This window comes from Rattus norvegicus, chromosome 2 (genome assembly GCF_036323735.1).
Source record: "Rattus norvegicus strain BN/NHsdMcwi chromosome 2, GRCr8, whole genome shotgun sequence".
Lineage (NCBI taxonomy): Eukaryota > Metazoa > Chordata > Mammalia > Rodentia > Muridae > Rattus > Rattus norvegicus.
In genome coordinates, this window is record NC_086020.1 from 215925616 (window position 1) to 216069794 (window position 144179).

General features: G+C 36.6%; 1 non-coding gene across 1 annotated transcript; it reads right to left on the minus strand.

Annotated features, from left to right (window-relative positions):
* Nucleotides 1-111580: 111580 nt before the first annotated feature.
* Nucleotides 111581-111792, minus strand: LOC120101122 (small nucleolar RNA U3). The gene has a single exon (XR_005501525.1). It is a non-coding gene; the product is annotated as a small nucleolar RNA U3 (small nucleolar RNA).
* Nucleotides 111793-144179: the final 32387 nt, after the last annotated feature.

Consider the following 144179-nt stretch of genomic DNA (forward strand, 5'->3'; position numbering starts at 1 on the left):
CTTGCAGTTCTGGCCCAGGACCTACATTTTGTTTTTAGCACCCAGATGTCACAGCTCTGAACTGCCAGTAACCCCAGTTCCAGGGTTATCTAAACCCCTGGAGTGGCCTCCATATGAACACATATACGTGTGGTGCACATACAGATAGGCAAGCATATTTCTTAAGTAAATGAGATTATTACATGAGATAAAGTTTCATTCATAGGTTGATAAATAATGAAGTCCTTTGAGATGATGGTAGAAGAAATAGGACGTCTTCCAGGTTTTACTTAGTTCAGGGATTTAATTTTATGTATCTTGTTACCTTACCCTAGGAAGAATGCATGGTGTAAATAATGTTTGACTGCTGTTGTGTTATGGACTGGAATCTGTCAGCACTGTATAGTCGATGAACTGTATCCTACAGGTCTAGCTTACTCCCTATGGGTGTTTGTATTTTAAAACTGTTCTATTTGTTCTGTTGCTATTTGCTTTTTGTTTGCATTTGCTTTGTAATGTTCCATTAAGTAAGGAAAGATATTTATAGTACCAGAAGTAAGCAAATTTAACCAGCAAGGTCAGAAGAAAATGAAGCTAAAACATGCTATGAAACAGCCCCAGGGCAAGTTCAACTCCACCCACATCCACTCACTCTGCTGTGCCAGGTCTGCGATATCTACCATCAGCATCTTTTCCTTTCCTCAACCCGTTTGTTTCTTTCCATCTTCTTCCTTCTGTTCATATCCTCCCTTTCTCACTTCCTCTCCCTTTCTTTTCACCCATTTTCTAACATCTCCTCCTTTGTAGTTTCATTTCTTTTATTTTCTTCTTCCTTAGTAGAGAGAAGTGATAATCATTACAACATCACTGTTGAAGAATATTTCTTCACATTAAGTAAAAAGTATTCAAACAATCAGTATGCACATATAAGCATTCATTTGGATACTAATTAAAGCAATGGAGTTACCTTAAAATACTTCCCAGTTAGCACTGGAGAATGCAAGTGCAATGGAAGTTTAATGACAGTATCAATATTTAACAATGACAGGTTCACCTTGTTAAACAAGACAAAGAAAAATACTATCACAATGTAAGCAACCCACCACTCTTAACAGTTTTATAATACATTTCTCTGTTAATAGTCTTGTCCTAAAATTTGAATTATTACCCATGATGCTACACTTTTTACTGCCAGTCAATAGAATCTGTAAAACATTGATACACACATAATTTTACAGTGCTGTTTTGAAACAAGAATATTTACAAATGAAAATATCAAGCTGACTCTGTTAACTGCATCTTGATTTAGCCTCAGATGCTATGCATACCATACGGTTTATCCTCGGATTGTTTCCCATCTGGTTCCTATGCTCGCCTCCATTTGTGAACACCTTGCAGTTTTCTAGGCTGTGTTAGCTCCTGTACAACATGACATTTTAGCAAATGGAAAAACATTAATGTTAATTTAAACTTCTGAAACAATCAGGGCTCCAAAATAGAGAAAAAAAATAACTTCAGGGGAATGCAGTAGAAACATAAGCTCAGAGTAAAACAATTAACTCCAAATAGCAGAAGTTTTACCCAACCCATCAGGTTCCAACTTTCAGGATTTACTTAAGTCCATGACTACTAGCACTCATTTCATGTGTCTAAACCAAAGAGAGGGCACTATTACGAGGATAAAAGTCAAAAGAATGAAGATATTTTAGGAGAAGAAACAAAAAGAAATTTGGGGAGGATGAAAAGATCAACAAGGAAATGTAATCTTTATTGTCCTTATAAATATTCACATGAGCAGATGTGTTTCATTCTGGAGTATACTCAAATCTACTGATGCAAAAAAGGATTAGGGAAATTCTTTATATAATTGTATTTTTTCTCCAAGTTTGAATCATGGTAATAAGTAGAAGAAAATATATATGTATTTTACAATAAAGTTTTATTAATAAAATTCAAAGACTTGAAGAGGAAAAAGCTAGAAAATGTACCTTTGTAAATAAAGAGGCTATCTTGAAGGACACTGTGACCAATGGTTATATACAAGAAAATATAATAACCAAAACAAGTGGAATAATAATTGAGTTTGCTTTCATGTAAATTTTCCTTAAAGATATAATGGAAATATAAAACAGAATTTAGTTTTACATTTTAATAAACGAGTCAGCTGCATTGTTAGTAAAATATATGAAGCAATAAAATTCATGTGAAGAATTAATTCAGAAGTGGGTAAAAGATAATATGTCATACAAGTTAGACATTTGATTTCGCAGAACAGAGTATTTTTTCTATTTTGTTAATTACTTGAAAATAAATAGCTTTATGAACTGAATCACTTAACAACTTTGAAAAATGAAGATAAATATTTCCACACATTCTAGAGATGAATGATAACATTAATTATGACTATCTGCCTTTAAGAAGTTATTCATGGTGGTACTGATAATCTAAAACAGAGAGGTATTCCATTTTAAACACAGAGTAGCAAAGCGCATGGTATGTCACCTAACCTATTCCTAAAACAGGGTATGCATATTTAATCCAAAAACCATATGCGATAACTAAGAACAATTCTAGAAGGGAATGGAGGCCAGTATTTCTATCTGTGGTTAATTGGACAAGTATGAGTTCCACAACTATATTATACTCTTGTGTGCATTGTATTTTAATCATGAAAGTGAATTATTTTATATTTTATCAAAGATGTGTAGTGTCCAGTTTGGGAATTATATATGCACATTAAATATAAATATTATAGAGCAAAAGTCAATGTCACCTATAGCAAAATACCACATTAATTTAGAAACACAAGGTCTCTAAATGGACAAAGATAAATTGTTTTAATAAGTTGTAGCTGAGGAGAAAAGCATGGCAAAATTTCTTTGAGGTTCATGATGCAATAAAAGAATATAATTATTTGAAATCCATAGCCCACTTTAAGTGATAATGGGTTGTCTCTGCCAACTTCATTCTAGCATACATTGTGTAAAGGCCAGCTACATGAAGGCAGGGTTGACTACTGAAATAAAATGTCACAAAATATAAGAAATTGTCAAAATTCAAGGGATGCATTTATTATGGACACTTTAGTTTTTGTGTCATTCATTCCAGGAAAGCCGTAGCCAAATGCTATGCTCCTGATCTGGATCTGCAGTATCTCCAGTATATTATTAGTATAATATCTGCAGTATATTATTAGTATACTAATAATAATAAACATAGGCATTACAGTAGACTTGCTGATCAAAAAATATCCAGAGGGGTTGGGGATTTAGCTCAGTGGTAGTGTGCTTGCCTAGCAAGCACAAGGCCCTGGGTTCGGTCCCCAGCTCCAAAAAAAAAAAAAATATCCAGTAAGCAAATAAAAAATTAAACATAACTGCAAAAGATCATAAATACTCATATTTGTTCTAGAATTTGAATTAAATAAAAAATAGGTGAATGTCCACCATGGAAATCTGTGATCCTTTTATGTTGTGAATGTTTTGTAATTTAAGTGTGATAATTATTTGCTAGATTTACTGTGGTTCATAACTAATAAAAACTAATTTAAACACATCTCAGGTTTGTATTAATACATTCTAAAGGTGAAAGAGAATAAACAGGTAATGAGATTAGTAGAATATCAGAACACTCTACCTACTGTAGGCACTGGTAAGAGCTGCAACAGTGGTCATAAGTAAAGAGGACTTAATGAACAGGTTTTATTCACGAAGTCCTTGAAGTCTTAAGCCTTGGTGTAAAAGTAAGAGCATCCAACTTTAGAGAAAGTGTGTGTTGAGTTAAGCAAAGGTTAAATGAATGACAACACAGAAATGTGTGCAAGACAAAGTGATGACACAGGTTCAAGTAGCTGAGGCTAAACAAGAATTCTACCTGCACATTTCCTTCAGGATGTCAGTGACAATGGAAGCATAAATGAGGGGGTGATTTATGATTTTCTTACTTAAGGGTGCATTGGGAGAGTGACTGATAAGTCTATACATTTTTTGTTAAATGAATAACTATGAAGTTCAGGGTGATACAGGAGTCTAGGGATCTAGTACTAAACAAAAGGCAATAACATTCAAGATTAAATCAAAATAAAATTACCCAACACACAAAATAAAACAAAATGAGACATTCAATAGTATATATTTGTCTAGAATGTAGAATATAAATATATATTATTATAATCATAAAAACAAATTGATAGCAATGAAACACTTTTATTTAAAGTCACGCCGGAGAATGTGTTTATGTACGTGTGTGTGTGCACATGCACATGTATCTCAACGAAATGTGTGGAAGTGAGAGGACAAATAGAAAGAGACAAAGTTGACTGTCTCTTCACAACATATGAGCCATGGAAATTGAAGTAAGAGGATCAGAGTTGGTAGTAAGCAAGTTACGTGCTGAGCCAACTTGAAAGCCTATTAAATATATTTTCAATCATGTTTGCTTACCATGAAATATATATCAGGCAAAATTCAAGGTCCCTTATAAATTTGAATTAATTTACACCTCATAGCACCATCTTTTTAGACATTTGATTATACTGCAAGAGACATGTAAGATTAAAGTTTTTGCAATGCATAGTGTTTTATTTAATTTTTGCCCCGTGGAAAAATGTATATGTTTTAGTGGTTTGCAACTACTTATATACTTATATATACATGTACACACGAATATAAAGTTATCAATACAGTGTTCAACGTTGATAAGAGTTATAAAGCTTGGAAATTAATTCAAGAATCATGTAAATTCTTCAGTTATCAATTGTCTTTAGTATATCACATTTTATAATTCAACCTGGGTTCAATTTATTAAGTTCCTTTCATAGTTTTACAATTGACACATTACCAATGCACTTGAGAATGGAGAGTTACAAGAGTCCAGTTATGATGCGTTTCAGTAATTGTATAGCTGGTACTGCTGATTTGATCTCTAAGGTACACTTCTTCCTTTCCTGGACATTGGAATATCAGTTCATTTTTCTCATCACTGTAGTGACAGAACTCAAATAAGGAATCATTGGTTTAGAATAAAGCTTCAGAGGAGGAAGTCACTGTAGAAAAGAAGCACCAAGTCTCACACTGAAGGCTTCCATATAGTTGGGTCACAGCTCACAGGATTGTGCCTGAAGCAAAGGAGATCATACACCCACTTGTGCACAGGAGCCTACATACATAAGGTAGGGACAAGTCCCAAAGGTTTACAATAGTAAAACCAGTGGAGCAACTTGTGTCTATTGACCACAAAACTGTGCGCGACGTGAAGGATCGTTGAACCTAGAGTCACATTATTGCCTAACAATTTAACACCAAGCCATTCTTTTTGTGTCTTGTCTTGTTTTTGATTTTTTTTTTAAAGATTGGTTCTCACTATGTATCTTAAGCTATCCTTGAACTCACAGCAGTCTTCCTGCGTCAGCCTCCTCAAAACTGGCATTAGAGATATAAGCTACCATTCCCAGAACAACAAACCATTTTAGCTCAAAGATTTGAATGTTCCTAGTTAGGATGGCATCTAGAGAACAGAGGACCTTCATTTATAGCCTGATCTACTTACTAGAGATCTTGTTACTAGAGACCAGTAGTGGCTGCCCAGATCATTAAGGCAAACTGCTCAGTGTTGAAGAAAGTCATGTTCTCCTTGGTGCTTAAAGAGTGTGTGGAAGAAACGGTCGTACCTGAGTCAATGCTGCTCAAGTGTGACTGGATCTCAGAGTGGCTTAAAAAATACTAAGCTTCGGTCTGTATCCTGATTTTGGTGTCAGAATTGGGATATGCTCTGACCATAAGGATTTAAAAATGTCCTGGTTTCAAAATGCTACCAAAAGTTGAGAGCAGTTGTGCTGAATTTCACCTAGAGGTTTCTCATCTACAAAGTAGGAAATTCTTGCTCCCCTCGCTACCTCATAAGGATACAGAGGGTGCAAAGAAGAACACTAGGAGTATTGGTGTTGTAGGTGAAAAATGCTGCAGAAGGGCAAACATCTGTTATATTTCTATATTTCAGCTGCAGCCACAATCAGGAAAACATATAATTGAATTTGTTATTGTAGGAAGCTCTTAATGTCGTTCTTTGAGGAAGCATGCCTTGGTGGAGCAAACGTTAATTACTACTCCTATTCGGTATGGCCTTCTTTCCTACTTGAAACAGGCAGTTATTTTATCTATGTTTTTATAGGAAAGAAGAAATATTAAGGCTTAATTCTGTAATGTTCATTGGCTCATAATTCATTAAAAAGTTCATACAAGGAAAAAAGGTGACGTTTTAAATGAATGAGGAAGAGGATAGTTAACAAAAACATTGCGATCAGATAGATAACACATAGTTTCTCTATTGCCTATGCTGACAAGAGTCAGCCTAGGTATTGCAAATCCATCACAATATTATAGCTACAAAGTTACATAATGAATTTATAGAGATAAAAAGACTGGAAATCTAGCCAATGGCATTCCCTTTATGCTCAAGTGTAGCATTATGCAATTTCACCTACTCTGGAAATCAAAGACTGCATTATGTTTTCATATGTGGGCAAATATATGTCAAGGCAAGTAACCAATGTTTTTCATGTGAATTATGGCTATCGAAATTAGAGCCTCATGTTTACAATGTAGACAAATCTTGGAAATGTCTCTCTAATCTTTATCCTCAAATTCTACTTGGTAAAATAATCTATATTCTTATAAAGTATATAAAATAATTTAAATTCTTAGGATTTTTTGATGGATGCAAAATGACCATCATGGGGACATAGAAAGAAATTGTTATAATTCAAAGGAAAAGTTTATTTCAATAAACCATGTTAGTTATTTTTTTCTCTAAATGTTTCTCTAAATATAATGTTAGTAGCATTAAACGTTTAACCCTTAACTCCTGTCTAAACCATCTATTTTACATTACTCACTATGGCATTTATCTTGGCAATGAGCTCAATATTTTCTGGCTCAAAAGATATTAATGTGGCATCGTGTTTCATCCAATTAAATATAAAGCATTAAATATCCCCAACAAAAAGACTGAGCCACAACTAGTCAGAACTTAAAGTTTTAGATGAAATGTGAAGTGAAATTGAAAAGGTTATATACAATGTATACAGCCTTAACAGATAGACATTTATAAATATAGTATAGATTTTTTAAATCAAGTCCACACAGTATAGAGATATTAGGAAAGGGTAGAGACAGGACAACATTCAAAGTGTCTCAGGAGATAAGTCAGAAACTACATAAAATAAATATCAAGGGTGTAAAAGAGAAACTAGCAACATTGTGAAACAATGTAGCCCTTCTGATTCCTAGCAAAGGCTGCTCTCAATCACAGGGCCTTTGTATGATCCTGCAGATGTATTTTATATTTCATAATGAAACACTATCAGAATCTTCAGAGTGGGCAAAGCTCTGCTCATAAATTTGTCACAGTGCAATAAATCCAAATGGAGTGAATCAAGATATAAATATAAAACTTTGAAGTTTTCATCTACTTTGGCTCTTCGGGAGACTAGACTGGACTGGCAATGTCAATACAATAAACAACAGTGAAGGGCTTAGTGAATTCTTTGTGGGAAAAAAATTATTGTAGGAAAAGCAAGGTCATTTTCTTGTCACATAAGAATTTTAAGCATCAAACCTAGAAATAAAACATTTATATAGCCCATAATAAAATGCAGCATTTAGGGTTTTAAACTTTTTCTTGCTCTTTAAATGTATCTATTTAAACAACTGTATCTTCAACATATGCACTTCTGTAGAAAGCGTTTCTGAAGTGAATTGGACTCCAGTGGATTCTTAGCTTTTCCAGCTTTGTTAAAGTTAATGTTCATAGTTACCATCTGGGTCTAGTTTCAATGATCTTCGATAAATGAGAAAACATATCAAATAATTTCAACAACAGATGTGAAGATGGAATAATTCATCATTATTAGAAGAAGCTTCTAAATATTGTTGGTAGTTTTAGTAAATGCATACATACACACATAGAATTAAAATCTCAGTATGTATTCATTAAACTAATAAACACAAATACAAAATGCAAATAGCACTTACTATGGTGTGTCCTTTGATATACTTGGACAAGCATGTTAAGGGTAGTCATAAGAAAGAAGATAATTAGAAAATAATGAAGGTGCCAGAATGCTGTGTTTATTTTAATGTATTCTTAAGATTAAGAAAAAAAGCAATTGCTGGCAAAATGAGTAGAGTGTAAGAATAAATTGGAATAATAAGTGGAAATCAAAGAACTACATTAAATCATGGAAAAATGTGTATAGGTCAGGTCTCTGAGAGTTAAATGTTGGCATCTAAGCATAAATGAGAACAGGGGTGAGACAGGATAGTTCAAGTTCAGGCTTCAACTTTGAGTGCTTTCAATTGCTGACTGTGGCTTACTTACCTCTGGAAGAAGGAGGTTGGGAAGACGCTCGAGAATGTACCAGAGGCCTGGGAAGTGAGAGACTCTCAGGGCTCAAAGAGGGAACCTTAGATGAAAGGCCCTACAGTTAGGGAGAGGGATTTTTATTGAATCCACCTTCAGCAGAAAGGCAGGCTATCAAGTGAGGGATGGGGTTGCTATCCCACAGCCAAAGCTCTGACCCATAATTCTTCCTGTCTGAAAGAAATTCAGGGATGGAAATGGAGAAGAGCATGAATAAAAGAAGATCCAGTGATAGGACCAAAGCGTGTTCTAGCTCAAGGGGAGGTCCCAAGAACCTGACACTGTTACTGAAGCTATGGGGCATTCACAAAAAGGGACCTACCATGACCGTTCTTCAAAAGACCCAACAAGCAGCTGGAAGAGTCAGATGCAGATATGTGCACCCAACCAATAGAAGCTGCTGACCCCTCTAACTGAATTAGGGAAAACCTGGAGGAAGCTACGGAGCAACCCTGTAGGAGGACCAGCAGTCTCAATTAACCTGAACCCTTGAGATTTCTTAGACACTGGATCACCAATCAGGCAGCATACACCAGCTGAGATGAGGTCTCCAACACATATATAGCAGAGGACTCCCAGGTCTGGGTTCAGTCAGAGAAAATGCACCTAATCCTCAAGAGACTGAAGGCCCCAGGAAGTTTAGAGGTCTGGTGGTGTGGGTGGGGTAGGGACATCCTTGTGAAGAGTAGGGGAGAAGGGACAAGGAATGCTAGGGGGAGTGGGTAGGGGATATGGGATGTGGAACCCTTGGGGGTATACTGGAAGGGGAATAAAATCTGGAGTGTATAAATAAATAAATAAATAAATAAATAAATGAATAAATGAATGAATGAATAAATAAAACAGCAAAGGCAGCCAACCAACTACAAGATGTTTTCCCTGCCTCATAGCTGCTCTGACTATAGTCCCTTTTCCTTAGTAATTAAAGTTAAAACTCAGGAGCAAGAACTTGATAGAGAATACCAGAACCTTAGGAATATAAACCCTCACACCTAGAGTCACCTGTTGTTTTTACCTCTGTTGGATTCTTCTTATTTAATTGAAATCATTTCCCCTCCAATTCCTTCCTCCCACCTATCTCAATATTCTGCAGCCTCAATTCTTTCCCTAATTTTTAACCATTCTGCCTTCTCTTTTTTTAAGCATTGCTGTTAGTTATACATTTAAATGGAAAAAACCCACAATAAATGACATCTACTGAGTTTATTCAGTGTTGCATGCATGTATATGATTCAAAGATTGAACACATTGAATTGTATAGCCAATCAGGGGACTCATTACTGGGGAAAATTGATTCCCCCTCTCTCGTCAGTTGTTAATTGCTTATGGTTTTCATACAGGTTGAATGTCCCATTGACACTGGGGTATCAACTAGTGTCAGAATTGTTCACTTGTTGTCTTGGCAGCCATGTTGAGATTTCACAGGTGTATATTTCATAGCCAGAAGGGACACTATCACAACAGCCTTCCCAGCCCATAGCTTTTAAAAATCTGTGGATCCCTCTTCTATGATGTTTTGAGAATGGTCCTAGGTTAGGTTGTAGAAAATGCACACGCACTCTTGTGTGATAGAACATGGAGAATTAAAACTGGTTTAGACCTGAAAGCTTCATTCCTCCTGGGTATCTTTCATAGAATTAGAAGTACCATGCAAACCACTCGAGGAGATTACTAACTTCCAATCATTCCTAACTATAAATCATGTAAGCTACAATAATGACAGCCTTGCAAGTTATTTCCCTAGTTCTAATACTGGCGTAGACATCATGGAAGTAAACAACCGCTTTCTGATTAGCCTTACAACCTAAAGTGATTTGATTTCACTCATGTAATGAATTCCATACCCGCAGCCATTGTAAGAATAAGAGCCTGTGGCTACACAGGTAATAGAGCATATGGGGTAAACCTACTACAATTATACTGCCTGTCAGACTTTGCATTAAACCATTTCCTAATGACTTATCACTATCCTCATAGATGAATACACATTTCAACACTTATTCCAGAAGCTTCCATTTACAGTACATGGTGATTCACTCAGAAACCTACAACTGTTCAAGGAGTAAAAAAATAAAAGAACCCAGAATTTTCAACCCTAAGGCAAACATTTATACCACACTCCAAGGGCTCTGGGACCATTCCAGAAGAGAGGAAAAAGTGTAGGAGCCTGAGGTGGTGCCTGACTAAAAGGAAATATTCATTTCTGGACAAAGCAGGGAAGCTTCACAAAGGACTCACATCAGTTGTGACAGAATGTAAAAAAAAAAAACCTGTATAAGACCAAGGCAGATCAAATCTCAGCATGAGAGATGAGTTGGGCACTTAGTCTCACTCCTAGATGTTGAGCTACTAGGATATGTTATTTCCTGAGAGAAAGTGAGATGCCTTTATGTAAGGGTATAGCCCCTGGCAATTCACCAACACTCCAGTGGAACTACAAGGCTCAGAATAGTTGAGCAGCACAAATAGCTGTTGAAGGATTAAGAAGGACACAAAGTTGGATGTATGGAGTATGGAGGGAGGATATGGGGAAAGTTAGAATAGAGAGACTGTGTATATTCAAAACATGTTGAACGATAGGTTCAGAAAGCTATAAAGCAGAAATCAATAAATATCCAGAAAGAAATTATATTCAAGGCACTTAACAAGAGTGTGTATACCATTCTGAGAGATAATAACATGAAGATTTTGTATAGCTTGAATCCACACAAAATGCGCAAACTTTAGAAGACAAAATGTGGAGCACAAAGTTCTAATTAAATCACCCTAGCACTAAGAGATCAGTGAAGAAACAACAACCACCTGAACAAACCTGTAACGCCCATTTTTCTGGAGATTTAGGCAGGTAAAGTTCAGGATCAATATGTGCTATTGTATGAGTTCAAGGCCAGTATAGATAACAGTGAAAGTTTATCATGAAAGACAAAAATAACAACAAACGGGTTTTTCATTTATTAATTAATTGATTTACTTTCCAAACCAACTCAACCTTCTCTCCCTCCTTTCCTCCCAATCTCACCCTCTCATCTCCGTTCCCTTCATTCTCTCCTCCATTTCTCCTCAGAGAAGGGGAGGCCTCCTATGGCTATCACCCCATCTTGGCATAGCAAGTTGTAGTAGGACTAGGTGCATATTTTTCTACTGAGTCTAGATAAGGAGGCCCAGTTAGGTGGGAAGGATCCCAAGACAGGCAGCAGAGTCAGACAGAGACCCTGCTCCAGCTATTAGGTAACCCACATGAAAACCATTTTGCATGCTGTTACATGTACGTAGAGGGCCTAGGCCTATCCCATACCCACTCTCTGGTTGGTAGTTCTGTTTCTTTGAGCCCCAGTCTATGTTTTCTTACGTGTTCTTGACTTCTCTGACTTTTTCAGTCCCTCCTCCCTGTCTTACACAAGATTAACCGAGTTATGCTTAATGTTTGGTTGTGGCTCTCTGCATCTGTTCCCATCAGTTGCTCAATGAAGCCTCTCAGATGAGAGCTCTGCTAAGCTTCTGTCTGCAAGCATAGCAGAATATGATTAATAGTGTCAACAATGGGCTCTCCTCTCTCACGGCATGGGACTCAAATTGGGCCAGTCATTGGTTGGCCATTCCCACAATCTCTCTTACTCTCCCTGTATATCTTGTAGGCAGGACAAATTGTGGATCAAAGGTTTTGTGGCTGAGTTGCTGTCTCCATCCTTTTTTGGAAGCTGTGTCTGGTTACAGGAAGTGGCTGCTTCAGGATGCATATCGACTATAACCAGTAGTCCTAGCTAGGGTCATTCATAGATTCCTGCAAGTTTCCCTTCTCCTAGCTTTCTAGCTCAACCTAGAGATGTTCCCCACCCCCACACACTGATAACAGTTTGAAAGAAAACTCTGTCCTCCCCAGACTTTTAACTCTCCTGTTCTCTCCCCACCTCCTCTTCTACCCTGTTTCCTCCCTCCACTCCGGATGAATATTTTATTTCCTCTTCTCAGTGAGATTCAAGCATCCTCCTTTGGGCCCCCATTGTTACCCAGATATTCAAACAAAAAAATGTTTAAAGAGCGCTGGATATATCAAAGGCCATAAACAAGTACATAGGGACTCTAAGAGTCAGTACCCAGGAGTGGCAGAATGAGTAAGAATGATCAAGGTCTATTTGGGCAATAGAAATGCTGTTGAAACATGGTGAAAAAGGGGAAGCAGGTAGGGACATGGAAGCATTATCAGCTATTGCTACATCAGTTCAGATTCGGCTTCATGCTGGTCTCCTACATTAAGCAGCATACAAATCAAAAACTGAATGACCTGAAACAAATAAGAAATGATTGTACACTAGAGGGCAATTCATTTAACTTTGTTTGGACATTTTATGAAAGAGTGTCAAGCACAGATTATTGACAAGAGCAGAAATAAAAGTAAAGTTTTATTTGTAAGTAGAGGAGAATAGAGTATATGATTAAGGTAGTGATAGATCTCAGTGCTAGAGTACCTTTCTAATCTTCATAAGGTGCTGGGTTGAATCTCTAGCTTAGAAGTCTTACTGGGAGACAATGCCTTCTATTTAAGACAGGGAAGGTAGACTCATAGAGAGTCTCAAATTTCTGGCTGCCTAAACAGGACTTACATAATGAAAACACCAATCTGACAGGTCAGCATGAAGGAGAATCTCACATGTGGCCTACCTCTAGATAGAGAGATACAGGAAACTATGACTGCAAACTTGATAATTATCCATACCCAAGTGGTCAACCCTAAGCATGTATACATTATGTGTATGTGAATGAGCAACACTAAACGCTCTAAAGAGGGTAATGGGTGTGTATGTATGTGTGAGCGTATGTATGTGTACATGTGTGTGCATATGCATGTGTGTGTTTGTGTGTGTACCTGTGCACATGCAAAGCGTTAACATATAAAAAAAAGAACACATAAGAGAAGGAGTTTGGGGGCATGAGAAGAATTTGGGTGGATGAGGAAGGATGAAGTGTGTGTGTGTGTGTGTGTGTGTGTGTTATGCTATAAATTGTATATAATGTAGAATCCCCGTTGAATTAACGAACTATATTTTAATTTATTTGAACAGGATTTAGAATGTGATTGCAGTAGCATAGTTCTATCATTTTATATATCATCTGTACCCAATTTTTATTTTAACTTTATTTTATTAAGATAGAAGATGCTTCTTTGCTGGGGTCAGAAAAGGAACACAATTGCCCATTTCTCATTGCACTATAAGGATCTATACTGAAATTAGAGTCACCTCCATTAAAGATGAAAATGTTTAAGAAGAGACATACATCTGTGTTGGTGTTTGTGTGTGTGAGTGTGTGCATGCACGCTCCTGTGCTCGTGTGTCTCTATGTGTATGTTTCTTTTTCAGTGTCTCATCATGTTGCCGATCTTAGATTAGAAGTCAGTTTGCAACCTAGACAGATCTTTATGTAGCGGTAATTCGCCTGTCTCAGGCCTCAGTAGTTGCATTACAGGCTAGATCCACCACATCTAGCTCAAATTTGCTTTGAAATGTGAGAGTAGTAATAAAAAATAGATGAATCTAAAGAATTTGTGCATCAATTGCCATGACAGAGAATAAGTAACAGAACTTGATATACATATACATACATATACACATACATATGTACATAGATATGCAACTTAGTGGTTATAAACTTTAATGAGAAAGACTGAAATACAATATTCTGAATATGAGAAAGGAAGGGTATTTATGACCCTTTTCTGTGACACAATAAGAATTGTGATTAAAGTAAAAATGATTTGCAATATGATCATGACCAGACATTTAAACTGTTGTACTTTTCCCATCAATTTCATAGGGAAAGTATTTATATCACAGGGCTTATGTCATTATTGAATAAAAGGGTACTACTTAACTCTTTTTGGTGAAGCGCTCCATGTATGGTACCAAACCCAATGGGTGAGTAGTGAAGTCTGACGGATTGAAAACTGTCAGTTGTAATGCAAAGGCTATTTCTAACATTATTGCCTTAAAATAGTTCAAATTATCCAAGAAGCAGTTATATCACATTTAGCTGAAAGCTTTATTAAAGTTGTTAATTTAATCACCAAATAGTTTTTCCTTATTCTAAAGAGCCTAAGTGTTTGGCTAAACCGAATTTTCAAAGTTGCATTAAAATGTATAGATATGAAACTCTTCTCACAGCCACCATCTTACCTCAATTCTCAAAACATCACTGATTTTCCTTTTTTGTAAATATAGATGCAGTAGGTTACCACTGAATTCAGTTTGTGTTATCTTTATAGAGTTTAATGCTATGGGTTATGTAAAAAGTTGAATGACCAGTGGAGACAACACTCAAGGTGACACCTCCTCTCTCTCTAACTAAGCCAATTGTGCTTACACCAGAATATCTACAACTGTGCTCATGTCTGAACTCAAGCAACCATTTATTCTTAAAGTAGATCCTACCTTGACATAATTTTCAACAAGTACTACCTTTCACTCTCTGTCTCCCATTGTGTCTCACTGTCTGTCTTTGTCTTTCTATCTTTCTGTCTCTGTCTCCCTCTGTCTCTCTCTGTCTCTCTCTGTCTCTCTCTGTCTCTCTCTCTCTCTCTCTCTATATATATATATATATATACACACACACATATATGTAATGTATATATGCATATATATGTATGCATATATGTTAATTAGTTAAATTTTTTCATATGAGCTTTTATTACTGTTATCCTCAGAAGACATTTAAGGAGTTCTTCTATGTTTCATCATTTTATAGAACGCTGGTTCCTACCCAGCAATGCAGTGCAAGAATGATGGAAGAAAATCCTCTATGGGCAGTAGGGAAGGTCTGTTAGTGAACGGAAGACAGAAATGAATGTCTGTTTAAACATAGAAAAATGGGGGCATCTCTATGTCCTTTTATTCTCAAAAGAGGGTGAAAAAGAAAGAAAGAAACAACAAAGTAAAACAAAGAACAAAGACAAACTGTTTTTCCTGAGTTAAGGAATGCAGTGGTTTCTAGAGAGTCTTAATTTAAACCATAAAACTAGATACATTCTACCCCACAAGCTGTAGATACCCTGCATGTACAAGCGAGGATTGGCTTTAAACTTGGAAGCCATGTTTCCTTTAAAATGTAGTCTTATCTCTGCATAGGTAAACATCCCTAGAGTCCTCACACTCATTGTGAGGTTATAAATTAAATCCCCAAGGCTTGATCTCATCCAGGGATCCCAAGAGTTCCGAGAAATATGTACAGCGTTTCCCACCTCTGCAGAAACATAAAAATATACATTTTGGTCCCACGCATTATAAAATAATAGAACTCATTTTTATTCATAGTTCTTTTTATTTTTATGAGAAACTACACCCACAAGGTTGGAACACACAAGCCCATAGAAGACAACACTCTGGAAATACTCTTCCATCTCTGTTCCTGTCCCTTACCCTCTGAGATTTCTTCTTTTAATCCCCAAATAAATATGTATTTAGCTTCTTACATTTGTTCTTTTAATTTATTAAATACAAATTTCAGTCTTTCAGTGATACAGAGAAAATGACCGCATAATATTTTGCAAATGTTATCAGCCCATGGTACCTATGGGTCATTTATTTTTTCTTCTGGCTTTTAGAGTCTCGATTGAGAAGTCCAGTGTAATTTTGATAGGTCTCTCTACCTTTATATGTAACTTGACCTTTTTCCCTTACCACTTTTAATATTCTTTCTTTATTCTGTGCATTTGTTTTTTCTTACACTTATGGAGTTACTGTCTCAGCTCAAAAGATAGTAGTGAATCAGTTAGCTCCCAGCTGTACCTCTGAGTTTAAATTCTAGAGTGTTGATGTTTGCCTCAAGGAAGCTCAGCCTATAATATTGGTGTTTTGATCTACAAGAGTTTCAGGTTCAAAGTAAAAATAGTATTATTTCTGTGACTCAGACTCCAAAATAGGCCCCAGTTATATGATTTCTATTCAAAAATAAATGGAAGGACAAAGGGCATAATAATTATTGATATTTATAGAACTATTATAGAAAGCCTATACACATATCTGGGCCCATAATATACATGATGCTTTGGATAACTACAGATGGTGCATGCTCTTAATGCTAATTATTGCTTGTACATAAAGACTTGTCATGCTTATCACTTAAAAGTGAGTTACAAATCAAAATATAGCATAAAAATAGATTATACCATGTTTTTTCCTATAAAAATATCTTGCATATCTTTTTTGTTTTAGGTTTATTCTTTTTATAGATAAATGATGCCACATTAAATGAATGACGTGAGAGATCTTTATTCAATGTGCATTCAAATTCTCTTTAAATTTTCATTGAAATGAAAAATAGGATATGAAATAAGAATAAATGTAAAGCATTCCTTACTTCTTCCCCTGGGGAAGATCACCAATGTATGTGAGGCTAAACTAAAAATTAAGTGCATTTATTAATTGTGATCAACTGAAGTATGTGAAACATATTTTGACTGTGTGTACATGCTAGCTTGACTCCTCGTGTCTGTTTTCTAGGAAGTAACTTTGAAACATCTTCCCCTATAACACCTGTTTCAAATATTGCAAAATTCGATTGATCTAATATGAAGATTTATATTTAGAGTGAAGTTGAGCATCTTCATCTACTTTAATTTCATATGTATCTTACTACAACCAATCTTAGTTTTCTAATTCATAATTATTTTCATTATGTATATGTAAGTTAAATAGTAAATGACTAAATATATAGTATAGGTAAAGGTTTACTTGCACTTTAAAAGTCATCTGGTGTTTCTGTGTAAAGGTAGGTATTAGCAGAGTCCAGTAGAGAGCGCCATGTCTCCTGTAACTGGAGTTGCAGGCAATTATGAACCTCCTGAAGTGGATGCTGGAAACTGAACTGGGATATTCTGGAAGACCAATGTGATGATTATTCTTGGTTGTGAATTTGACTCCATCTAGAATTAACTAAAACCCAAGATGCAGGTCACATCACTGAGGGGATTGCAAGCTGGTACAAACACTGTGGAAATCAGTCTGGAGGTTCCTCAGAAAATTGGACATAGTACTCACTAAGGACCCAGCTATACCACTCCTGGGCATATACCCCAAAGATGCTCCAACATGTAACAAGGACATGTGCTCCACTATATTCATAGCAGCTTTTTTATACTAGCCAGAAGCTGGAAAGGACCCAGATGTCCTTCAACAGAGGAATGAATACAGAAAATCTACACAATGGAGTACTATTCAGCTATTAAAAACAAACATTTCATGAAATTCTTAGGCAAATAGATGGAACTAGAAAACATCAGCCCTAGTAAGGTAACCCAATAACAAAAGAACACACATGGTATGCATTCACTGATAAGTGGATATTAGCCCAAAAGCTCAGAATGCCGAAGATACAATTCACAAACCATATGAAACCGAAGAAGGAAGACCAAACTGTGGATGCTTCAGTCCTTCTTAGAATGGAGAAAAAAATACTTACGGGAGGAAATACAAGGAAAAAAAGGAGTGGAGCAGAGACTAAAGGAAAGGCCAACGAGTGGCTGCCCAACCTGTGGAACCAGCCCATATACTGTCAACAAACCCAGTCACTGTTGCTGATGGGACTGTTGCTCACAGGAGCCTGATATGGATATATCCTAGAGGCTCAGCCAGAGTCTTACTGATGCAGATGAGGAGGCTTGCAGCTAACAATCAGACTGAGCATGGGGACCCCATTGGAGGACTTAGAGACAGGACTGAAGGAACTAAAGAGGTTTGCAACCCCATAGGAAGAACAATATCAACTAATCAGACCCCCCCACCCCCCAGAGCTACCAGGGACTAAAACACCAACCCGAGGGAGTATATATGGAGGGATCCATGGCTCCAGTCGCATATGTAACAAAGGATAACATTGTCTGGCACTAATAGGAGGAGAAGACCTTGGCCCTGTGAAGGCTCGTTTCCCCAGTGTAGGGGAATGCCAGGGTGTTGAGGTGGGAGTGGGTGGTTGGCAGGGAGAGCATCCTCAAAGAAACAGGGTGAGGGGGAATATGAGAGGGGGGATCTTGGAAAGGGGATAACATTTGAAATGGAAATACATAAAATATCCAATAAACATAAGCGAATACAAAATAATTTTAAATAGGAAGGGTCATTTTTAATTCAGATCTTTTGAGGTAAGAAGACACACCATTAATCTTGGCCGCATCTTCTATTGGCAGCCTGTATAAAGGATATGGAAGATGGAAACTTTGACTCTTTGATTTCTCTCCATTCCTTCAATGGCTAGAGTCTACTTCTGAATTGTGCTGTATACTGAGGACTTACTGAGACATCAGCCTCATGGCCTGAATATCCACTGGACTCTTGAACCAACCAGCTCTGTTGGTTGACATCTATTGTTGAACTATCTTGTTCTCAGCATCTGAGCCATTCTAACACTTTATACATAATAGGTATGAGTGCGCGTGCATGCATGCATGTGTGCCTCTGTGCGTATGCATGTTTTTGTGAGGATATCCCTTCCATTGTATTCCCATAGAGAACCCTCACAAATACACGCATCACGTGTTCTTAATCACTGAGACAGCTCTCCAGCTACACAGCACTATTTGTTTTAAATATCAAAACAATTTTTTGTAGAGGAACGATTAAATACCTTATTGGAAAATATCTACAACAAAAGCCATGAAGCAGCAGAATATGACACTTTGTACAAAATAATTTCAACTTTTCCTGAACATTTTTCCTATGTTTAGATATGAAAATAAATTAGAAAAGATAGGATTTTTTTTCCTGCACCACTCACTCACCTTTATAAGAAGAGGAGATTAGGCGGGGGAGGAAATAAATGACTACTTAGATGACAGATTTTTAACTTTACAGCATGAATACTTATATTCTTGAATAAATGTGATACATATAAACACAACTTACAAACACCACTCAGACTTAATGCAAGATGATACTGATACAAGCACACTTTGCCAATTTCAATTCTGTATCTGTAATTTAATTCAGTTATATAAATTTTTATATTGCAATTTTAATGCTAGGATTCATTTTAAAAATTATTTTATTTTTGTTGTTTATAATTTACATGCATTAGAGCTAGTATTTTGAATCAGAAAATAGAGGTTTCTGTAAACAATCATTTTTTAATTCATGTTTTCTTACTTAGTGTTCATAATATCAGTTCAGATACTGTAAAAAATGATCAAAATGCATTTTATTTCCTTTCACATTCCATCATTTTTTAAATGTTTTCATTATAAAATTGGGGACTGAATTCTGTGAGTTCTAGGGACAGTCTCTTCTCTTTAACTATATCCTATTTCAAGATCCTTATCTAGGCTTTATTTTAACTGACAAGTAACAATTGCACAAATCTATGGGACATAAAGTTTTATTTCAATACATACAAAATGTAAATAAGTTATGGAAAGGCAGAATCAGACTCATCATTGTGCACATTATCACAGCTGCTTACATTAATGTAATAAGATTTGCAGAAAACCATTCTTGAGGCTATTTTGAAACATAGGATTAAAAATATAAGCCATGCAAAACACAGCTGTAATTACCTTTTAAACAAGAGGAAAATCTGTCATTTGTAGCAACAGAGATGGAAATAGATAATATTAAGTAAAAATAATCCTGGCACAGACAGACCTGCACAAATTAACCTTGCTTCTATGTGTAGCCTAAGTAGGTATAGGCTTATGGAGTCCTAATGCACCTCTGCAGTGGTGAGTGGGACAGCTTTTGGCCTGTGGCTCTTTGTCCTGCAACCAGAGATAGGACACTGTGTAATATAATGCGATTATTTGTGGCTTGGTTCAGTTTTCCATGTGATTTCCCAAAGCGATCTTCAATGCTAAAAATATGAAAAGATTATATATAAACTTCAGAACTCCATATAGAAAAACCTTATTTCTTATTATTTATTAATGACCATTGAGTCATTTTCTTTTCTGTTTCAAATCATTCAACATTAGCATATTCAACTTTTCTAATGGGAAAAACTAGCATGAGCATGCCATTTTCTCATAAAGTATGAATTCCATTAATCTCGATAATTATTTAAGTGCATGACCTTTAGCATGCAGCTCTGACAATGTGGACTGATAATATGTACTACTCAGATACTTGGCATGCAAAGAAAATGGTGCAATTTAATTAAAATGTAAGTTATTGTTAGGAAGAAAGGTCGTGCTAGGAAAATGTCATTTCCGAAGTACACTAGTAAGCACCCTTAGTGTTTGTTGCATTAAAATGTACAGTTAGTTCTTGACATTTAGAGAGAAAATTGGTGCACTTTATGACATGTACTTGAACATTTTTGTGTTCTTAAGTTGAATTTGCCTACTTCATTCACATTACATTTTTTAAGGAAGTAAATGATAGCCTAACATTGCATACTTTTTGGTTTTGAGTTGCATTATATGAATTTATGATTTATTAAAATAATTTGCAAGCACAAAATGCATGTTTTATTCAATTAATTATAAATACTTGATATAATGTTATATTGAAGAAATTGAGAACTATAAATCATTGTTTAATGAGAAGTAGTGTGTAAAATGACTCTTATGTCTACTCTGTAGCTAAACAGTTGGAAAGATGCAAATGCTTTATGATAACACTAGTTATGAGTTTCTACATGTAGACATTTTGCCATTAGAAAACTAATGGAAGCTTGGACCTACTTCAAGACACAGCTATCCCAATCATGGGCATGCACTTACCTAAAAGAGGCTCCATCATAGCACAAAAACATTTGCTCAACTATGTTCATAGAGGATTTATTTAAAATAGCCAAAACCTGTAAACAATATACATGTCCCTCAACCTAAGAATGGATAAAGAAACATTGGCATATTTATGAATGAAGTATTATTCAACTGTTTAAAATGACATCATGACGATTTTAGGCAAATGGGTGGAAATATAAAAAATTATTCTTATTTAAGTAACCCAGAAGCATGATATATACTCACTTAATCGTGGATATTAGCTGTTAGGCAAAGCATAATCATACTACAATCCACAGACTCAGAAAGGTTAAGTACCGGGATTGGGGATTTAGCTCAGTGGTAGAGCGCTTGCCTAGCAAGCGCAAGGCCCCGGGTTCGGTCCCCAGCTCCGAAAAAAAAAAAAAAAAAGAAAAAAAAAAGGTTAAGTACCAAGGAGGAGTCTAAAGAGAATGCATGGATCCCCCAGGAAAGGGGAAAAAGAATATAAATTGGAGCAGGGGGAGAGAGTGGGGGCAGGGAGGGATGGAGGGGGAGAGAGAGAGAGAGAGAGAGAGAGAGAGAGAGAGAGAGAGAGAGAGAGAGAGAGAGAGAGAGAATATGAGGAAACCTGATTGGAAGGCATGGGAGGCAATGTGAAAACTTATTACAGTAGAAAGTTCCAGAATTCCAGGAGAGTGACCCTAGTGATGGCTCCTTGTAATGGAGGATATGGAGCTTGACCAAACATCTTCTTTAATTAAGGAACTTCAAGTTAAATAATTTTGAGAGATAAAAAAATCTAAATTATTGTATTCTTTTTCACAAAAGAACAGCACCTTTATTTTATCCCGTCAGTAGGTGTATACTGACTAGATTGTTGGTTATATTACAGAGAATGTAAACTTGAATCTGCTGGTTTTGCAATATTTAGGTATAAACACTGCTTTACAATTCTACTCTTTCAATTTTTAAAATATCACTAATATTTATGATGAATTCAATTTTCTTGCTTTTATGATTGAGTCTTGCTCTATATATCTTGAATGTATATGTTTACAACTCATAAATTCAAAATTAATTATAGAGTCTATAGATTTTGTAGACATTTTAACTCTATCTTTAAAATATTATTTATTTTATTAACCATCATATTTTTATTAAAGGTACATTGACAATTTTAATCTTCTCCTTCAGAGGAATATTAAAAATCTTGTATTACTTCCAAGCCTTTATATTTTTCATTTTTAGGAACTTATAATTTATTATTATTTTTAAGTCAAATGGAAAATTCAGTAACATATCAACATCTTCCAATCTCCTACATCAATTTTTGTGTACCAATAGCAAATTTAGTTTATTTATCATATTTATTCTACATATAAATAACATATATATGCTATCTGTGAATTATGAAATATTTTTTCACATATATTGTTTTTAAAAAGACATCTAACTTGCCACTGTTTAAACAGTTCTAAAAGTTAATGAATAAAAAATATCAAATCATGGTTGTTGGTTTTAGAGCTCTATCAGAAAAATTTGTAATATTTTTCTAATATACAGAATACATGATATAGGGTTATGTTATACTATGACCACTTATTCATTTAAATATCATCTATTTTGTTTTGTTTACTAATTGAAGTCCTTAATATTTAAAGGCCAAAACTCCTATGCATAAATCAAGTACTCTAACTATTGGACTACATTCTCAGTTCTTACAGACAGGTACCTTTGAGATTATTGCCTATTGTATACAAAACCCCATCTTATAAGGCATAATTCAACTCCTTATATTATAATATCATTCCCTTGAGATAAAAGCAAATTTAACAAGAAGATAAGGAATAACTATAGGGCTAAAATATACTCAATGAATAAAATATTGACTTAATTTATTCACTTACTAACAGTATATATTCTCACTTCCAAGGCCCTCTCACATTATTTTATAAGAATATAGGAAAATAATCCATTTTAATGTCTACTCTAAGAAGCCTTCACTTGACAAAAGTGTTCTTCAACGCTTTTTCCACAGGGCTTGCTGCTGCCACATCTCAGCTTATGATTCCTGCCGTTCATTTTACGTTTGGATGACACAAGGGATTGAGGCTTATTGTCTTTTGTTGCGAGTATGGAGCCACTGCATTGATATCATTAGTTGAAAGACGATTATTTCATAGTATTGTTCTTTGTCTTGTCAAAATCAGTTTCTCACTTAAAATTGTTTGAGAGGATGGTTATTTACCTGTAAAACATCTTAATCACTTTTAGTTTGGGAATTAATATTACTAATATTATACACATCTTTTCATGGAAGAGAAGGCAATAGCCACAAGTAGGTTCACTCGTTTATGTCATCCAAAGACATTAGTTGTTTCTTTTCCAGATATGGTGGAAATTTTATGACATAAAGCTATTTGAAGAATGTTAACTTATTGGGGGCTTCCTTTGAAAAGAAATATTAAAACATAAACTTCCCTTTCTTCTGAAAAGAATCTTCCATGACTGCAAGGCAATATAAAACTTGGTTATAGTCTTTTGCTCATCTCAATGGAATGCTAACAACCAAAATAGCTAGTGTGATTTTAACGAGAAGGAAAAATGAAACTCAAGCATTGTGTGGCCTCTACGTCATAACTAACATATGGAGTGTGTAAATTACCTACCAGAAGCCTGGTTTTACCAGTGCAGTTTAGGTACAGGATGAAAAACTACTCATTTCTAAGGACTGTTATATCATACCTTAAATACTTCTTTTTTCCTTAATAACTAGATACTAGTATTCGGCCATATTTACCCTCATTTCCCTCCTCCAAGTCTTCCTAGACCACCTTACTGACAATTTCCTGTCCTCTTCATATCTCTTAACCCACAGATTCCAATTAGTGTTCCTTGTACTCGTATGGGTGTAGGCTTTCGATAGAAATGTGGCCACCTCATATTGGCTACAAGGAACTCTGCGAGAAGCATCAGCTGCCAACAGCTCTTCATTTCGTGTCTGAAAGACAATGTTTCCAGCACTGCTTCTCAGCCACTATCGTCCTGGCTCCTCTTCTGCGTTACTCCCTGAGCCTCAGAGAGGGGTAAGATACAGAAGTTTCATTCATGGCTGATTATGACACAGTCATGTATTCCACCACCATAATATTCTTGTTTGGTTTTTGTTGTTGTAGGTGCTGGTGGTCTTTTCTTTCTTTCTTTCTTTCTTTCTTTCTTTCTTTCTTTCTTTCTTTCTCTCTCTCTCTCTCTCTCTCTCTCTCTCTCTTTCTTTCTCTCTGTCTGTCTGTCTTTCTTTCTTTGGTTTTATTAACTTTTTTATTTTTTTAATTTTTATATTTTTACTTTTTATTGATTCTTTGTGAGTTTCACACTTTCACATCATGCACCAAATCCCGCTCAACTCCCATCCCCTCGTATCCACCCTCTAACTTTGCAATCTCTCACGCCCTTAAGAAATAAAATAATAATAATAATAATAATAATAATAATAATAAACTAATTATACAAAACAAAAAATTACTTCTCTTCTGGAAGATAATCCCGTCACAGTGTCTCATACAATATAACCTTTGGTCCCCACATATTAACTTGCAAATGTTCCTTTCAATGAGTCATCGGTCTGGTTTGAGGCCTTGGGATTCTGCCACATGTTCAGTGGGATTCTTCTCAAATATCCTGTAATCATGTTCAATGTGTGGGATTCTTCTCAAATATCCTGTAATCACCCTATGCCATGGAGATCCCGTAGCTTGGGATATGCAGGACCTGCCCTTCCCCATGTACTCCAACAATTCGTAGATGAGGCAGATGTTTGTATGGGCCAAGTCAAAGCCCTGAATCTCGGCATGGATGATAGCCAAGGTGCTCAGTCCAACAGTTCTCCTGAGCCAAAGGGCAAGCTCTGTAACACAGTCCATATAGCTCTTCCATTGCTGCAGCCAGCAAGGAGCATGAGAACCTCTCTGGTTCTGAAGCCCTCGGGGCCAGGTCACCTAAACCCATGCCACCAGAGCTGGCTGGCTCTACTGCACTACCTAGTCAGTGTGTAGACGTCCTCTCCTCGTGCTGCAGCAGGGACGGGGCAGAGTTAGGCCTCCTTCTTTCACGACACTGGATCATTTTCCATACTTTTATAGGTGGCAGGGACATAAGGCCATCTCTTCTGTACCACTGGCACGTCACCCCTCATGACAGACAACTGGCAGAGACAGCTCTCCAGATGCTCACACCCTCAGGGTTGATCACCCCCTTCCTGCCACCAAGCGGTTCTACTGTGCCTCACAGGGGAGATGTAGAGCCTGCACTTCCTAGTGCTCCAGTCGGTGAGAGGTGGGGCCTACTCTCCAGAATGCTGCAGCCAGTAAGGGGCAGGACTAGCACCTTAGACATCAACGTGGCTTCAAGGGACAGTTCTAACCAAGGACATCTTCATAGTCTTTAGGGGTAATATGAGCCGCCACAGACATCAACACAGGGTTCTGCTGCTGCACAGCCATGGACCCAAAAATTGCCCTCACGGCGGCAGCATAGGCTGGGATTTCACCGTGGCATCAGGGGGCAGGCAAGGCAGTCAGTTCCTGTCCATCCTCAGGTCCCCAGTTCAACCTCTCTACATAATGCTCAAACTGTTTTGCTTCCCTTTCTCTCCCATAAGTTAACCACGTATTTCTACATCATAATGGCTACTGCAGTCAGGTCACATGGCTAAAGGCCTCTGGATACTTACAGTCCACACCAGTCCTGTGGCCAAGGGCTGGCTTCTCTCCTTGTTTCTTTTAAACTAAGGCTCCAAAATATTTCATCAAAACAGTTGTCCCTGAAACAGCCGTGCAATGTGTAGTTTATTATGAAAATCATTCTAAACTATTTTGCCTACCTACAGCACATGGTTTATAAACAAGAAATGGTCTGTTAAACATTTGTTTGGTAAGAACCAATGATGTCAATTCCTGTTTGCTTAAGAAGAAACAAGTCTTTGAAGACATCAGGAGAAAATGTCTGGAGTGCTACAGCGTGCACTGTGATCCGAGAGACTAACATCTCTGATAGTGCTAGTTATGTAGTGATTTGTAGGGATTTGAATATTTCATTACAAAATAAAAGACATTCAGTGTTAGAATCTAAATTTTCTAAAGCGTTCAGTGTCAAGGCATCACCCAAGTAACATCTCCCAACTTAAAACAACAAAGCAAACAGAAAAATGTAATTACACACAGCTATTTGAAGACTGTGATTTAAAATTGTGTTTAGTAAATGATAGGAAAGATTAGTAAAATCATTAGCTCTTTACTGTTTTTATAAATAGAGAAAAAGATGCAGCTAAATATGTTATCCACTTAAAATTGTGAAATTATTTTTTGCAAATGAAACTGGCCAAATATATTGAACTTTTATTCCCTTAAATGGTAAAACTGTGACAGGAGACGGCACTTGCAACTTTTCTAGGGGACCCAAATTCAGTTGCCAGAGTTGGGTGACTCAAAAGCCTTCTCTAAGTCTTGCTCCTGGTGAACTGACAACTCTTTTAACATTTATTGACAAGTGCACATAAGTAATGTCCATATAGATACATATGCACACATTAATAAAAATAAAATAAATCTTAAAATGATAAAACCTAGAGTATCTATCATGCTGAAGGACAGAGATGGGTTACTAGAGGTATTCAAGCCTTGAAAGAATCCTGACCTCTCTCAAATGTTTAAATATTATGTAAATTTGCATAATACAGTATGTAATAATATGAATAAACTATTATGTGTAATTTGTTGCATAATAATGACAATATGTAAAATTTAAAGATCCTGCTTACAAAGTTACTTTTACATTCAAATATTTTATATAAATTACTACATATTTTTAAAGACACTTCACAATTACAATATATTTACAATCTGCTGTGATCGTATTCACCTCTCAGGGGTCTCTTACCTGTCTCCTTCTCATCATTTTCTTTCCAGCTACTCCCTTTCAACCTCAGCACCTCTGTGCTTTGTGAGTATGGTGACATTTTGTGAGGTGGTTTATACATTTTTTTTCATATTTTTCATATATTCTTAGTTTTGGTTAATCCTCCTTCAATTTCCTCTTTTCCTCAATTACCTGACCCCCACCCCCAACTAAACCTTTCCACCCTTAGTATTTCTTCCTTGACTTTTTTATCACATGCCACTAATCATTTTAAGGGACACGACATAAACACACACACACACACACACACACACACACACACACACACACACAGTGTTAATCAAAGATCTCCAAGCAAGAACACTTTGAGCAGTATTGTTCAGAATGCCAGAGCAAATTTCATCATAGCCATCATTACTCTCTTTAAGAACCTGCTACAATCGGCCATAACCTTGAGGATGTGAACAGGATTAAAAATAAAAGATGGAAAGTATATTGTCATTGCAGGACAGCTGACTGAACATTCTTTTTATGGAAAAGTGCTTGTACACTTTTGGAGCGTTGGGAAGGTGACCAAGGTTTTAAAACCATTGTCTTTTCTGAATATCAAACTCATGCTAATGGGAACACAAGGACAGACTGTCATCAACCATTTTAACCCAGAGAAAGAGCACCACAGTGGAAAAAATTTTTTTCTACAAACTCATCATGCACTTGGCTTTAACCCGACACACAGTTTTAGCAAGCAAGATTAGTGCTTAGAAAGCCAAACCGAGGAGAAAATCCAGCTGCTCAACTTACAAATATATACAGCGAGGTCAAGTGTTGCCCTGGAGGTAATGTACTACAAATCTGAAGGTCGTGACCTTTATGGATGTGAACAGAACACGTGAAGCTTTTATCTATCCACTCTCAGGAGTATGCATATTTCCTCTGCAATCTTATACATAATTTATCACCAACTAAATGATTATAAAGTGTTAATTTATAAAATAGGAGTGAATTTATTTAAAGAATGGCTAAACAACTATCCCTACACTTTCTTATAAACTTTGAATTCAAGGATATATTGCATGGACATATGTCAATGGATATAATACATGAGATTAGACCTTCTCTGTGGACTTCGGTGTAAGCTTTAGATCTTAAAACATGGAGGTATATGGTAAAATCAATTAAGTTAGTTCTTTCCTAATAGTTCAGAGTATTAATTTGCTCCAGCCTTAAAATGATAGAACGTATCCTATAAAAAATTTACTTTTGAGTTTTACATCCTTAACTTCAAAATAGGCCTTCTTCGATAGGATAAAGCATTATTTTATCCATGTCACATTATAATCATATATTATAATTCCTAAAGTTATATTTTATTTGGTTCCTCTTATTTTCAGTTACAGATTGATAACATTTTAAACTATAAGTGAACTACTTTATTATTATTTTAAAGTGACCTTTAGGTAACTAAATCAGTTTGGGAGGGATAATGGAATATATATGCTATTTCACTGATGAGAAGCGCCAAAATAAAGTACCCCTGCTGGTTGACTTCAAGAAAGGAGACTGAGTTTAAGGCCTTGGTCAAGGCCAATTTGTGCAGCATCTGTCTGAGGTGAGGACGGAGGTATGGAGGGAGCAGAGGAAGTCTAGAGTGAGTCAAGTACTGAAAGGATGCATGTTCTTGACCTGGGCACAGCTTTTGTCAAGATCCTAGCCTCAGACTGAGAGGGCCTCAGCAAGGGCATCCGCTGTTATAAGACATAGAGGGAAAGAATAGATTCCCTTTGGTCTATGGATGTTTCTAGTATTTGTAGAAAAGGTCCATCGTAGGTTCGTCACATCCAAGACTGCCTGAAGACTGCTTTCCTACAAACACTACCCCTGCTGAGAGCCACTAAACCATATACCATTAACCCTATCTCCTTGCTTATTTGAATTCAGTAGCCCTGGTTCCCCGTTCTTATGTACATAATAAGTACACTGGAGTGCTGATGTTTCAACATCAGAGAACCCAACCCATTAGACCCAGGACTTCAGTCTTTGTGTATGGTTTATCATGTCTTCACTCCTTTGCTGGCCTCATAGCTGTGCTAATGGTCAGACAGAAATGTCTGAATCTATTACAGACAGTTTTGGCTTGAAGGTAGTTATTTTCATATTCAAATACCATTGTCCTTATTATGTGGGTTTTTGTTTCCAAATTTCTTTTTTATCCTAAGCATCCTAGGATGGTTGGTTAACAGCCATTTTAATGACCTCCCTTTACATGTTTTAAAAGACAAAAAAAAAAAAAAAAAAAAAAAAAAAAAAAAAAAAAAAAAAAAAACAGGTAAGACCAGCTTGTCTGCGGCAAGAAAGCTGTCTGGTGAAATCGGGACACAGAGGCGGAATTCCTCTAGGACCGGCACGTCCAGTGTTTACCGGAAGTCCCACACCCGCGGATCCTGACACGCAGCAGCTCTCTGCTCCCAGACCCTGTGGGAAAGAGACCTCACCGCCTGGTCAGGTAGGCACTCCTAAGGCTGCAGAGCGGAAGAGACCACCAACACTGCCCACCCCTGCCCACATCCCTGGCCCAAGAGGAAACTGTATAAGGCCTCTGGGCTCCCGTGGGGGAGGGCCCAGGAGCGGCAGGACACCTGCCTGAGACACCGCCGGAACCTGAAGGAAACAGACCGGATAAACAGTTCTCTGCCCCCAAATCCCGTGGGAGGGAGAGCTAAACCCTCAGAGAGGCAGACACGCCTGGGAAACCAGAAGAGACTGTACTCTGCATACACATCTCGGATGCCAGAGGAGGACACCAGAGGCCATCTGGAACCCTGGTGCACTGAGGCTCCCGGAAGGGGCGGCGCGGTTAGTCCTGGTTGCTGCCTCCACAGAGAGCCCGTGGGCAGCGCCCTGTGAGCGAACTTGAGCCTCGGGACCACAGGTAAGACCAGCTTGTCTGCTGCAAGAAAGCTGCCTGGTGAAATCCGGACACAGAGGTGGAATTCCTCTAGGACCGGGCAGGTCCTGTGTTTACCGGAAGTCCCACACCCGCGGATCCCGACACGCAGCAGCTCTCTGCTCCCAGACCCTATGGGAAAGAGACCTCACCGCCTGGTCAGGTGGGCACTCCTAAGGGTGCAGAGCGGAAGAGACCACCAACACTGCCCACCCCTGCCCACATCCCTGGCCCAAGAGGAAACTGTATAAGGCCTCTGGGCTCCCGTGGGGGAGGGCCCAGGAGCGGCAGGACACCTGCCTGAGACACCGCCGGAACCTGAAGGAAACAGACCGGATAAACAGTTCTCTGCCCCCAAATCCCATGGGAGGGAGAGCTAAACCCTCAGAGAGGCAGACACGCCTGGGAAACCAGAAGAGACTGCACTCTGCATACACATCTTGGACGCCAGAGGAAAACACCAAAGGCCATCTGGAACCCTGGTGCACTGAAGCTCCCGGAAGGGGCGGTGCAGGTATTCCTGGTTGCTGCCACCACAGAGAGCCGATGGGCAGCACCCCGCGAGTGAACTTGAGCCTCGGGACCACAGGTAAGACCAAACTTTCTGCTGCAAGAAAGCTGCCTGGTGAACTCAAGACACAGGCCCACAGGAACAGCTGAATACCTGTAGAGAGGAAAACTACACGCCCGAAAGCAGAACACTCTGTCCCCATAACTGACTGAAAGAAAGGAAAACAGGTCTACAGCACTCCTGACACACAGGCTTATAGGACAGTCTAGCCACTGTCAGAAATAGCAGAACAAAGTAACACTAGAGATAATCTGATGGCGAGAGGCAAGGGCAGGAACCCAAGCAACAGAAACCAAGACTACATGGCATCATCGGAGCCCAATTCTCCCACCAAAACAAACATGGAATATCCAAACACACCAGAAAAGCAAGATCTAGTTTCAAAATCATATTTGATCATGATGCTGGAGGACTTCAAGAAAGACATGAAGAACTCCCTTAGGGAAACACAGGAAAACATTAATAAACAAGTAGAAGCCTACAGAGAGGAATCGCAAAAATCCCTGAAAGAATCGCAAAAATCACTGAAAGAATTCCAGGAAAACACAATCAAACAGTTGAAGGAACTAAAAATGGAAATAGAAGCAATCAAGAAAGAACACATGGAAACAACCCTGGATATAGAAAACCAAAAGAAGAGACAAGGAGCTTTAGATACAAGCCTCACCAACAGAATACAAGAGATGGAAGAGAGAATCTCAGGAGCAGAAGATTCCATAGAAATCATTGACTCAACTGTCAAAGATAATGTAAAGCGGAAAAAGCTACTGGTCCAAAACATACAGGAAATCCAGGACTCAATGAGAAGATCAAACCTAAGGATAATAGGTATAGAAGAGAGTGAAGACTCCCAGCTCAAAGGACCAGTAAATATCTTCAACAAAATCATAGAGAGAAAACTTTCCTAACCTAAAAAAAGAGATACCCATAGGCATACAAGAAGCCTACAGAACTTCAAATAGATTGGACCAGAAAAGAAACACCTCCCGTCACATAATAGTCAAAACACCAAACGCACAAAATAAAGAAAGAATATTAAAAGCAGTAAGGGAAAAAGGTCAAGTAACATATAAAGGCAGACCTATCAGAATCACACCAGACTTCTCGCCAGAAACTATGAAGGCCAGAAGATCCTGGACTGATGTCATACAGACCCTAAGAGAACACAAATGCCAGCCCAGGTTACTGTATCCTGCAAAACTCTCAATTAACATAGATGGAGAAACCAATATATTCCATGACAAAACCAAATTTACACAATATCTTTCTACAAATCCAGCACTACAAAGGAGAATAAATGGTAAAGCCCAACATAAGGAGGCAAGCTATACCCTAGAAGAAGCAAGAAACTAATCATCTTGGCAACAAAACAAAGAGAATGAAAGCACACAAACATAACCTCACATCCAAATATGAATATAATGGGAAGCAATAATCACTATTCCTTAATATCTCTCAACATCAATGGCCTCAACTCCCCAATACAAAGACATAGATTAACAAACTGGATACGCAACGAGGACCCTGCATTCTGCTGCCTACAGGAAACACACCTCAGAGACAAAGACAGACATTACCTCAAAGTGAAAGGCTGGAAAACAATTTTCCAAGCAAATGGTCAGAAGAAGGAAGCTAGAGTAGCCATTCTAATATCAAATAAAATCAATTTTCAACTAAAAGTCATCAAAAAAGATAAGGAAGGACACTTCATATTCATCAATGGAAAAATCCAGCAAGATGAACTCTCAATCCTAAATATCTATGCCCCAAATACAAGGGCACCTACATATGTAAAAGAAACCTTACTAAAGCTCAAAACACACATTGCACCTCACACAATAATAGTGGGAGATTTCAACACCCCACTCTCATCAATGGACAGAGCAGGGAAACAGAAATTAAACAGAGATGTAGACAGACTAAGAGAAGTCATGAGCCAAATGGACTTAATGGATATTTATAGAACATTCTATCCTAAAGCAAAAGGATATACCTTCTTCTCAGCTCCTCATGGTACTTTCTCCAAAATTGACCATATAATTGGTCAAAAAACGGGCCTCAACAGGTACAGAATGATAGAAATAATCCCATGCATGCTATCAGACCACCACGGCCTAAAACTGGTCTTCAATAACAATCAAGGAAGAATGCCCACATGTACTTGGAAATTGAACAATGCTCTACTCAATGATAACCTGGTCAAGGAAGAAATAAAGAAAGAAATTAAAAACTTTTTAGAATTTAATGAAAATGGAGGTACAACATACCCAAACTTATGGGACACAATGAAAGATGTGCTAAGAGGAAAACTCATAGTGCTGAGTGCCTGCAGAAAGAAACAGGAAAGAGCATATGTCAGCAGCTTGACAGCACACATAAAAGCTCTAGAACAAAAAGAAGCAAATACACCCAGAAGGAGTAGAAGGCAGGAAATAATCAAACTCAGAGCCGAAATCAACCAAGTAGAAACAAAACGGACCATAGAAAGAATCAACAGACCCAAAAGTTGGTTCTTTGAGAAAATCAACAAGATAGATAAACCCTTAGCCAGACTAACGAGAGGACACAGAGAGTGCGTCCAAATAAACAAAATCAGAAATGAAAAGGGAGACATAACTACAGATTCAGAGGAAATTCAAAAAATCATCAGATCTTACTATAAAAACCTATATTCAACAAAACTTGAAAATCTTCAGGAAATGGACAATTTCCTAGACAGATACAAGGTATCGAAGTTAAATCAGGAACAGATAAACCAGTTAAACAACCCCATAACTCCTAAGGAAATAGAAGCAGTCATTAAAGTTCTCCCAACCAAAAAGAGCCAAGGTCCAGACGGGTTTAGTGCAGAATTCTATCAAACTTTCATAGAAGACCTCATACCAATATTATCCAAACTATTCCACAAAATTGAAACAGATGGATCACTACCGAATACCTTCTACGAAGCCACAATTACTCTTATACCTAAACCACACAAAGACACCACAAAGAAAGAGAACTTCAGACCAATTTCCCTTATGAATATTGACGCAAAAATACTCAACAAAATTCTGGCAAACCAAATCAAAGAGCACATCAAAACAATCATCCACCATGACCAGGTAGGCTTCATCCCAGGCATGCAGGGATGGTTTAATATACGGAAAACCATCAACGTGATCCATTATATAAACAAACTGAAAGAACAAAACCACATGATCATTTCATTAGACGCTGAGAAAGCATTTGACAAAATTCAACACCCCTTCATGATAAAAGTCCTGGAAAGAATAGGAATTCAAGGCCTATACCTGAACATAGGAAAAGCCATATACAGCAAACCAGTTGATAACATTAAACTAAATGGAGAGAAACTTGAAGCAATCCCACTAAAATCAGGGACTAGACAAGGCTGCCCACTCTCTCCCTACTTATTCAATATAGTTCTTGAAGTTCTAGCCAGAGCAATCAGACAACAAAAGGAGGTCAAGGGGATACAGATCGGAAAAGAAGAAGTCAAAATATCACTATTTGCAGATGATATGATTGTATATTTAAGTGATCCCAAAAGTTCCACCAGAGAACTACTAAAGCTGATAAACAACTTCAGGAAAGTGGCTGGGTATAAAATTAACTCAAATAAATCAGTTGCCTTCCTCTATACAAAAGAGAAACAAGCCGAGAATGAAATTAGGGAAACGACACCCTTCATAATAGACCCAAATAATATAAAGTACCTCGGTGTGACTTTAACCAAGCAAGTAAAAGATCTGTACAATAAGAACTTCAAGACACTGAAGAAGGAAATTGAAGAAAGCTCAGAAGATGGAAAGATCTCCCATGCTCATGGATTGGCAGGATTAATATAGTAAAAATGGCCATTTTACCAAAAGCGATCTACAGATTCAATGCAATCCCCATCAAAATACCAATCCAATTCTTCAAAGAGTTAGACAGAACAATTTGCAAATTCATCTGGAATAACAAAAATCCCAGGATAGCTAAAGCTATCCTCAACAATAAAAGGACTTCAGGGGGAATCACTATCCCTGAACTCAAGCAGTATTACAGAGCAATAGTGATAAAAACTGCATGCTATTGGTACAGAGACAGACAGATAGACCAATGGAACAGAATTGAAGACCCAGAAATGAACCCACATACCTATGGTCACTTGCTTTTTGACAAAGGAGCCAAAACCATCCAATGGAAAAAAGATAGCATTTTCAGCAAATGGTGCTGGTTCAACTGAAGGTCAACATGTAGAAGAATGCAGATCGATCCATGCTTATCACCCTGTACAAAGCTTAAGTCCAAGTGGATCAAGGACCTCCACATCAAACCAGACACACTCAAACTAATAGAAGAAAAACTAGGGAAGCATCTGGAACACATGGGCACTGGACAAAATTTCCTGAACCAAACACCAATGGCTTACGCTCTAAGATCAAGAATGGTCAAATGGGATCTCATAAAACTGCAAAGCTTCTGTAAGGCAAAGGACACTGTGGTTAGGACAAAACGGCAACCAACAGATTGGGAAAAGATCTTTACCAATCCTACAACAGATAGAGGCCTTATATCCAAAATATACAAAGAACTCAAGAAGTTAGACCGCAGGGAAACAAATAACCCTATTAAAAAATGGGGCTCAGAGCTAAACAAAGAATTCACAGCTGAGGAATGCCGAATGGCTGAGAAACACCTAAAGAAATGTTCAACATCTTTAGTCATAAGGGAAATGCAAATCAAAACAACCCTGAGATTTCACCTCACACCAGTGAGAATGGCTAAGATTAAAAACTCAGGGGACAGCAGATGCTGGCGAGGATGTGGAGAAAGAGGAACACTCCTCCATTGTTGGTCGGATTGCAGACTGGTACAACCATTCTGGAAATCAGTCTGGAGGATCCTCAGAAAATTGGACATTGAACTGCCTGAGGATCCAGCTATACCTCTCTTGGGCATATACCCAAAAGATGCCCCAACATATAAAAAAGACACATGCTCCACTATGTTCATTGCAGCCTTATTTGTAATAGCCAGAAGCTGGAAAGAACCCAGATGCCCTTCAACAGAGGAATGGATACAGAAAATGTGGTACATCTACACAATGGAATATTACTCAGCTATCAAAAACAACGACTTTATGAAATTCGTAGGCAAATGGTTGGAACTGGAAAATATCATCCTGAGTGAGCTAACCCAATCACAGAAAGACATACATGGTATGCACTCATTGATAAGTGGCTATTACCCCAAATGCTTGAATTACCCTAGATCCCTAGAACAAACGAAACTCAAGACGGATGATCAAAATGTGAATGCTTCACTCCTTCTTTAAATGAGGAAAAAGAATACCCTTGGCAAGGAATGGAGAATCAAAGATTAAAACAGAGACTGAAGGAACACCCATTCAGAGCCTGCCCCACATGTGGCCCATACATATACAGCCACCCAATTAGACAAGATGGATGAAGCAAAGAAGTGCAGACCGACAGGAGCCGGATGTAGATCGCTCCTGAGAGACACAGCCAGAATACAGCAAATATAGAGGCGAATGCCAGCAGCAAACCACTGAACTGAGAATAGGTCCCCTATTGAAGGAATCAGAGAAAGAACTGGAAGAGCTTGAAGGGGCTCGAGACCCCAAAAGTACAACAATGCCAAGCAACCAGAGCTTCCAGGGACTAAGCCACTACCTAAAGACTATACATGGACTGACCCTGGACTCTGACCCCATAGGTAGCAATGAATATCCTAGTAAGAGCACCAGTGGAAGGGGAAGCCCTGGGTCCTGCTAAGACTGAACCCCCAGTGAACTAGTCTATGGGGGGAGGGCGGCAATGGGGGGAGGGTTGGGAGGGGAACACCCATAAGGAACGGGAGGGGGGAGGGGGATGTTTGCCCGGAAACCGGGAAAGGGAATAACACTCGAAATGTATATAAGAAATACTCAAGTTAATTAAAAAAAAAAAAGCCCACCATCCTTGGCCTTCTGAGGAAAAAAAAAAAAACATACCGGTAAAGTTATATTTCAGAACACAGACATGTAGACATACAAAGAGGAAGCATATATACTTCAATCCATAGAATGTTTTATAAATACAGTGTTTAGACATTTTAAACACAATTCAGAAATATTTTATGATATGAGTAAGAAATGGAAACCAAAATGAATTTAAGTGATTTTGCTGCTGCTGTTGTTGTTGTTGTTGCTGTTGTTGCTGCTGCTGCTGCTGCTGCTGTTGTTGTTGTTGTTTTATCCTGCAGTAAAACTATAACCTGCATATATGAGCCTCAATAATAATGCAGTAACTCCGTGGCATCCCCTCAGAGAATGAATGGTCTCAGTTGCACGGACATCGAAATCTCCATCACAACCATTTAGAGCATTGCATTCTATGCATATTGACTTCAAGAAGGCTGCATTCTGTCTTGTAAGGGCTTTAGCCTTACACATTCACATCGGTAGGAAAGAAAAATAAATTATCTGAATCTGAGACTATTGTGCCCCCTAGAAGGTTCACTGTATTGGTAAGAATAGTCTGGAATAATTCATCTATGCTCTTCCTATTGAGATGTAAGGTAGGACAGAGACTACCTGAATGTACCCCTAACCCTCTGGGATCCCTCTCCATAGACCCACATCTCACTCTCTCCTGCTCATTGGATCAATGTTAATCAGGCCACAGAGAGGCAGGTTGTACCATAGAAATGCATGTGCTTTGACCCTACTCATGATGAAGCATTGATATAAAATACCTTGAATTTTAGTCTTTGATTGTCCATACACCTATGCATCAGATGTTCATGCAAACCTGGGAAGAGCAAGTTTGGGAAGGATACACTACAATAATTTTTTACATGTCCTCAAAAATTCTCCTGAAATACTGCAAGCATACTTAGGTTTTATGCTTAATAAAAATAAAAAGTGAAAATATAATTATTCACTGACTAATGACTCAAAGGTCTTTCTTATTCTACTTCTCAGGGTTCTTTTTTGCTTTAGTTTTCTTTCGGCTAACCTACCTTCATAATATGTGTTCCATAATTAGCACAAAATAACTGAAAAATCAATAATGTGGGCAACGTGGGCTGAAGGATGTCACCGTGGTTAAGAGGATAAACTGCTCCTGCAAAGGACCCAAGTTCACGTTCCAGCACACATATCAAGAAATTCAAAGCCATTTTCCCAACGTTCATAGGTTACACAAAAACAACTATTTCCTCTTAGTTTCCATTAGTTGTTACATTTTCCAGAATTTATTTGCATTATTTATAATTTATTTTCATAAAATTCTTACTGCTCCTTATTTATGAAATTTGCCAGTATTACTGTAATTGTATGCCTGTTCTCTGTTGGATAAGACATTATAATTTTATTTCTATTTTCTGTTTAACCAGTTTTAAAATCTTCTTTAAAAACTGGTTCATTTATATTCTATTTTGTTTTAGATATAGTGAATATGATTCCCTGGTCTTTACTACACCTTTTGTTATAATTATTTCATAGCCATTTTAGGTTCATTTTCTGCATTGTTTGGTGGAAATTGAAGACATTGCTGGATATTTCTTCTTCTTTAATGCAGATGAATGCACAATTTCTAATGGCTGTCTTTCATCTTCATTCAGTGCAAGACACATTCTAATGTTTCACATTTAAGCAACATTGTTTCCAAATGCATGTATTATACTTTAAATTACTACTCTTAAGATGTTTTTTAAAACAAACATAACTTGCAACAAATGGGCATGATTACAGATAACCATATCTGGTCAAACAAAGAGAAAACTGACAGTGTAGTGTCCAGCCCCAGTGAACACATCTACCAAAGAACTCTTAGACCTAAGGCTCAAGGGACACACTTAGGGAGAGAAAGATTGTTCATGTCAGAGGAGTAAGAAATAAATTTCCAAAGGACTTTGTAAATTGCTAGAGATAGCAGCTTATCCATGTGGTTTGCTGCTCTATTTAGAAAAGTCAACAATGTTACAAAACATTTAGAATACTTTTTAAAACTTCTTTAAATGGTTTAACTAAACTGCGGCTATAGCAAGTGACTTGGATGAGTGGCTTTTATTTAATACACAATAATATGGTGACCAGTTAATGGCACATCTTGGAAATTAAGCTGCACCAACATAAGAAACACGAAGGAGTACTACTCAGCTATTAAAAACGACTGCATGAAATTCTTAAGCAATTGGATGGAACTAGAAAATATCATCCCGAGTGAGGTAACCCAGTCACAAAAGAACACACATGGTATGCACTCACTGGTAAGTGGATATTAGGCCAAAAGCTTGGAATACATAAGAAAACATTCACAGATCGTATGAAGCTCAAGAAGAAGGAAGACTAAAATGTGGATGCTTCACTCCTTCTTAGAAGGGAGAACAAAATACTCATGAGAGGAAATACAGGGACAAAGAATGGAGCCAGGACTGAGAAAAGGTCATCCTGAGACTGCCCACCTGGGGATCTATCCCACATGCAGCCAACCAACACAGTTACTATTGCTGATGGTAGACAAAGTGCTTGTTGACAGAAGCCAGATATGGGTGTCTCCTGAGAGACTCTGCCAGAGCCCTACTGATACAGATGTGGATGGTTGCAGCTAACCATTGGGCTGAACAGGGGGACCCCAATGGAGAAGTGAGAGACAAGACTGAAGAAGCTGAATGGGGTGCCACCCCATAGGATGAACAACAATATTAACCAACCAGATACCACCAGAGCTCCCAGTGACTAAACCACCAACCAATGAGTATACAGGGAGGGTACCCATGACTCCAGCTACATAGGTAGCAAAGGATGGCACTATCTGGCATCAATAGAAGGAAAAGCCACTGGTCCTGTGAAAGTTCGTTTCCCTAGTGTAGTGTAATGCCAGGGCACTGAGGTTGAGTGGGTGGGTGGGAGTTGGAGCAACCTCATAGAAGCAGGGGAAGGGGGTATGGGAGAGGGAAGAAAGGAGATAACATTCGAAATGAAAATCCATAAAACATTCAAGAAAAATAAAATTAAAAAAGAGTAATAACCCCAGTGAACTAGATTGTTGGGGGGAGGGCGGCAATGGGGGGAGGATGGGGAGGGGAACACCCATAAGGAAGGGGAGGGGGAGGGGGATGTTTGCCCGGAAACCGGGAAAGGGAATAACACTCGAAATGTATATGAGAAATACTCAAGTTAATAAAAAAAGAGTAATAAAATAAAATATGCATTCTGAGGATGTTGGTTGAGTGAGCTACAAATGAAGCATATAAATTTTTAACATCAACTTTGAGATTCTGATGCCTAATGATATAAATTATGATGAGAATGTGGCTGACTGCTATTGGCTCTTCAAGTAAGTGCACATTAAACAGTCTGCATCGCCCCTTCAGTTCTATCAGTTTGATTCAGGTATTGAAAAACAGTATCTATTACATTTCCTTTACTAATTCATCACATTATATGAAATATACTTATCATTTTCTTTGAACATAGGTAGTTACTATTCATTGTTGCCAAATGACCTTTTTGATGTCAAGGAAATTCTGAGCTTTCATTTGATTATTATTAAAACTTTCATCAGTTTGTGTTACATATTTAAGCTAATTATTCTTTTGGATGACCTCTATTTTGTTCTTAGTGCATTTTATAAAACATTCACATTTAGTGTTATTATAGTTTCTAAGGTAGGGCATGGTAGCATGTTCTGAGATTTGTCCAGTCTGTCTTGGTTTTCTTCTGCCTGCTATGCTGCCTACTTCAGGCATTTCAGCTCTAACTACTTGTTTTGTTTCTGTGTTGGGGATAATGACACCTGTAAGAGAGTTCACACTCTCGAGCTGAGAGATGCAATGCCATTTTGTGTACACTCTTAGTAATCTACTGCAGTATGCGTCCTTTGTAATTTCTGCAATTTTGAAATTATTATCTATCAAGCACATTATATGCTGCAGACTGTAGATTACTTTTTAAAAATTTTTATTAGATATATTTCTTTACTTACATTTCAAATGTTATTCCACTTTCTGGTTTCCTGTCCATAAGACCCATCCCCTCCCCTCCCCCCATACATCCCCCTTACTGCCCTCCCCATATTCCCGTGCACTGGGAGTCCAACCTTGGGAAAGAAGTTAGTGACTTTTAAATGTGTTTTAATAGATGAAATCATTAGAAACATAGAAATAGGTTTAGAGAGAAGAAAAATGGGGAAAAGTTTCTCATATCTATTACTATCTTTTTTTTCTGTCCTAACAAAGTATTGATGTATTATGAAATCTCCTTTAACTTTAATTTTGGAAGGAAATTTCAACATAATTTCCAGTTGGGTAGTGATATTCTTAACGCCATATGAAATATTTTATACCATCCACACATGTATTATTTATTTCATAAAATATATCAATTTGTTCATGTTCATTCACCAGGTATAACAGTTTATTTGACTTAGGGGCTTACATTGCTTTTTACATAGTTTATTTCATGATGTTGGATTGAGATTGACTTCATAATATTTAATTTTTATACTGTTCTACTGCGTGCGAGAATTAGGCCTACAAATTTACACTATACATCTATTTTTTAAAAATCTTTGCTGTTTTTCTAATAAAACTTTTTAAATTCACACCTATTTCCAGGACACAAAATGGACATAAGGTAGTATTTTCAAGCTGTCCCAACAGTTCAATGCTCAGTTCACATTTTATCATTTTATTTCATTAGGTTTTCTCTTCAGAAAAGAGCAATGACTTACTTTACCTTAATAGTATAATTTTTCATTTTTAATATTCTGTAATACAAGCATGCAACATTATGCATGCATACACACACACAGAGACACACAGACACACACACATGCATACATACACACACATACACAGACAGACAGACACAGACAGACAGAAACACACACACATACACATTTCTGGTCTGAAGTAAATACACTGTTTTCACTTCCCTATCATCCTATGAAAAGATGCACTTATTATTATGATCGCTTAAGATTATTTTATGACCATTGCTGATCTTGTTGTTTCTGTTCATAGATGTTATGACTTTGTTATTAGGTTTTATATATAATACGTATTTACCATAGATCAAAGAAGATTATATGTTTAATTTTGCTCAAATACTGCAGAAAACTTCCAATTGATTTTGAATTTGGTTGAATTTCCAATGTAGCTTGTTGACAGAAATTACTCTTGGCATTAACAGGCGGCTTTCATAGGTTTTCTGTCATTAATTTGCTTTCCCTAGGGATCTTGTCAGTACCTTAAATTCAATGTATCATCAAGATTTTAAAATAGACTTGAGATAATTTTAGTCACAGTTAAATAAGTTCTAATTACTCTATCTTGATAGAATCAAGTAATTAAATTTTTGGGGTAGGTTTTGGAAGTAATTTTTACTTCTTGAATAAATTTCAGTCTATTTCCTCATGCCATTCAAGAAGAAATGCCTATTGTAGCAGTTTCTGGTTGCAATTTAACTATATTTCTGTTGGAAACACAGGTTCCTGAGCCAAGCTAAGTAGCAAGACTAGCTGAATTGGTAACTTCTGTGTTCAGTTTTGAGACCTTGCCATGATTCATAAGGCGGGAAACAATTAAGAAAACCATTCATCATCATTTCTGTCCTCCATGTGTATGTATTAACCTATGGGTGTTCAACCATGCACACATACATCTACAAACTTGTGAACATACATGCACATACCACAGATAAATACACACAAATTAAAAGAAAATATGTGGACAGTAGTTATTAGAAAAGAAAGCTGCAGTAATTACATCATGAAGCTAAGGAAGCATATTCCCCTGTGAACATTCATTAACAATACAGAACCCAGATGTTCATCTGCATTTGCATTTGCTGCCCTTACTGGATCTAACAAAAATGTTCTTTGAACGCATCTGAAGGTTTACTGTTGTAAGAAATATTCAGCTAGCCATCTTCTACATCCAATTATCAGCATATTTTACACGTATATATACTTAAGAAATATGCTTAGAAATTTGGAAGATGACTTTCTAAAATATGGAGATAGGAAGAAGGCTAAGAACGGACACCATTCCTCAAGCAAGAGGAAGAAGTAGGTAAAGGAATTTTGGGTAACCTTTGTCATTAAGATCCAGTGGTTAACATACAGTGCGTGTATGTGTGTGTGTGTGTGTGTGTGTGTGTGTGTGTGTGTGTGTGTGTGATTTCTTTCAGAAAAAAGACAAATGTGAACAAAATAAAATAAAAGCCCTCAGTATGACACTATTTTGAATAAATCTTCCCAAAGTATAATTTCTATGGCTGGCAGATAATTTAGTTTTTTATTTCTATTATCTTAAAGAATTTTTCAGAGCCAAGAATCTGCTAGTTACAGTCTTTAAATTGTTCAATGACCTCATTTCAAAATTGCATTCATTGGCCTCTCATTCGTATTCATTTTTAGAAAATGTAGTAAAGATAATTTTATTCCACTAGGCAATGGCAGTGTTTCTAGGAGAAGGTATATAGACGTGAGCAATCTTGGAGTGTGACACTGTGTCAACTGCGTGTCAGCTCTATGTCGAAAGTGCCGTGTTTGCAGCAGGCTCTAGTCAAGCCCATTTTCATTATGAGTTGATGAAAGTGTCTTGGTTGACAAGATGAAGCATGACTGTCAGAATCTGTGATGCCACCAGGAAGGAAAAACCCTCAGAGGAAATACTCCTTTCAATATTTGAAACAATAAAATGCATTTGGTAAGTTTCAAAATTACATCCAATTTCCATTTTCCTAGGCAAAAATGAAGCTTATTTGGACCGGTCAAAAACATCGATTTTAGGTAATTACAAATATTTGCATCCAGTGTGCTAGCAGTTCATTACAGGGCTGAGGTTTGGCACTTGGTCATCAAAATCCGATGATTAAAAACTCGTAAGTACATGCTGTGCCATGCACATTTTCCCGGACATCCACAGTGATCATCTTGTGAGTGAGAATAAGCTCAGAACAGCAGTCATTCTTCAGTTTCACCCTTGGGGGAATGAAATTGTTCACACGCATAAATAAAAATCATAAATATTTGGTTCAGGATGAAATAACTTTCACAATTCTAGTCAGACAGGAAACAATAATCTATATAAAATTGAAATGCTCACCATATAATATATGTACTAGAAATATCTGGAAAATTTAACCAGACCCTTCTGAAAATGAAAGTGAAAAAAGAATCAAAATTATGAAAGTGAAGAGAAGTACATGATTTTTATAGGTAGATTATATGAAATCATTACTTTTCTGAATTTTTTTTTATTTGTAACTCTACCATGGTTAAAAGACAACAGCCTAACATGTCTTATTTAATACAGTGGAACCTATTTTGGTGTACATTAATTACAATTAAAATTGGATGGTTTCTAAATACTTTAAAGTTTGATTTATGAAATTTGATGTATAAATCATGGTGCAACTATTTTAAAACTGTGCAAAAACTGGGCATGTTGAGTTATACCTTTAGTTCCAGGACTCAAGTGCCTAAGGCAAGATGATTGCCATGATCAGAGGATCATGAACTCTGCATCAAGCCCTTCCCTAAAAAACTAAAAAAAAAAAAAAAAAAAAAAAGATTTGTGATAAATGGCTTCAACGAATGGCAAAATACTACCAGACTAATTGCAAGACATTTTATATGTTAAGAAGACTTAAACAAATTCTGAGGCTCCTTTTAAAAATCTGGTAAATTAATATTTTTATATGGGTAAATTAATTTTTTATATGGGTAAACCAATAATATTGCTCAATGAAGTTGTTTCAAATCAGTGTTTTAGTGTTCTTTGTAATGTTTGGTATTATGTTGTCACATTTCATACAAGCAAGGTCCAAGCAATTTCCACAAAGAATATGCCTTTCTTCAGAAGCTGTCATAAGCTAATAAGCATATACTTTTCTCATAATTTACAAGTTGTGGTTTTTATTCCTAGTTCTACATGTCTATAGCTTTCCCGAAGCTCCATTTATATTATTTTTAAATTTCCTTAATATTTCATGATTTAACCAGAAATTTCATATATTAAGTGATACCGGCCTCTAATTTCTTCCTCAAATTTTATGATTTAATCATATTTGAGAGTTTGTAGATGGGGAAAATCTTTTGTTTTCTTTGATTGTATCAGAGCAAAATCTCTATTTTAAAATTTAAGGTAATGCAAATGTAACATTTATTTACCCGATGTAACAGTGGTCATGGAGGCTTATAGCTGAATAAGCTCTCCTTTTCTAGCTCTTTCTGAACTCTGGCTGGTTGGTTCAACTCAGCTCTTTTACTTCAAACTCCTCTCCAACTAACTCTGCCTTCTCTCAGCTTGTCACTGAATTGCTCCGCCTGTTCTCAATCTAATCCTGACCATTTGTTTTATTCTTCTGCCCTTCTTAGGCTCTGTCTTTAATTGCCTCTGCTGAGCTGCACTAAACTACTTGAACTCACAAACAAACTCACCTCTTCTGCTCTCATTGAACCAACTGCCCGCTAACTGACACAAACTCCATTCCACTGAATTGAACTAACTGGACAAAAGTGGCTTCTAACTCCTTAACTCTGAATTGCACCAAACTGAATGTGACTCAAATGATTGACTGAGCTCAAAGATCTGTATACCTCTGTGTCCTGAAATCTGACATTAAAGGTGTGTACTACAACACTTGGAACTAAGCTTTTGTCTGTTTTCTTTTTCTCTTTTCTTACCTCCTTAAATTTGCTGTATAGTAAGTTGGCCTTGAATTCCGAGATTAGCTTTCCTCTCTCACCTTCCATTGAAGGCCTGTCTGTACTGCAGTCAAATAACACAGACTTAGAAGGTCTTCAGCTATGATCTCCTGCCAGAGCACATTTCTGGATTAAAATTCCTTTCTGGAATAACATGTGAAGAAATTTTCACTCTCAAAGAATTTGAAGAAGTTTAATTTTAAAGTCTTATTGTTACCCAATAACAACCCCAGGAGATGTAAATGAAAACAAATTTTATTGGTTTTATTTTCAAGCCACTGCAATAGTTTACTAAAATATGTACAGTCCTTTTCTCAGGGTTCCAGTGACATAGGAAAAGAACGGGAGCTAGACTAGCTTGTGGTAGTACCTATATGTGTGCTCTGACCATTACTAACATAGATTTTCCTTTTGTTACTAGAAATTGATTGAGCTGTTTTTTGAATCAGAAGGTTTTCTTCTGATTTCTAAAACCTTCTAGGCCAAATTTTAAAAGACTATGAAAATTTTCCAAGACCATAATTGTTGTCAATGTGCAGCCAATATCATCTGCAAGGACGAATGTAGAAGTGTGCTCATTTAAGCTTGACATACATGGTTGTCTATTTATTACAAGTCCAGCTGGGCTCACCTGTAAGGACAACTGTGACAAAATGTATCTCAACTGTCATTTACACAGTTCTGTGCTTAGTAAAGTTTTGTGAATCAAAGAGGCCAAATAATAACTCTGTGCACCATTAGTTTTTCAGATTGTTTGCATTTTCCACAGGAGATGCCATTCTTTCAGGGTATAAAAATGAATAATTATTTAAGTCCACAGTGCTGATTTTCACTGGGTAACTGAAAGGACTGTACTAAAAAATATGAGAGAAACAAGCAAATGTCTAACATTACCCATCATTGGGTAAATCTCTAAGAATAGACATGCCCGTTATAAGATGCGGTCTTGACCAGTCATGACATAGCAATGACACTGTCACTGTTGTTTTACAATTTTCTTAAAAACTGAGGACCAAACTCCATTTCAATGAGAACGGTTGAGCCAGAATAATTCTGGAATATGTATTCAGCTAGCATCATATGCATGCTTCAAAAGAGGGAGGAGATATTGCAATTGGATGGGTGGGATTAAATATAATATGGAGGCGAACTTTCAGCTTTTGGTTTTTAGCTTCAACTCAAAGAAAATCAAGCATTTTCCAAAAGACTTCAGACATTTAATGAATAACATGGTTCATTTTGAATTGTCCAAACAGATCATGGTCATACTGAGAATGACCTTTTTTGTTGTTTTGTTTTTCTTTGTTTTTTTTCCTTTGTTTTTTTATGCATCCATATTCCTTTATTTCCATTTTCTCTTTTTTTTGTTGGATATTTTATATATCTGCATTTCAAATATTATCTCTTTTCCCAGTTTCCCCTCCAAAAACCCTGGATCCCATCCACATTCTCCCTGCTTCTATGAGAATACTGCCACTTCCACCTACCCACTCATACCTCATCACCCTGGCATTCCCCTACACTGGAGAATCGAGCCTTCACAGGACCAAGGGCTACTTCTTCTATTGATGCTAGACAATCTGTCCTCTGCTACATATGTGGCCTGAGCCAGGGGTCCCACAAAGTGTACTCTTTGATTGGTGGTTTAGTCCCTGGGATCTCTGGAGGGTCTGGTTGATTGATGTTGTTCTTCCTATGGGGTTGCAAACCATTTCAGCTCCTCCAGTCCTGTCTCTAATTCTCCACTGGGGCCCCATGCTCAGTTGGCTAGTTAACTGCAAGCATCCTCAAGGGTATCTCTAGGACTCTAACAGAGCCTCTCAGGAAACATCCATATCAGGCTCCTGTCAGCAAACATTTCTTGGCATCACAGATAGTGACTGGGTTTGTTGGCTGCGTATGGGATGGAACCCCAAGTGGGGCAATATCTTCAGTCTCTGTTCCACTCTTAGTCCCTGTGTTTCCTTAAGACAGAATCAATAAGGGGTTAAAATTTTGAGAATGATGGGTAACCCAATCCCCCAAATGGGGGCCTTGCCTAAATTCTGGATATGGTCTCTACAGGTTCTCCCTCCCCTTTGCTGGGCATTTCAACTAATCTCATCCCCATTGGGTCCTGGGAGCCTCTTGCTTTTCTGGCACCTGGAACTTGCTAGTAGATAGCCCCAGATCCCCATATCCCATTTCTACACACCTCTGTTCAAATTCCCGAAACTCTGTATATCATACCTGTCTCCTCCCATACTGGACCCTGGCACCCTTTCACTCTTGTCTCTTCCTCCCTAGTCCCTACGTCTCTAACTCCTGTGATTATTTTGTTCCCCCTTCTAAGAAGAACTAAAGCATCCAAACTTTGTTCTTCCTTCTTCTATAACTTCATATGGTCTCTGAATTGTATGATTGGGTAATCTGAGCTTTTGGGCTAATAACCAGTTATCAGGGAATGTATACCATATGTGTACTTTTGTGGTTGAGTTACCTCACTCAAGATATTTTCTAGTGCCATCCACTTTCCTAGGAATTTCATAAAGTCATTGTTTTTAATAGCTGAGTAGTACTTGATTGTGTAAATGTATCATGTTCTCTGTATCCATTCCTCTGTTACAGGACATCTGGCTTTTTCCAGCTTCTGGCAATTATAAATGAGTGCAGTGAACATAGTGGAGCATGTTTCCTTGTTATATGTTGGAGCATCTTTTAGACATATGCCCAGGAGTGGTATAGGTAGGTCCTCAGTTAGTACCATGTCCAATTTTCTGAGGAATCACCAGACAGATTTCCAGAGTGGTTGTATTAGCTTATAATCCCACCAAAAATGGAAGAAAGTTCCTCTTTCTCCACATCCTTACCAGCATCTGCTGTCATGTAAGGTTTTTTTTTTTTTTTTTTTTTTTTTTTTATTTTAGCCATTCTGCCTGATATGAGATGTAATCTCAGGGCTATTTTGATTTGCATTTCTCTGATTCCCTGATGACTAAGGATGTTGAATATTTCTTTGGTTTCTTCTTGCCCATTATATATGCCTCAGTTGAGAATCGTTTGCTTAACTCTGTAACCTATTTTTAATAGGGTTATTTGGTTCTCTGGAGTCTTAACTTCTTGAGTTTTTTCATATATTGAATATGAGTCCTCTATCAGATGTACAACTGGCAAAGAACTTTTCTGAATCTGTTGGTTTGCTTTTTGTCATTTTGACAGTGTCCTTTGCCTTACAGAAGCTAGCAATTTTATGAGGTCCCACTGTTCAATTCTTAATCTTAGAACTTTAACCATTGATGTTTTGTTCAAGAAAATTTCCCCTATGCCCATGTTTTTGAGGTTCTTCCCCACTGTTGTTTCTATTAGTTTGACTGTATCTCATTTTATGTGGAGGTCCTTGATCCATGTGGACTTGAGCTTTGTACAGAATGATAAGAATGGATCAAGGTGCATTCTTTTAAATGGTGGCCTCCAGTGGAACCAACACCATTTGTTGAAAATGCTGTTTTTCACTGGATGGTTTTAGCTCCTTTGTCAAAGATCAAATGACCATAGGTGTGTGGGTTCATTTCTGGGTCTTCAATTCTATTTCATTGATCTATGTGCCTGTCACTGTATCAATACCGTGTTGTTTCTATCACTATTGCTCTGTAACATAGCTTGAGGTAAGGGATGGTGATTTCCATAAATGTTATTTTATTGTTGAGAATAATTTTTTTGCTATCCTGGGTTTTTGGTTATTACAAATTAATTTGCAAATTGCTCTTTCTAACTCTATGAAGAATTGAGTAGAAATTTTGATGGGGATTGCATAGAAGCTGTAGATTGCTTTTGGCAAGTTGGCCATTTTTACTATATTAATCCTGCTAATCCATGACCATGGGAAATTTTTTCGTCTTCTAAGATCTTCTTCAATTTCTTTTTCAGGGGCTTGAAGTTCTTTTCATAGAGATTTTTCACTTGTTCGGTTAGTGTCACACCAAAGTATTTTATATTATATGTGACTATTGTGAAGGGTGTCGTTTCCCTAACTTCTTTCTCAGCCTGTTTATTTTTTGAGTAGAGGAAGGCTACTGATTTGAGTTGATATTATACCCAGCCAATTTGCTGAAGTTATTTATCAGCTGTAGAAATTCTCTGGTGCAACTTTTGGGGTCACTTAAGTATACTATCATATCATCTTCAAATAGTGATATTTTGACTTCTTCCTTTCCAACTTTTATCCCTGTAGTCTCCTTTTGTTGTCTAGTTGCTCTGGATAGGCCTTCAAGTACTATATTGAAAGGTACAAAGAGAGAAGGCTGCCTTTTCTAGTCCCTGATTTTAGTGGGATTGCTTCAAGTTTTTCTCCATTTAGTTTGATATTTGCTACTGGTTTGCTGTATATTGCTTTTACTATATTGATGCATGGCCCTTGAATTCTGGATCTTGCTTATACTTTTACCATGAAGGGTTTTGAACTTTGTCAAATGATTTCTCAGCATCTAATGAGATGATCATGTGGATTTTTAGAGTTTGTCTATATAGAGGATTTCGTTGATGGATTTCTGTATACTGAACCATCCCTGTATCCCTGTGATGAAGCCTATTTGATCATGGAGAATTATAGTTTTGATATGTTCTTAGAATCAGTTTGCAAGAATTTTATTGAGTATATTTGCATCGATATTTATAAAGGATAGTGGTATGAAATGCTCTTTCTTTGTTGTGCCTTTGCATGGTTTAGGTCTAAGCTTAATTACAGCTTCAAAAAAAGAATTGGTTAGTGTTCCTTTTGTTTCTATGTTATGAAATAGTTTGAAGAGTATTGGTATTTTGTTGAGAGACGTTTAATGACTGCTTTCTATTTGGCACTGTTTAGATAGTTTTTCTCATCTTGATTTAACCTTGGTACCTATTATCTATCTAGAGAATTGTCCCCTTCATCCAGATTTTGCAGTTTTGTTAATTATAGCCTTTTGTAATAGGATATGATGCTCTTGTGAATTTCCTCAGTTTCTGTTGTTATGTCTCCCTTTTCATTTCTGATTTTGTTAATTTGGATACTGTCTCTGTGCTTTCTGTTTAGTCTGACTAAGAGTTTAATCTATCTTGTTGATTTTCTTAAAGTACCAGCTCCTGGTTTTGTTGATTATTTGTATAGTTCTTTTTGTTTCTACTTGGTTGATTTCAGCCCTCAGTTTGATTATTTCCTGTTGTCTACTCCACTTCGTGTATTTGCTTCCTTTTGTCCTAAAGCTTTTAGGTGTGCTGTCAAGCTGCTAGTGTATGTTCTCTAGTTTCTTTTTGGAAACTCTCAGAGCTTTGCATTTTCCCCTTAGTACTGCTTTCATTGTGTCTCATAAATTTTGATATGTTGTGCCTTCATTTTCATTAAATTCTAAAAAGTCTTTAATTTATTTCTTTCTTGTCCACATTATCACTGAGTACCATATTGTTCAGCTTCCTTGTGTATGTGGGTTTTCTGTTGTTGTTTTTGTTGTTATTGTCATTATTGAAGACCGGCATTAATTCATGGTGATTTGATAAGATGCAGGAGGTTATTTTAATCTTCTTGTATCTGTTGAGACCTGTTTTGTGACCAATTATATAATCTGTTTTGCAGAAGGTACCATGAAGTACTAAGAAGGTATATTTTTTTTTTTTTAGTTTGAAATGTTATATAGATACCTGTTAAATCCATTTAGTTTCTAACTTCTGTTAGTTTCACTGTGTCTCTGTTTAGTTTCGGTTACCATCATTTGTCGTGGATGAGAGCTGGGTGTTGAAATCTTCCACTATTATTGTGTGTGGTGCAATGTGTGCTTTGAACTTTATTAAAGTTTATTTTATGAATGTTGTTGCCCTTGCATTTGGAGCATAGATATTCAGAATTGAGAGTTCATCTTGTTGGATTTTTCCTTTGGTGAGTATGAAGTTTCCTTCCTTATCATTTTTGATACCTTTTGGGTTGACTTTGGAATGGCTACTCCAGTTTGTTTTTAGGACCATTTGCTTGGAGAAATTTTTCCCTACATTTTACTCTGAGGTATTGTCTTTGTCACTGAAGTGTGTCTCCTCTATGCAGCAATATTCCGGGCCTTGTTTACATATCCATTCTGTTAGTCTTTGTCTTTTTATTGGAGAATTGAGTCCATTATGTTAAGAAATATTAAGGAATAGTGATTGTTGCTTCAAGTTATTGTTGTTGTTAGAGCTGGAATTATGTTTGTGTGTCTCTCTCTCCTTTTGGTTTCATTGCAAGGAGATTACTTTTTTGCCTTTTCTAGGGTGTGGTTTGTTTTAAGCTTCTAACTTTGTACTGTTTGCTCTTCTAATTTGTATAGATTAAAATAGGTGTGTGTGTGTGTGTGTGTGTGTGTGTGTGTGTGTGTATTTTACTCTTCAGGTTATAGAATTATTCATGCCTTGCCTGCTTCTAAGTTCATATTCCTCTTCATTCTTTCTCAGTTTTCAAAACTTATTCAAGAATATGGTTTTGATTCTTCCCCTATCCTGCTGAACATTTTTTTCTGGAACTTAATTACACTACTATAAAACTTCATAATGTAGCTTCCAGCACCTCACCGTGATATACCAGTCCTTGGAGGCTGCCCCCTATTTCACATCTGTGCTGAAGACTATATATGAAACAGGCTTTAAACTTTGAGTTTCCTTTGACTTCCTATACTTTCGAGAACTTCAAGATTCCATTGAAATGCCTCTTAATTAGGAAAATATTCAACCCCAGTACTAGGTCATTATCCCCTCTAGAGATTCTAGAAAGCTGACTAACTTTTATATTTGATAGACTTCATTTCTAATCGTAGACCGATGTGGTTTACCTAGAGGGGTCAGTCTTCTGGGAAGATAGGAGCCATGTGCTACCTCCTGATTAATTAACTCCTACTCCACTCTTTCACATTAATAGCCATCAGGCCTTCTGTCCCTTTTGTTTATCAAGACAGGTCACAATCTATCTAGCCTTTATGCTGTTGAGAGATTTATCATCCTTACACTTTGTAAAGTATAATTTTAAAATATGCAGATTAACCATGAACATTTTTTATTAAAGCTAACTGTGGAATCTTTGCATTTTTTATTAATGGGACAAATTCTCTGATTTAAGCAACCTAAGAAACAAGAATCTATTTTGACTCATAATTGACTATACGGTCCATCAATTTATTAGTCAGGGTGGTCATATTTAATAGTTTATATCCGTATTCAGGAAGCCAAAAGTCATGAATGCTGACAATCAAGTTGCTTCCTCTCATTTATTCATTTAACCACCTAGCTCATGGAATGTTGCCACCTATCTAGAGTATCTAAAGCTAGAAGCAACTTCATGGACATATCGAGAGATGTATCTTTAAGGTTATCCTAAAACAAGTCAAGTTCATAACTAATAGTTACCCTCATACACAGAAGATTTAAATGTATAATCACACCCATTTTCAAGTAAAGAAGACCCAAAGACTTGTAAACTATTCTAGAACAAGATATTGAGGCAATGTGTGTTTTAATATATGCATTGTTGTACATAAATTTTTGAGAAAGCTTCAACAACAGAAGTTCTGAAGATAAATAATTTTTAAAAACAATGACTTCATGAAATTCACAGGCAAAGGGAATGAACTAGAAAATACCATCCTGAGTGAGGTAACTCAATCAGAGGAAAACACACTTGGTATGCACTCATTGATAAGTGGATATTAGCCAAAAAGCTCGATTTACCCAAGATGCAATCCACAGACCACAGGAAGCTCAGAAGAAGGATGCCCAAAATGTGGATGCTCCCACTCCTTCTTAAAAGGGGAAAAATATCCATAGAAGGGGATATGGAAGCAAAGTTTAGAGCAACTCAAGGAATGGCCATTCAGAGCCTGCTCCACATGTGGCTCATATATATAGAGTCACCAAAACTAGATAAGATTGATGAAGCTAAAAAATGCATGCAGAAAGGAACTACATACAGATCTCTCCTGAGAGACACATCCAGAGCATGTCCAATACAGAGATCAATGCTAGCAGCAAACTACTGAACTGAGAACAGGACCCCCTCGGGGGGGAATTAGAGGAAGGATTGAAAGAGTTGAATTAGCTTGCAACCCCATAAGAACAACAATGCCAACCAACCAGAGCTTCCAGGGACTAAACCACTACCATAAGACTATATATATACATGGACTGACCCAGGGCTCCAACTGCATATGTAGCCTTGTTGGGGCACCAGTGGAAGGGGAAGTCCTTGGTCTTGCCAAGGTTGGACCCCCAGTTCAGTGGAATATGGAAGGAATATGGGGGGAATACCCGCATGGGGGAGGGGAGGGGATGGGGGCTCATGGACAGGAAACCAGGAAGGGGAATAACATTTGAAAAGTATATTAAGAAATATATCTAATAAAAAATTTTAAAAACTGGGCCTGTCTCATTTTTTTAATTTTAAAATGGTGATATGAAATTCTGAAGTATTAAATCAAGAACATTCATTTGAACAAATTTAGCATTTAAATATTATCCAATGTGCCCAAAATGTCAGTAAGAGGGTGTTAGGAATAAGAAATAATATACTGGTATGATGATTCCCCAATTTGATGCCAACTTTTCACAAATGAATTTAGTTATCGAACAGTGAAATCATTTGGATTCTTCTCTACCTTTGAAGAGGTTCATAAGTTATGTTTATAGCCTTACACTTGAGAACTCCTCTCCCTTGTGAAAAAGAACCTTTGTCCTTTCAATAATGCTCATCACCACATCAGTGATAAATAAACAAAACATAAATGGACAAGATGTAAGTCAATGAATAATTTATGAGATATGGAAATTTGAAACTGCTTACTCATACAAGGACAGATTCTTCCCCCAATAAAATTTGTAGAAAATGACCTCCATAAAATGTGCAGACATAAGCCATATATTCAGATGAATACAAACTTGTGGCAATGTCAATAAGGTAGAACACAATTATTGTTGTTAGCATTGTGTTGGAGTTGTGACAGTTGGCTCTTAAATGTAAAACAAGTATTATTAAACTGAAAGTGATGTTTATGAGGGTGATCTACAGCACCAGTGTGATAGGTTCTAAGTAACTCTTATTACTTGAGGGCACAAATCACTGCTGGAATTAGAATGTACTTTTATTCCCACTAATGTGCAAAATTAATACCAAAAACTAGGTTAGGTAAGTTCACAGTAGTACTTTGTAAATCATATTGCAGAAACAAGTACTAAAAGGGAAAAAAATACTTGAAGTGTAAGGGTTCTTAAATAAATGACAGCGCATTTTAGCAATGTAAATTATAAGCAGTAACCTCCAAGAAGGGCAGGTGTTTTCATGTACAGGTCAGAGAGGTGACAGTGAACTAGGAAGAGAAGCACTCCTACCATTATCATCTACAGAGTTACTTTTATTTGGCGTAGTGAATATTCACATAAATCTGTCTTTTTAGAAGTCCTGTCTTTGCTTCACTCAAAGATAAGGTCAATCACTGTTTCCAGAAAATTCTCAGAAACACCCTCGTAACTTGTCATCCATAGATCTCCTCACACTGCTAAGTAACTTGAAAAATGGAAGAGCTTGCAAAGTGAGAATTATATTCTTCCTTTAACATCCCTCCCAAATAAGTCAGTATATTGCTATGTGGTGGAATGCTTACTTAGCTAGGTTCAATCCAGATGAACCTTACAAAAATATCCACATAAAATTTTCTTATTTTTGGTTGTGAGCCTAGACTGTAACAGCTGAGCCATCCTGACCAATATAGATTTGGATGTACATATCCAAACATTGGACTGAGCGCTGGGACCCCAATGGGGACGTTAAGGTCAGAACTGTGGGAGCTGAAGGGATTTGCAATCTCATAGGAAGAATAATAATATCAACCCACCAGACCCCAAAAGCTCTCAGGCACTAAACAACCAACCAAAGAGTACACAGGGGGTACCCATGGCTCCAGCTACATATGTAGCAGAAGATTGCCTAAACTGCCATCAGTGGGAGGGAAGCCCCTTGGTCCTGTGGAGGCTTGATGACCCAGGATAGGGGAACAATTTTTTTCTTATTTGTTAAAGTGATTTTCAACATTTATAAATAATTTTAATAAGTGTAAAAGTCACTCTGGAATATGTTATCTATGAATAAGAATAATTTTTGCTGTTCATAGTCTTCTCAGATTGGGAAGACTTGATTATTTCCTTTCCTTGGCAGATTGGGTAGTACTGTCTAGTACTGTACAGAATCACAGGAAGGAGATATTCAGGTTTGATCCAGCTCAAGTCATCTGAATCTTGTGATGTAGTATGTAATGACATCAGCATAAAGACTTACCTCAACCACTGGGCAAATAGCTGGAGCATTTGGGAGTCACTAGGGCTGCCTAACCAAAAACTCAAGGAGGTTCCTCCAGGCTAGTACTAGAGTTATTGTTAGATAGTTTATGGCTCTTATGGGGAGGATTGACAGCTCAAACTATATAATTTCTGTACATGTGTGTGTTTCTGTGCCTCCATGTGTGTGTGTATGTATGTATATACATAAATATATATTATGTATACATATATGCACATGTGGAAATTTTGATGGTCTTGATCTTAAATTCAATGACCTTGAAAATTTAGAATTGATAATTGTTTCATTTTTCAGACCATTGAAAAATGAAACACACACACACACATACACACACACACACACACACACACACACACACACACACAAACACTCTTCTTGAGGCTTTGTTAGACAGCCTAATGTTAAATCTCCAATACCATTCTGAACCTAAGGTTCAGGAAACATTCTAGAAGAGGAAATAGAAAGATTGTAATACCTAGAGACTGACAAAATTTCCTACGAGATTGAGTCTCCTCGAAATGACAAGGGAACTACACTGAGGGTATCCATAGACATGTTAATGTAGAAAGGGAGACATTTCATGGGGTCCCATACCTAGACAAAGAACTACAAGAAACTAATGACTATTGAAAGAGGGAGAATTAGCTTCTTCTAAGAATGAGCACAGAATTAGCTATCCAACTTCAAAGTATATACACATTAACAATAGACTTAGCAGGTCACAGTTTTGAGTATTTCTTTATATATTTGTGTGTGTGTGTGTGTGTGTGTGTGTGTGTGCATACATGTGAGTGTGTTTGTGTGTGTGTGTGTGTGTGTGTGTGTGTTATAGGAACAATAATCAAGTAAAAGCAGGTCATTAATTTGAGAAGCTGTAAGATTAGGAGGGAAGGATTGGAGAGAGGAGAACTGGAAGACATATGTAGTTATATAAGCCAGCAGATATTCAAAACTGTCCAAAACTGACACTTAGGAATGGAATAGTTAACAAATTTGACAGGTAAAAGCAATGCAGTATGATATAGAATAGTATTTGAATATACAAAGAATTAATCCTTTGTATAACAGATATACAAGAATATGTTGGAATGTTAACCTTTGTGCTTATCAGGATATGCAATTTAGAGATCAGTCAGACTGCTACTTATATCAAACTATTTAGCACATGGCCATGACACTTGAATATGTGTTTTTATACTGTTTTGAGATTAAAAACTGTCTTTATAAAGTACATATAATAGATCAGCATGACATGATATCAACCTATCAGAATAGTAAAACAGAATTGAAAATATCAACTAATCTATTATTTTTCGAAATAAGCACGTTGAGTAGTGTAAAACGTTAGTCCTCTGGGAACTTGAAAGACTAACTCAAGATTTAATTCATAGGCTTTCGCAGGGCTCATGAAGCAGAATACACTAGTACAGTCTTCTGTGTTGAGGTGTGTTCCTGTTCCCTCATTCTCCTAACTATTTTTTGTTGTTGTCTAGGAGTCCTATGCATTATCATAATGGGAGATTACTTGCTACATTTATAACTGTATCAAGGAATCAATGGTCTGAAAAATGAAACAATTATCAATTCTAAATCTCCAAGGTCATTGAATTTAAGATCAAGACCTTCAACATTTCCACTCGACAACATGAAAATTTACAGATGAACTTTCCTTACTTAGGCCCAGCTCTAAGTTGAAAGGAGGGATGGCCAATACGCCTAACTTCCAACACATCCTTGAGAGGTGGGAAATTTGTAGAAGATAAAAGAAAAGAGATGTGGTGATTTATTTATTCAATTACATTTTGTCGAACCTAAGTATTTTTTAAATGTTAGCTCAAACTATACACATAGCATAGGTATGAATGGTTATAAAAACGGTATCAATGTGAATTAACTATATAAAAAAGAAAATCATGAAATTTCATTGAGAAGGTCATGAAAAATGTCAGAAAAAGTAAGTAGGAAATAAAAAATACGGATCTAAATATAAACCTCTATGTCAATGGGTGTGGGTTCCTTTGAATAAGAATGGCCTTGTAAATTAATACATTTGACTGCTTAGTCACCAGGGAGGGGCACTATTTGAAAAGTTTTGAAGGATTAAGAGTTGTGGCCTTTTTGAGAAAGTGTATCAATGGTGGTGGCCACTGAGGTTTCAACTATCCATGCCAAGTCCAAAGTCTCTCTTTCTGCCTACCGATTTAAGTGTAGCTCTTAGATACTATGCCGGTGCATGCCTGCATGCTGCCATGCTTCCCGTGATGATAGCAATGCTAAACCTCTGAAACTGGAAACAAATCATCCACTAAATGCTTCGTCTTATAACAATTGCCTTGGTAATGGTGTCTCTTCACTGAGAAAGAACAGTGGCTGAGACAGGGTGTAACAATTTAAATAATGTATACAAACAGAAGTTGAATTATACAGGTAAAACGCAGGATATGAAAAATTAACTTATATCAAATTTTACAAATATTAACCTACAAATGGTGATATACAGCTGTAGATTCAGCCAGCAGTCAGGAGGAAGAAACTGTAGGATCATGAGTTCAGGGTTAGCAAACAACCTCAGAAGACATGTATGTATGAATATATATAATATTTTTATTATGCATGTTTTCTTAATTGTATTTTAAATATAAATGTATATGATTACTTTATCAATGAATGTCTAACTTTGTAACTCTGATTTCATAGTGTATATTTACAGTACATCAAGCTTATGTCCATAGTATATTTCTATTTGCAATGCTCCCCTACATATCTTACTTAATATTATACAATAACAGTTATTAATATTAAGCCTTCATTTACACATGACCCACATTTATGCAATACCTGAATATGACAGTTACATTAATGGACACTAATAAAATCTTTACTGTGTGTTTCAGGTAATTGCCTAATATAAGTAATAGCTGTTCTTGAATATAAAATTACTTGTAATATCTTTTATATATTCATACTCTTGACTAATACAAGGAAAATACAGTATTATGTTACTCACTTTTGTAAAAAAATTGTATACACACACACACATATATCTCTGTGTGTGTGTGTGTGTGTGTGTGTGTGTGTGTGTATTAATCCTCTCAGCAGCACTCTTAATATATGAGTTGCTTTTTTATGTTAGGATAAATAGAGTAATACAATGTTGAATTTCAAACATTGTTGAATATAATGTTAAATATTTATTCATATTTTAATATGATTTCAATTAAAGTATTTCACTCAATAGGACTGTAAGACAATCCTTTTAACACAGCAAAATGCTTCTAATAGTTACTTTGTAGGGGAAGCATTTCTTAACCTGTGTATTGTGGCCTCTTTCGGGTCATATATCAGATATCCTGCATATCAGATATTTACATTATGATTAACAACAGTAACAGAACATAATAATTTGATGGTTGGAGGTCACCACACTATGAGCAACTGTATTAAATTGTAGTAGCATTAGGAATATAGAGTACAGCTGTTGTAGAGTTTTAAGATATTCTTATAGTATAGTGTGTTTAACAAAATTTTGCTTAACATACAGTGGGAATCCATATTGTGTCACATTTAAAAGACTGAACCTAATGTCTTTGCTCAGAGAAAGTCTTGTGAATTCCATGAAGTCATCTATGTGTCAGCACTTCTTGGTATGACAGTGAGAAAAAGCTGTTCTGGTCCTTGGCCATTTAGCCCTTGGAAGGAAATTAAGAATACAATACATAGGTACTATAGTTTGGAAATGAATGGCAATCTGCCAACATTTCAATCTGAGAATCTGCAGTAACAAAAAGAAAAAATTAGTTAATTGCTTTACAGATTATTTTCCGCTGACCAAGGAGCTATAATACTGACACCATTTACAGAGCACATTGGTTGGGAATGGGAGTAAGAAATTCATGCTTAACTAGTAATTTTTTTTAAAATACTTGCCTATCTTGTTCTGGTTGGCATGTAAGTGCTGTTAAATCCAAATATAACAGACAAAAATATAACAGCAAAATAGAACATAAAATTGAAGATATCTTGCCAAAAATAGAAGCTTTCAAGAAGTATTTATGTGATTTCTTAGAAAACACCAGTTTACCAGGAATTTATATATCTTTATTTATGCAGAAATATCTTCATTTTCATTTTAGTGGTTAATTTGAAATAAGCAGCAGTCAATATATCATTTACTTGTAAAGAGGGCAACTTATCAATTGACTACACGTAACATAAGAACATGAAGAAATTCTTTAGAAAACTACACATGAGTGATTGTGATTTGTCCAATTAGAAGAAGATAAATACAATAGATCGATCAGCAACACAGACACAGAGGAGTGAAAGAAGCATGAAGGGCATTGGATATTCTATTTTTAGAATAGCCACATGGCTAGGAGGTAAAATACTACACTAATGAGAGCTGGCACGCATAATGTATTCCGTGGCGGTAGAGCAGGTTGAATTCAAGACTTAACTTAGGGTTTTACTACTGAAGGGTAGATTGAAAGACTAAGCACGTGGTAGGAGCAAGAGAGAGCTAAAGACGAAAACTGATAGTTGAGGAAGAAAAACTTCTTGCGTTTGAACTATACCTTTTAGAGAACACAGCTTCTGATATTTCTTACTGACAAACGAATGAATAAGTCTTTAGAAAAATTAATGTAACGACGTAAACATAGAGACTGAAATCGTGGTTTATTTTAAGCTCCAACTGTTTATGAGTGCCAGGACTCTCAGTGGTGTGCTAAAGGTTCAAAATGAAACCCTTTACCGAGACTATATATGTCTGCTAAAACCAGAAGGTAGCGTGGATTTCACGCGGCTCCATCCGGAAGGTGATTTGTAGCATGGGCTGGAGAGACAATATTGACTGTCTTGAGACTCTAGAAGGACACAAAGGTGTCCTGGCAAAAGGCCACGGGCTCTTCAGTACATTTTTGTGCATTAGTCTCAGCCTCGCTCCCACAGGTGACTGGCTTGCCTAATCCTAATGCATTCACATCTTCCCAGATAAGAGTGTTCATCTCTTTGCCTCAGCAAGATGAAAATCACAATGCTGGCAGTTTCTCAAGGGCAGAAAATTCCAGAAGCAGATAGAAAAAAAAGAGGCAGATAGTTTCAATTTTATAATATTCTAGACTAAAATCCATAAACTATTAGAAAGGTAAATTATTTCTTCCACCAGGTTGAAGGAGTTATTTTTTTTTGCCCAAAGTGTCATAAATATATATATATTCAACATACTCAGAGAATTTCTTTTTGACTTTGTTTTTTAAATAAGATATGTGTGAGATAGCAATTATTTACATTTTAGCCATCTGAATCTGATCATGTGAGTGTAAACAGATTATTAAGTGGAAATTAGTGGATAAAGTTAAAGAATGGAGGAGAGCTCCGGGAAAGGAGCCACTCTATCACTTTTATCCAATTCCCTCCCATGTGAGCCATAGACCCCTAGGTTTTTAAGTTCATTGTTATTCTAATTAGCTCCATCAAATGATGAGGACAATCTTTGAGCTTGCATAGGGGAGCCGCAGAGCTCATTCATTATAAAGCAGAATTAGGACACGTGCAGAGACGAAGTTTCTTAACACCGTCTTTAAAATAATCAAGTGTATGCTAATCTCACAGAGTCCAAATTCCCCTAACATTATGGTGAACGTTATGATTTTTTCTTTTTCTCATTCAATGAGGCAACACATAAAGTCTGCTCAATGTTTTACTCGTGGTGGTTATGATGAATAAGCGAGCTCCTGTCTGGCCCCTGTGGCCATATCTGTAGAGTATTTGATCACCACTCAGCTCCGCATTTAGTCCGTTTACTGGCTTTCCCTCAGAAAGCTCAGGCTGACTTTCATCACGGTGGGGGCATGGAGGCTCCTTATAATCTCTTTAGCGGGAAAAGTGATGCACAAGCTTTGCTCTCTCCACACTCAGGGTCAGCGTTATCCTCCCTGGTGATCTGTCTTGGTTATGAGGGCCTGAGGGGGAGAAAGACAGAGGCAGTCTGTTCTATTTGTGCTCTGAGTGAGAACAGCAGGGTGCTATGCATATGGTACTTTTAAAGATTTAACGATTAGGATTTAGGTTCAGTCTGAGGGAGAGATTGATTGATTTTAACATATTGGTGAGCCCTTGCTTCAGGCTAGGAATAAAAACCTTACTTCTCAAGTCTGACGTTATTACTTTTCATTTGTTTTTATTGATTAGCTGTCAGTGATAAGATCTTGCCTCTCAAAATGAGACAGGTGCTGGTGGCCATTTTCCCTTTTAAAAGCTTTTGTAGCAGCAACTCACAGAAAATAGAAATAACGGATATAGAAATGAGGAAAAATAACCATGCCGTTTTGAAACCAGAAGCTAGTAAACAAATTTATTGAAATGGTAGAACTTTATTGGCTGTAAGTTAATTTAAAAGAAAATGATGAAATCCAGATTTTTGTATCTGGTATATAATATATATTTTGTATAATGTATGTATATGAATGTATGTATGTATGAAATGTGTTAAATGCATGTACAAAACACACATATATGATAGGCATAAGTATAGAAAGACAGAAACAGACAAAACATGATAGACATACAGAAAAAGACACAATTTATCTCATGATTCTTACTCTATACTCTGAATTTCTCAGAAAAGTGCACAAACAGGACGTTATTCACACCTGGACATAAATTCATTTTAAATCCCTCTTTCTGGTAATATTCATACAATAAGACTGTTCTCAGATAGCAACTCATTTATGTTGGAAAATATCATGTTAACAACACAACTATCTCCTCAAAGATAATAAGAGGTCATTTATTGAGGAGTTAATGGTGAATGATCATGGGCCAAGAACATAGCTTCAGGTTACTCCAAATTCCAGGTTTTAATGTAGAAACCACTTCATGAAATTTTATAGTAGTAAAACAAAAACAATCATGAATCAAGGGACATGAAATACCTGGGTTAGAGAGAAGCAGAAAAATACCATTGGCCCCAGATGCTATCCTATGACATTCTGAGCATTTGGTTGATGGAAACTAGAGTCTGGATTAATTAATACGGTCTAAAATGTTTTACCTGAGAGTAATATACATGTTAGGTCAGACACAGAAGTGAGGAAGAAATGGCTATTATGGGGACAAAAAATAGCCCAATATAAAATTTAATTAGGCTGCATCTGTACCAATCTAACCTATTATATTTAATGAGTAAACCTTGCTCGAGGTTCGTGATAAAATGGAGTTTCTGAGAATTTTCACCCACAGCAACTAGAGGGGAGAGAGGATGGAGACCATCATGTAGCCAAGCTGAGGAAGGTAATAATTGTGAGTCTCTTGAATAGTGAAGATACACAATGAAGGACTGTTTTGCAGAACAATGAAATAACAAGAGTAAGCAGATTTGACTACATTATATCAAACAGCTGGAATCTAGAGAGAAAAGGAATTTCAAGAACTAGAGGATGAACAAGTGAGTCACCATCTCGTGTGGTCAAAGAGGAGTCTGAGAAGAGAGAAAAATGAGAAGATGTGGCCATAGCTCTGGGATCTGAGGAAAAAATATCAAAGACAAAGATCAATAACTGAAAGTCTGTGATGCAAGAAAGTGACTTGAAGGAGTATTTTCAGGGGTTCTAGTCATAGAATAGAATTTATGTCTCTTCTTTTAACAATCCTTACAATGTAACTACAAATTACAAACACCTAAGCTCAAGCATCATTGTGAGGATAGGAAATTATTTTATAATAGCATTGCCTGGGTGGTTAGTCCTGTGGAGGTGTGGTGCCCCAGCATAGGGCGATGTAAGGGTAGTGAGGCAGGAGTGGCTAGTGAGGAAGAAGCACTCTTAAAGAGGCAGGGTGAGGGAGGATAGGGAGAATGTGTTGTGGGTGTTGTGGAGATGTAACTGGGAAGGGGGATAGATATCATTTGAAATGTGAACAATAAAATAATTTTTTAAAAAAGCCAAAAATAAAGATAAACTAGAAGTGTATATGAATATTGACAGACAAAATGCAATATTCCTTTCCTGTAAAATTAGTACTTGTACTCTGTTCTTCATTAGCTTACAAGTAATTTATTTTGTTTTTCTTAATTGCTACATTTGGGGATTTTGAATAAGCAAAGTTTTTCCCCCATTGGTATTTATTGGTCTACTAGTCTCAGTAATTTCTTGAAAAATTCTTCACGATAATTTTCAGTATTTAGCTTATTTAAAACTAAACAGATTTGCCCAGAAATCTCTATTTTCATTATATAGTTGAAAAATATGTATGTATGTTTATACAATTTCATAATGGTTTCTCTTTTACTCAAACATAAGTGTTACACAATTAAAAGCATGCAAGTCTGTAGTAAAATTAAATCATCCCCATTAAAAATATTTAAAGAGCTACGAAAGTCAAGATGATATGGAGAAAAGCTACAGGCTCATTAACTTCTCTCTATGTCTTAAAATATTGCAGTGTGGGCTCAGAGCCTCGTACTAGGAGGCTTTGTGTGTGTCTATATGTTGTTAGCACAGTCTGGCCAACATAAGTACATTGGAATGCTATGATCTCATGCTTGCCAACTACATGTCACGTAAGTAGTGATGTGCTGAGCACTTAGGCTGAAGCATGGTTACACACTAACTAAAGGCTGGGCCCAGTGTTCTCATCTTAGTGACTTTTTCATTGCTTCAGCAGTGTGTATCCCCTCTAGATGCCTCCTAAGAAATTTATTGCCTTTTTCCACCTCCTGTTGTCTTCCTGGGCCACAATGCCCATGCCAATTTGGAATAATGCGCATGCAATTGACACAGGCCTACATTAGAGATATAAGAGGGCAATTTAACATGGTGCGACTAGGCAAAACCAGGAATGATGGGGAGAATAAAGAAGATGGAAGGAATCCAGAGAAATTATCAAAGTTATCCTTTGGTCTTAGCAATGAACTTCCTAATGAAACTAGGAAAATAACCCTCTGAGTACTGATACAGTCTAGACAACAATAAACAGAAGAAAACTCTTTGAGGAACAAACTTTCAAATTTTATGTTTAGCACAAAAATTAAAAGATTTAAGTTTCCTTTTTCTCTTAATCAGGATTCAAAATACTCACTCCTACAGAGAAAACCATCTTCTTAAATTTAATATTAAAAGTAGATATATTTGTATCTTCAATCAACTTTTTTGTGACAGTATAGACCTGGGGTCTTAACTGTGAAAAGTGAATTGACCCTGGCTGTTGAGTCCAGGCTTCAGATTGGGAACAAGTCAAGAATAACTACTAATTTAACCTGAGATGTGTGTGGATCTAATGGTGTGGTGGTTTGAACAGGTTAGGCCCCCATAGATTCATGTATTTGAATACTTGACCATAGAGAGTGGCCCTATTAAGAGCTGTGAGCTTATGAGAGGAAGTGTGGTCTTATTGGAGGACGTGTATCACTTTGTAGGCAGGCTTTGAGATTTCCTATGCTCAGGCTCTGTCCAGTGTGGAATCTAGTCTCCTCTTGGCTGCCAAAGGAAGACAGTCTCATGTTGCTGCCTTTGGATAAAGATGTAGAACTCTTGGTTTCTCCAACAGCAAGTCTATCTGTGTGATGCCATGCTTCCTGCCATGATGGCAATATACTAAACCTCTGAACTGTAAGTCAACCCCAATTAAATGTTTGACCTTATGAGTTTCCTTGGTCATGAAGTCTCTTCACAGCAGTAAAACCTTGACTAAGGCAAATGAATTCTAAAGGTAGAAACAACAAAATTACTAACAATGAGTGAATGGATAATCACATTGTTGTGTATATATTTTATGTATAAATAAATATATACATAATTATTGTAAAGCATAAAATAGTATATATTATATAATATATAACATGTATATACTTGCAAGTAAATATAAATAGCCTTAAAGTATAAAATGTGTTGTAGGGAATAATATAGCCCTATGTAGTAATGCAATATTGACGTAGGTGAAATCATGTTTAAGAGGAATCATGCCCTCCTCCATGTCTGAAAATGGAATGTTTGCTGAAGTAGGGACCTTAACCTAACCTTTGGCAAGAGAGCGCTCTGTGCAGAAGGCCTCTGACCCCATTTCCACATTCCAGGGATTGAATAAGCAAGAGTTTATTGGAAAAAATGCGATTGTTTTCACTGTGTATAGTCAATGTGTTGAATATAAAAGCATATAATAAACATGCTGAACATTATTATAAATATTAAATATGTGCTACAATGTCTCCATCTGGGCATGCAGCCATCTGAGCGTTCCTACTACTACCTTTTGTTTGTCTTTCTTATATCCCATAGCTCCCTGTCAAATCATCCAACATAGCCTCAGGCAGTGTACTAATGTTATTGAAAAAATTTTACAAATTATAAGATTTTAATAATCAGAGCAAAAAGATGTTTGAGACTGTGATTCAGAAGCTACACTCAGAAACACTTACCATCATGACTGTCTAAACATGAACTGAGCATGTAAGACACCAATAGACATGCTAAGATGGATAGAAGGAAGGGAAGGGGACTCACAAGACCTCACTTTATATAAAGAAATATAAGCTACTAATTAAAGCTGAGCATGGGAAGAATACCCTTCCTGATTAAAGAGCATAGTAACTATTCAACAAATACTAATGGTCAGCTTTAAAAATATATGCATCCAAATAACATTATACAGACTGAGCAGCTTAAACACACACACACACACACAGACACACACACACACAGCCCACATATGCACATGTACATATACACATACTCTCACACACACACACACACAGCCCACATATGCACATGTACATACACATATACATACACACGTACACACACACAGCCCACATATGCACATGTACATACACACATACATACACACATACTCACACACACACACATGCACACACACGTCTATTTATCTGTTGTCACCAGAGGAACACATTGAAGTGAAACTGATGTAGAACACATATTTCCAAAACAAAATAAAACTGGACATAGTCAAGGAAAAGCTGCCCTTACAGGTTTGCTGGCAAGATGTCTGTGCAGATACAGTGTTTTCCCCACCTATCCCATGAGAACAACCGTGAGAAAACATCAGTCCAATCCCAAGAGAGATAGTCTATAAAACATCTCATCAGTTTTTTTTACATGTATAAATATTGTCAAAGATGATGCCTAATGTATGAATGACTTTGGATTTGGCAAATTTCAGTACCTGCATTTTGAAATGATGACCTTTTTATCTATCCATTGGAACACACACTCAAGTTAGAAACATTTGTTCAATCATTTAAATGAAAATATCTACAAAGTGCAGCTGCCTTTGACTGGAAGCCTCAAGACAATTTGCTACAGGAATCTAAAAATGTTTAAGCAGTAAAATAGTATGGTGATCTCTTCAACTCTATTCATTATCTAAGGAGATACAGTTCACAATAACTACAAATGTATCTGCAAGGTACTGTGAACATACATTGTGTCTCTGTGTGCACATATGTAGACATACACAAATAGCAATGAGGAAACTCAATGTGCAGGTGTAAAACACAACACAATATTACAGAAACATATAGAATTTAAACTGAACATGGCATAGTTAAAATATGTTGAATTTTGTGTGCCTTTTATACTTGATAAAAGATAGAAAATCTACCTGTGCTTTATCTCAAAACTAACATTGTTAAGTGAGTGTGATTATTAATTATTCCTCAATGTTAATAGCAACATTAGAGGAAAAGTAATTTAAACTTTAATATTCAGAATTCTAAACCAGATGGAATTTAATGCTCTGCAAGGATAAAAATTTAATCTCTTAGCTCTATTCTCTTAGGCATTATTAAAGAAATCTTGAATTAGAAAAGGACAGCAAACATATTAATCTCAGCATCCAGTTTCCCCAAAGATCTGTGTATTAGAAGACATACAATGCTAATATATCACTTTTATTATGTTATTCAACAAGCAAATATCATTTTTATAAGTTACATATTTTAACATGCTATAAGAATATCAACTGATAAAAAATGAAGAAAGATATACTTTTAACAAAGTACAACACAGAAACCCAGAAATACATTCCAAGATGTAGCTATAACATTTCTGTCCTAAGAGAGCAAACACTAAGGTAATACAATTAACAGGCGTAATGTTATTATCATAAGCTAACCTAACAACTGGCTTAAAAAAACAATGCCTTCTTCAGGTCTTCTTCTAAGTCACTATATATAAGAAATTATCTTTTTATAAACCTGAGACACTTTCACCTCACATGCCAAACACCTAATTCATCAAACAACCTCTCATCCCATTTCCCCACTGAGAGCTCTTGAGAGGCAAAACAGAGAATGGAGACAATGCTTCCATTTTACCTACAAGTGGAAGAATATCGTCAGGACACAAATGCAGCAGCACCTTTAAAATGTGCTGTTAAGAAACATCTTTGGATTCAAGATCAGAGAGGGTAGAAATTCCTTGTAATATTTGCCACTGGAAAGCTAAGACAATGTTAAAAATTGAGATAAAATTTTTATAACTCTCAGTTTGTAATTAAGTAAGAACAGATGTCTTTTTGTGATATTTAGAAATTACGACAACAGATACGATAATACTATTTAACTGTTGAAAATGAATGAAAACTATAGGTAGTTTTCATTTTGGTAGTTGGGCTTCCTGTCGAGCAAGAAAGCACACACATGCACACACACACATACACACACACACACACACACACACACACACACACACACCCCTAAATCAGCTTGTTCAAATATCACAATATAAAAATATTTAAAAGGAAGGACAAGAAAAGAATTGTCAAATTGAAGAAGAGAAATGATTACAAATATGCTAGAGACATTGTTCAAGTAGCCAGGCTGACACGAAGAACCAGTATGCTACAGGTTCACTAATGTCATGTGTCCAAAAGTAAAAATTAATGTTCAGAGCTACTGATGGAAGCATCTAAAGTAAATCTTTAACCTCTCTCTCTCTCTCTCTCTCTCTCTATATATATATATATATATATATATATATATATATATATGTATGTATATATATATGTATGTATATATATGTGCGCATGTGTGTATATATGTAAATAAACATATATGTGTATATGTACATGTATATAACATATGATGTAGAACAAATTCATCATACATGGTCACACACACATGTTTATATGTATATGTGTGTATACATGTATATATGTGTATATATGTATATGTATGTATATTTTATGCATATGTGGATAAATGTATATGTGGATATATGGATATGATTATATGAGCATATGCATGGATATATGTAAGTATATATGTATGGACATATGTATGTGTATGTGTGTATATATATATATAAATAAATATATATATACACATTTATATATGTACATGTACATCTATAGGATACAGCAAATAGGTTCATCACACATACATACACAAAGAAAAAAATTATACATAAAACTCTTTAAGGTGTTCAAGACAGTGGAAGGACAAAATTAAATTCACAGATCTCATACATTTACATATATTTAATAATGATAAGAACAAGAAAGTAGATCACGTGGCCAATAGCAAATAATGGTATGATGATGATGATGATGATGATGATGATGATGATGATGATGATGATGATAGTACAAGTGCATGATTGGGAAAATTTGAATCTGCATTATAAAATTCATTATTAATATCAGATATGCAGATTTATTGAAAAACTTAACTTAAAATTATAAGGAGGAAATATTCATGGCATCCTAGAGCATTTAAGTAACACAGAGAGATAATGAGCAGTTATTGGTATATTCATCCAAAACACAGAAAAAATAGAATTCCACAGGCTCTCTAAAATAGAAGTGTGGTAAAACACAGTGATTATATGTAAATGACCTGTGATTCACTGTATAGAGGCATTTGCATTACCTATGCCTGTGCTTAAAATGTAGATAATCAAACTTCTCACCTACCTTATCAAACTTTGCATTTTAACAAAATAAAGAGATGCATATGAATATTGATCTCTGAGAAACAAACTAAGAAACAAACTTATATATAATATGCAATCTAATAATGATATTAAAACATATGTAGGTATGAAAAAAATGAAAGTTTTTAAAGAAAATGTTCTTAAAACATCCCCTAAATAACCAAAACCAGAACCTTCAAAGTTTCAAGAGAAAATAGAATGCTTAGAATATTTCTCATGACAAGTAAGCATTTTATTCTAAATGACTATTGCTGGGCCATTACACACATACAGCAGTAAATAATAGAAAATTTCCAGTATGCAGTTGTTAAAAATTATTGAAGTAAGAATACATTGCTAAGAGATAACTGTTACACAAGCATTTACACCATTGTTCTTAAATACTGAAGTTAAAATACACACACCTTGTGACCCAGGTAAATGTTTGTAAGCATCTTTCCCTTTGCGCTCCACCTTTGAGCAATACTCCTAGACCTCATGCTTCCCTATGTAACAAGGTAAAGAGAAAGGGCAAAACAAGAGGAAGAGACAATAACAGAGCCGGAAGAAGTTACTCAAATTATAGAAACCAAACTAGACATATACTTTCTTGTTTGTGAACAGAAAGAAATGCTTAACATACATTTGTAAACACAAAATTAAACTACATGGAAAACAATAGTATAATTTAGATAACTATTCCTTAAAACAGTAAATGTAAAGTCCAATTTGTCCCAGAGTAAAGAAAAGGGTATTTCCATGAAAGCCTTAACCCTTTAACTCACTTTGGTGATTTTATTGTATAATATTGTAAATTTTGCACTAATTGTTAAAAAATAAAGAAAAGAATAATTTAAACTTAAAATTTCTTAGGAGCATGAATTATTAAATTTTAAAGTTGAGTGACATACTATTAAAATGAAAATCAAACATAAATATTAATTTAAATTTTTGTCTTAAACTATATACAAAGATAAATCTACTAAAATCTGCTAATGTTTCTGAAATAAAGATTTTAAACAGATCGAAAGATATATGGAAGCAAAGAGAAGCTAAGCTAAAGTGGAAAGATTGAAAATACGATAAAATAATTCAGGGATCAAAATAACTTAGAACTCTTGCAGTACTTAGAAGTTAGTGAATTAGTCTTGAGGATTATTTTAATACTCATAAATATAACATTAGAAATTACTTCTGAAGGTACCTGTTTAACAAACTTTATTTTGTATACTATTAGCTTTTATTATTGAATTTGAGGTTGTATATATTTCTTCAATATTTTGTATGACTGTTTCAAAAACCTGTCTTTGGGACCTCCTTATGCGATGGATGAAGTGTCCTGCTCTAAGGTCAGCAGCATCTGATGAACAAATTAGGAAGGCACATGGCCAGATGGATGGAAAAACTACTGATCACTGAGACTTATCCCACTTGGTGACTGGATTTGCCCCTTATTACCTGTATTGTGTACTTGGATAAATTATATGTGAATTCTTTTTCAATCCTCAGATCATGTTATAAGAAAACTGACCCAGTGGCCAATTGTCTGCTGACGTAAGGGCATAGAAGCATGTTCACAAGATCACGAAACTAATCAGCTATAATATACGTATCAGTTACCAGGAAGGAGCTGTCCAATTTAGTAGCCACTGACAAGTGAATGAAGCAAGGAAATATTTGTTGTGAAAACTTAATTATCACTTTGGTTTGCGCCAGTAAAAGACTCTAATTAAGTCAAACATTGGAAAGACATTTCCTGAAGAATATGTTTCATTTATAATCTATACAAGAATATTGGAAAAAAGAGGTCTATCAACCCAGTAGCATATCACATGATCAAAAGAACAATATGTGAAAGGAATGTGTTAGAAAGGGCACATGAAAATTCTGGAGAAGTATTCAACTAGATTGGGGGAAAAACAAACATTGAACCAGAAATAATACTCATTTTTCTATCCATAACAGAGGCAGAAGAATATTAGTGTAGGTTAGTTTGAACTAGCAAACTGTTATTATAAATTAGGAATTCATTTTATATAAACATTGTTTTTCAGTATAGTGAAGAAGGGGTTGTTTTGTGATTCTAGCTTTACAATTTTTATTTTCTATTTCTTTTTTTATCTATTCATATCATATACTGTCGCACGCCCAACGTCTCGCCAGCAGGAACGACGCACAGACACCAGGATCCTTCTGCAGCAAAGCGTTTATTACATCTGGAAGAGGAGAGAGAGCCGGGGCCCAGAAAGGCGCTGCTTATAAAACCCTAGCACGGCACGTCTACGCCTGATTGGTCGCTTACCCATGATCTCACTGGCACGCCCCGGGGTGGGCAAAGACTTGGCGCGAACACACTCTTGCACATGCGCACACAGCTAGTTTCCTGAAAGGAAGTTGGGCTGCCACAGCAGAAGCCAGCGCCATCTTGTAATGGTGAATGCTATCGCGGCTTTCCAGGTGGGGCACAGCAGAAGTTGGCGCCATCTTGTAATGGCAGAAGCTATTACGGCTTTCCACATCTCCCCCTTTCTGTTTTACTAGAATGAGGCTGGTCTAGGCCTCTGCAGTTACGTCCATCTGCTGTGGCTCCTGTTTTAGGTCGTTCCTCTAATGTCACAGCCTTATCCGTTGTAGGGTAACCCTATCGCAACCGGGCCCCGTGTCTTAGATTGGTCTATACATGAGGAAAGTTGCCCGTCTCTGGATACCGCAGTGCTGTGTGACAGTAACTGCTAAATGACCTAGGGCGAACTCTACAAAAGAGGCCAGCCAAAATATGAATTAGTGGGGAAGTCATGATCACCCTATCGCGTGCAATGAGGAGACCTCGGCGATGTGCAAGGGCTGATCAAAGAATCATTGAGTCTCTCTCATCCCAGTGCAATGGATCCACAAATCCGTGGGGTGCAAAAGCAGAGAACTCAGATGCCGACTAATTTTTGAGCATAGATAACCAAATTTCAGGGGAGGCCCCTTATTCAATGGCCACAAGTGCTTGAATGATAACGACCTTGTCACATTTCTGTTGAGATCTGAGTTTGCAAACCAACCATAGCATGAACACTAATCCACAGCATAGGGCTGCACCAAACAGAGCCACTCCCGATAAGTAGTGGGCACCTCATCTGGTTCTCCTCAGCTGCTACCACCAAGGCCGTAGTCAAGCCGCTCCTATAATAAAATTTAGAATTCCCAATTGTTAGCAACTACTCCAGAAAGTTTACCCACTGTGCTTGCCTAACAATAGATTGGGGGAGGGTAACTCTAGACACTGCAGACACAATGGCTGCAGCAGTAATGGCTGCTACAATAGCAGCGAAAGTAACAAGGTCTTTCCCAGGACAGTTTAGGATTGGTCATTCTTCTCTGGAACAACCAGCAGGCAATGGAACCATGTCTGAGAGCTGCGCAACCAGGGCAGAGTTCCCCAGTCCACAGCAGCTTAACGCAGGTGGCATTCCTGTGAAGCTACAGACTGCAAACTGACAACACCAGTTAAGGCAGCAAGAGTCACCAGGGGAATGAGGGGGGATCTTCCATCTTCCCCTCAGGGCAGAGGAATGACTCCAGGGACCCGAACCACGAGAGCTGAATCTTCATGCAACCAGGATCAGCAAGTCTCACCAACCACCTCTGGCAGCTGGCACACTCCTGTAGCATCCTGTAGAAAAAACACAAACATTTTCTCTTCCCCATATAAAATATCTGGACAGGATCATGTCAATATGTGGATCTTTCTATTTCACCTAGGCAGAAGTATGTCTAGTTGTAGGGTGCCATAAACACTCAGAGTGTTCCTTGGCATACAAATTTTAAAATTGGAAATAAAAGGAGTATTATTAAATAATTGTATAGCATACATAGCATACAGGGATATAACTCCCCCTTTTTATTTATTAAGATATAAACTGTCTAGTATCATTGTCCTCCCTCGTTAAGGGGTCCAGGCAATCTAGTTTGAGTTCTTAAATGGCCTCTAAACGAACAGTATTTAGTGTTCTTAACCACTAAGCCATCTCTCTAGCACCTCACAAGTTTTAAGCATTAATTAGAAATGCCGAATCCTGTAAACAAGGTCCAGATTTAGCCTTATTTAGAAATCTCTGAGTTGGCAGGGTGAGGCTGGGCATTGAAAGTAAGCAAATGGAGTCTTCCTCTTTTCGTGAGGGTGTGTTATCAACTCCATTACCATTTTCAAAGAGCTGGGTCTATTGTTTTGTTTAGTTGTCTGAGCCAGAGCACTGAAAGTACAGTGAGTTGTCAGACATTCACACTGAAATCATCACTCGCTGATTTATGTAGAAAACTTGTCTCTAATAAAGCACTAAGTAATTGAAATCAATTGTAAACCACAAGCCACACATTGGCTATCAGTATATGAATTGAAAGCTTGATTTTTTTTTAACATTTTAAAAACAGTGGCTAAAGCACGGAATTTAATAGTCTGTGTTGAAGCAGGGGAAACTCAAGAGAATAAACAAGTGATCCAATCATACATGTAGCCTTTTCATTAGATGAACCACCTATAGATACAGTAAGCACATTTCCTATGGGTTGCATGCACAAATATACAGGAAGTACAAAAGCATTCAAAGAGTAAAGTTATCAACTTTGCCTGAAAAATTTGTATATGTAATAGGCCAAATATCAGTATTTTGTAATAACCAATTTGATTGCTGTTTGGAATAAGGTATGTTTCACCAGGTTTCTTTTTAAAATACTTCCATGAGTCTAGCCTACAATTCTGTATTAACACAACTGAAGCTTTATCTCCAATGAGGATAACAAAGGCTTAAGTCCTCTGGTAAGGTGAGGTATTTTGGCAATTAACATATCCTTAGAAGCTTAAAATTAGTTTCAAATATTCTTCTCTGGAGTAGTGTAACAGCTACTCCCCAAATATTAAAGCTCATTTTGAGAGCAAAGGTTTGTAGTAAAAATTTCCATATACACTGAAAGATTCAACGTTCTAACTTCTTACATTGAAGAAGCAACAAAATTACATAGTATAAGGCTATTAGCCATTCTTTTGTAAAATTTTTAATGATATCACTTCATGGGCTCTCTAAAATTATAAGCAAGCTCATGAAATGAAAACTCACAATCACCAGGATGTAAACAAATTGTATAAAAACAATCCTCTAAATCTATCTTGAAATGGCAGTTGGAGTAAGCAAACTGGCTGTAATGCTCTCAAAGTTCCAAAACCTCATCAATCCTTCGTAAATCCTGTAACAATCTCTATTTGTTTGATTTTTTCTCAATTATAAATAAGTTTGAGTTAGTCAATGCAACACTGGCATCCTTAATCACAATCCTTAAGTTCTCCTTGTAACACCAGAGCACAACCACAAGGTCACCTGAGTTCTGAGTAGTGACTAGGCAGCTGTCCTTGGGGCAGTGGAATTAGCATCAAAATACAGTAACTTCAGGGCAAACCACAACTTTGGAAAGCAAAACTCAACCTCCAACAATCTAGTCTCCAAAATCCAGTCTCCAAGCCACCGAGTCTATACAAGGTTCATCTGTCAATTCTTACATATGAACGCATGATGGTGTGGTCTCCAATACCTCAACAAAGAGACATTGTCCTAAATTCTTTTAGAAGCCTGGTTTCTAGAGTAAGAATTCCATAAAAATATTATATCAATTTAGACCTGTTTCCCTAGATAGAATTGAGATATCTTTTTGTTTGATTCTCCTGAATAAATTTTTCAGGCGGGTTCTACCTCTATCAAATCTGATCAGTATGACTCTGTGACGTTTTCAGAGCCTAATCACACCTTTTACAAGCACAAAGACAAAATTTTTCTCCCAAAATACTGTGTTCCTTTTATCTCATCCCTTTTTCTCTCCCAGGGCGTCCTTTCCCTTATCTCTCGCTTCCTCGGATCCAAGGTCCTTGGAAGGGCCTCTTTTCTTAGGTGCACATTTTCTCTTTGAGCTCTTTAATCTTTCATTCCGCTCTGTTTCTGACATGCTGTCCTGTAACTCCCCTAGTGCTCCCTGTCCTGCTATTACTGTTGGGCGGAGTTTCTCATCTTCTAGGCACGACTTCTGACTGTGCCTAGCGGCAGCCGCAAAATCAAAAACCAAAAGAAAGAGAATGAGTGCTGCCAAAACAATAACAAAAGCTTCCACCGCATCTTCTAATGGGGGAGAGAGATGAGAGAGATCAAGACCAAACATGCTTCTCAGAGCTTACTTTTTGACCTGCAGTTCTGAATCCTCTCTGCGAGCGGAGGCTCTCCTCGGCGCCGGCGATGGTGAGGCGTTTGTTCCGGGTTTTGGCACCATATGTCGCGCGCCCAACGTCTCGCCTGCAGGAACGACACGCAGACACCAGGATCCTTCTGCAGCAAAGCGTTTATTACATCTGGAAGAGGAGAGAGAGCCGGGGCCCAGAAAGGCGCTGCTTATAAAACCCTAGCACGGCACGTCTACACCTGATTGGTCGCTTACCCATGATCTCACTGGCACGCCCCGGGGTGGGCAAAGACTTGGCGCGAACACACTCTTGCACATGCGCACACAGCTAGTTTCCTGAAAGGAAGTCGGGCTGGCGCAGCGGAAGCCAGCGCCATCTTGTAATGGCGAATGCTATTGTGGCTTTCCACGTGGGGCACAGCGGAAGTTGGCGCCATCTTGTAATGGTGGAAGCTATTAAGGCTTTCCACAATATACCCTGTAGAGTTTCCCCTACCTCCACTCCACTTAGACATTCCTCCACCCCACTTTCCCTCTCACCTAAATGTGTTCCTTCTTTTTATCACTTCAGAAAGAAAGCAGGCTTGCCGGGTTTGACAACTCAATGCAACATAATGGGTTATAATAAGACTAGGCACATACCCTTATATCAAGTCTGGATGAGGCAGCCTGGTAGGAGGAAAAGGGTCCTAAAAGCAGGCAAAAGTCCTAATAGAATCAGATATAGCAACCTTAATCCCTGATCCCACTTTTCAGAATTCCACAAGAACATCAAGCTGTAGAGCATATGTGCAAAGACCAAACTCAGATCCATAGAGGCTTGGGAATTATCCCCTTTTTCTTTGTAAACTGCTATGAGCCCTGCTGAGTTGCTTCTGTGGGCTGTGTTCTTGTAGTGTTGTTGATGCCTCTGGCTTCTATAATTCTTCTTGCTCATCTTCCATGGGGTTCCCTGAGCTACACCTAATGTTTGACTGGAACATCTGCTCCCATTAGTTGCTATGTGACACCTTACTGATGACAGTTGGCTAGTCTCCAGACTATGAGTATAACATATAAATTCTGAGTTGATCAAAAGGCTCTGTAGTTAGCATATAACTGTAGATAACTGTGCTGTCTACTGGCTTTTTAATGAAAGTACTCTAGAAACTGGATGAACATGTGAAATGTTTTCCAAAATTTAAACCACCTAATCCAATTGTGATGCTATCTATAACTAAGGATAAGTCAAAAGATATAAGATACATTTGTTCTCGGCATAGCCAAGTTGGACTTGAATATGAATGAATAAATGTATACACCTAGGATGCAAATTGATGATAAAGATTGAAAGATATGCGTTAAAGAAATCACTATTGGGGTCCTGGAGCCATGGTCTTCCACTACTTGGTCGGTATCAGTGTGAACATCCTCCTTAACCACATGATTTCTCTTTGTTGTACTGAGCTGACAAAATCCTAAACAATGAGTTCAAATGATTATTTACTGAGCTCTCTAAAACAATGAGCCAAATTCAATCAAAATCTATAAATGGTTATCTCAATTATTTCTCACACAATGCCAAAATAGTGAATGACAAGCATTCTAATCACAGAGAGTTTCCATTGTATTGACTATTCTATTGAGGAAATTATTTTTTTCTTTCCATAATTTATTTTTTATTCATATTACATCATATGACATACCCTCTCTTCTCTCCTCCCAAATCTTTCCCTTACAAATCCCTCTCCCATTATCCTCACCACTTCTCATGGAGTGAGAAGACCCCTGCCCCTGGTACCGTGTCACCTTGGGACATCTACTTCCAGCAGGACTCAGCACCCCCTCTTTCACTGAGATACAATCAAGTAATATGGGTAGGGAATGAGGATCAAATGGCAAGGAACAGAGTCAAAGTCAGCCCTGCTCCAAATGTTAAGAGAGCCACAAGAAGGTCAAGCTGCACATTTGCTACAGATGTGTACGGGACCGAGGTCCATCCCATGCATGCTTTTTCATTGGAGGTTCAGTCCCTGTGAGCTCCTGTGGACTCAACTGAGTTGACTCTGTAGGTCTTCCTGTGGTGTCCTTGACCCTGCCAGCCCCTTCAATTCTATCCCCAACTTTTTCATAAGACTCACCAAGCTCTGCCCAATTTTTGGCAATAGGACTCTGCATATGTTTCAATGAAATTCCCATCAAAATTCTAACACAATTCTTTACAGAAGTTGAGAGACAAAAAAAAAGGGACATACATACAAAGACAAAAACCATAAACCATAAATGTAAAAAGAAAATCATCTTTAACAGGTGTTGCTGCCCTGAGTGTCTGCCTGTAGAAGAATGAAAATAGATCCATATTTATCACCATCACACAATTCAAATCCAAGTGTATCAAAGACCTCAGCATAACATTGGATATATTAAATCTAATAGAAAAGAATAGTCTTGAGCACATTGGTATAAGGAACAACTTCCTGAACAGACCACCAGTGACTCAGACACTAAGATCAGTAATTGATAAACGGGACCTCATGAAATTGAAAAGCTTCTATGAGGCAAAGGACACCATTAGTAGAAAAAAACCAGCAGCCTACAGAATGGGAAAGTTTTCAATAGCCCTGCATCCAATAGAGGGCTAATATCCAAAATATATGAAGAACTCAAAAAGATAGATGCCAATACCAAATATTCCAATTAAGAAACATGGTAGAGAGCTAAACAGAGAATTATCAATCTCTAATGATTGAAAAGCACATAAATAAATGCTCAATGTCCTTAGTCATCAGGGAAATGCAATTTAGGTACTAAGGTAATAGTGGATGCTTTCTTTTTGTATTTTAGAATTTTTAATATTTTATTCATTTACATTCCAGTCCTTGTGCCCCTCTTGGTCCTCCCTCCTATAGTTTCTCATCCTATTCCTACTCCACCTTGCCTCTGAGAGGATGTGCTTCCCCAGCAACTAGCCCACCAGACCTCTGCTGTCACCAGACCTCCCCTTCCTTGGGGCCTCAACACCCTCAAGGATTAAGCACATCTTCTCCCACTAAGACCTGATCAGGCAGAAGTCTGCTATATTTGTGCCAGGGATTTCAGACCGGCCTGTGTATGCTCCTGGTTGGGGGTTCATTCTCTGGGAGCTCCCTCAAATCTGAGTTAGTACAGACTGCTGGTGTTTCTACAGGGTTCCTCTCCCCTTCAACTTCTTCAATCCTTCCCCTAGTTCAACCACCGGGTTTTCTGACTTCAGGTCAATGATTGGGTATACACATCTGCTTCCGTCTCAGTCGGTTGCTGGTAGAGCTTCTCAAAGGATGGTCATGCCAAGCTTCCATCTCTAAGTACATTGGAGCACCAGTAATAGTGTCCGGCCTCGGTGACCTCTCATGAGATGGATTCCAAGTTGGATCAGTCACTGGACTGTCTTTCTTTCAGTCTCAAAAATGGAAGCATTTTTGTCCCTGCAATTCTTTTAGGCAGGAACAGTTCGGTGTCAGAAATTTTGACTGTGGCTTAGTCACCCTGTCCCTCTGTTTGAAGCTCTGTTTATCTACTGGAAGATGTCTCTTTGAGTTCCCTCTCTCCAAAGTTGGACATTTTGGCTAAGGTCGTCCCCATTGAGTCCTAGAGTCTCTCACCTCCCAGATCTCTGGTACTTTTCACAGGATCACCTCACCCTGTTGCTGATTATCTCTATTCATTCCCTTGTCCCTCTGGGCTTCTCTCCTGACCCCACCCTCATATCTGATCCTGTTCCATTGTTCCCTCTCCTCCGCTCTCCTTCCCAGTGCCCTCCATGATTATTTCCTTCCCTCTTCTAAGTGGAATTAAAACGTATTCACTTGGGACTTTCTACTTGTCACACTGTCACACTTGGTCTGTAGGTTGCTTCCTAGGTATTCTGTACATTTTGGCTAATATCCAGTAATTAGTGAGTAGATAACATGTATCACCCTGAGTAAGGTAACTCAGACCCAAAAGGATTCAGACCCAAAAGACGCTTTCTTTTAAACACTTAAGGAGTGTGTAGTTGATAAGAGCATGTAGTTGATAGGAATGTCTACTTGGACGATTCTGCTATTTAGATTAATAGCTTCAGAAACATCCACTATACAACCATCAAACCCAGACAATATTGTGGATGCCAAGAAGTGCATGTTGACAGGAGCCTGATATAGCTGTCTGCTAAGAAGCTCTGGCCGAGCCTTAGAAATACAGAAACAGATGCTTACAGCCAACCATTGAACAGGGTCCATAATGGAGGAGATAAAGGACTGAAACAGCTGAAGGAGTTTAAAACCCCATAAGAAGAGCAAATGTCAACCAACTAGATCCCCCAGAGCTCCCAGGGACTAAACTGTCATTCCAAGAGAACACAGGATTGGACCTGTGGCTCCATTCGCATATATAGCAGAGGATGGCTTTGTCCAGAATCAATGGAAGAAGCAGCCCTTGATCCTGTCAAGGCTGGATACCTCAGTGTAGGGGAATGTCAGGGTAGGGAGGTGGAAGGGAGGGAGTGGATGGGTGAGGGAGCACCCTCATAGAAGCAAGGGGTGGATTGGGATAGAGGGTTTCTGGTGGGGAAACCTGAAAATGGGATAACATTTAAAATGTAATGTAAAATATGCAGTTAAAAAACCTTATATTCAATTGTGTTTGTCCCTTGTTTGATGCATGTCACTAAAACCACATGATTACCTGATTATTAACAAACATAAAATGGTCAATAGGACTTTCACACAAAAAGTTGATTCAGAAGACACAGCTGGCTTTAATGTACATGGTCACCAAACCAGTCTATGCCAGATCATTCCTCTATGTTTCCTATTTTGTTGTATTCTATAATACATTCTGACACAGAATTTTTAAATGGTAGTTCTAAATCAGTAGAGAAATTAATAGGACAAAGGTATATACACATAAGCTTCATAAGAATGTCAGAGGTTGCCAAGGGCATTGGGTCAAATATATCTGTAACCCAAACTGATGTTTCAGTTTGCTGAACTAGTCTCTGTGTTGCCTGTTTCAATATGATGTTAATATTTTGATAATTTTTATCATAGTTGATACTGGTAAAAAGTTGTGGTTTTGACAATTACATTGATATTATAAACTAATGAAAGAAAATTTGGTGGTCAACAATAAATAAAAATATGTAGATAATTGTGGAGAGATTACTTTGAGTTTGTGATAAATAAAAACTATAAAATATGTTACTTTTTATGTGGTTATGCTTTATGCATCAAGTGAATTTGATATATGTTTCTTGGGTTTTGAAATAAATAAAATATCGTTAATCAATACATGGTAAAATAGTTTAATTTCACAAATATTGCCAGAAAATTGAAAAAGTATCATACAGCGTTGAATTATAGCTATTCTCTACATTATATTTAAAACCAAAAACATTTTTAGATATTTAAATAATATAATTTAAAAAAATCATTGGAAGTATTAGATACAATTAGCACCTGGAATTGTTTAATTACTCATAAAATGTCATGTGTGAGACAGATCAATTATTTTATTCATACCTATATATACCAAACAAATACATAGAAATACATGCTATAAAATATGATATACATTGTATATAATTCTATAATAGCATTATGCTAATTAGTAACATTGAAAGTCCAATATGCTTAAAATATTGTAGAAAGAACTATGAAGTGAATTAAATACTATTAATCTTAAACACATAAACAAGCTGTTTGATGTATGATGTAGTTAATTACCACACATCTGACTGACCTTCCTATTGGCAACTTTAAGGTATTGAAGTCAATGACTATTACTGTAATAGGGTCAATCAGTGATTTTAGCTTAGTGATGTCGTGATTTATTATTGATATTATTATTAATTTTAGTAACCTTTTGTTTGATGCATACGTCTTTAAAATTATTTGTCTTGTTTAGTCCCTGATTTTAGTGGGACTGCTTCAAGTATCTCTCCAATTAGTTTGCTGTATATTGCTTTTCCTATGTTTAGGTATGGGCATTGAATTCCTGATCTTTGCAAGACTTTTAACATGAAGGGGGATTCAATTTTGTTAGATGCTTTCCTAACATCTAATGAGATGATCATGTGGTTTTTTTGAGTTTGTTTATATAATGGATTATGTTGTTGAATTTCCATATATTGAACCAACTCCGCATCTCTGGATGAAGCACCTGATCATGATGGATGATCATTTTGATGTGTTCCTGGATTCGGTTTGCAAGAATTTTATTGAGTAATTTTGCATTGATATTCATAAGGGAAATTGATCTGAAATTCTCTTTTTCTGTTGGGTATTTATGTGTGGCTTAGGTATAAGTGTAATTGTGGCTTCATAGAAGGAATTGGATAGTGTTCCTTCTGTTTGAATTTTGTGGTATAGCTTGGACAGTATTGGTTTTAGGTCTTCTCTGAAGGTCTGATAGAATTCTGCACTAAACCCATATGGTCCTGGTCTTTTTTTGATTGGGAGACTTTTAATAACTGCTTCTACTTCTTTAGGGGATATGGGACTGTTTAGATGGTTTATCTGGTCCTCATTTAACTTTGGTATCTGGTATCTGTCTAAAAATATGTTCATTTCACCTAAATTTTCCAATTTGTTGAATATAAGATTTTGTAGTAGGATCTGATGATTTTTTGAATTTCCTCTGATTCTGTTGTTATGTCTCCCTCTTCATTTCTGATTTTGTTAATTTGTATCCTCTTTCTATGCTCTCTGGTTAGTCTTGCTAAGGATTTATTTATCTTGTTGATTTTCTCAAAAAACCAGCTTTTGGTTCTGTTGATTTTTGTATAGTTCTTTTTGTTCCTACTTGGTTGATTTCAGGTCTGAGTTTGATTATTTTCTGCCATCTACAACTCTTGGGTGTGTTTGCTTCTTTTTGTTCTAGAGCTTTTAGGTGTGCAGTCAAGCTGCTAGTGTATGCTCTTTCCTGTTTCTTTTTGGAGGCACTCAGAGCTATGAGTTTTCCCTTTAGCACTGCTTTTACAGTGTCCCATAAGCTTTAGTATGTTGTACCTTCATTTTCATTAAATTCTAACAAGTCTTTAATTTCTTTATTTCTCCCTTGACCAAGTTATCATTGAGTAGAGTGTTGTTCAACTTCCATGTGTATGTGGGCTTTCTGTCATTTTTGATGCTACAGAAGGCTACCCGTATTCCGTGGTGATCTGATAGGACACATGGGATTATTTCTATCTTCCTGTATCTATTGATACCTGTTTTATGACTGATTATATGCTCAATTTTGGAGAAAGTAGCAAAAGGTGGTGAGAAGAAGATAAGTTATTTCGTTTTGGGATAAATGTTCTATAAACAGCTGTTAAATCCACTTGGTTCATAACTTCTGTTAGTTTCTCTGTGTTGCTGTCTAGTTTCTCTTTCCATGGTCTGTCCATTGATGAGAGTGGGGTGTTGAAATCTTCCACTATTATTGTGTGAGGTGCAATGTGGCCTTTGAGCTTTAGTAGGTTTCTTTTATGAATGTAGGTGCCCTTGAGTTTGGAGCATAGATATTTAGGATTGAGAGTTCATCTTGGTGGATTTTTCCTTTGATGAATATTAAGTGTCCTTCCTTATCTTTTTTGATACCCTTTGGTTAAAAGTTGACTTTTTTGATATCAAAATAGCTACTCCATCTTGTTTCTTGGGATTATCTGCTGGGAAAATTGTTTTGCAGCCTTTTACTCTGAGGTAGTATCTGTCATTCTCACTGATGTGTGTTTCCTTTATGCAGCAAAATGCTGGGTCCTCTTTACATATCCAGTCTGTTAGTCTATGTCTTCTTATTGGGGAACTGAGTCTATTTGATGTTAAGAGATATTAAAGAGTAGTGATTGTTGTTTCCTGTTATTTTTGTTGTTAGAGGTAGAATTAATTTGTGTGGCTCTCTTCTTATGGTTTGTTGCAAGGAGATTACTTTCTTGTTTTTTCTAGGGTGTAGTTTCCCTCCGTATGTTATCCTTTGTAGGGCTAGATTTGTGGAAAGATATTGTGTAAATTTTGTTTTGTCATGGAATATCTTGGTTTCTCCATCTGTGTTAATTGAGAGTTTTGCTGGATATTGTAGCCTGGGCTGGCATTTGTGTTCCCTTATGATCTGTCTGACATCTGCCCAGGATCTCTGGCTTTCATAGTCTCTGGTGAGAAGTCTGGTGTAATTCTGATAGGTTTGCCTTTATGTTTCTTGAACTTTTTTCCTTTCTGTCTTTAATATCCCTTCTTTGTGTTGTGCATTTTGTGTTTTGACTATTATGTGACAGGAGGGATTTCTTTTCTGGTCCAATCTATTTGGAGTTCTGTATGCTTCTTTTATGTTTATGGGCCTTTCTTTCTTTAGGTTAGGGAAGTTTTCTTCTATAATTTTGTTGAAGATATTTACTGGCCCTTTAAGTTAGGAGTCTTCACTCCCTTTTAGATATATTATCCTTAGGTTTGATCTTCTCATTGTGTCCTCGATCTCCTGGATGATTTGGGTTAGAAGTTTTTTTTTTGTTTTTTTTTTTTTGTTTTTTTTTTGCATTTTACATTATCTTTGAGGGTTGTGTAAATGTTTCCTATGGTATCTTCTGCCTCTGAGGTTTTCTCTTCTATCTCTTGCATTCTGTTGGTGATGTTTGAGTCTCTGACTCCTGATGTCTCTCCTAGGTTTTCTATCTCCAGGGTTGTCTCTCTTTGTGTGTTCTTTATTGTTTCTATTTCCATTTTTAGATCCTGGATGGTTCTGTTCAATTCCTTCATCTGTTTGCTTGTTTTTTCCTGTAATTCTTTAAGGGATTTTTGTGTTTCCTCTTTCAGGGCTTCTACTTGTTTACCTGTAGTGTTCTGAATTTCTTTAAGGGAGTTATTTATGTACCTCTATTGTCTTCTACCATCATCATGAGGTGTGATTTTAATCCAAATGTTGCTTTTCTGATGTGTTTGCATATTCAGTATCTGCTTTGGTGGGAGATCTGGGCTCTGAGGTTCTTGTGCTTGCCTTTCACCATCAGTTTGTCTGTAGTGTTAGCTGGTCTTGCTGTAAAAGTTGTCCCATGTGGAAAGATTATATGAGCCACAGGACCAGAACATCTAGTCAGAGGCAATGTTTTCATCCATGGATAAAAATCTTCATGAATAAAATCTCAGCCATATGATTACCCAAGCAAGCAAGACCTGAACAACAATTTACAAGCTGATATGTCAACAGGGATGGGAGAAATCTCACAAGAGCCCACCTCTAGACAAAGCACTAAAGGCAATTAATGAATGTGAGAGTGGGAGAAACAGTCTTCCCTAAGGACAAACTCCCTAATTGGTTATCCATTATGAAGTGGTCAGCCCTAAAAACATACATATTACCAACATTAAATGAACTCAACAGGTTGAATTTACATATTTAAAGGTATGAACACATGTAAAAATTATAATTATAGTTTAAAAAAATGAAAAAACAAAACAAAACAAAACAAAACAGAGCAATAGCCAGCCAGGTGGTGATGGCACATGCCTTTGATCCCAGCACTCAGGAGGCAAAAAGGGGACATCTTTGTGATTTTAAGACCAGTCTGTTCTACAGAGTAAGTTCCAGGACAGCAACTGTGTCTAACAAATAAAGGAAAGAAAAGGAAAAAGTAGATAGGTGAAGAAAGAAATGCAACACAGATAATACGTGAAAGTAGCCTTGGAGGTAAAGAAAGAAGTTAAGGTAGGGTATGGTAATATGGTAATTAAGGTGATCAATACATATTATATATATTCATGGAGTGACATAATGAAACATGTTATTTTTGTAAATTAATAAATGCTAATAAAAATGGGAAAGAAGGAAATTTGTCCCATGTATTTAAGTAGCCTCCAACTAAGATTCATTGCAAACAAGCTTCTAAAACTTGATGTGAATAGAAATTAGAAATACATTGGCAACCAACTATGTAGATAATATTTTATTAATAAAAATATGTGTCTTTTGGTGGATCTTCTTTTAATAAGTACATCGTTTCTTTCTATATCTCTTCTGACAAGTTTTGGTTTAAATTCTATTTTATCAGATATTAAAAATATCTGTGCCTGCTTGCTTCTTTGTTCCATTTTTTTTTTGGAGTACTTGTTTTTTACATAATTTTACTACTCAAAATGAATCAAAGTACCATCCTTACACAGTAAGATGTTTGTCATTGATTCCTGCTGGGGAAAGAAAAAATAGTTTCTCCCATGGCATACATGAACTATACTTCAATTCAGGCCTTATGCCCAAGAGTAGTTGGTATTTAATTTTATTTGTTTGGTTTGATCCTTAAATTTAGTGTTTTTGTTTCTCTATGTGAAAGAGAACAAAGTTTGATGGATATGGAGGTGGGTAGATCTTGGCAGAAATGCAAACTATAATATAAGAAAAAATAAAAGAAAGAACTTTTGTGTAAAAGCAATTCTAATTTATTAATTGTCTATACTGAGTTTCCATTTCCATTATGAAGTATGATTATTTGTAAACGATTTTACAGACTACTCAAATTCATGTAAATCAAAACATGTTGAGTGAACTAATACTAACCCAGTGCTGATGAAAATTATTGAATCTGAAAAAATATATGAAAATAAGACAGAGAGGAAGCATTCATGCCAACTAATTTTTTTGAACAAATTAAGAGTATAGGATCTTATAGTGGTAGGGTTGGCAAGATTACAATTATTACATAATTATAAAAGATGCTGTAGATGACACAATCTAAAAATGTTGGCAGTGGCTAGAGTCTACAGTGACTGGTTACAGCCTCTTAAGCATGAAGATTGTATCAGGAGAGTGTGACTCTTTTTTCCTGCTGCTGTCAGCCATCATTCAATCCCTACTTGGGAGACAAATAAAAACTATTCATCAAGTATAAATCCTTCACAACTAATAAAGATGAAAAAGAAAAGGGTGGTCCATTTAGGACAGGCTTTTTTGTCAATTATAATGCAGTAGTTCACCTTTGTCCCAATTTCTTCTTTCACTGAGTTTTATATTCTCATTCCTTTAATTATCCCCCAAATTGTTAGTCTTCAAAAAGCCACTCAGTCATTATTTGGTTCTGAATGAGAAATGATCAATGGAATCAGCAGACTCAGCATAAATTTTTTTTCAATCTAAATAGACTATAATTTGAAGAAATTAGGTATAATAAAAGATAATTTGATGGCTTTAGTCTCAAATATTCCAATTATATTTTAGCTAAGTAAAAAATAACTACTATATCTCAAAGCATAAAATATTTTAAAAAATTACAGTTGAAGGGTGAACCAGGAGGGGAATAAAAACTGGCGTGTAAAAATAGATAGAGAGAGAGAGAGAGAGAGAGAGAGAGAGAGAGAGAGAGAGAGATAATAATATTAACTCGGCGTTTGTCCTCAAAGAGGCCTTCTTTGTATGAGCAATCAGGACATTTTTATTTTAGAAAAGGGGTAAATAATGTCTTTTTTTTGGTTCTTGAGAATCAATGCTAAAGTGAATTTGTGGGTTAATATAGAGTATGCTGTAGTATTGCTGTTAATTTGTTTTTAATCTTTTACTTTGTATCCTTTATCTTTAATGTGGGGAATCTGATCACTTCAAAGTTATTTCTTATTAGTAAAACTACCCTTAGATAGATGCCATGTATGTTCTCAACATCAGCAGCATTTGAGGGTGTCTCAGTGGCCTAGGCTTCGGGTTAAATGAACTTGGCTGCCAGTAGACATACAACTCTTTTGGCTCTTAGGTTTCATGTGGCCACTGTATGGTTCCCATAAAGTGAAATTAGATAGTCGCCAGTGTTTAAAAGCTGTAAAGTGGGACATCATAGGACCAATAGGATGTTAGATATTTTCTAAGGCCATACCACCTATCTGATTCCCAGGTTATCTGCAGGTCAATTTCTGTTCTTAGGGTGAGGACAAATGGCCATATCACCTATTTGATTTCTGGGTTATCTGAAGGTCAGAGCTACACAGGGTAGACTGTGTCCTGAAGTCAAAGCTCCAAGAGCCTGTGAATGATTTCAAGGTAAGGGAATTGAGAGTGGGGAATCCCAGAAACATTGACCAGTCCTTCACATCTCTGAGTGGGATACCTAGAGGCATCTGAAATAAGCTGTCCACTTGCTTTACAAGCTGCCAGAAGAGTCTAGTCTTAAGATGTTTGGGATAACACTTGAAATGTAAATAAAGAAAATATCCAATAAAAATAAATATGGTAAAAAAATAAATTTCAATACATGTCGATTATAGTTCAAAGTAATTTGAAAACAAACAAACAAAAAATATGTTTGGTATTGCAAAAGTATGATCCAAGAAAACAGTGTGTAAATGGCTGTTTATCCTAGGCAGTGCAGATGTGGTAATCCACCACACCTAGCAACTATGGTCAGGGACTGTGAAAGTTGTAGGTTTCTCAAACAGAACACATGTGGATTGCTATGGCATGAGTTGGAACTACTGGGAAGTATCAATCCTCCTTCTCCACTGAGCAGGTGCCTGGAGAGAGGGGATGGTTGATATAGCAGGCTTATTTCTCTTCTTTATTTGTCTATCTTTAACCTCTGGAATTGGAAAATCCACACTGCAGCCCATGGAACAGCTTCAAACTCCTTAGAGAAATAACTACTGCTCCCGGTCATTTGTGAAGCAAATTACTATATTACTACAGGGACTCTCCTTGTACTCTATGTAATGCATGAGAAGGGATGTTTTGTTGTGGTTTTGTTTTGTTTTGCTTTGCCCTTTTGCATTTAGAAACTAAATCAGAATTCTTAATGTTTAACCTGAGTGCTTTATCATAAAAGACTGTCTGATTTTGAATGTTTGACCAGTAAGAAAAAAAAAGGAAAAAAAAGGAAAGAAAAAAGAAAAGAAAGAAGGAAGGAAGGAAGGAAGGAAGGAAGGAAGGGAGGAAGGGAGGAAGGGAGGAAGGGAGGAAGGGAGGAAGGAAAAGAACCTAAAAATATAACAGAATGATCCAGTGGGTAAAGGTACTTGCCACCAAACTTGATGACCCAGTTTACTTTATGAAAGTAAGAATTAAGTGAGTCATGCACATGTAGTATGACACAAGACTTTCCCATACATATATAAACATACATGTGCACATACAGACACTTGCACATTTGATAAGTAAACAAGGGTTAAAAGTAATTATAAAATGAGAGAATACATTTTTAATTGAAGCAGCAACATACATATGGAAATGACAAGTTTATTTAGTTTTGGTGAAAGCCAGGGAGAAGTTCTCTTCTGCTTTCTTCTTCTACACATAGCATCAAAACCTATATAAGACATGAAACAAACACCACATAGAAGCATCTTAAAATATCTTTCTATTTACACTTTAGAGCCTGACTAGTCTGATAATGTCTGTCTTCATGAACATCAGTGACATTGAAGGGTAAGAGTAGATAGAATTCCCCCACAATCATTCAGAGAAAAAGAAATTCCAACTCGCATGATCCATAATTAACAACCTTCTTGGAATGAGCGTGATGCCTATGCTATGGCTACAGCAGTCATGCAGAGCAAGATGTCCTGGAGCAAACCTGAAATAGTAGTATAGTAAGGCAAAGAGGCTTTTTCTCTGATGCTGAATTTAAAGGAGTAGCTTGGGAAGAAGACTTTAACAATGTGCTCAAGTTTTCCCTTGGATGAAATGTTTCGTTAATTATGTTTTTCCCCCTTGTGACTCAAAATTGTATATACACCAGTTAATCTTGTGATTCTTTGGCAACTATATCAAAAAGTTTTTAGACTTAACTGCTGATGCATTTGGAATCCTAAAGTAGAATTCACACAGATAAAGAGATTTAGAGGCATTTACAACAACTATCTTCTTTGGGAAAAAATCATTGACTCTGAGCCTCAATTTTCTATCTCAAATATTTGTTTTCTACTATAGGACATTTTCTTTCTATCTTATATTTTTGAAGCACCAGAACAATTTTATAAGGATATTTCAAGTAAATGTATTAAAAGCACCTTAAACTCTATATCACCCAAGATATCTTTTCATCCCCCTATCTTTTTTTCAGTGCAAAACAGTCTGACTTTCTTATGGTTGTTTATTATTATATTACCGTTTTTAATCAAAGATGATGAAATAAAAGATTTTCTTCATCTTTGTGTATTTCAATCAAAATTATTCTTTTTAAATAAAATGAAGCTTAAAAGGAAACTGAATTTTAATTGTTATTATTGTGACATTCAAGTTAATTATTTTAGTTAAAAAAATGAACAAAAGTCATTTCTTAAATATCCACCAAAGCCAAAAAGCAATTAAACTGATATTAAAAGAAAGAAGAGAAACCATCAATCATGCTTCCCAGCTCTCTTTCTACTAAACACATTTGAATATTACACCTTAGCAGCTTTTCTCAATAGGAAGACAACTGAAGACAACTCTGGTTTCCCTGCAAAACTCCTTCCAGCTACTACACAATGGAGGGCAGAGACAACCAGGAACTAACCTACAAGTGGACACTCCTGTACTTTACCTGTTTGAGCTGAAGTAAATGCTGATATTGGTGGACATGTATGTACGACACTTCCTACTCTCGTTCACAACCACAACCAAGCTCTGAACAACAGTGACAGCTGAGGCAGTAATGGGATTCCACATGTACATTTAGATCAAAAAAGCTCCAACCTGTGTTTTGAATGTTGATATCCTTCTGGGAATACTTGTACGATGCCCTCAGCCATAGCAGGCGTGCAGAAGAAGATGCTCAGGAACGAAATCAATCTACGGCTCACCTTGTAGGTAACCAGGCTTCTCTCACACTAATGTGCCAGATTTTTAAAATACCTTTTCTCTTCTATTTCTTTCTGTTAATCTTTTATTAAGTAAATCTTAAGCTTCCCCTTATATTCTGCCAAAACTATCTTATATGATATATAATTCATCTAAAATTCCACTTTCTTTTGAGGCATTGATAAATTGGATATTTGACTATTTGAACTACCTGATTTTGAGAAATTCTTAAGCCAAAAGGATTTGTTCACACATATTCAAACATCTTCACTCAGGCATGAGCATGCACATGTGTGTGTATGTACGCATGCATGCATGAATGCGAGAAACACACATGTGCGCATACATGCGCACACACACACACGCACACACGCACACACACACACACACACACACACACACGCACACACACACACAGAGCAATATAGTTAATTTACTTGTCTTCATGAGTCTGATAGCCCAAGAACCATCGTTGGAGCTCAAATAAATGACAGATCCATGTCTGCAATCCCAGAACTCTTATGATGAGATGAAAGACAGACACAGGAGACTCATTCAGAAGTGGGAAGCCAGCTTGGCCAGAGTATGTAGTGCATAAGCAGAAACAAGAGAGTCCCTATCTCAAAACAAGGTGAAAAAAGAAATGACTACTGGAATTTGAAATTAACATGCCACAGTGCTTTGATTTCATAGCCAGCCTGGTCTATACAGTAAGTTTCAGGACAGCAAGGCTACATAGAAAAACTCTATCTCAAACAAAACAAAGGAAATATATACTAAGTAATCAAATAATTTCTCAAAATTTTACTTAAAATGAAAGGAATAAAAGATATATGTTTGTTTCAAGAAATGCACAATCGATGAAAGAACACTAAATTCAGTAGAATTAACAAACAAACACAATTACAGATTGGTATCAAAACATCACCAACCTGTCATGAACACAAGCAGTAAACACACAGTGGCATGAGTAAAGTTACATGAATACACATACGCAAACACATGCACATATGCACATATGCACAGGCATGCACACTCACATGCAGTCCAAAGCAATGAAATGCCTAAGGTGCAAGCATTTTTTTTTCCAGAGCTGGGGACTGAATCCAGGGCCTTGCGCTTGCTAGGCAAGTGCTCTACCACTGAGCTAAATCCTTAACCCCGCAAGTATTTGTTTTATTTCACGGTGTGTTTTAAGGTAGATAGGTAGGTAGGAATCCGAAACTGTTTTAATCTATTTAAAAAATAATAAATATTTTAACTGTACAGAACAATAAACGTTTTAAGAAAACAAATATTTAAAAACTGGATATTCACTTATGCTTAAGTGGTATTTAGCTTAAAGCTTAATTTCACTAGCGAAGATCTATACAGTTTAGTTTATCTTTGTGTATTAGTTATTATTTCAAAACTGCACTCTGTGAAACACCCTGTTAATTAAAATAATATTTAATGCTTAGCAATATATATTATATTTTCATGTTATTATTTTGAATCATTAGTAACTATTGAATATGAACACACTGGGAGTTTTCATTTTACAATAAAGAGGGGTGATACAAAGACTGACTATATTAAAATTTCACATTTATGGAATATACATTTTAATTTTAGTTGATTTAAATTTGACACAAACAATTGTTTCCAAATTTAAATATCATTTGCTTATAAAATTCTATATATAAATGAACCATGTAATTTATGTATGTGAATAATTACATAGATTATCAAATAATTATCCAAAAGGAGAAATTTCTAGGCATATATATTTAATTATACATTTATGCTAAAGTACACTTTGAAGCACTGCTAAGGAGTAATTGTAATCTACTGAGATCAACCATTTTTTACATTTTTATTGGATATTTTTATTTAAATTTCAAATGTTATCCCCTTCCCCAGTTCCCTGTCCATAAAGCCCCATTCCATCTCCTCTCCCCCTTCTTCTATGGCTATACCCCCAACCATCCCACCCACTCTTTCCCCCATCCTCGCCCTGACATACCTCTACACTAATTTTAAAATGTTTCTTTTTTCTGAGATCATATTTTAAAGATTTCACATATGAATAATATCAACACTATTAATATTTTTGTGCCTGACTGATTTTATATAACATAGTTCTTTCGGTTTATTTAGAAAGTACTGTTGTGATTAATAGAAGGTCTATGATCTGGATGAGGGAAGAGAACACATTATTTATCAAAGTACGGGAGGGAATTAAGTGGAGTCATCAACCTTCAGCAAGTAAGCACTTTTTATTCAGTAGACAGAGTAATTGTAGAAAACCACAAGCAATCAAAATGCAGAATTGTAGAGCCCAGACCCAGTAGATACATGAGCAGAACACTTCTACACCTAAGACTCAGAGACCATTATGGGAGAGGCAGCAGCAGAAACATTGTAAGCACCAAAAAATCAAGGAGAATACTATAACATAGTGTCTTCTAATAAAGTCAGAAGCTTCACCCATAAAATCACATCGACATGATTGCACAAATACAAACTACATAAGAAAGACACCAATAGACATGTCAAAGTGGACTGGCCAATCCCAGAGAATCTCACACCTACACAAAGAGCTATAGGCAAGTAAGGAATTCTGAGAAGTGAGGAAATAGTATTCCCCAAGAAAAGCACATCAATTCATTATCCAATACCAAATGATCAGCCTGGAAAACATACATACATGTAAAATTACCAAACTGAGTAGGTTGTTTTATATATATATATATATATATATATATATATATATATATATATAATTATAATATATGATAAAATTAATGCAAAAGAGTCCATGAATTTGAAAGAGAGCAATAGGAAGGAATAGATGTAATTATAATTTCATAAATAAAAATGGGTTCAATATAGATCAATATAGACAAATAAGGGACTATTAAAAACCTGGGCTGCGGGGTTGGGGATTTAGCTCAGTGGTAGAGTACTTGTCTAGCAAGCGCAAGGCCCTGGGTTCGGTCTTCAGCTCTGAAAAAAAAAATAAACCTGGGTTGGGATGGAGGTGCCATGATCTCGAGTGTGCATAAATACCAAAGTGACCATCACATGCTATAGATGACAATATAGTATATTAATTACAGTGATAGTTTTCCAAGCCTTTGATTGCACTAAATCCTGGTGTACGTTAAAATCAGGAAGCTGCAGGACACTTGTAGTATTGCATCTCAATAAATCCTGTTTTATAAAATTAATGAAATGTACTTTTGCCCAAAATTTATTAAGATCGCTTAAAGTCTTACAACAAAACAACTTCAACTGTGATATGAAATATTATACCTTGGGTAGCATCGCATACCAGAAGGGATGAGAATTCACGATCTGATTACCTGGTTCCATATTTAGTAAAGGAAGCTGTAGAATGAACACATTCCATCTCTCTTCAGAAGAAAAATTAAAACTGAAAATAAAACCCTTTAAACAGAAAAAGGAATCAAATAAAGATGTTATTGGCCAAATTGTAATAGGTTTTTCATTAAAAATAATTACTATTTTGTCAAATATAGGCAAATGAATAATAAATTGATATTGATACTATGTATGGATATAAGTAAATTTATACATTTTACAGGTTGATACATTTCAGGTTGATAATTGCATACATTTTCAAAATGTATAATATCTTTTTTGTATTTGATATACAAAAGCCCAAAGTTTTTCAAATTCACAATGTTTTACCTATAGCAATATCTAATTCCAGGATTTGAAATCAAGACAAAGAGTTACATTTTATAAATGAATTTATTGCTTTTGTGTATTTCTGGCTTTCTTTTTTAGAATCATAGTTAATACATGCAGTATTTTTAATTATCATATTTAGACCAGTAGGGTTAGCAACATGATTTACTCTTGCATGATTAGAATGAAACAATTTACACACTGGAGGCTCAATTTACATTTTAAAAGAGTTGGAAGGTTTTATTGTTTGCTCATTTTTTTAATTGACAAATGGATTCTTCTCTCATACAATTCACCCTGACCACAGTTGCCCCTCCCTCCCTTCTTCCTACCACTCCTCTCTCCCTGACCTGACCCAACCCCTCTCCATTTCCTTTTAGAAAGAAGCAGGCCTCCAAGAGAAACAACTAAACATGACAAAATAAGATACAGACATAAAAGGCAAAGGCCCTCATATCCAGAACCAATAGAAAGAAAAGCGTGCCAAGAGCAATCAAAACAGTCACAGACACCTCTGCTCCCACATTAAGAGTTCCACAAAAACACCAAGCCAAACGCCATAGCATATATGCAGCGGAACTTGTGTACACCTGTTCAGACCCCATGCTTTCCGATTCAGTCTCTGTGATCCCATGTAGGACAGGTAGACGTTTTTGTGGCTGGATTGGTGTCCAAATTTCTTTTGGTAGCCTGCAGAGTATTTTCTCACATTAAAGAGACTAACTACAGTGTAGGGGAGAAGGCTCCATGCAGGCATCAGTTCGACCTTTCAGCATTCAAATATCTATATGGATAATGTCCATAGACATGGGGCCTCATTTTTCAGTATTTATGGAGACATTGTCTGTCTTACCATCGGCCTGGGTTGTTTGAGGATCTCCTTGGGACCCCACTGGCCAATAATGTCACCAATTGTAAGCCACCCCTAGAAGCCCTGACTGGCTATAAAAGATGGACAGTTCAGACTGCAGAACCTGAAGTCTGACCCTAGAAGTTTTCACTAGGCTCATTCTTACAGATTTTAGGAAGTTTCCACTCCACTAGCTTTCCACACCATACCGTGCCTCAAATGCCCCCAGTTCTGTCTCTCCCTGCCCTCTCGCATTTTACCCTGTATCTGATCTCTTCCTCTCTCATCCCCACCCACTCATATTTCACCTACAAAATCTATGGTTCCCGTTCTCAGGGAGATCCATATATCCCTCTAAAGCCCTCCTCCTGACCTAATCTCTCTGGGTCTATGTATTGTAGCATGATATTTACTTAACAGATGATATCCTTATAAGTGAGTGAATATTATATTTGTCTCTCTGGGTCTGGGTAACCTCCCGTAGGATCTCTTTTTTCTAGTTGCCTTCAATGGCCTGTAAATTCTGTAATCTCATTTTTTAACAGCAGAGTAATAACTCCATGGTATAAATATTCCATATATTCATTATTCATTTTTTGGTTAAAGGACAAGTTTTAAAATAACAGTGAATCTTAAATATATCTAAGTTGAAAAAAAGGAGATTGATCTAGATAATCGATAGTGAAAAATATGTTATTATGTGTTCACAGATCAGATGGTATTTAAACTTTGGCCATAACACCACACTTCATCATGATTAAGTCCATAAACTTAGAAAATCATACATCTACCAAATGGTATCCTATTCTTTCCAAACATCATTTCCTAACATAGCATTTAAAACATGCACAAACAAAACAGGAATATTATTGAATGTGAATTTACTTCTGGATTTACAACTTTTTTTTTAACCACAGTACAATGACTTATTCCACAACTCTAATAAAATTTAGTTTTGAGATATGTTTGTTCAATTTTTAACTTGGTCAATTTACATAAACATGAATGTGTATTCTGGAGTGTAATCTACATCAGGCATACATCTAAGTCCAGGCATAACCATGCTATAAGATTGTTAAATCATGATGATATTAATTAGAGAGCTTAGCTGGCTAAAATATTCAGTTGAAGCCAAGAAAATTCTGATGCATCACACTTGATTTTCTTTGTTCTTTTATGTTGGGCATGCACATCTGGTCTAGAAAAATACATCAAGTTTATATGTAAAGTTTATGGAATTTTATGCACTTAGTGAGGACTTAAATTATAAGATATATGAAATAATATGTCTTGAGAATTTGTTTACCTTTCTGTGACATTATTTGGAAAGTCATCTTATAAATTTTGTGTTTATTTGATGGAAAATTAGTATAGCCATGTTAACTGTACAAAGAATGTAGTAATGCAGTAAGTAAGCCTCTCCTTAAAAACATCACTAGTCTACTTGCCAAAGGTGTGAGTACAAGAGGTTTAATTTCTCTATGTATAGAGAGTAAGGGAAGCAAAACAAATAAATGCATAACAGGCCACCTACTTTAGTCCTATATGTCTTTGGGGAATAGCTATGTAAGGATAAACAATAGTTTATTTTATGTGTAATTAATTATATAAATTATCTACGTTAGAAAATCTGAAAGTTGTAAAATAGAAATATCTGGTAATATAAAAATACAATGATGAATTAGGTTCCAGCAGAGTATTATTTCCCAACGAGCTTTTCTTCACAGACTTATCACCCTGCACAAAACTCAACCCCAGATAAGGTAAGATACACTAAATTTGATAGAAGAGAAAGCAGGGAATGAGTCTTGAACCCACTTGCACATGAAAAAGCTTTCCAAATACGACACAAATAGTAAAGTCACTCCAAGGAAAATGAGCAAATGGGGGCATGTTGGCCTTATACATTTGATATGATCAGTGACATGATTAGGCTTTTGTAAATTACACTATTCTGTTCATTCTATGAAAATGCTATTTCAAATAGAAAGTATTGCTCAGCTGTGAAGAAGATCTGCCAATACATGTTAAAAATAAAATTATGATAAACTCTACTACCTGGAGAACTCAGAGTAAAAATGCAAACAGATGAAATTTATTTTCTATAGACAATTTTAAAAGAGTGTATGTATATATATTGCATGTATACTTTATTATGTAATGAATTCAGAGAGTGCCAGGGAATATCAATGGAATTAACTAGGCTTTTAGAATTGTTGATTAGTATTTCATTAAACATCAAGATACATAATTTACCATTTTTATTGGTATTAAAATACCTCCACTTGACATCCTGTCACTCATGGTGATGAACCAAAAATGCAATTGCATGGCAATCAACTAATGAGCAACGAAATTTAAAAAGAAAAAAACACTTAAAATATTTAAACATTGATACATTATCTATATAGAAGACAAATATAAGGAGAACCACAAGTGCACATATACAAACTTCCATGTGTTTAAGACAATAACATGTAAAATAAATAATGAACAATACAATGTAAAATGTATTGTTATTATGTTTCAAAAGCTACCCTAAGGTTAAGTGCATTAAGCATTGTAAATCTTGTAGGTACCCCTCAAAGACCATGTTTTTTTTTTTTTAGCTATGGCTAAAGCAGAAATACTAAATAATCTACACAGTGTCAAATAAAATACTTCTTAATTAAGTTTCTCCTTGTAGGAACAAAACAACTGATAGAAACTACTTGAGAAGGGGTTTATTATACAGATAAGAGGGTGGGGTCCATCAAGACGGGAAAGCAAGGTAGTAGTTTGCTAATCTGGGTCTGCTTCTGCCCTTGGAATATGCAGGCACCAACCAGGCTGGATCAAAAGGAATGAAGCTACCCAGATAGGTAAGCAGGATCTTACCTGATTTAGGTATGGAAGAAAAACACCTCTGGAGTCAGTTTTCAGGGAAATAGCTCTCTTTATTGTGGGTAAAGAGCTGTATAAACCTTGAGTTGGAAGGGGTTTTCAAGATCATTGGCTGGAATTGAGGGGCTGGGAATGCTTCATTTCCAAGAAGAGGAGTCCTAGGTGCTTGGTAGGCATGTCCTTATAGAAAGAGGGGGAATTTAACCTGTTATTTGGCCACCATGCTATGTGACTGCCTCCAGGGTGGTGGAAATGGGGTGGTAAGGTTTATGTGTACTGGGAATGTGGGTCCAGAGCAAAAAGGAAATAATTCATCTTTTGCTGGTCTGAAGATGGTAGTTTTAGGGTTTCAACATGGATTGACTTCATTTTTTCCCCGAAATGTCTCCCCCAATCACACATCTTTCTGGCTCCACAGTAGTTTGATGTGCAGATAGCTAACGTGTGTTATAGGAGCCTGGCTAAAGAGCAGAGACAAAATGTAGAGCTAGCTAATAGCCCGAAAGATCCACATGTAGGGTCCATCTTCCATTGAGGGCCCAGATCAGGAGAGTGCTACCCAGTGTTCAAATACATGGTTGTTGTTGTGGTTGTGGTTGCTGTTGTCTTCGTCGTCATCGTCATTGTTGTCGTTGTTGCTGTTTTTGTTGTTGTCGTCATCATTGTTGTTGTTTTGGAACATTTTACATAATAGCCTATGAAGAATACCTCCCATAATTCTAAGTCTTATCACTTAGATGGTGTTCTCAACTACCATGCAATAAGCTATAAGCTTATCATGTAGGTGAACAAAAGAGGTAAAGATATGATTTGGGGATATGAAATCCTGTGCAGTTTAAATAATAATTTCAAGGTACAGGCCACTAGAAATATAAACCAATAACCTTTGATACACAAGTTAAAATTATAAAACATATGCCGTTCCAGGAAATAGAAAATAAATTAAAACTGAAGTTGTGGAAACTGAAATCAAGACCTGATTAATTGAACAATGCCATGGTGAAGAATTTTAGATGGCTGAGTTTCTGTATAAAGAGAAACATTTATGCAATTCAATTCAGAAAGGGACTAAATGTTGGCTCACAATGTAATGGGAAACAATCAGAACAAGCAACAAAAATTATTGCATACAATGACGGTAATGATACAGTGGGAAAAATCTGTGTTGTGAAATTTTCTTAATGTGGTATTTTAAATTAATAAAAGAAAATAAGAGGGAGAGACAGAATGAACGACAGAAGCAGAAGAGACAAATTCCTGTGGATCTTATCATACTGGTCTCAGCTGTCAATCTCAAATTGTTTACCAGTCATCTATCTTCTGAACCCATCTTTCAACCCGAACTATTTCTGTTTCTTTTCTTCATATTCTTACTCAGATCCCTTCAAAGATACATGTACTTGAATGCTTTGGATATTCTACACTTGCATATAATATTTGAATGACTCCAGACTCCCTTGATCATATATGTAGTCATTCATTATAGCACCCCTATGTACCATTTATTTTTTTCACTGTCAGGAAGAAGTTAAGTATAAAAAAAAGAAAGCTCAAATGTATTTGCTACACTAAGGATTTATATTCCAATATAGTTAAAGACATTTGTAGTAATGCATGTAAACATGATTTTAAACATGCTTCAATTCAAAAGAATTCAAGTCAACAACTATTCTAATTCATCAAGAGACATCCAGAAAAAGCTTGTAATATCCATAGTGCTTTAATTGAGAGACTTGGATGACAGAATGCATATACATCAGAAATTGCCCTATTTAGTTTACAGATTGCATGTTAAGTATTGTATGGCCAATTATATGTAAGTAAAAAAGAATAAACATGATCTAAGAGAGAAAGTGAGATAAAGGTGGTATGCTAATCTACTTGAACTTTAGAATGAGAGCTTTGGGAATGCACTCAGGGTTTCTGGGCAGTAGAGTGTCGTGATCAAATGCACTGTTTAGAAAGGTTATACTAGAATTAGTGTGGAAAATAGATTACACAGGAGGAAGAAGCTAGGTAGAACTCTTTATGAAGACTGAGTTACAGAGCTCATGCTGAGAATAAAATCAGAAGACTGCAGAAATAGGTTGAGAAAAACAGAAGATTGGTGAGATAATATTCCATGCATTCTTTGGCATGATCAGACTTGTAATTAAATAATGCTTTGCAAGATTGCAATGTGTAGTATGAATTACAAGTTAATATCTAGACAGAAGTAAGGTGTGCCATGTTTTCAGAAGGAGACAAACAGTTTGAGGTGTAGAAAAATATATTTACCATATATATACATATATATATATATATGAATTCAAGTTGTTAAAATTCAAGCCTTTGATCAGTTTCATTGACAACTTTGCTCCCTGAAACCACACTCTATTTTCTCTATGAGAGATGATACCTGCAAGGAAATATAATAAACACATAAATGCCTATTCAAATAATTTTGAATAAATATAAATAATTACTATAGCTTTCTCAAGGCATCAGGCTTCTCTCAGAAGAGGGTAAAAAATAGATGTGCTCAAGTAGAAATTTTATATATGTAAATATATAATATAAATATATAATATATATATTGTTATTTCAAAAAACAAAGGGCCTTGGCAGTAATAGTACAAGAATTGCCAGCAGAAACCTAAAGAGGAGGAATATCTCAGGATGAAGGCAAAAACATACAGATCTGTGGTATACAAACTGAAAGAAAAGGGGCTCATGAAAGAAGAATTCAGGAGAAGCAGTGAAAATACTGTATTTTATGTGTCCATAAAAGAGCAACAAGTCTTTTTTGTTGACATAGAAGAAATTCATCAAGAATAGGTTCATTGATTTCTAAAGTGCCTTTTCTATTGTTGTATTGTAAACTCAAGAATAATAATCCATGATGAGTGCTGTAAGGAATATATAGTCTTAGAAATGATAGGACAAGGCATATGCAGGATTCTGGAACAGAAACATCATTGATGAAATATAAAATCTAAGGAGTGGAGGAGGGAAAGGAACTGGTTGTGGTGATTAAACCAGTCATAATAACAAGCCATCATCCCAGCACCTGGGAAGCTGAAGCAAGAAGATCCAGAACTCAAATGAGAAGTTGAGCAACATCCTATGACCCTATTTAAATAGCCATGCCAGCAACAATGCTTCACGTAGAAGTATAGCAGACATATTCCTACCTGGGGCGTATCTATGGATGATGGGCAACATCAGGAACTTTGCTGTTCTTAAAATGTAAATACAAAGTTTATATTTTCTGACTTTTGTCTGGGAATAGAACACTTTATCAATTTAAATTGGTATACTATTTCCACTCTGGATGAACTTTAGGCTTTAGTTGTGTACCTGTTTTTAAAAACTAATTTAATAAGGATATTAAATGCTTTAACTTCCCATTTAGCCCATCACCCACCAGAGGTTTTATATAGGGAAGGGTTAATATGGCAAAAGAAGATGTGGGCCTATTTAGAAATGATTCTTCTGAGCGATTTTAATCTTTGTTGTCAAAATAGCAGCAGTTCAGTGTACATAAATCAACAGCCGTAGCTCGGTATATTCACAAACACTGCAAACACCATTTACACATCAGCAGTAGCAGTTCAATCCAGAGGAAACCTCAAGGCTCTGCCCATCAGCCCAAGTCCACTGAAGTGGCAAGAAGCTGCTTGAACACCAGCAGAAGATTTTGGTGCATTTCTCTCTATGAGATAAACAATAGTCAGTAAAGAAGGCAAAGCAAGCCACAGTGTCAGTAAAGTCCAGTGGAGACTAACACAGAGTAGCAAGGCAAACCAATGCCACACCAGAGTCAGCCACTGTCTCTTGGGTAATATTTACTGCCTTTTCAACCATCAAGCATTTTCTCAAGCATCTGATCTAGTAAAATATTGCATGTCCTTTTCTCAGGTGCTTCTATCTGTCTGTTTTCAGCAAAACAAAAACGTATGTGTCTAACACCCTCTCATGAAACAGTTTCTAGGAAATCATCACATGCCAGAGTCTCCAAAGAAACCAGAAATTTTTGCTTCATGTAGGAGATACAACACATAACTGAATAATATTTAAAACAAAATATACATTGAAAAGAAAATATTCATTTGTGTTTAACTCATGTGTAGAACCTTCTTATAATAAATTCTATAAAAATTAACCTGAACAACAGTCCATGTCTTCTTGGATTCTACTTATTTGGTAGGATATGAGAAGTAGGAGGAATTGACGAGTGTCAGTTCACACTATGCATCTCATCAGAAGCACATTGAGATTGTTTCTCATAGCCCTTCCTACAGTATGAGTGATGAAATCAGTTCCAAAAGGAAGAAAATCTTATGATGGATAACTTACACATATCACCACCTGTGTTCAGCATGGGACTGTTTCTCCTCTGATTTCTCTCCTTACTTCATTAATTTCTCTTTCCTCTTTCCAATCTACACTTGTTCAAGATACTTCTGGAATGGATTCCAACTGAAGCCTTTCTCTCCCTCTCTCTGTGGGAAGACATTGGGGAATTCCTTCCTATGGGTCAATAAAGTACAGTTAATTTCCTCACTGCTGATCCTCATGGACAAAATCTTAAAAGTTACCACCACAGTGGTGTGGAGTAAGAATTAGTTCCATATACAAATAGATATCTTTGTGTTACTGTAAGAAACATCTTCCTGAGAATGATATCTATTTTACTACATGAGGATAACTCAGTTCTTCCTGCTACCCAAAACTGAGACAAAGTGAGAGTTCACTTAGGGTAATTCTGAAATTTCCCTAATTAATTAGTGTCATTTGAGGAGTTTATATAAACAAGTCTGCCTTTTATAGCAATCTAAGTTGTCTTTTGCTGGTCTCATCTACTCTGACTATTGCTTCTGTTTGTTTTGTTCTATTTTGTCATATTTTGTTATTTTCATTTTGGTTTAACCAGGTTGCTCTAATGTGATACTACTTTTATGCTAGAATCCTTGTTTCTCTTTGTGAAAAAGACAATTCTCAGTATGTGTTTATGAGACATATCAAAGTTCACTTTAAACCTCTCTTTGTTCAGGTGCCTTTCCACAACACTTTGCCCTATCTGTGTATTCTGATAAAGCCTGTGGCAGGTTCCAAGAGGACATGGACAGCCTGCCCGGATATATTGTCCAGATGCTCAGATGCTGACATAAACATGGGCTTTCATGACTTAAAATCTTTGCATTTTTCATATTGCAAGCTAAGGTAATGGGGAATTACTTATCCCATTTTCAACGGAATCTTCTTGATTAAGAGACAAGCTAAACACAAACCTGGCACTTAGCAGAAGTAGGAAAATAAGATATCGGCTGCTAAGCTTTAGATTGCCCCCTTAGATTTGCAGTGATTAATCTTCTCCTCCTTGGCTATCTATAACAGAAAAATGAATATGGCATGCAGAAAATAACAAAATTCTGTTTAATTTATGGCATTCTAAGACAATTGAAACTCAAGTAGACAAATAGCACAATTTAATCCTAAGAAAATATATTTCTGTGACTTTGTATTAAAATAATGTGGAATTTTTTCTAATGATTTAAAAGTATGGGTTAAAGGTGACTTCTAAGTTAGGAGTGCAGTACAAAGTATAAATCTAAGCTCATCAAAGTAGCAGCAAAAAATATTTTGTGTTTTGTTGCGATTGTTATTACAGCTGTTGTTGATGATGGTGGTGATAAAATAATGAGTTGTCACCAAGAAAGCAAAGTAGCAGGTCCACACACCCTGTGGCTTTCATATGGAATTTTATCTTTGAGCTTTGAGAATACTGTTTTTCATCTGCTTCTCTTCATTAACATTTATTTATTTTCTTTGGTTTGTTTAAATTGATTCTCTGAATTAATTTTATGGTTAGACACTGAACAGTTTATATAGGACTTTAATAAAGTCAAACTTCATCTGTGATGGAGCTGTTAAAATAGTTGTATTTTGGTGATATAAAAATGTGACTCAGAACAAAGGAAGGTTGTTTCTTGTCACAACAGTTTCCCAATGATCTTTGCAAGTTTTATGTTTAACCAGAATGAAAACTCCAGAGTATCTGTGACTATGGATGGGATGCTGTGATATTTAATTCTTGAATGAGTCTCTTTGAAGATATTTGGCTGAGAGATCCAGCATCTGTTTCCTTCAGATTTGCCACAAGCAACAGGACTCAAAGCATGATTGTGACCCAACTATTCCACAAAATTGAAACAGATGGAGCACTACCAAATTCCTTCTATGAAGCCACAATTACTCTTATACCTAAACCACACAAAGACCCAACAAAGAAGGAGAATTTCAGACCAATTTCTCTTATGAATATTGATGCAAAAATACTCAATAAAATTCTTACAAACAGAATCCGAGAACACATCAAAATGTTCATCCATCATGATCAAGTAGGCTTCATTCCAAGGGTGCAGGGATGGTTTTATATACAAAAATCCATCAATGTAATCCACTATAAGAACTAACTCAAAGATAAGAACCACATGGTCATTTCATTAGATGCTGAGAAAGCATTTGACAAAATTCAACACACCTTCATGATAAAAGTCCTGGAAATATCAGTAATTCAACACCCATATCTAAACAGAGTAAAAGCAATATACAGCAAACCAGTAGCTAACATCAAACTAAATGAGAAAAACTTGAAGCAATCCCACCAAAATCAGGGACTAGACAAGGCTGCCCATTCATCCCTACTTACTCAATATAGTACTCGAAATCCTAGCCAGAGGAATCAAACAGCGAAAGGAGGTCAAAGGGATACAAATTGGAAGGGAAGAAATCAAAATATCACTATTTGCAGACGACATGATAGTGTATTTAGGTGACCCCAAAAGTTCCACCAGAGAACTACTTAACAACTTCAACAAAGTGTTGGGATATAAAATTAACTCAAACACATCGGTAGCCTTCTTCTACTCAAAGGATAACCAGGCTGAGAAACAAATTAGGGAAATGACACCCTTCATAATAGTCCCAAATAATATAAAATACTTGGCATGACTTTAAACAAGCAAGTGAAAGAACTGCATCACAGGAACTTCAAGTCTCTAAAGAAAGAAATTGAGGAAGACCTCAGAAGATGGAAAGATCTTCCATGCTCATGGATTTGCAGGATTAATATAGTAAAGATGGCCATTTTGCCAAAAACAGTCTACAGATTTAATGCAGTCCCCATCAAAATTCCTACTCAATTCTTTATAGAGATAGAAAGAGCAATTTGAAAATTCATTTGGAATAACAAAAAACCCAGGATAGCGAAAACTATACTCAACAATAAAAGAAATTCTGAGGGAATCACCATCCCTGACTTCATGCAGTATTACAGAGCAATAGTGATTAAAAACTGCATGGTATTGGTACAGAGACAGGCAGGTAGATCAGTAGGACAGCATTGAAGAACTAGAAATGAATACACACACCTGTGGTCACTTGATCTCTGACAAAGTAGCTAAAACGATCCAATGGAAGAAAGGAAGCATTTTCAACAAATGTTGCTGGTTTAATTGGAGGTCAGCATGTAGAAGAATGCAAATCTATCCATTCTTATCTCCCTGTACAAGGCTTAATTCCAAGTGGATCAAGGACCTTCACATTAAACCAGATACATTCAAACTAATAGAAGAAAAAGTGGGGAAGAGTCTCAAACACATAGGCACTGTGGAAAATTTCCTGAACAAAACACCAATGGTTTATGCTCTAAGATCAAGAGTCAACAAATGGGATCTCATAAAACTGCAAAGCTTCTGTAAGGCAAAGGACACTGTCATTAGGACAACATGGCAACCAACAGATTGGGAAAAGATCTTTACCATCTTACATGTGATAGAGGGCTAATATCCAAAATATACAAAGAATTCAAGAAGTTAGTCCTCAGGGAGACAAATAACCCTATTAAAAATGGAGTCCAGAGCTAAACAAAGAATTCACAGCTGAGGAATGCCGAATGGCTGAGAAACACCTAAAGAAATGTTCAACATCTTTAGTCATAAGGGAAATGCAAATCAAAACAACCCTGAGATTTCACCTCACACCAGTGAGAATGGCTAAGATCAAAAACTCAGGTGACAGCAAATGCTGGCGAGGATGTGGAGAAAGAGGAACACTCCTCCATTGTTGGTGGGACTGCAAGCTGTTACAACCACTCCAGAAATCAGTCTGGAAGTTACTCAGAAAATTGTATATTCTTTAAGTGTTTTTTTGTTTGTTTCCTCTTTAAGGACTTCTACTCATTTACTTGTGTTGTCCTATATTTCTTTAAGGGAGTTATTTATGTCCTTCTTAAAGTCCTCCATCATCGTCATAAAATGTTATGTTAAATCTAAGTCTTGCTTTTCCGGTGTGTTTGGATATCCAGTGTTTGCTTTGGTTGGAGAACTTGGCTCTGATGATACCAAGTAGTCTTCGTTTCTGTTGCTTAGGTTCTTGCACTTGCCTCTCGCCATCAGGTTGTTTCTGCTATTAGCTTGTCTTGCTATCTTTGACAATGACTTGACCCTCCTGTAGGCCTGTGTGTCAGCACTCCTACAGACCTGTTTCTTTCAGCCTGATCTCTGCTCTCTGGTGTGTAGGCACTCCTGGCAACTGGCTTTTAGCACTTGGCATAGGTAGAAACCTGAAATGTCCTGCTGCTCCTACTTCCCTGTGCCAAGATGGCACAGATGGCACTAGGTGATTTCCTCTTTGTCTGGACAGAAAGTAGTTGTCTCCTGTGAGTTCTCAGGATTGTCTGCACTTTAGAAGGTCCAGTTCTCTCCCCCATGGGATTTGGGTACAGGGAGTTGTGGAACCGATTCAGTTCATTTCTGGGCATAGACAGAAACCAGCAGGTTCCTGCTGCTGACTGCCCCTATACTCTTGTATCTAGAGGCACTATGCAGTTTCCTCATGGGCCAGGAATGTGAGAAGTGGGCAGAAGTGGCAGTCTCCCCTGAGGTCTCAGGATTGTCCCACACCTATGGTCACTTGATCTTTGAAAAATAAATATGTGGTACATTTACTTCAGACAGTTAGTGAGCAAACTTTATCAACACCAAGAGCAGGCCATTTGGCATTGGATAATCTATTGGTGTGCTTTTCCATGGGGGCGGGCAAGGGAGATACTGCATCTTCTCTATTTAAAAATATTTAAAAATATTTAAATAATGTGTGTGAAAGTATATACATGAATGCATGTGCTAATGGAGACCAAAGCTGTCAGATTTCTCTGGGGTTAGAGCTATAGGCAGTTGGTGATGAATTGGTTGCTGAAAAATTGACCCTGTCCCATGAAAGAGCAGCACACAATCTTAAAACTGATCTCTCTTCAGCCCCAACACATTGTGTCTCTGTTTTAAATTTATAGTGGTGGTATAAGTCAAAACTAGTAGAATATTTTTTCTTCAAGGAAAAACAATAGTTAAGATTGAAATGGACTTCTTGTACATTCCTAGTGGGAAGAAAAGCAACTCAAACTTTAGTATTATTAGAATGAGATCTTTAAATTAAATAAAGTTGCATAAATGTACCATACCCAGTACAAGCATTGCTCTAGTGAAGAAAAGAAATATGGAAACAGAGAGAGATACTGGGATGTGTATAAACAGATAATAGATCACGTGGGTACAGAAAGAAGGTAGCTAAATGCATTCAATCATCAGAAGAGGTAAAGTGTTCCGAAGCTCTAATAATCTTAAAGTCCAGTGGCTAGTAAATTTCTTTGTGTTTGAGGTACTCAGTCTGGAATACTTGCCATGGAAGCCATGAAAAGTAATATAATAACTAATATGTATATGAAACACAAATGTGAAGATGATTGTTTTAGGGGCTGTGACTGAATGATGACATAGATGAAAAAGAAGTAGTGAGATATACTTAGGTAATGCTGACAGGATGTATATGGTCCATGTATGAGACAAGGGCGTATATCAAATCTATACAAAGGGAGAGTAATCCCAATGAGTTCTGTCTACATTACATTCTGATTTCATGTTGAAATTAAGATTATTTTCTGATCCTGGGCAGATTATAATATATCAAGTAATGATTTTTATTCATTTGTTTAATGTTTTAAGAAATATCATTCATTACTACAAATATGTATGCATATATATGTATATATATTAAATAATGGAGATTAAAGTAGGCTAAATTTAGTTAACCTTATCTCTTCTCAGGCAAGCCATTACCTTGGTTGGAATTCTATTCCTTGAATGACAGTAGGGCAAGGCTCTTTTCTGTTTTGAATAGTTTGGATGAATTCCAGAGATCAATGTAGAAATTAATTGCTAAACTTCCTGGCACAAGTCTTCTCATCAGCACCGATTTCTTTGAGCAGCCATCGAAACAGGGCATTGCTTGCCAAGGTAAGAGTTTGACAGTTTTGCAATTAGGAAGGACGGGGCATGATTCATTTCTCCTAGGAGCCGATACATACACTGTACAAATTATACACACAGGCAAATTAACCACAGTGTTTTAAACAGGATTGTTTAATATTTCATCATTTAACATTACTGTCACTCATATTTTTCTCCCAGAAGGGACATACTTGAAAATAATTAGACGTAAGTATTTCACAACTTAGCGATTTTTATATGCAACTCACAAAATGGTACTTGTAATTTAATCATTCCAGAAATTAAGGAAAATTGATTTCTATGAAAATAAGGCATCTGGTGATATAAATAATGCTTGGAAAATTGAGTAATTTATAGCACCCAAGGCATTGCACGTGGTGAACTTTAACTGAATGTGGTCACGACACACATCACCTTGCCCTCTGCAAGTTTTCAAAATTGCATTGTGCTGTGGAGCTCTAAGACATGTTTTGTGTGTTTTATATTTGAAATATATATGCAATATTCATCTACTATCTCATTATTCCAGATAAACTTTCAGTTGTTACTATGACTATTGATACTAAAAGCAAATGATGTTATAAGCCTTAAAGCACATACATATTATTTACTAATAGTTCTTTTTGTTTAATTTGTGTTGTCTCACATATACATAAAAAAATACTCCAAGTTTTAGTCCTAACTACCAGAATCATTGTTGGCTATCAGTATTTATCCTATAATATGTGCACATGTTTTTTTTATTTTAATCTTATTCCAATTAAAATAGAAAGTTATCATTGGAGAGTTATTTATTTTTACAAGATATGAAGGAAAATTGTGAAAGGAAATTTTACAAACAGAAAGAAACATGTAGGATCCCAGTCTACTTGTTCATATACATGCTGCTATACACTGAGACTCAGCCTTCCCTCTGTGTCCTTGTCTCTACCCAGTAGGATGCATTATTGCTTGTACACAGTTGCCTCCACCCAGTACAGTGCATCACTTTATGTGCATTTGCTTGCAAGCACTGAGGTGCAGTCTTTCATCTGTACACTTGCCTCCAGTTCCTGAAATACACCCTTCGTGCATTTGCCTCCACCCACTGAGAAGCATTCTTTATCCATGCCCTTGCCTCTGCCCATTGATGTGCATGCTTCCATTGCCATATTTGTCTCCACACATTGAGAGGCTTCAGTCCTTCTTTGTACTTTCCCACCCATTCGGATGAATCATTCTCTGCTTGCCTCAAGTTGGTAAATGTGAGCATACTCTTACTCTCTTTGAAATTTCTTAGATCCAACAGCTCCCTTCAGTTACTTCATAGGATATTTGAAAAATGTTACAAAATTTTCATTGTGTGAGAGTATTTTCAAAAGTGTATAAAATGTCTTTATTATTAAATGACTAAGTTTACAGGTGACACTTAGAAAATTATTGCTTGATGTTTATGGAAAGGAGAATGCGAATTTCTGTGCTTCACATGAGAACCCATGGGGAAGATACCTGTTACTGTGTAAAGGCTGCTTTGAGCTTTGTGTTCTCTGTTGTCCTATTTAGAGATGATTTTATTGGTTTCTTAAGGAAGTCTTTATCCTTCACAGATCCTGAAGTGTGCATTAACTCCATGAACTGAATCCCTGCAATAGCCTCAATTCAACGAAATCAAGAGATTTTTTTCATGTTATTTTTTAATTGGTTACCTATCTCACTCCTATAAAAGAGAGAACACTGGCGTCCTGACTGCAAGGGGCGGAGAAGGAATGCACAGAATGTCTGTGAAGGGAAACCAGAACCAAAACAAAGGACTGAATTAAAGTGTGTCAAAATTCAAAAACGTACTCACATTGAAAAGACATAAACGTCCTTGAAAACTTATGACACTGGATTGGTTTAAAGTAGTGAAAATAAGCATAAGAACTTAAAAGTAAGATTTTCTGTGTAACTCCTAAGTTGAAAGCACATGATGCAGTTAGGCAAAAATATTCCTATATTAGTTGATTCACATTATAACTAAATATATTAAATATGGACATGTTTTAAAATATTTTAAATTAAAATGGAATTAAATCACATCCTTTCAATCTTTCTTCCCTAAAAGAAGCCCATCCCCCTGCTACTTTCCAAGTCTCTAGAATCTCAAGCTCCTTTTCTTTGGTTATTATTATAGATGGGTGTGTATACATATCTATAAATATACTTATATTTATATATATCTGTTTGTTAGTGTGCATTTGGTCTCAGGACTGACCACTCTTCATTGGATAATCAACAAAAGGGTTTATCCATGAGCAAGCTGCTTCTTTTTCATTCAGCAGTCATTACATGCATACAGTCTTTGTCTATAAGGATGATGCCATGACTTTTTGCAAACGGACATGTTCCTATTAATGTGTTCATTGATATTGACACTATTTTAGTCTTGTTTATACATCTATAACTATTATAATGAGACTATTTCAGAGCAGACTTCCTTGTTTCCTGACACTTGTAATCTTTCTTTCCCTCTTATGGAATGTTCTCTGAGACATAGATGCAACAGCTATGATACAAATGGGGCTGCTGCTCTTCCTACAACCCATTGATATCTGAGTTGTGTATAATGCTTGCATTTCCTTGTATGTAGGGTTAGATATTTTAAGACCTACTTTAATTATGTTTGTTCGATGCTTCAATCTTCCTTCTAGCCCACCACACTCCAAAGGTAGTAGAAAAAAATTAATAGGAAATGGAGTTTTCTTGACCTGTTCAGTAATAGTTCTTTGTTGTGATTCCCTCTCTGTCCCTCCCTCCCTTCCTCCCTCCTTTGCTCTCTGTCTCTCTCTCTGTCTCTCTGTCTCTGTCTCTCTCTGTCTCTCTCTTTCCCCTTACTCTTTCCCTTCCTTCCTTCCTTCCTTCCTTCCTTCCTTTCTTCCTTCCTTCCTTCCACATATTTGAGTCCCTTGTAGCATAAACTAAGAGCTTGAAGATTTCTTAAACATTAACCATATATATATACACACATACAAATGCACAGACACATTATATATATATGTATATATAATTATCACATATATATGATCTATATATATATTTAATGATCATACATATATGATCATTAAATTATGGCTTCAAGAGGATATAAACTCACAAAATCATAAAAAGCCAAAGCAAGATCAAGGTTAAGGGTCACATTAGAACTAAATGCATAAATTGAGATTTCTTTTCCTATCATTTGAAAGTGTACCATCCACCAGTTTTCATGTGCCTGACTGGCTTCAATCTGGCTACATTGAAGATGTCTTTGAACTTCAGATAATCTTGCTTCTACCTCCTGGCATATATACAAAACATAGCTGGTCTATGAGGTCTTGGGCACTGAACCCAGGGCTGATGTATGCTAGAAAATCACTTCCCCAACTGAACTGTATCTCCAGTCTCAAGAAAACAAATTCTTTTTTTTTTCCACTCAGACTGTGTTCCCTCCCTCTCACTCTCCCGAAGGAGAGAACGATCATCAATGGCAAAAGGCAGCTGCACAGAAGCAGCACCTAGAGCCAGCTTCACGCTCAGGAGGGGGCGCTATGTCTCGTCTTTGTGGTTTCGGGTGCTCTACACAGTCAGAGAAACTTCTCTAGTAACAAACTATAGAAATGATCCATGAAAGTATAGTCCTAGAAAACAAATTCTTAATGAATGTAGTACTAATGTATCATGTATTCATGAGAGTACAGTACATTTGGTTTCAGGTTTAATTACTATATAAATATAAATATAAATATAAATTACTATATAAATAGTAAAACCCTCCAGGGAAATATAATTATTGCCTCCTTTGTAGATACAGAATGGGGACTCTAAGATATTTCTGCAATATGTCTTAAATGAGATGGTGTGTAATGTTCTTGACAGGAATTTAGTAAAGATTTTCCCTAGGGACGATTATAAGAACTACTTATTGTGGATAGATCATAATGTATTTACACTCACTGTACTGTTTCCAGTCAACATCATGAAATTCTTCCATTGTTAAGAGAGAAATAATTTTACTAAAAATCGTGAAGTGTATCTAGAGAGATAGCTAAGCAGTAAGAAACTGGCTTCCCATCACCTAGATCTGGCCAGTCACCCCTGCCTATAACAGACTCAGGGTATGTCACACACACACACACACACACACACACACACACACACACACACACACACTAAATAAAATAAGTGAAACGTTTCCTAACCTTCAGATAAATCATTTCTTATTACTCAAAACAATATCTTCATCTATTGGTGAAGAAAAATGTTTGTCGATATTTGTATTATATAGTGTCAATTAAAACAGTCTAATATGAAAGACATTGTTCCAAATGAAAATAATCTTTAAGAGAGAGTAAGCAGAGTTACCATGTTATCCTTTCCAGCTTTTCTTTCATCTTTTGTCTGTGATTGAACCTTACTGGTTCTTCTTTGCACTTTAGAAACTCAGTGGCATAGTAAAGTTATCTTTCATCTTTCCTAGTTTCTTTATGCTGCTGCAGCCAGTTCCCCTAAAAGATAACCCTAAAATATATTATTAAATCTTATCACCTCTCACAATGCGGAAAAGATTTTGTAAGTTCTAAAAATTTAATTAAATCCTCAAGGCTAGAACAGTGTGGTTTTACTACCACAAAAGATGTTTGCATCAAATTTTAGACAAATAAAACAAAACAAAGAAATGTAAACCCTTCTATGCTGCTGAGACAATCATACAATCATATAACCAAACAGATATCTGAACAACTATATGAAGCCAAGTCAACATCTTCGATTTCATTTCAAGTCTAGTACCCCCTCCCTCCCTCTGCCCCTCCCTTCCTTCTTTCCCTCCTTCTCTCTCTGTCCCTCCCTCCCTCCCTTCCTCCCCATTCCATCTATCTCTCCCTCACTCTCTTTCTCTGTCCCTTCCTCCTTCTCTCTCTTTCTCTCCTCCTTCCAGTCTCTCTCTCTCTCTCTCTCTCTCTCTCTCTCTCTCTCTCTCTCCCTCTCTCTCTGTGTGTGTGTGTGTGTGTATGTGTGTGTGTGTGTGTGTGTGTGTGTGTGTATGACCTCAACTTTCAATAATGATTATGCATTCCAAATATTTGAAATTCTAGACTAGGATAGGATATATTACCACCATTAGTATCTTCTTTTCGGAGAGTTTCTTTCATTTATCAATAATAATAAAACCACGCTCTTTCGTAAGAAAACAAAGGAACTCACTCATTTGACTATGGAATCAGATGTCTGAAAGATGAAACCTTTGTAAATCTGAGCTTTATGGCCTCCCCAAGGGATTGTGCACATGGGGATTGTGGGTTTATGCTAACACTAAAACAGGAACACTGCTTTATCGTATGACTTTTTCAATTTAAGATTAACAAGTACACAAAAAATATCTAATGAAGAGTCACCCTGTGAAAACATTCTCCAGAAATATATGAAGCTCATGAAAAAATTCAGTTTTATAACGGGTTTTTTAAATTAAGAAACTTTATTCTTTTAAGATTCTTATTTACTGTAAACATTAGTAAAATACATCTGAAAGATATGTTATTGTAGTATTAATTTTGGCAATAAATATTTAATTATCTTGGTAGATTAGTATGAAATATTTCAGATGCATAATTTGGAGCAAGATATCACATAAATGTATTTGTGTGTACAAAGATATTGGTGGTGTATTGTAACTTTATTTTTTAAACCTTATTTTTGATGTTATTAAAAATGATCTCACCTCTGTTTTAGACCCATACCCACCAGAGGTAGTGGGAAAGATATGGGTAAAGTGGACCTGTTTAGAAAGTTTCCTTGGAACAACTCTTGTCTGTATAGTCTGAAAATTGGCAGTTTGGTTCACAGGTCAGTAGTGGAAGCTTGATCTACTCCAAAACACTTTACAGATACAACAGTAGTCCAGCTTGGTAAAGTCAGGATAGGAAACATGGATCAGCAGTGGTGGCACTACACAACAGAGACAACCAGACCTCAGCCTCGGCATGAGTCAGCAAGAGGTATCAGGAGGAATACCAGGAGAAGTTCTTGACTGTGCCACTCTCAGAGAATCGAGATCGGCAAATTCGAGACCCATAAGCTTGCACAGCTAGTTCTGTGAGCAAGTCAATGTCAGCCTCCAAAACTGTCCATCATGCCCTATTTATACCCTCTGAACGTCATGTGTCTTGTCTCAACACTGGCACCTGACTCAGGTGACGTCACTCTATCAATTGGCTGAGTCTGCGGAAGCGGCGAGACCAAAAACTTTATTCACGTTTTTCTCTCTGTGGAGCCTCAACAAATACAAAATGTAAGTCAGACTAATACATGTCTGTTGTTCATAAATAATCCTTCATCACGACTCTTTTTACATGCTTGGTTTTCACCTGTGTCTGTTGTAGCTACAGGTTTCTTCACAGAGTTGAGCTTACTCTTTCACTTGTGTCGGCTTCGGCTAAATGTTCCTTCAAGTGTTTGCCCCAACAAAACACCATCCAACCAACTTTCCAAAGAACCCTTACTTTAGTGTACATGTAAGTCAGAGGGAATTGGATCTCTACTTACACCATGTGATTCTCAGAGCTGAACTCAGAGCATTAAGCTCGTTGACAAGTGCTATTACATGCACAGTAAGTCGTTTGGTGAAGACGCATCATTTGAAAACCTAAAATATGTTAGGAAACATGGCCAAGTTTTTAAGATAGTGTGATCGTGTTGGTCATGACATCCATCCGTATTGTCAAGTATTGTCTTCAGGTGACCCTTATAATTTCTTTTAAACTTCCTCCATAAGATGTTGGTTTACAGAGCTTCCAGGGACTAAGCCACTACCTAAAGACTATACATGGACTGACCCTGGACTCTGACCTCATAGGTAGCAATGAATATTCTAGTAAGACCACCAGTGGAAGGGGAAGCCCTTGGTCCTGCTAAGACTGAACCCCCAGTGAACGTGAGTGTTGGGGGGAGGGCAGTAATGGCGGGAGGGTGGGGAGGGGAACACCCATAAAGAAGGGGAGGGGGAGGGATTAGGGGGATGTTTGCCTGGAAACCAGGGAAAGGGAATAACACTCGAAATGTAAATAAGAAACACTCAAGTTAATAAAAAGCTCTCTTTGTTAAAAAAAAAAGATGTTGGTTTAGTGATTCTTAATTTGCCAATCCCTTCATTGAATAACAAATCCAGTTCACTGTCATTTTATTATGTATTTATCTAACTCAACAATAATATCCTAGTGTCTAATCAGGGCCTGAAATGAGTTTATTCTACAGACATTTAATATGTCTCCAAATTTGGATCTCTATAAAATAATCCCTTTTCCCTAAAGATATACTCACAGAGTGCAACTTTGAATTTCTGAAGTAAGAGGTAGTCATGCTTACATCTCTAACATCTCTGAAGAATGTGGCTTTGTTTTCAAACTTGAAGGCTTTCCCAATAATTGGTTCCATAACCCATCTAATTCACCTTTCTTTGTCAGATGCTGAGGAAGAGGCTCTTTTATTGTTAAACATAGCAAATCTTACTTGCTTCTTTACATAATTTCTGCAATAGTCCATATTCTCATAATTTTCTATAGCAAAAATTTAAAAAATGGTTTTATATTGTTTTAAACTTTAATATATCTGTAGCCATTGAGTTCAACTTTTCCCCTAAAGCAACACATCTATTCCTGGATTTTTGCTTTTCTTCATAGTAAAGTAAATGCTCTCTTTCTGTGTATATCCGTGTGTTTGTGTTTGTGTGTGTGTTTGTGTATGTGTGTGTGTGTTTGTGTGTGTGTGTTTGTGTGTGTGTGTGTGTTTGTGTGTGTGTGTTAGTGTGTGTGTCTCTCTGTGTGTGTGTTATTTCAGTTACCTGTCCTTTTAAATTAGTATGACTTTATTTTTATTAGATATTTAGAGAATTTTCTGTGAATATCTTTCATATTTGATCCTTCAAAGATATTTTCCAGGTATAGTCTTTGTAATGATCTTTTAAGGCTTTGAATTTCTTATCACAAGTAAGTGGTCTTATGTTCTTTTTACTCTTACTTAAAATTAATAATGTCATAAGATATATCTACCCTAAACAAATGTGTCTGTATTTCCTTATCCTTTTGTTTACCAACATCTTACAAAGTGGAATTTAAATAAAAAAAACATATAAAGGATCAGTGAAGAGAAACTTACCATAGATCTGTCTCAAGATAATGAGAAATACCCGTAAAAAACAACAATCAAAGGTTAGAAAACCAGTTGATCTTCTATTTGGAAAAAATACCAAATCAATTTCCAACCCTATATAGATTTTATAATTGTGGAGGATGATGGCAGGAATTAACATAAGGTGTTTATTTTAATCCCTTTCTGTCTTAATTTCTGAGGCAGAGTCTCTACTAAAACCTGAGCTCATTGTCATTCTGCAATCAATGTGCAGAATATTTTTAAACCTTACTATTGATTTAATTTATGAAAAGCAGACTCATATCTATGTGACATGTTCACACAAATAACCGCATAGATCATACACTAAGGAACACATGTGGACGTACATCTTATTGCACTTATCTCATGCATAACTTAGGCACTTTCTACAACTAATGCTTTATTCCATGTATGTGGCAATAACACCAGTGTTTGAATTAGAATACCAAAAATCTACTAGAATAATGACCAGACATTCTCTTCCTTGACTCACATTCTTTCATGGATGAAAGTAAAATGCTCTATTTTATCATGCTTGACCTCTGTACCATTCTTGTTTTATATAAGAAACTTTATTAATTCTCAGTTTTCAAAATCATTATGAAACACATTTTGGGTGTTTGTCATACTTCCCTTTAAATTTGTATTGCACATGTGTGATTCTTTTTTGAGACTATAAAATGTATGATAGGAAATTAGAATAATTTCAATGGAGAAAATGGAAGAGACGCTTTACTACATACAAAGAGAGTATTTTTGCCTCTAATTTTTGTAGAGACAATCTAATTTTTCATTTTCCTCTTTCATTATTCCCTTCCAAGTTAATAATGAATGATGTCTAAGAGTTTTCTTTGTTATTGAATTCACTAGAATTATTATGTAACATTCTTGGGAAAGCTGTTCACATGATAGTTAAACACAATTTAAGACAGAAGATCATGGAGTGAATTAATACCCAAGGAGTGTACTGTAGTTGTGTAATTAATATATCTTGATTTCATACATTTTAATGACTTTGCTATTGACTGCTTAACTGTTCTTTGGGTCACATAGAACAACATCCCTTAAACTTTTCCATGGACTAATTACCTATGGATTTGTTTTCATTTTAAATGCTGATTCAGATTCCATTAGTTTTGGAGATGTCTGCAATTATACATTTTAAACAAGCAGTGCAGAGAAACCAATAGTAGGGGTCCTCAGAGCACTGTAAATATCAAGGCCATCAGATGCAGAGGGACAATGGTTAATGACTGCTCCCTGGCCTAGCACAATGAAGAGTGATACTTACCTTATGTGCTGCTGCTGATCATTTTCCAATGAGAACAGCCACCTCATTCTTGATTGGTAAATTCTTGGAATGCATTAGCAAAATACTTGTAGTGAAAAAGGAGACACAGCTAAATTCTCCCTGTTTTTAGGTCTACAGGGAAATGCAAAATTCATGTCATCCTATGCACAAGATACAGTTTCTACTTTTATATTTCTTCCTATAGCTTATAGGAAGGGTCACTAATCAAATTAGGGAAAGGTCAAGACATCCATTACTTACCACATAATAAATTGGAGTTGTTCTGCTTCATTCGTCTATTTCACTGATTAATGTTATGCCTTTCATTGTATATTTTAGAAATAGCTAGTAGTAGTAGTAGTAGTAGTAGTAGTAGTAGTAGTAGTAGTAGTAGTTGTAGTTGTTGTTGTTGTTGTTGTATCACTGGGAAAGTACATTTTTTATTTCCATCTAAAACATAAGACATAATAGTATACTTTGCATATAAACACAGTTTCACCCACATTCTGCTCCATAAAGGTTACTATATAAAGCACAGAATAAATGTAATTTGTGCTGTGTAGCCCTGGATGCCATGATCATGAAGGCCCATGCTTAAGGGTACATGTTTTCCTCTTATTGTAAAGAACATAGAACCATCATATCATAAATAGTTTGTGTACAAAGGACAGGGAAAAATGATACATCAAATGTTTCTGATGGAATTTACTAAAGAGGGAACATAGCTAGGAGGGGTAGACCATCTAAGAATAGAAATTACTCAGTGATGCCTCACCACTTCCCCACACACCATCAACTGACAGTTAAACCAGAAACACTTTGAACCTTTGTGAAATATATCAAACCACACAGTAGCAACTAATAATACTATTTCAAAACATTTACCTGTTTAAATAGTGCATTAGAAATATGTTAATATGTAATATTAGTATAACTTTTGATGAGCTAGTTTTCATAGTTAAAATCTGATAGAAGATCATAGAGTTGATTTCTAAGAATTGCATTCACCTTATTAAACATTATAAATACCAAGATTGGTGATATATTCTTTTAATCCCAGTACTTTAGAGGAGTTCAAGCATCCAGATCTACCAAGCAAGACTTATGTCACCTAATGGACACATAGTGACATCCTGTCTCAAAAACAAGTGCCAAGAAACAAACAAAAAACAAACCAAAAACCAATCTTACAAATTATTTTCATCAACAAATACATGTCACAACTATTTCTGTTCTCTAGGACACAAAGCTAATTCAATAAATTCTACAATGTTGACATGCCATCAACAGTGGCTCATTGCAGTCTTCTGCCATGTAAACAGCTAGATATTAAAGGAAAATTGAGTTGCTTGTGATCTTTTTTCTCCCAAAGTTCTTTAAGAAGGTATTTCTACACCTATGATGTTAAATCTAAGTTGATAATGCCTCACTGCTCATTTTAGGTCAGCGCAGGTATTCAAGAAAAATGAAAAATACAATTTAAATATTAAGTAAAAAATTAGACATAGATGTTCAAATATTTCAACTGTTCATTTGTTCCATATTTATATATACCAAAAATTCTATGACAAAATAACATTTGAACTGAATGTAATTTTTATTGTGCTTTTCCCAAAGGATTCTTACTAAAAAATGTAATAAATTTCTACTAAGAAATACAATTAGACTGAAAATATTTTTAAATATCTACCGCTATACTGTAAAGATAATAGCATTTTTAAATTTTGACAGTTTCTTCTTCACTCTAACAGTACTATAAGACATTAAAATTACAGAATAGTAAAAGAAGAAAATATGCCTTACTGAAGAAATTTTATCAGAAAAAATAGCCATGCAAGAAAAAACTTTAAGAAGGATTAAAAGAAATTGAATTTATTTCTAATCTTGAAACTATCGATAATATGTTACAATATACTTCTATCATTGCAATACCTTCTAAAATCACCTTTGGAAACTCCCATTTCTGGATAGAACTAGTTACAAAATAAATGCATTAATCTATCCCGTAAGCATACTTTCTCATGGACCTTTTTTCATGTATGCTAAAATTCAAATCACTTCAACCCATGGTCCTTAGGTATATAGGGCAAATCCATCTAGAACAGATAAAATAAAACATGTTCTATATCGTGTAAATGTTGAAAGTGTGGCTTGATTTCCCCTCAAGATAACAATATTTTTATCAATTACTTGCAGATCTCCTACAATGCACCTGATCACACTTGTTTCCTATTCCTCCCAAGTCCACCCTCCCACCCTTGCACCCTCACCTATCCCCGAAAAACAACCCAGCAGCAACAACAACAGAACAACATCAAGTTCAGTTGATGCTGTTCTCACACTCATTAGAACATGGTCAAGCGGGCAGTGGCCAAACCCTTAAAAGAAATTGAGTCCTCCCGAAACCCTACTCCACAAGAAGCCATCCACTGTGAGGGGCTACACTTTAGCATCTTTATCAATGTTTCTAAGGACTCTCCAGTAGCTTCCTGTCTGAACTGCCTCTTTGGGGGGAGAGCAGAGAGGTTGTCACAGAAGTCTTCAGAGTCTCTTATTATTAGTTATGAGTCTGCAGTCATAGATAACAGTGCAAAGAAGCTTGCATCCAGCAGGGAATATTTTATATATATATATACATATATATATATATATATATATATATATATATATTTGCAACAGTGAGGAGGGGCATGTGTTAAAAAAGATGTAATAGAGTTAAAAGGATAAATGAACAGATACGACTATATTTATTTTATCTCTGTTAAATTCTAAAATAATAAATTTTAAAGGTAAAAACCATCTGTAATGAGATCTGATGCCCTCTTTCTGTTGTGTCTGAAGACAGTTTCAATGTGTATATACATATAAATATATACATATACATATATTTAAAGATATATATGTACATATATATCTTTAAAAGAAATGTCAAAAAAGTAAAAATATATACCCCAAATGACTAAAGTAAATGCAAAATGAAAAAAATTAACCTTAAAACATCTTGATACAGTCTTGGATGTTATGTGATATGTGTGTGTGTGTGTGTGCATGTGTGTGTGTGCGTGTGTGTGTGTGTGTGTATGTAATATAGACTTCAATTTATCAGTACTATGTTCATAGCAAAACTGAATCTATGATAAAGAGATTTTCTATATATATATATATATATATTTGCCCTATGTGCATAAAACCTCCAGTATTATAAATATGCTCCTATGGTAGTGCACCATTTATAATTGATATGCCTCCCTAAAACTCTAATACACATGTATATTCATTATAAAGTAAGAAAAATATATAAGTGAATATAGATTCAACATGAAAAGACAATCAAAATCAAAAGGCATTATTTTTAAAATCATGCAGAATCCCTAGAATAGTACTATGCATGTTATCTGTACCGGTCTTCAACATAAACGTTGCTCTTTTGCAGTTCCATACATAAACATCATGAAGAAATGTAAATGTCTTCCCAGCAGCAGTCAAACCTAATGACTTGGCCTTTTGTTTCTCTTTCTGAAGTTTGGTCATTTAGTTCACATGTGCCACTGTGTCTGTTGCTGACTCACTAATTACACATCCTGAAAGGTGATGAAGTAGAGAAATGTTCTCTCTTCTAATTTTTGCCTGCCAAATACTTTGTATCATTTTTCTAACATTTTGTCAGAATTGTTCTTTTGTTTGCTCCCCTTCACATCAGGGTAAGTATGAGCAAGAATATAATCAATAGGACAGATTTTCCTCTCCAATATGTGCATCCATATAATTTTTTTATCATGGAGATTGTATTTTAGTGTTTAAGATCTAGTTTTATGGGGGCTGTAGAAATGGCTGAGAGGTTGAGAGCACTGACTGCTCTTCCATAGGTACTGAGTTCAATTCCCTGCAACCACGTGATGGCTCACAAACGTCTGTAATGGGATCCAATGCCATTTGAGGATGTGTGTGATGACAGCAGCAGGGTACTTATTTGTTTTTAAAATCCTTACAATTGCCAGAAATTCTTCACCTTAGCCTGCCACACATTGTTTTATGTAAAGGCCTTACTGTTTCTACTTTCATGTCTATATCTATGGCTCATCTAAAATTATTTCAAATAACGTGAGATGGAACTCAAGATCCATTTTAACATGAATATATGAGTAAATGAGATGCAAATATTGAAAACATATTTTTACTGTTCCAACATTCCAGTCTGTCGAAAATCACAAAGTCATGATAATATGAAATTCCTACAATTTCCCTCATTTTATTACACTGCTTTTGTTATACATCCCTGCTAAAGTAATGTTTGGTTTTGCTCTGTTTGAATTCTTAATGTTTGGTGGTGTATACTTAACTACTACTTCATGGAAACAATTACTAAAATGAAAGTATACTTTGTTTACAAAATGGCCACACTTTTGGTAACCAGCACTATGCTAAACAAAAATTCTACTCAAGGACTTCAGAGATGGCTCTGTTGTTAAAAGCACATAACGTTCTTGCAGATGACTTTAGTTCTGTTCCCAACATACACATTAAGCAGCTACAAACACCTATAATGTCAGCTACAGGAGACGGGTACTCCTTTTTCACTCCTGTGGAAGCCTTTACTAGCATACGCATTCCCACAAACATTGACACTCATGTGCACAAACGCATACATACATATTAGTATAATCTACTCAAATATCAGAAGCTTTCAGTACGCTTAGATTTTTCAAGCCCTATGATTAATAAGTGTTCTTAAATGCTTTAACCTCCCTTCTAGCCCATCACCCAACAAAGGCAGTAGAAAGAAAAGGTTAATAGAGCAAAGGAGGTTGTGGACTTGTGTAGAAATAGTTCTGTGGAGCAAATCCCATCTGCATTGTCAGGACGTTATCAGTTCAGTTCCCATGTATCAGCAGAAATTAGCATCTGCAGCTCTATTCATTCACAAACACCATTCACAAATCAGCAACCACAGGTCTATCCAGAAGAAACTGAAAGGTTCTGACAATTGGCCCAAGTCAGCAGAAGTGACAAGAAGCCATGGGAATATTACCAGAAGTTCTTTCGTGGTGTTTCTCTTTATGAAGTCATGAAAACAACGACCAGCAAAGAATGGCAAGGTAAACCAATACCTTACAGTGTCATCATTGAAAACCAGAATCAGCAAAGCCCAATGATGACTAGCAAAGAACCCTGCAGCAGCATTCACTATCTGTTGGGTTATACTCATATCCTTCTAAACCTCATGTATTCTCTAAAACTCTAGCAAAACATCACATGCCCTTTTACCAAACTTCTTCCAGAAAACACCATGTGTCTTTTCTAACCAAACCATCCTCCCATGTGTCTGCTTCAGCAAAAACATCCTCTCATAAGACAGTTTTCAGAACAGAACATCACATGACACAACTTAGTTCCCAAAGAAACCATAAATTTCCACTTCAGTTTTCCAGTTTTCTGTTTCCTTTTTCATTTGAGGTGCCATATTGATGAATACCATATTTTATACAGACACCATTATCTTCTTTATGTTTTAAGACTTAAAATTTTTAGTTACATATATGACCGTATAAGTATGTTGGTATGTATTATGTGCACATACGTATCAAAATTGGCAAAAGCCAGAAAAAAGTATCAGATATATTGGACTAGTGTTTCAGTTAGTTCTAAGCCTCCCAAGTAGGGTTTTGGAAATCAAACCAAGGTCTTGCATATGTGAAAACAAAACAAACAAACATGAAATCTGGAAGAAATATCCAGAAGGAGGGGAAAAGAAAATAGGAGAGGAAATGGAGGGAAAGGGGAGTAGATGGATTGATGAAAATACAATGTATGCATTATGTAATTCATAAAGAAAAAAACATGATCAAGTTGGGATTTTGACAGGCTTCAGCAGTTGGACAGATATAAACTGAAAAATTATCTGTGTTATTGTTTTGGGGTTTGAAAAGACCATCATCCATTGGAAGAGACAGGTGTTAGTAGAGTCCCTTACCCTTCTCTGGGAAGACATTACCACGTATGACATTTGCTTGAGAATTTAGGTTAAAAAGAATATTATGTTGAAAACAAAGACAAGATAGAGGTGTGTGTGTTGCAAATGGATGGAGACTGGAGCTCACTGCCTCAGTCTGTGGGAAGTGGATGGAAATGAAATGAAAAATGTCAAGTATTTCATACAGTAGACTTTCAATTTGATGCAAATTCCACTTAGAATGGCTTCTAAGCAGAAACTGGCATGATGTGCTCTTACCATCATAGTATACCTCTGCCTGCATTGACTAAGCTGCAGGTGGCTAGAAAAATAAGGAGTCATTAAATACAGCCTACAGATGTTATTAACTTGGATCAGAGTGAGTAGCATATGTATGGGGTAGACACTGAAAGAAATCAGAGTCGTTTTAAGAATTTAAAAAAGCTGAGCCAAGCAGCCCTGTATGAATATGTAAAAGGTAGATAAACCCTAAGTGGATGCATACTATTGGGATGCACATAGGTATGTCAAGGATCAGGACCTCAGAACCATGGAAAAAATAGCAAAGCCTTCTTCCAGGAGGAAACTGGCAAAACCTAATTTTAGTCCAAGCACTACTATTTATTTAAGATTTGTAAGTATGTGGGAAAACTAGTAACTCTAGCTCCCTCCTCCCAGATATTTACAGTCTGAGACTGTTGGCCTACTGAGACCTACTGAGAGTATACTCAAGAGCTTTTCCCTCTTCCCCTCCCCCTCCCATTCCTTTCCCCTCCTCTTCCTTCCCCTGTCCCTCTCCCTCTGCCCTCTCTCTCTCTCTGCCCTCTCCCTCTCCCTCTCCCTCTACCCTCTCTCTCTGCCCTCTCCCTCTTCCTCTCTCTCTGCCAACCCCCTTTTTACTCTCTTTCCCTCTCCCTCTGCCCTCTCCCCCTCCCTCTCTCTCTACCCTCTCCCTCTATCCTCTGCCCTCTCCCTCTCCCTCTCCCTCCACCCTCTACCCTCTTGCTCTCCCTCTCTCTCTGCCCTCTCCCTCTCTCTCTCCCTCTGCCCTTTCCCTTTTCTCTCCCTCACTGTCCAGTTTCCAGTTGTCTCTGTAGCTGACTGGAGCTATCCTATGTCTGTGTGCATGGCATCTCTGTAGTGTCTGCTCTGCCCTTCCTTCATTCCTCCATGTATATCTGTACTTTAATCTGAAGTTGATTTTTGATCTTTCACACAGAGGTGATAATTAAGAGCTTAACATTTAAGATGGAATTCAAAAGAAAAGTATATACAAAAAACATGAACGCGAAGGTATGTTTGAAGTATTCTTTGATTTCTTATGACAAAGTCTCCTAAGAGGAGAGCGATGCAAAGGAATTCAAATGAAACTTTGTTTGACAAAGCAAAATTTACAGTACTGGTTAGGGATTTTTTATTGTTCTTTGTGTTGCTTTTGTATTATATGAAAGAAGAAATATTACAAAAGAGGCAAATGTAGCTGTTTCTCTCGTTATAATAGTTTCAATTTCTTTTGGATAAAATCTGTAAGTTCTTGGTATATTATTTCTTCCGAGTGAAATCGACCTATGGACACCTTGGTCTCATGAATGACTAATGTAATCTTAGAAGGGCTTCAACACTATCAGCTCCGTGTAGAATTTTAGACTTATTAGTCCCATTGCTGATACAGAACACTTGTAGTGTTCCTATTAGTATCATATAAAGCAGAATAATAGCATATTTGGAATCCACTGAAAATGTTTATCATTCTGCTCTATTAATGAACAATAACATTATGTTTCATAAATTATGCATTGTGTGTGTTCCTGGCAGCATTCAGGAAGAGAGGTTAACTTCCTGTAAACAACAGATGTATTAGCTGCTTGGTCAAGCACAGGCGCCCTTTTTATGTGTTAAGGTGCTCCACGTGAATGAGGCATCATAGCCAATAATGCAAATGGAAAGCTGGTACCATGGTCTACTCACAGCACTACAGTACCATTGTTGCTCTATTTACAGTAGCACACAAATGATGCCTCAGAACTCTCTCCTAATGTACTCTAGTGACATTTTACAATATAACACATTTTCAGAGTGTGTGCTTTTAAAATTAATCAGTTTACCATGTAATTTGATTTTATTCTTAAAGTGCTTTTAATTCATTATTCGCAATGCCATGTTTTACATTCCTGGACCCGTTTATTTTATGTGTGAAATTTTGCTAATTTCTGAAAGTAAGTGCTTCATGCTGAATAATTTATAAAACACAAAAAGGAAAATAAAACTCAGATATATAATGTTCTATCGTATTATGCCTCTCTATGAACTTGCTATGAATTAGAGCATTCTTAGAGGTTTTAAATGAAAACATTTTTGCTTTATAATTTGCTAAGTGTATAAAGTCTAGGTAAATAAAATCAATATTTCAACACAAAAATATATGCATTAAATTGACTCTTCTATTGTGTTAATAAAATCTTTGGCTACTATATATTTAAAGAACCATACTTTCATAAAACTGTTACTATTTTTAATTTAGGAAAGTCATCTGAATTGTTTTATCATTTTATATTTTAATCTATATCACCAAACTCCTCTAAAAATATTAGAGTGTGAGAACATTATCAATCAAGAGCTCTAGATTTATACCCCTTTCATAACACTGGGAAAAAATAACATATCTTAATACTTGACTGTAAGATCATAAAGGATTCCAATGGAAACAGTTCCACTTCCCTCAGAGAAGCAAAAAGGCATGGACATGAGTAAGTGGGAAAGAAAGGAGGGCCGTTGAAGAGAGAGAGTGGTTGAGAAAATTCAGAGCTCATTATGCACAGTTATGAACTTGTCAAAGAACAAATTTAATTAATAAAAATTGCAAAACCAAATGCTGATGGAAGAGGAAAAGGTGTCATCTCTCGTAGGATTCAAGCTACCAAGGGAGACAAATGCCATATAAACATTAAAATAATGTCACATGCATGAACCCTTTGTCTTTTTAATCTTACTAACTAAGCTAAAGAGACACTTTCTCTCAGTAAAGAGAATGTGGAATCAGTGAGAAAAGCTTTGATATCAGTAATAAAAAGTAAAAATAAAAAATATCTTCTAAATACAGACTAATTTGGTTTTTATTTTCAAGGTGTTCTACTTTTTATATTAATCTTTCCATTGAAGCTTCTTATTTCTTTTAAAATAGTCATGATCCTGTTAATCCTAAGGTTCACCTCAGAAAAGCCAGTTCCAACATTTTGGCCAAATTCCGGGCAAGATTTATTAAATACTTACTAAGATGTGCTTTAGTCAGCACTTCTCCCTGGATCTTACAACTGGGTCTCCCTGAAACATTTGATTATAGGCCTTTTTTATGCACAAATCCTATCACATTTCAAGAACTACAACTCCCAGCATTCCAAAAGTTACCTGGTCCGTAGGTGGATGGTAGTTACAGGCATTACAGTTGCATGGATCACAATTGACCATCTTCCCTCTCAGCATTCCTTGGGTGCCTGTAGTTCCATGTGTAGAAGCCCATGGAGTTTCCCCCTTCAAACCTGGTGTGTAATCGTTATTGTCCTTCGTCAGTTGTTGCTTAGACAGGGACATTGCTGACATCTGATGAATGCACATCTGAAAATGAGCCTGTCACTTCAGGGAAAGACTAAGTAACAGAAAATGTTCTGGTCCTATGGTTCTTACCAACTTTCTGTTCTGTCACGGTGTTAGACACTGAGTCATATGTGCTATAGTTGTTTTGTCATTGTATTAATTGAGGCTGTGAACCCTATCGTCATTTTTTTTCTCCACACTTGGACTAAGTGTGGTTTTCTGTAAATGCCTTCATGTTTTGCAAAGAGAAGATCTGGGGTGAGCTGTGAGAGTCATACAGTAATGCAGATATAAAGATAAATACTTTAGAATGTAATTACGGATGCTATGTTGCTTTTGTAAAGTGGCATTTGTAGGTTCCTTTCTAACATCCATGTTTCACTAGTCCTGGGAAGGTGGGTAGGTTACCTGTGACAGGTATGATTTCTCTCCCGCATAATAGACATTAATTCCAATCAAAGAACTGCTGTTTACCACCAAATACAGTAAATTATCACACCCTTGAGATTTCCTTGGATTGCTATTTATCAGTGGTTCACAGGCTTCACACCTCTCTCTCTCTCTCTCTGTCTCTCTCTCTGTCTCTCTGTCTCTGTCTCTCTGTCTCTCTGTCTCTCTCTGTCTCTCTCTGTCTCTCTGTCTCTCTCTCTCTCTCTCTCTCTCCCTATTAGATATATTTCTTTACTTACATTTCAAATGTCATTTCCTTTCCCGCTTTCCTATCCATAAGCACCCATCCCCTGCCCCTCCCCCATACGGGTATTCGCCCGTTCACCCTCCTTACTCCCCCCCATATTCCCCTGCACAGGGAGTCCAACCTTGGCAGGACCAAGGGCTTCCTCTTCCACTGGTGCCCCAACAAGGCTATTCTCTGCTACATATGCAGGTTTAGCCCTGGGTCAGACCATGTATAGTCTTTCAGGAGTGGTCTAGTCCCTGGAAGCTCTGGTTGGTTGGCATTGTTGTTCTTATGGGGTTGCAAGCTCCTTCAGCTCTTTCAATCCTTACTCTAAATATTGCCCCCAAGGAGGTCCTGTTCTCAGTTCAGTGGTTTACTGCTAGCATTGATCTCTGTATTGGACATGCTCTGGATGTGTCTCTCAGGAGAGATCTATATCTGGTCCCTTTCAGCATGCATTTTCTAGCTGCATCAATCCTATCTAGTTTTGGTAGCTTTATATATATGGGCCACATGTGGGGAAGGTTCTGAATGGCCATCCCTTCAGTCACTGATTTGAAGACCCAGAAATGAACCCACTTACCTATGGTCACTTGATCTTTGACAAAAGAGCCAAAACCATCCAATGGAAGAAAGATAGCATGTTCAACAAATGGTGCTGGTTCAACTGGAAATCAGCATGTAGAACAATGCAAATCGAACCATTCTTATCACCCTGTACAAAGCTTAAGTCCAAGTGGATCAAGGACCTCCACATCAAACTAGATACACTCAAACTAATAGAAGAAAAAGTAGGGAGGAGTCTCAAACACATGGGCACTGGGGAAAATTTCCTGAACAAAACACCAATAGCTTAAGCTCTAAGATCAAGAATCGACAAATGGGACCTCATAAAACTGCAAAGCTTCGGTAATGCAAAAGACACTGTCATTAGGACAAGACATCAACCAACAGATTGGGAAAAGATCTTTACCAATCCTACATTAGGGGGATAATATCCAAAATATACAAAGAACTCAACAAGTTAGACTCCAGAGAGCCAAATAACCATATTAAAAATGGGGTACAGAGCTAAACAAAACATTTACAGCTGAGGATTATTGAATGGCCAAAAAGCATCTAAAGAAATGTTCAACATCCTTAGTCATCAGGGAAATGAAAATCAAAGCAACCCTAGGATTCCATCTCACACCAGTCAGAATGGCTAAGATAAAAACTCAGGTGACAGCAGGTGCTGGTGAGGATGTGGAGAAAGAGGAACACTCCTCCATTGTTGGTGTGATTGCAAACTGGTACAACCACTCTGGAAATCAGTCTGGAGGTTCCTCAGAAAATTGGACATTCCACTATCCAATGCTCCAACATACAACAAAGACACATGCTCCACTATGTTCATAGCAGCCTTATTTATAATAGCCAGAAGCTGGAAAGAACCCAGATACCCTTCAACAGAGGAATGGATTCAAAAATATGGTACATCTACACAATGGAGTACTACTCAGCTATCAAAAACAATGACCTCATGAAATTCATAGGCAAATGGAATGAACTAGAAAATATCATCCTGAGTGAGGTAACCCAATCACAGAAAAGCACACAAATATACACTCATTGATAAGTGGATATTAGCCCAAAAGCTCAAATTACCCAAGATGCAATCCACAGACCACAGGAAGCTCAAGAAGAAGGATGATCAAAATGCAGATGCTCCCACTCCTTCTATAAAGGGGAAAAATATCCATAGGAGGGGATATGGAAGCAAAGCTTAGAGCAGCCACTGTCTCTCTTGAAAGCATCTCCTGCTACTGTGAAAGCTGAGCCCTAGATGTTAGTGCAAAGAAGGAGTCTTTCAAGTCACATCCAGCTCAAGTTATCTGGTCTTTTGTCTGTAGTGTGAAGTGTTTTTAGCAATATAAATTTATTTTCAATTTTTAGCAACTGAGTCCAACAGCTATAGCTACAATGTTTTAGGAATCTCTTGGACTCTCATAACCAACAACTCACAAGAGGGATGGATTTCTTAGACCTAATAATGAATTTTGTTTGATAATCCATGGCTCCTTCAGGAACATTGAAAGCTCAGTGGGATAACACAATGATACACAACACACAACCAAGGCACACAAAGAATGTGAGGTCATTGTATTCTATCCTATCCTATCCTAGAATGGACACCACAGCCACTCGGCTGAAATGATCTGTGAACGAATTCAGAACCCTACCAACATTTTAAAAATTTACATTTTATTTATTTTGTATACACATTTTGTATACTCTTCTTTTCTTGGAATTCACTCAGTATACTCTTTTCTAGATTTATCCATTTCAGTTCAAATTTTATCACTCCATTGTTCTTTATATCTGCAGAGTATTCCATTGTGTGTATGGGCCATCCTTTTATCGTGCATTCATCTGCTAAGGGACATTTGAGGTTATCCTCAATGTCAATGCCTAAAGCTGCCATGAACATGGCGGAGAAGTATTTGTATAGTAGAATGCTGAATGTTTGTGGTACTGGAGAAGAAGTTGTATAGCTGGATCTTATTATGGATTGACTTTCAGTTTTTTGAGAATTCCCCACATGTATATTTAGAGTGGCTGAGCCATTTTGCAATCTTACTAATAGTAAAGGAGGATTCCCTTTTTCCCACATCCTAGCTAGTGTTTGTTATCAGTTGTTTTCATACCTTAGTGTTGCTAACTGGGGAAAGATAAAATACTAAGGTTGCTTTGATTTGCATTTCCATACTTGTTAAGGACAATGAGAATTTTAAAGTTATTTTTTATTTCTTCTTTTGAGAATATTTGGTTTATATATATAAAACAATTTCTTGGATGCATCATTTGCTGTTTTCAAAGTTCTTTAAATATATTGGCTATTAATCCTATTCTAAACACTTACTGAATTTTTTACTGTGTTTTTTTATACATAGGAACTATAGCAACATCACTTCTTTACTAGATTTCACCTCTCCAAAACCTTCTCAACTTTGTGACATATTCTTTAATAATTATCACACTACACACACACAAACACATACACACACAGAGAGAGAGAGAGAGAGAGAGAGAGAGAGAGAGAGAGAGAGAAAGACAGAAACAGAGAAAGGGAAAAATTTAGAAATATGTACATACATACATACATATATACATACATATATACATATAAACAACTTGCTATGATCCTTTTGTATCGCTTTATGTTCACATGTTTTAGAATGACCACTTGGAATTAATTAACATAACAGGGGCTTGCTGTTGGAGAAAGTTTTATTTTTCCTTAAAGTCACTGATTGCTTTTAACTCTTCATCTAACGATGGACCTTGTGATATTTCTTCTACCTGAATTGGGATCTCAACTGTCAATTTAATTATGCAGGTTGTGTTTAAAAAAGACATTGTGTGGATTTAATAGAGGCAGCTGTTTCATCACTTATACATGACACTGTGTCAGAGCTCTTATCCAGGCCCTTTTCTTCATGTCCCCTTTTCAGCAATGTCCCCTGAGCCTTATGGACTGTATGCTACATAGATCTTCTGAATATCGGTATGCAACAGTCTGCATGTTCTCTGCACTTTGACCAATTATGATTTTTGTGATGTTCTGTGATGTATTAATTGTAGCACTTTGTAGCTTGAAGATAACCAACAGCTATCTTAGTTAACTTGACTTGCTAATTGTAGGAAATTCCTGCCCACTCTGTTAACCTGTCACTTTCCTGTGACTGGTAAAACCATGGACCTTAGAGAAGAACTTACTACTACTGTGATGTTACTAAGTTAGTGTAATTCCAATAGCATTCTATATACAAGAGTAGCCCTTACCTCCCATATAAAACTGTTAAAAGAAGATAGATTTAGATTAACTTTAGAGGAATTTTTCGTCTAGTACAAATCAATAATTTTGTAAATACGTGGCTTCCCTCATGGCCTCAGTTTCTCTGACTATTGGCAGTGAAACCCTCTCTACAAGAAATGCAGAGGCAAATTGTAATAACAGTCGATATTGGTGGTTATATTGAGAATGTAAAATAAATACTTACTTATTCATCTATTCATTTGTTTAAATAGTCTTTTTTCTTTTTTTTAATATTTGTCTCTTTTATTTGGTTGGATTTTTTTTTATTAACTTGAGTATTTCTTATATACATTTCGAGTGTTATTCCCTTTCCCGGTTTCCGGGCAAACATCCCCCCCCCTCTCTCTCTCTCTCTCTCTCTCTCTCTCTCTCCCTCCCTCCCTCCCTCCCTCCCTCTCTTCCCTCTCCCTGTGTTTTTGTATTACCATGCAGAAGCTCTCAGCTACTTCTCCAATGTTTTTTTCTGCCTGTTGCCCCTCCCCCCATCTACACCTTAGTGATCATGGACTAAACTAACCCCTAAGATTGTAAATGCCAATAAATTCTTTTATTATATAAGTTGCTTTCGTTATGATGTCTCTTCATAGAAACAGAAAAGTAACTAAGACATATTGTAAATATCATTATGTATTTCAAAAGTTCTCTAAAGACATCAGATATGTTTTCTAATCCTCATGTCTACCAGTAGAATGCTGAAACCACAAATAAATTCCACCTTAATTCTTGTCATCCAAGAGGTTTAGACTTGAGAAAGGTACATGTGCTTAATCATGCTTTTGTTGTTGTTTTCTACATTCTAGGGAATAATAGTTGACATTCAGAGTACAACATATCTTTGGTAAAATCATATTTTCACCAAGATAATACTAAATATAATAGAAACTTAACTAGGTAAAACAAGACATGGAAAAGATAGAACACTGAGTATTCCCTTCTCTATATTGTTAGCTAGGGTATCACTATTTGAGTTACTATCTTGCATTGCTGGGAAAATACTCTATGACCAAGGCATAGTATAAAATAATTTAATTTGGCTTCCTGTTTCAGAAGATTAGTGTCTATGATGGCAAAAAAAAAGTTTGGAGGCAGGAACAACTGAGAACTTACTCGTTCTTTTTCTTTTTTCTTTTCTTTTCTTGGAAATTTTCTTTATTTACATTTCAAACATCATTCCCATTCCCAGTTCCCCTCCAGAAACCCCCCATCCCAGCCACCTACTTCCTGCCTCTGTGAGGGTGCTCTCCCACCTACCCACCCAGTCCCTCCTGCCTCCCAGCCCTGGCATTCATTCCCCTACACTGGGGCATCTAGGCTTCACTGGACCAAGGGCCTCTCCTCGCATTGATGCCTAACAAGGCCATCCTCAGCTACATATGTTGTTAGAGCCATGAGTCACTCCATGTGTACGCTTTGATTGGTAGTTTAGTCCCTGGGAGCTCTGGGGTATCTGCTTGGTTGATGTTTTTCTTCCTATTGGGGCTGCAAACACCCTCAGCTAACTCAATCCTGATCTCTCTCTCTCTCTCTCTCTCTCTCTCTCTCTCTCTCTCTCTGTGTGTGTGTGAGAGAGAGAGAGAGAGAGAGAGAGAGAGAGAGATTACTGAGAGTCCTTGAAACTTCAAAGCCTTCTCCTAATGACATATCTCCTCCAACAAGGCCACACCTCCTATTCCAAATAATTCCAAATAATTGGGATTCCCAATAACTTGTGTGCTGCCCTCTGCTCTGTCTGTCTAACTATGACTTCCCGAGCATAATCACTTCTTGTTAACTTACAACTAGGGAAAGATCGTCTGAAACTGCTGTGTAGTTGAGATATCTATCTGTATTCAAATATATAGATCTATTGACTCAATTCTCAAACAATCCACCATGAGCTTGTTCCCATACCAAAGGCTAGCTGTGCTCCTCCATTACTACTGCTGCTTATATGGCAAGTGAACCCTGCTCTTTTTAATTCTATAGAATCACTTAGTTATTCTTAATCTCTCCACCCTTGAGCAAACAGATGGAGCATTCACTCTCTTCCCATAGACTGACCTGGTTCTAACAGAAGACCCTCCTATATATCAACAGGTCTCTGCCTATTGGATTACTTCTACTTTCCACACTAGTATCTTATAGTCCTCCTACATACTTCAAGGAGCTGCCTGATCTTCCAGGACCTGCCTTCCCAGCCCCACAGGAGAACTCAACTACTTCACATTCTTTAGGCAACCCTTCTACTCTATGAGCTCAATTCATTAAGCAGCTGGGTACTAATGACTCGACTTCACCTCACTGATCTCCTGACCTCTTTGTTTTTATTCCAAGTGCTGGCCTACTTCTTGGTTTCTTCTGACTCTCCTGTACCCATTCTTGATCTCCTGTACTCATTATTTAGACTAGCAACCTTCTCCTCCAACTCCTTATATGGATAATAAGAGTGATGTTATGCAGGGTCTTGCTTCACAGCAGTTCCAGGTAGGCAATGTTACTCCCAACCATATAGGTTTCATTTTCAAAAACTCTTCCTCTAGTTTCAGGTTGACAAGAAACTATTCAAGCTAGGAAAGTGAGAGTTAGAAAGATATACTAGAATTCAGCACAAAAGAACAGCAGCATGTTAGCTCAGATTAATTTTTGTTTTGAGGATAGTAGCAAACTTTAAAGAAATTAAATAGCATTTGACTGTCTGTGTTGTGTGTGTGTGTGTGTGTGTGTGTGTGTGGTGTTTGTGTGGACCTGAGCAATTTCTGCTTTCTAGCATTTATCAAACATAATAATGCAACAGGATGACAAGAACTTTGGGTTTTAACATATTATGCATACCTTCTATATTTATAGTATGGATAGAAACTGGATCAAAATATGGCAATCAGAAAGGCCATGATAAGGAGATATTATGCGGCAAATATAAATACATATAGATACTCAAGAAACAGTTATGGTCAAATAAAACACCATGCATTGCATTCCATTCAAATTCTGTTCGATATCAACCTGAATCAATATCAACCTCATGGGCATTTGAGAAAAATAATGGATGTTCTATTCTGGTACACAAGTCACATATGATGCTGGTTAAACTTTACATCTACAGTCAAAAAAGAAATAGTCTTGCTCTGACCAGGCAAGCAGGTAGTCTGACTGCCGATCAGATCATCACCTCTCCCTCTGTTCCCCCAGATCCAATCTCCCAGTCTCAAAGGACCAGAAGATATTTTCAATAAAATCACAGAAAATTCTTTTAACCTAAAGAAGAGTGCCTAAACAGGAACAAAGAGCATACAGAACACTAAATACATGGGATATGAAAAGAAAGTGCCTTTGACACATAATAATCAAAATATTAAATATGCAGAACAAAAGAATAATACTAAAAGCTGTAAAGTTAAAAGTCCAAGTAATACATAAATGCAGTCTTATTAGAATCACTCCCAACTCTCAGTACAGACTCTAAAAACCAGAAGGATCCAGACAAATGTGCTGTAGAATCTAAGAAAACATAGATGCCAGCTGAGATTACTATACACAGAAAACTCTCAGTCACCCTGGATGGAGAAATTAAACAGTTCATGATAAAGCTAAGTTTAAGCAACAATTATCTATCAATCCATCTGTACTAATGATACTAGAAGGAAATTTCTAACCTAAGAGGTTAATTAAAACCATAAACACATTGAGAATAGCTGATTTCAGATCAGCAAAAATTGAAAAAAAGAGAAAAACTCACTCTCATACACACAAAATCACAGATACCACTGTGATCACCCCTACCAACAACAAAAAAACAAGAAAATAATAGGAATTAACAGTTATTTGTCTTCGGCATCTCTATCTACCAATGATTAGAATTCCTCAATAAAAAGATATAGACTAAAAGAATGGATGTGAAAATAAGATTCATCTGTCTGCTGCTTTCAAAAAACACACTTCAAAATCAAGGCTATATAACTGTACATTACTATTGGGGAATGTTTTGTGCACTGTGTATTCAGTTTCTGATTTCTGTACCCCAGAAATCTAGCTGGAATACTAACCTTGTGGCATTGTCATTTTAAGGAAGCATCATCTCTATCACTGTTGTGCAAAAAAATTGTCTTTCTTCATCTATAATTGGCTGGTTAATCAGGACCTATAGCTGGGCAGGAGAGTTAAGGTGGAGCTTCCCGTTCCAGAGAGAGGGTCCCAGGGGGAGAGAGAGGAGAGAAAGCAGCTTGCCCTGTGTAAGGTGACATGAACGAGTCACCATGAGGATATTGCTGGAGTATGGACAGCCAGGATGAGACCAACAGGACAGGTCCTGTGGCTAGGAAGTAGCCAGCCTAATCAGTTTACAATAGATGGACATCTGTCCAGCTATTGTGCAAGAAACTTATAATAAATATAGAATTGTCTCTATTTTATTGATGAGTGTCTGCCAAGCTATTGTGCAAGAAGCTTTTAATATAGAAAGGTCTCTATGCCATTTCTTGGGAAGAAGGGAGGCATAGAAAAGCAAATAATACATTTACACATAACTTTAGGGTATAGGGTAGAAAAGAATATTCTAAGCAAATGGACCCAAGAAGAAAGCTTATGTAGCCATTTCAATATTTACCAGAAAGGATTCAAATCAGAATAATTCAGAAGAGGTGGGGAAAGATGCTACATACTCATAAAAAATATTTCAATTCTTAACCTTATTACCATAAACACAAGAATACTCAAGTTTGTAAAGAAACATAATGAGAGTTTAAATTATATATTGACTGACAGTGGGACACTTCCATATTCTATTCTTACCAGTAGTCTTGTTATTCAGACAAAGCTAAACAGAGAAATGCTAGACCTAACAGATATTATGAAACAAAAAAAGCTAATAGACATATACAGAGCCTTTCACCTAAACACAAAATAATATTCATTCTTTTATTCACCCTATGGAACTTTATATAAAACTGCACACATACTTAGACACAAAGCAAGTATCAACACAAAAAAATTGAAATAACTCCCTTCATCATACCAGACCACCAAGGTATAAACAAACCTGGATATAAACAAATCAAACAACAGAACATTTGCAAACTCCTGAAAAGTAAATAAGTCTCCATGTCACTACTGCATGAAAAATGGGTCAACCAGTCTAGAGGTTCCTCAGAAAATGGGACATTCCACTACCTGAGGATCCAGCTATACCTCTCCTGGGCATATACCCAAAAGACGCTCCAACATACAACAAAGACACATGCTCCACTATGTTCATAGCAGCCTTATTTATAATAGCCAGAAGCTGGAAAGATCCTGGATGTCCTTCAACAGAGGGATGGATACAGAAAATGTGGTACATCTACACAATGGACTACTACTCAGCTATCAAAAACAATTACTTCATGAAATTCATAGGCAAATGGAATGAGCTAGAAAATATGATCCTGAGTGAAGTAACCCAATCGCAGAAAACACACACAGTATGCACTCACTGATAAGTGGATATTAACCCAAAAGCTTGAATTACCTAAGATGCAATCCATGGACCACATGAAGCTCAAAAAGAAGGATGACCAAAATGTGGATGCTTCACTCCTTCTTAAAATAGGGGAAAAAATCCATAGGAGGGGATATGGAGGCAAAGTTTGGAGCAGAGACTGAAGGAATAGCCATTCAGAACCTGCCCCTCATGTGACCCATATATATACAGTCACCAAACTAGATAAGAATGATGAAGCTAAGAAGTACATGCTGACCGGAACCAGACATAGATCTCTCCTGAGAGATGTAGGCAGAGGCGAATGCTAGCAGCAAAACACTGAACTGAGAATGTGACCCCCACTGGAGGAATTAGAGAAAGGATTGAAAGAGCTGAAGGGGCTTCCAACCCCATAAGAACAACAATGCCAACCAACCAGAGCTTCCAGGGACTAGACCACTACTGAAAGACTATACATGGACTGATCCATGGCTCCAACTGCATATGTAGCAGAGGATCGCCTTGCTGGGCGGTGGAAGGAGAAGCCCTTGGTCCTGCCAAGGTTGGACCCCCAGTGTAAAGGATTGTTGGGGGTAGGTGGTGAGGGGATGGATGGGAGGGGAACACCCTTACAGAAGAAGAGGAGTGGAAGGGGATAGGGGGCTTATGGACAGAAAACCGGGAAAGGGAATAACATTTGGAATGTAAATAAAGAAATATCAAATAAAAATTTTTTAAAAAAAATAATAAAAAGAAAGAAAAGAAAAACAGGTCAAGATAGAAACAAAGAAAAAAGTTAAAAACTTTCTAAAATTGAATATAAATGAACATATGACATACCCAAACTTATGGGACACCATGAAAGCAGTTCTAAGAGGGAAGGTTAAAGCATTAAATGCGCGCGTGCGTGTGTGTGTGTGTGTGTGTGTGTGTGTGTGTGTGTGTCTGTGTGTGTGTGTGTATTGGATAAATCTCATACTATAAACTTAAAAGAACAGTAAAAATATTGTAGAAGAGAAAGATATCAAAAGATTGCAAAAGATAATAAAACTCAGGATTGAAATCAATAATATAACAAGGAGAACAATATTAAAATATCAATGAAGCAAAGAGTTTACTCTTTGAGAAAATTAGTAATATTGATAAATCCTCACACAAATTTACTAAATGTCATAGAAAGAACATCTAAAATATCAAAATCAGAATTGAAAGGGGGCATAATAAAAGATAGCAGAGAAATACTTTTGTGTTTGGAAGCATTTGTCAATCCCTAAAGACTACCAAAGAACCAATGCCACCATATTAGAGTGCCTTTACACAAGCTCAACACTGGGCCCTACCACCATCTGGCAGGATGCAGTCCTGAGACTTTATAGAGGCAAGAAGTGGGTACCTGGCTTAGCACACATCTGATTGGGGGAATTGGAGAGGCGCGTTATGGCCTTTAACATTTTTTGCTGGTGCTAGGAGCCAAACCATATACTTAACTTCTGTTTTCCTCTTGATTGGTGGTTGTTAAGAAGTAAAGTGTCAGAGGGAGGCTTATGACATGGAGGTGTAAATTTGTTAGGGAGTCATCTGGAAAATGGTGCTAGAAGCCAGTTTGTTCTTAACTTGCATTCAACCTTAGGTCAGGCTCCATAAGATGGAGTCTAAACCCAAAAGGTTTGCTCCCAATACCGTCATAAAGACATGCCTTAAAAACCTGTACAAAATTAAACTGGGAAATCTACAAAATACTGATAATTTTTTCAACTGGTAGCACTTACCAAAGTAATCTGAAGATCAGATAAACACTTTACTCAGATCTATAACCTCTAGTGAAGTAAAAGCTTTCATTAAAAATCTACCCCCCCAAAAGCCCAAGAGTTTTAGTAGAAAAGGGTCCATAAAAGAATTAATGCCAATAAATCCTCAAATGACTTCACAAAATAGAGACAGAATAATATTGTCCCATTCATCAGTTACCCTGTACATAAATGACATAAAGATAAAACAAAGATAAAATTTCAGGCCAGTTTTCTCTGTGAACATAGATGCAAAAATACTCAATCAAATACTTTCAAACCAATCTAAGACAAAAGACAGGATCTTCAGTAAATGGTGCTTATCTAACTGGCATCGGTGTGTATAAGAATGAAAATAGATCCTTTTTTATTACCTTGCAAAAAGTTCAAGTCCAAGTGAGGGAAGAACCTAAACATGAAATCAGATACCCTGAATCTAATAGAAGAGAAAATGGGAAGAGCCTAGAACTCATTGGTACGGGGGGAAATATCCTGAAGATATCTCTAATGATTTGGACTCTAAGATAAACAATTCATAAATGTTACCTCATGAAACTGAAAAGCTACTGGTGCAAAGCACACCATCAATAGGACAAATCGACAACCTACAGATTGGGAAAAAAATCATCACTAGTCCTACATCTGATAGAGGGCTAATCCAAAATATATAAAGAACTCAAAAAATTAACCTCCAAAACAAACAAACAAAGAAACAAAAGCTAAACAGAGCTTACAATGGAGTACAAAGCTAAACAGAGAATTTACAACAGAAGAATCTCTAATGGCAGAGAAGTACTTAAAGAGATGTTCAAAGTCTTTAATGATAAGAGAAATGGAAATCAAAATGACCTTAACATTCCACTTTACATCAACCAGAAAGGCTAAAACCAAAAACTCAAGTGACAATGCATGCTGACAAAGATGTGGAGAAAGAGGAACACTCCTCCATTGCTGATGGGACTGTAAACTGGTACAACCACTCTGGAAATCATTCTGGTGAGTCCTCAGAAAACTTGAAATAGTTCTCCCGAAAGACCGAGCTATACCACTCTTCGGCATATACCCAAAAGATGTCCCATCATACCATAAGGGCACCTGCTCCATTATGTTTATAGCAGGCCTATTTGTAATAGCCAGAAACTAGAAACAACCAGATGTTCCTCAACCAATGAATGCATTCAGAAAATTGTAGTTCAGTTACACAATGGAATATTACCCAGCTATTAAGAACAAGGACATCATGAATTTTGCAGGCAAATGAACAGAACTATAAAATTTCATCCTGAGTGCACTAACTCAAACCCAGAAGCACATGTGTGGTATGTACTCACTGATAAATGAATTTTAGTCAAAAATACATAATACCTAGGATCAACCCACAGACCTTAAGAAGTTGAACAAGCTGGAAGGTTCAAGTGAGGATGCTTCAATTCCACTTAGAAGGGAGAACAAAACAATCACAGGAGGCAGAGGTGGAGAAGGATTTGGGTGGAAGAGAAGGAGGAAAAGGGGAATGGAATGGAATCAGATATGGGGTGACAGAAGAGAAACCATAAGGGCCAATAAAAGGAATGGAAATAAGCAGTCTTGTAATGTGGGAAGTGGGGGGACTCTCTAGAAAATGCCAGAGACCTGGTAGGCGAGAGACTCTCAGGATTCAATGGGAGTGCTCTTAGACAAAGTGCACAATAATGGAGAGATGGAATTCAAAGAGTCCAACTCCAGTTGACAGACATGTAGAAATGAGAACAAGAAAAACACAATATTAGGTGATGGAGAAAGACTGATTTGAGTTAACAGACATGACTTAGAAAAGAGGATATAAGCTAATTGTTTACCTCAATCTAACTCTTTCAATTTATTTTATTTTATATTTTTTGGTAGTAAATAAGTGCATAACATACATTTGATAGTGAAATGTTAGATCCAGTTTAAAGCTACAGTGCCTCCACACCAAGAGGCTCTTCTAGGTGAATTGAAGTCTACTGTGACAGATAGATGATGTCCCATTAATTTGGTATACTTCATATCTTTTTATTTATTAGGCTTTTTATAATAAATTTACACTATTTTAAGAGCTCTTATTTCTAAATAAATACATACTAACAAACAGCATTTCGTATTTATTATTACCCATACAGTATTATTTAAATTTCTCCTCTTATATACCAGAATGTGTTTGTCTTCTAGTCTGTAATATAAATACTTTCTCCAACTATATGGGAGAATGAACATGGGCATAAACTGTCCATAACAATGACAACAGGTTACTTCAGGAACTGGCATTGCAGAGAACAACACCCAAACTCATTTAGCATGTAGAGGAAGGCTTGGTGCTACATATAATGTTTATTCCTATGTTCTAGTGTCTTCAATATATGAAGCTACTCTGAAGGCTACCAAATGAGAAACAACAAATACCAACCCAACTGGAAAACCTTTGGTCTGTACTTGATGTCTTGCCTGCAAAATATGCTAGGACAAGTGTGACATAAAATTTGTGGGAGTACCTAACCAACATCTGATTTGACTTGAGGCTTACTCCACAAGAAGCAACCCACTACTGACACTCCTTGGGTTACCAGGAACCAGAGACTACATAGCACAGAGACCTAAGGTAAGACTAAATGCAAATAATCTTTTAAAAATAGGGATAAAAAAGATAGCATTTTCAGCAAATGCTGCTGGTTCAACTGGAGATCAGCATGTAGAAGAATGCAAATCGATCCATTTTTATCACCCCATACAAAGCTTAAGTCCAAGTGGATCAAGGACCTCCACATCAAACCAGAATATACTCAAACTAATAGAAGAAAAACTAGGGAAGCATCTGGAACACATGGGCACTGGGAAAATTTTCCAGAACAAGACACCAATGGCTTATGCTCTAAGATCAAGAATCGACAAATGGGATCTCATAAAACTGTATAGCTTCTGTAAGGCAAAGGACAGTGTGGTTAGGACAAAACGGCAACCAACTGATTGGAAAAGATCTTTACCAATCCTACATCTGACAGAGGGCTAATATCCAAAATATACAAAGAACTCATGAAGTTAGACTCCAGAGAGCCAAATAACCCTATTAAAAAATGGGGTACAGAGCTAAACAAAACATTCTCAGCTAAGGAATATCATCGAATGGCTGAGAAGCACCTAAAGAAATGTTCAACATGCTTTGTCATCAGAGAAATGCAAATCAAAACACCCCTGAGATTCCACCTCACACCAGTCAGAATGGCTCATATAAAAAACTCAGGTGACAGCAGATGCTTGCAAGGATGAGGAGAAAGAAGAACACTCCTCTATTGTTGGTAGGATTACAAACTGGTACAAATACTCTGGAAATTAGTCTGGAGGTTCTTCAGGGAAATGTACATTGCAGTACCTGAGGACACAGCTATACCTCTCCTGGGCATATACCCAAATGATGCTCCAACATACAACAAAGAAATATGTTCAGAGCAGCCTTATTTTTAATAGCCAGAAGCTTGAAATCAACCAGAGGCCCTTTAGCAGAGGAATGAAACAGAAAATGTGGTACATCTACACAGTGGAGTACTACTCGGCAGTCAAAAACAATGACTTCATGAAATTCATAGGCAAATGAAATGAACTAGAAAATATCCTGAGTGAGGTAACCCAATCACAGAAAAACATACATTGTATGCACTCATTTATAATTGGACATTAGCCTAAAAGCTCGAATTACCCAAGATGCAATCCATGAAGCTCAAGAGGAAGGATGACCAAAATGTGGATGCTTCCACTCCTTCTTAAAAGGGGAAACAAGAATATTCATAGGAGGGGAAATGGAGGCAATGTTTGGATCAGAGAATGAAGGAATGGCCATTCAGAACACATGTAGCCCGTGTGTGTGTGTGTGTGTGTGTGTGTGTGTGTGTGTGTGTGTGTGTACACACACACACACACACACACACATATATATATATATATATATATATATATATATATATATATATATATATATACACAGCCACCAAAACTAGATAAGAATGATGAATCTAACATGTGCATGCTGACAGGAACCAGACATAGATCTCTCCTGAGAGACACAACCAGAACATGTCAAATGCACAGTCAAATGCTACCAACAAAACACTGAACTGAGAATGTGACCCCCGTTGGAAGAATTAGAGAAAGCTGAAGGGGCTTGCGACCCCATAAGAACAACAATGTCAACCAACCAGAGCTTCCAGGGACTAAACCACTAACCAAAGAGTAAACATGGACTGACCCAGGGCTCCAACTTCCTATGTAGCAGAAAATAGCCTTGTTGGGCACCAGTGCCAAGGTTGGATCCCCCAGTGCAGCATAATGTCAGAGGGGGGTAGTGGTAAGGTGGGGTGAATTGGGGGGGGGAACACCTTTACGGGTGAGGTGGAGTGTGTAGGGGGCTTATGGACATGAAACTGGGAAAGGGAACAACATTTGAAATGTAAATAAAGAAATATATCCAATAAAAACGGTAAAAAATAAAAATAGCAGGACTAATAAACTTTTTCAAATGTCTTTTTTGTGTGAATTGATATATTCTTAAATATTTTCTTCTTCTGATTATTATTGCTGCAGTTCATTTTAAAATATTGGAATCTGGAATAAATAAAACACGTGACAGTATTATATTATTCTTTTTATAAAAAGTATTGATATTTGTTATTGTCATAGATCAGTCAGAGCCTTATTGAGCCTGTGCTAGATACACTTCATCCTACAGCAAATGGGAACAAATACAAAAGTCCACAGAGAGAGAGAGAGAGGGGGGGGGGAGGGAGGGAGGGAGGGCGGGCTTGGGATACAAATATAATTTAGTTGGGTCTAGCAAATCCCTCCCCGCAGAACTCAGGGAGTCTAACAGAAGTGGAGACAAAAGAATATAAGAACCAGAGAGAATAGAGAACACCAAGACCAAGGAAACTAGACCTTTAAACCACAGTAAGAACAACACATATGACCTCACTGAGACCAATGCTACATGCATGGGTTCTGCATCGGTCTGCACCAGATCCTCAGCATATATGTATGTTCCAGTTTAGTAATATATATATATGTATATATATATATACATATATATATATATATATATATATTCCTGCATTGTTCTAAAGTATATTTTAATTTAAACTATGATCCACTCATTCCCAGATGACTCAAAAGAAGAAATGAATGACTTGATGGGTCTTTCCATCGTGGACAGATCTCTCACAGGTGAGACTTTGTTAATTGCTTCACTGGCCACCCTCAAAAGCACTTAT